Genomic DNA, 140,199 nt, shown 5'->3' with positions numbered 1-140,199 from the left:
GCAATAGGGTCATCCAAAAACAGTCCATGGTCAAAACACGTATCAGTCTCGTACAAAAAAAGGATTGTTCAATACTCAGGGTAGTCGTCCGGTCCAGGGTCAGTACACAAGGGGGGTTTCTCAGCCAGTCCAGGGTCCAGTACACAATGAACACCTTCTCGCCTTCACCTCTCCTCTCACTACCTCTCACCTCCACCTCTCCTCTCACTACCTCTCACCTTCACCTCTCCTCTCACTACCTCTCACCTCCACCTCTCCTCTCACCTTCACCTCTCCTCTCACTACCTCTCACCTCACCTCACCTCTCACTACCTCTCACCTTCACCTCTCCTCTCACTACCTCTCACCTTCACCTCTCCTCTCACTACCTCTCTCCTTCACCTCTCCTCTCACTACCGTCTCACCTCACCTCTCCTCTCACTACCTCTCGCCTCACCTCTCCTCTCACTACCTCTCACCTTCACCTCTCCTCTCACTACCTCTCACCTTCACCTCTCCTCTCACTACCTCTCACCTTCACCTCTCCTCTCACTACCTCTCACCTTCACCTCTCCTCTCACTACCTCTCACCTTCACCTCTCCTCTCACTACCTCTCACCTTCACCTCTCCTCTCACTACCTCTCACCTTCACCTCTCCTCTCACTACCTCTCACCTTCACCTCTCCTCTCACTACCTCTCACCTTCACCTCTCCTCTCACTACCTCTCACCTTCACCTCTCCTCTCACTACCTCTCACCTTCACCTCTCCTCTCACTACCTCTCACCTTCACCTCTCCTCTCACTACCTCTCACCTTCACCTCTCCTCTCACTACCTCTCACCTTCACCTCTCCTCTCACTACCTCTCACCTTCACCTCTCCTCTCACTACCTCTCACCTTCACCTCTCCTCTCACTACCTCTCACCTTCACCTCTCCTCTCACTACCTCTCACCTTCACCTCTCCTCTCACTACCTCTCACCTTCACCTCTCCTCTCACTACCTCTCACCTTCACCTCTCCTCTCACTACCTCTCACCTTCACCTCTCCTCTCACTACTACCTCTCACCTTCACCTCTCACTCACTACCTCACCTCACCTCTCCTCTCACTACCTCTCACCTTCACCTCTCCTCTCACTACCTCTCACCTTCACCTCTCCTCTCACTACCTCTCACCTTCACCTCTCCTCTCACTACCTCTCACCTTCACCTCTCCTCTCACTACCTCTCACCTTCACCTCTCCTCTCACTACCTCTCCTCTCACCTCCACCTCTCCTCTCACTACCTCTCACCTTCACCTCTCCTCTCTCACTACCTCTCACCTTCACCTCTCCTCTCCACTACCTCTCACCTCCACCTCTCCTCTCACTACCTCTCACCTTCACCTCTCCTCTCTCACTACCTCTCACCTTCACCTCTCCTCTCCACTACCTCTCACCTTCACCTCTCCTCTCACTACCTCTCACCTTCACCTCTCCTCTCACTACCTCTCACCTTCACCTCTCCTCTCTCACTACCTCTCACCTCCACCTCTCCTCTCACTACCTCTCACCTCCACCTCTCCTCTCACTACCTCTCACCTTCACCTCTCCTCTCTCACTACCTCTCACCTTCACCTCTCCTCTCCACTACCTCTCACCTTCACCTCTCCTCTCTCACTACCTCTCACCTTCACCTCTCCTCTCACTACCTCTCACCTTCACCTCTCCTCTCACTACCTCTCACCTTCACCTCTCCTCTCACTACCTCTCACCTCCACCTCTCCTCTCACTACCTCTCACCTTCACCTCTCCTCTCACTACCTCTCACATTCACCTCTCCTCTCACTACCTCTCACATTCACCGCTCCTCTCTCACTACCTCTCACCTTCACCTCTCCTCTCCTCTCACAACCTCTCACCTTCACCTCTCTCTCACTACCTCTCACCTTCACCTCTCCTCTCACAACCTCTCACCTTCACCTCTCCTCTCACAACCTCTCACCTCACACAACTCTGTCAACAACAATCTCTTTCTCTACCTACTCAGCTCCAACCTCACCTCCTCTCAACAATACTCTATCTGTCCTAGTGTTTATAAAGGTATGAGAGGTAGTGAGAGGAGAGGTGAAGGTGAGAGGTAGTGAGAGGAGAGGAGAAGGTGAGAGGTAGTGAGAGGAGAGGTGAAGCTGAGAGGTAGTGAGAGGAGAGGTGAAGGTGAGAGGTAGTGAGAGGACGAGGTGAAGGTGAGAGGTAGTGAGAGGAGAGGTGAAGGTGAGAGGTAGTGAGAGGAGAGGTGAAGGTGAGAGGTAGTGAGAGGAGAGGTGAAGGTGAGAGGTAGTGAGAGGAGAGGTGAAGGTGAGAGGTAGTGAGAGGAGAGGTGAAGGTGAGAGGTAGTGAGAGGAGAGGTGAAGGTGAGAGGTAGTGAGAGGAGAGGTGAAGGTGAGAGGTAGTGAGAGGAGAGGTGAAGGTGAGAGGTAGTGAGAGGAGAGGTGAAGGAGAGAGGTGGTGAGAGGAGAGGTGAAGGTGAGAGGTAGTGAGAGGAGAGGTGAAGGTGAGAGGTAGTGAGAGGAGAGGTGAAGGTGAGAGGTGAAGGTGAGAGGAGAGGTGAAGGCGAGAGGTAGTGAGAGGAGAGGTGGAGGTGAGAGGTAGTGAGAGGAGAGGTGAAGGTGAGAGGTAGTGAGAGGAGAGGTGAAGGTGAGAGGAGTGAGAGGAGAGGTGGAGGTGAGAGGTAGTGAGAGGAGAGGTGGAGGTGAGAGGTAGTGAGAGGAGAGGTGAAGGTGAGAGGTAGTGAGAGGAGAGGTGAAGGTGAGAGGTAGTGAGAGGAGAGGTGAAGGTGAGAGGTAGTGAGAGGAGAGGTGAAGGTGAGAGGTAGTGAGAGGAGAGGTGAAGGTGAGAGGTAGTGAGAGGAGAGGTGAAGGTGAGAGGTAGTGAGAGGAGAGGTGGAGGTGAGAGGTAGTGAGAGGAGAGGTGAAGGTGAGTAGGTGTTCGTTGTGTACTGGACCCTGGACTGGCTGAGAAACCCCCCTTGTGTACTGACCCTGGACCGGACGACTACCCTGAGTATTGAACAATCCTTTTTTTGTACGAGAGGCTGATACGTGTTTTGACCCTGGACTGTTTTTGGATGACCCTATTGCCCCATTGGGACTTGTGCTGATAATCAATAAATATCATTAATTTATTGAAACTGTGCTTGTGTGGACATTGAAATGGTTTGTTTTTGGTCCGAGTCGAGCTTGAACAACACCAGGCTCGTCACGATACATTATTCCTCCCCCCCCCTTCTAGGGCTTCTCCCCCCCCTGCTCTACGGTCGAGGCCACTATCCCCCCCCCATGCAGATCGTATCATTTCCAATGACGGGTTACGCCTGGGGGCGACAGTCGCTCAGCACCAGGTAGTCGTCCGGTAATCCAGAGGTTCCCAGTTCGATTCCCGCTCCTCCCGGGGCAGCGTGTCGAAGTTTTCCTTGGGCAAGACACATTGCCCCGCCCGGCTAATTGCTCCCGATGTGCAGGTTGGCACCTTACATTTACATTTAGTCATTCAGCTGAACGCTTTTATCCAAAGCGACTTACAAGTTCTGTACGACAAGTCATCAGGAAGGAAGGGCACGACTCTATCAGCTGAGTAACAATGTTCATCAAACAGTGCTGAGACGTGGGTGCTGCGGTGTTGAGTGCAGATAGTAAAGTAGGAGGAGTGCATGGTAGTATAGACCAGTGGTTCCCAAAGTCGGGGTCGCGACCCAAAGGTGGGCCGCGAGCAGCCACAGGAGGGCCGCGAGATGATTTCAATTTCTTTCTTTTTTTTTTTCTTTTTTTTTCCAGGCCACTGAACTTAGAAGCAGGCCAGGACAGTGTTTCTAGTTGTATTCTAAAATTCTATTCTATTGTATTCTAAAATGTGACTATATGGTTTTATATTAACTTAATAAATAAACAAAAACGAAAAATCTACTTATTTCAACGAACATTTCAAACTAAATAACAGATTATGCACATAAAACGCTGAAAACAACCGAAGCAACAATAGTATTTTAATGAGGCTATTATTATTATTATCATTATTATTTTGCAACAAGTTAGCCCTCTCATAAATAGCACATATAAATGAATAACTAACTTGAACTAACTTAATAGGATTGAAGTGATATTTGGCTTAAAAAATCGGTCGCCTGGCAAAAAAAAAGCCTGACGATGTGCATTGGGCCGCAGCTCTCTGACGCCTTATTTTCTGGGTCCCGGCCTGAAAAGTTTGGGAACCCCTGGTCTAGACAGTAAGAAGGTTAGTAGTGTTTTTCTTTTTTTTGTCTTTTAAGTCTCAACAAGTTTGATAAGGTATGGAGTCCATTTATGGACTATGTTAACCCTTTCACTACCACACTACTGAAGGTTAACCCTTTCACTACCACACTACAGACGGTTAACCCTTTCACTACCACACTACAGAAGGTTAACCCTTTCACTACCACAGTACAGACGGTTAACCCTTTCACTACCACACTACAGAAGGTTAACATTTCATTGCCACGCTACAGACGGTTAACCCTTTCACTACCACACTACAGAAGGTTAACCCGTTCACTACCACACGACAAAAGGTTAACCCTTTCACTACCACACTACAGAAGGTTAACCCTTTCACTATCGCACTACAGAAGGTTAACCCTTTCACTACCACACTACAGAAGGTTAACCCTTTCACTAACGCACTACAGAAGGTTAACCCTTTAACTACCGCACTACAGACGGTTAACCCTTTCACTACCCCACAGACACTACTGAAGGTTAACCCTTTCACTACCACACTACAGACTGTTAACCCTTTCACTACCACCACACTACAGCAGGTTAACCCTTTCACTACCACACTACAGCAGGTTAACCGTCTGCAGGGCAGCAGTGAATGGGTTAAGGTTACGTTGTGCTCCTCACCTTCATAACGTGTCGTCGCTGAAGTGACTTTCATTTCAATCGAATGTTCAACGTTGGACCTTTTACTTTTACAAGACGACTACTATTCTATTAGGGTACGACGTCTAAATGAAATATGTTGTGTGCTTTTCACCGCCGCTGCTAGCAGCGCCATCAGTGCTGCCAACCCCCTAACGCAGCTGGTCTGTGTGTGTGTGTGTGTGTGTGTGTGTGTGTGCGTGTGTGTGTGCGTGTGCGTGTGTGTGTGTGTGTGTGTGTGTGTGTGTGTGTGTGCGTGTGTGCGTGTGCGTGTGTGTGTGTGTCTTGGGGGGGGGCTGTCATATGAAATATCTGTGATGCTCATCATCATCACTTAGTGCCCGGGGGGGGGGGGGGGGGGGGGGGAGATGGCGGGCGGGGCGCTGGCAGATGGAGGGGTGATGAGGTAGATTGTGCTGATGATGATGATGAAGGGACGCGCTGATTGCAAATGTGACTTAATTGCCCGCCGTCGCTCTCGCTCCACATCTGTGCTTAATAACCCTCTCGCCTCGCGCCTCTCCCGCTCCACAGATCAATAATCACCACCTCTCCCGCTCCACAGATCAATAATCACCACCTCTCCCGCTCTGCAGATCAATAATCACCACCTCTCCCGCTCCGCAGATCAATAATCACCACCTCTCCCGCTCCGCAGATCAATAATCGCCACCTCTCCCGCTCCGCAGATCAATAATCGCCACCTCTCCGACCCGGAGGAGGACATGTGAGGAGCTGCACACCAGGTACTGGACTAGAGACGACGCTATGACAGTGGTTCTCAAACTACGGGTCACGACCCAAATCGGGGTCGCGGGTAGGTGACAGTGGGGTCGTGCATTGGCAAGTAAAAAAAAACAAGAGAAAATAATAAAAAAATATTACTTTTCCTTTTATTTATTTCTTTTTTGTTCTGGCAACATATTCTGGCTAAATATGCCTAGTTTTATAAATGTGTATTGATAACATAGTGCTGTAATACAATGTTCTAATAAATATGCACGATCAAGTTCAACAACGTGTGCTTTTATTTTGATATTCCTTAATTCCACGTTGAAATTACGGGATACATTAACAAAGAAAATCCTAAATAAAATGGGGTCGCGGCATAAAAAAGTTTGAGAACCCCTGCGCTATGACATGGTCATGTCGTACGACTTTTAAAGGAACACGCCAACAGACAGCTCACCGTCTTCTCCAGAGAGAGACAAGAAGATAGATACCAGTCTCCTCACTGTGCGTTCAGTAGAAAGCTATCTGGCTGCACGTTAGCCTAGCTTAGCACAATGAATGGAAGCGGGCAGTGCCGGTTAGCCTATAGGCATTGTCCAACTAACACCTCTCCCGAAGGCTAACCGGCACTGTCCACTTCCATTCATTGTGCTAAGCTAGGCTAACGTGCAGCCAGATGGCTGCTGTTGCGTTCTTTAGATTGACCTTGAAGGACGAGGAGAGGGTTTAGCAGTCAAATATTTATTACAGAGTGAATATTCAATATTACAGAGTATTGACACAAACAGCTGATAGTGGACACGGGCTCTGGGCTCTCAGCAGGAGTCTGTCCCGCTTCTTCCATCACATTGACATTTATACTCTTCTGGTTGGTGTTCTGAGCGAACGAGGTGGTTCAGGGCTGAACAAACGACTTAACAAGGTAACAGTTGAAATAGCAAGGCTCTAGAATTACGTCTGTCTCCTGGTGGTTTCAGTAGGACAGCTGGGGTCGTGGTGGTGACACACAGGCCTTTGCTTGTTGTAATACAATATAATAATAACACACTTTAATGGTACACACACCTTTGTAGATATTTGTCTATACATTCTTACAATAGATAAATGGATTGATTCATAGATATTATACACACGGGCGTCCATTTGGTATGGCAAGGTATGGCACTCGCCATACCTGGCAAATAAAAATGTAAAAAAAAAAAATATATCTTTTTACAATTTTTTTATGTTGATTTAGAATTCGAATGTCAACATTATGAACGAAGCTTCGAACTATTCGGTACAGCCCTAGCATGTTTTGATATTGTCAATTATCTCACTTTTACTAGGTGACTTTTACTGTGACTAACTGAAATATGCCCCAAAAAAAAGGAAAATGGACATAGGGACGTTTTTTAGTCAAAGGGCAGCAGAGACAAGTGATACAGGGACACAGGTAAGGTCTGGCTTAGTGATTATAACAGTGCAGTTCAGCATTCAGTAACCCAGACTTTTTGTGAACGTGTTTTTGATACTACATTCTGTTGAACACACACCTCAAAACCGTACCTAAGGAAAATTGGCTCAATTGCAAGAAAAGTAATAGACAGTTATGATATTACATTCTGCATAATTCGTATGCAAAATATTGTGGTTCCCTGCTTTAGTCTGTTGACACATTTCTATACTAAAAATGCTTGTGTAGTCCTGCGTCATACTTAAATGTCATATAAGTTAATTGTATAGAAAACAACTCACCAAAAGTGACTATTGCACAACTGATTTGACAAAAAAAAATCCACCAAGGGGAAACCCCCTTCTTAGCCCACACTTTCTACTGAACGCACAGAGAGGACACTGGTATCTATCTTCTTGTCTCTCTCTCTCTCTCTCTCTCTCTCTTCTCTCTCTCTCTCTCTCTCATCTCTCTCTCTCTCTCTCCTCTCCTCTCTCTCTCTCTCTCTCTCTCTCTCTCTCTCTCTCTCTCTCTCTCTCTCTCTCTCTCTCTCTCTCTCTCCTCTCCTCTCTCCTCTCTCTCCTCTCTCTCTGGAGAAGACGATGAGAAGACTAATTCCCCCAAAATGTTGTCGTGTTCCTTTAACACAGTGGTTTTACTTGATGTATATACACGCGTTTACACTTTTTTACGGTATTAATTATACAACAGACAACGCTGGTTTAATATGGCCAACATAGTAGGAGTTCTGTTTTAGAGATAATAACCCTGTGTGGATGATGGTGATATTGATAATGTTGCAGAGCCAAGTGTGACTCAGTATAGAGAGCACCTGTCTAAATAGGAAATAAGATAAGATACAGTAAGATAAGATGATCCTTTATTGATCCCCTTGGGGAAATTCAGGTGTCGAAGCAGCATGTGGGGGGGGGGGGGGGGGGGGGGGCGAATACAGAGCTTCACAGTCCAATAATATACTATAAGATACAATATAAAAAAAGTACAAAATACAAGATAGTAGAACGAGGTAAGTAGGTAGTAACAACAGCAGTAAAGAGAGTGGTGCAGTATGTACAGTATGAACGATAGTAAAACTATGAGCTGTGTGGACATATTAACAGTGTAGTATTATAGCAGGACAGAGACTGACTGTATAATATGAGCAAATAGATAAATATATACAGGGGGGTGGCGCAGTGCAACGCAGACGTCCCGGGTTCGACTCCCGGACCCGGAGCCCTTTGCTGCATGTCTCCCCCCCAACCTTCCTCTCTGCCGGGCCGGTCCGGAATAAAGCAGTAAAATGCCAAAAAACAAATCTTTAAAAATAAATATATATATGAGTACTGAAGACACTGTAGCGGTATGAACAGAATTAACACTATGGACAGTATAAACTATATATATAAAATAAATATTGGATAAAATGACTGGTATGAGTGTAAATTGACTGCATTTACCACTATATAGTGATTTTATCCAAAGTGCTTTACAACTTATGCCTCACATTCACCCATAAACAAACACACACACACACACACACACACACACACACACACACACACACACACACACACACATACACACACACACACACACACACACACACACACACACACACACACACACACACACACACACACACACACACACACACACACACACACACACACACACACACACACACACACACACACACACACACACACACCACCATCATCATCATCATCATCAAACCTAATAGGCAGGTTAATTAAGAACAAGTTCTTATTTTCAATAACGGCCTATTTGGGGGTAAAAAGCCCCCTAGGGGAAAGGGGATGGGGGATAAAATAAAATAAATAAAAATAAAACACAAAGGAACACACACACACACACACACACACACACACACGCACACTGACGGCGGAGGCAACCATGCGAGGTGCCAACCTGCTCTTTGCCAGGAGCAGTTGGGGGTTCCGTGTCTGCCGGGGGATCGAACCCTTTTCTGACCCTCACCAGTCGTGACGGGGCTGTGGACAGGTGACACGGCGAAGGCAGAGCGTAGTGCTCTCGTGTGAATCCTTCGCGCCCGCCGTGCGAAAATGAATCGCCCGCATTTCACAGTGAAGGTGGTGTGTCCGATGGATCACAACTCAAGTGTGTAAAATAATAATTAGAAAAGGCCCCTTTTATAAACAAACTATTACTCAAAGCCATCATTCGGTCACACACATATCTCGGGTATAAACCCCAAAGAGGCGAGGATGTTCATTATATTTATGAACCAGTTGTTTTATTTATATATATATATATAATATATTATACTGTATATATCATCCTTTTTTTTCCCTTTTTACTCGCTAATGCAGAACCTGCAGGATTTATTATCCTCCCGCACCCTGCACTGCACGCTGTCAAATCCTACTTCAATTCGTTCACTTTATTTAGATTATAATCATAGATCTTTGCTTGTTCGCATGACTGATAATTCATAACTATAATTTATTTGATCTTAGTTTAATTTAGGCGTTCCCAGAATATCTCCCGACTCGGAACTTTGCCTGAAAAATTGTCTCTCGACTCGGGGGCCATTCCCCCCCCCCCCTGTACTGGCAAACGTGCCGTCTTAACGTCCGCTCGGTTCACAAGGACCAAGTGGCCTTGGCTCTGTTCAGCTTCAGCCACGTCTCCATCTGCACAGCCTCCTCGTCGTCTGAGCTTTAAAGGTGCTATAAGCAGGGGTGTAGCTCCAGATTCTGGGCCCCATGAAAGAATGTATTTGTAGGCCCCCAGTGAATGCGAAAATGTGAACATTTTGGCCAATTTTTTATTGATGAAAACGCATAATATGGTTTTTACCTATACATTCGGATCAGCAGTTCAGCACCTGCACTGTTGGTGGGTGAGCCTAGTAAAGGATGTCGCATTGCGTTCATCTTCAATGAATGGACCAATGCAATAGTCTACCAAAGCCCCCCCTCTCTCTCTATATATCTCACACACACACACACGCACACACGCACACACACACACACACACACACACACACACACACACACACACACACACACACACACACACACACACACACACACACACACACACACACACACACACACACACACACACACAAACATAGTATCAATGAGAGTCTAGTAAAAAAAAAAAAAAAAAAAAAAAAAAAATGTGGGCCCCCCCCCCCCAGTGCTGGGCCCTTGGAATCATCCTAAGCTACCCCCCCCAGCTACGCCCTGGCTATAAATGGTGTTTTTATGTTAAGATAAGTGCTCTATATGTTAATAGTATCAGTAATGAGGGGCGGTCAGGTGGCGTAGCGGAGATTGCGTTCGTCACCAAACCCCGGAGCGGCTAGATTCGCCTGTTCGAATCCAGCTCACAGCTCCGGGGTTGTCACCAGCTTGGCTGGCCGTTCACACTAACACAATTGGCAGTATTAGAGGGTGGGAGAAGCTGGCGGGGTGGGTCTGGGTCGTTGTAAACAGCGACTCCTACAGTTCGGTCGGGGCGCCTGCTCAGCGCGGATAGGATCTAAGGGGGGTAGTGTGATCCTTCCACACGCTACGCCCTCTCAGTGAGAGTCCGCGCTGCCAGGTGAAAAGAAGCGGTTGATTGGCTGGACGTGTGTCGGAGGAAGCACGTGGTAGCCTCCACTCTCCCAGACCGACTGTGGGGGGTAAGTGCGCAGCGACCAGGAAGGGGATTGGGAATTGGCATAACGACTAACATTGGGATGGGAGAAAATCGGAGGAAAATGGAGGGGGAAAAAGATAAAAAAAATAAAATAAAAAATATCAGTAATGGCTGTCAGAATGGAGAGCTATTCAAAACATATTTTAACAAAAGAATACCACTTACACAGCATCTTTAACTGTGGCATTACTGTGTGTTTGAGAAAAACCATTGATATAATTTCCCATATCAATGTTGACGGTGACATTGTACTCTAAGAGCAGTCAATCTGGCTGGAAAGTTGTAAGTTCTCAATGGCCAACTAATACAATACACAACACAGTATCATCTGCATACAGACGGGCGTGAAAACCATTCAGCGAAGACGCAACATCATTCATATAAATAGTGAAGAGGAAAATAAGAAATAATAGTGATCACTAGAACCTTCTTTTGTTTATATTCTACGTTTTTATAATGCATGTCATGTTATGTTGTGAAATTCTGCAAATTCCTACTTTTTAAGATCCGACTTTACTTTTCCAGACTCATCAAGAACCTTGGATCAGCACAGAGAGGCGGAAGGCCATTCAAGGAGCCGGCGGCGATGTCCCTCGTGGTCGCCGGCAACGTGAACCGCACTGGACGCGTCCTATTTTTCTACAACGGAGTTCGGCGATTTGCGAATCTGATTGGCCAGTGTCATTTCTGGTCATGTGACATGTGCGCCCAATAGCGTGACGAGCTGTGTCTTTGCCCATTTCCGCGTCGAACAGCCTGCAAAGCACCTGGCGTTCTACTCTACTCAAACTCTAACCTTAACCAACTTTGAAAGAGTGCCTAAACTTAACCGTCGGAATCAGGGCAGGCATTCTATCGTCACGCTCTAAGACAAACTCTAACCTTAACCGACTTCGAACGAGCGCCTAAGCCTAACCAGTGTAGAAACTTGCGGTCCCACGATTGGGGGTACGCGTCACATGACCAGAAATGACACTGGCCAATCAGATTCGTAAATCGCCAAACTCCGTTGTAGAAAAATAACAGGTGCACTGGACACACTCTTTCTCACCGTTCTGTTCTACTTTCACTTGAATCTGTCTCCCTATAGCTCCTCGGTTTCTCTCTCCACACGTCACCTCTTTCTTTTTACACATCTATTGTTCCATCTGCTGTTTCCTGCTGAGTTATGGATTCCATAACTAACGACGGCAGCTCTAAGATAATCAGTGTTGGGGAGGCTATACTCTGTAGGCATAGTTTTTACAAGCTACCAATGACCTCTCACTGGAAGAACTACAACAAAGCTACCAATGACCTCTCACTGGAAGAACTACAACAAAGCTACCAATGACCTCTCACTGGAAGAACTACAACAAAGCTACCAATTACCTCTCACTGGAAGAACTACAACAAAGCTACCAATTACCGCTCACTGGAAGAACTACAACAAAGCTACCCTCAGGTGAAATATCATTTTGTCAACTGAAGCTACCTAGACATTCTTTTAATTAAATAAAAATAAGTATGATACAGTCACATGAGCATAATATATACCACTTAATTGAGCCTCTCACTTTAATAGCTGCCTAAAATATAGATGAAACGACACCAAATAATAACCCTTTCTGTCAAACTTGGCACTTTTTAGACTGTTTAACAACTTGATCATATGGTAATAATGGTCTGAACAATGGGCCTGTCTATAGAAAGAATCTCTTTCTTATACGACACACGAGTAGTCTCTCAAAGGTTCTTGTCCCTTCCTTTTATAAGACACGAAATAGTGTTTGTAATTCCGGTAGTTAACTACACCTCAAAATAGAAATAAAACGAACGAATAGCTACAATCACTATGCAAATTTGAATTGAGTTAAACTACCAGCAAGCTACTGCAAAACGTGCATGGTTAAACTACTACACTGTAAAAAATGTATGTTTTTTCACGGGAAACTCACTGTATTATTTCACAGATTACTTTTGTGTTTCTACTTTAAGTGTGAATGTCATAGAAATACAGTAAATTACCTTTTATCAAAATATTTGTAATCAGTAAATGTATTTGATTTGACTGTAATTTGACGGTAAGTATTTGGCAACCATTGATGACAGACATTTTACCGTTTTCTTGCAGCTTTTTTCCTTACAGTGTTATAGTTTAACTACATGTAGTGAAGCAGCTATACTCCCCAACACTGAAGATAATATATAGTAATAGAGACAGCAGGGGTCAAGTTTCATAGTCGTCATAGTCATATTATTCTTTACGAGGATATCGAGGATAACCTGGCATAATAACATAGATCTCTCCACAGATGGGGAACAATAAATCTATTGATGAATTAGCTCGATTACGCCCCACAATTGTATCAGTCACTCTTAATCTATAGGGTGTTGTTCTCTCTCCCGCCCTACATGATCTCCCATCTCGGCCTCCACATGGTGCTCATAATGTCCGTGTTAATGGAGGCTGTGTTTGCGACGACAGCTGCTGGCGCTGTGATATCACACAGTGGGTAATAATAATCAGGCCTGTTGCCATCATTTGTAGCCAGCTGTATACGCTCTACTAAAACAAGAGCGCCCCCCCCCCCCCCACCCCCCCCCGCCGTGTGCATGGCTTTGTGGCTCGGGTGAATTATAACGTTTATTTGACGACTATAGGGAACTCAATTATGAAGTGAGCTAGCTATAGAGCGCACGGACGTTGTTATATACCGTTGGTCAGAGCACCTCGTCTATGTTATTATAGAGCTGTTCGCTGTATACGCCAGACTCGGTGTGCGGCGCGCGCATCACCGGAGCAGAAAGGAACGTAATCCTGGTCAGAACAACCGTAGATATATATATATATAAACACTAGATGGCGCAAGGCGGAGTCTCCGGCGTAGTTCACCGGCAGCCATCTTGCGTAGGTGGACTATTATGGTACGTATTATGGTAGCTGCTGTAAGGTGAGTGGTTTGCACAAACAAAAATACTCTTAACTCGCTGAAATCTTGACGGATTTACAAAGGTTTTGGTTGATTACAAACGTTATTAACGTGGCTATGAATCTTGCCTCGGAGATTAATTTTTTTAATTATTTTTTTATTTTCATATGAAAGTCCATTATAAGTATGCAGTATGATAACTATATCTCTGACGTTTTTAACAAACCAAAACGGTTGAAAATTGAGCAAGCTATGGTTATTTCAATAGTACATGCACCATAGACGTGCATGTTATGAGTGGGCGTGCTCCACCTATGCAAGATGGCTGCCATGTGGCAACGTTGGTCTCCGTTGGCCAGCTAAGCGGGTGAGTCATCTAGTCTTTATATATATATCTATGAGAACAACGGGGCAGACATCAGAAACATTTGCATTTGTTAGCCATGCTAGCTAGCGATCTAAACAATCGATCCATGCCAAAGCTAGATATGTAAAAGGTGAAAGACTCACACCCACAGCCGTGCTGCTGATTTGGCAAAATGACATCCAGCCGTTTTGGTTTGAAACTATACTTTTAGTCAGGAGAGTGCCATGGTTTCTCCATAGAGCCCCGTCGTATAATTTTAGCGCAGCAGCTCGCGCAGGTCCGGGGCGACTTAGTCACGTGACGTACACGTGTGTACGTTTGTATACAGCGAACAGGTCTATTCTGTTCAACGTGTGATGATGTTGGTTGAACCGAGTTATAGATGGGAGGCAAATAAATGTTTCTTATCGCGTTGGGGGGTCTTTTAAGTGTCCCGATGGCAAAAAACAATGGACTGTTGGTCATTCATTGTAAATATAAAGTGTCACTGTAATATATTAAAAAAAACATGTCTGTTTGAAAATGACTATTGAAAAGATTCATGTATAATACTTGTTCTTTATACAAACAACTAGCTATCATTTCAAACCATATACCCTGAAAGAAAAGAAAAACAATGGTGAAATTGTGTCGGTATAGGGGTGCAGTACGGAGAACGTGATGAACTAAGTGAAGATGTTCCATTAATCATGTTCATTCAGTTGAATGCCCCTCATCAGCAGCATATGAATATAATTACATACATCATTATGCTTCAATGTGTTCTTTATTTAAAGCTTGTTCTTTGTGCTTTTGTGTTTGTCCTTTCTGCTGAATGTAAACTATTACATTATGTTGTGACAGTATAGTAAAAGTATTTTCATAAAAACAATTGTCATTATAGAAGTTTTGTGTGTGTGTCAAAGTCAAAGTTATGTTTATTGTAATTTTTCCATTGACATGGAGGAAGAACGGGATACAGTACTCAGGTCTCGGTTACAGCCATTTAATACTAGATAAACAAACTAGAATAAATACTCAAATAGATACTGATCCTCATGATAGACATATGATTCAATAAAAATCCAGTAGAAACTAATCATTCAATAAAAACAACAAATTAATTCAATAGAAAACGAATCCATTCAATAAAAACCTAGTCTAATTCGTAAAAACTGATTTAATTCAATAAAACTCATTTGATTCACTAATTAAAAGAGCGATAAGTGTGTGTGTGTGTGTGTGTGTGTGTGTGTGTGTGTGTGTGTGTGTGTGTGCGCACACGTCCGTGCACATTTTCTTTCTTTAGATGGGAAGGCCAGCATTACAGAACACTAACGGCGTTCAGAATTCAGTACAATTCTCATGTATTGTTTGTGAAATAATGACTCAAAGAGACTAACTAGTTGACATGCCCTGTGTAAAAAGAACTGCACTTCATAACATTCATACAATTAATATATTGTAACCTACTGTATAACATTGACTAATTGTCTATTCAATTATTTGGTTGTGCATTTACCTCCAAGAGTTTGCAATAGGATCAAAAAGAAATACTTTAGTTTAGTTTTTTTTTTTTTTTTACCCATGGGGACAGTGCACATTAATCAACATCTTCAGTTTCCGGCGTTGCTATCAGCTCCTCACACTGATACAATTGGCCGTATCAGAGGGTGGGAAAGCTGAAGGGTGGGTCCTGGGCGTTGTGGACAGCGACCCCTACAGTTCGGTCGGGGCGCCTGCTCAGCGAGGGCTGGAACTGAGGAGAGATAGTGTGGCCTCCCACACGCTACACTCTCCCCGGTGAGAGCCTGCGCGGCCAGGTTGGCCTGCCCCAGGCTGCACATGCGTCGGAGGAAAGCATGTGACAGTCTCCGGTCTCCCGGACCAACAGTAGGGGAAAGTACGCAACAACCAGGAAGGGTGGGATGGGAGAAAAATCGGGAAAAAGGAGGGGAAGAAAGATAAAAAAAAAAAAAAAAAACATCTTCAGTTTCCACATACATGTAAATGTGACAGAATTAGCTAATGAGCTAGTTTTCATCTGTAGTCCCATAGCATGCATGTCTTTATGGTGCATAAACCTTTACTTTCAGGTTATTACTGTTGGGCCATTCAAGTAAAATGTTACACCCACAACACAATCTAGTATTACAGTATATTGTCCAATTCAATTTATCAATTTATATCTGGAGTGATGAACTAAGATTATCCAATCACAATGAAACACTGACCTTATCAAGAAGCACCACATGTTATCTTGGTGACAAAGGGACAGATCCATGCTCAGTTACTTTTACTGATTCGTTTGAGCGGGGTCAACCTTTGGCACAACGTTTGTTTGCAGTGAATCCTGGGTAAAAATCTCCCAGTAGCACTGTCAACAATGAACGATAGGTTATGACTATAACCAAGTTCTGTTAGTTAGGGGCGATGCTTGGCATCACACTGCACTATCTCGCGTACGTGCACGCGTACTGAATAAACCACAAATGTACCTCTAATACCAGTATTAGTCTGACCACACCCCTCATCAGCTTACCTTCATAAGCAGGTGTGTGGTCACCTGCTCTCCTCCTTCCCAAGCTTTCACCACAAGGTGAGGACAAGGGCTGCAGCGGCCGTCTGATGCCAAGCATCGCCCCTAACTAACAGAACTTGGTTATAGTCATAACCTATCGTTCTGTATCGTTAGTGGCTTAGCTTGGCATCACACTGCACAAGGGAGGCCAAGCGGAGCCACTGGCTGACAAATACACCCCGCTGACAGCCCCCCCACAACCATCAGAACAGGGAGGGCCGAGCCCCCCCGACCCCCCCTAATGGCGGGTAGCCCCCCTATTAGGGACGTCACGGGAGGGCGACGGACCCGACCGTGCGAAGAGGCACTCAAGCAACTCAACGCACAGGGTGAGCAGACCGTGGCTTGACCCCACGACTACACACACGCACAACCCGCATGCCACCCGGGAACGAACGGAGGAACAACCTCGTTACTGCCCCCAGAATCACGGGGTCAAGGGCAAACCCAACCCCGTGGCAAGGCCGTAGCAGCGGAGCACGAAGGAAGACCCAGACCCACCAAAAGGACTGGACTCCCTAGAATGGGGGCCCGGAGAAGTCCATGATGCCAGCATCAAGACCCCACCAGGTGGGCACGCAGTGCCCCGCCCCCCACATCGCCAGCGTATTCGGACAAAGGCCCCTCAGTTACTGCACCTGGTATTCCCAGGCGGAATCCCATCCAAGTACTAACCAGGCCAGAACCCGCTTAGCCTCCGAGATCGGACGAGATCGGGCGTGTTCAGGTCGGTATGGCCGTAAGCCGAGCGGGCCCCGTCCCCCCAATAGTACACCGCCTGGCACACTGACCCTGCAGAACAGGCAGTCAGCATGGCCGTAAGCACACAAAAAAGGTTAACCAACGGAAGCAGGCAGCGCACCGGGGAAAAACCAGGCAACAGGCTGTTAACCCTAGCCTGGAGACTGCGGACGAGACAGGCGCCAGAGGGGACAGCTGAACACAGCCGCCCCGGCGGAAGGAGCGTAAGCTGGCGGTGTTGCATGACCAAGCCTCCATTTAACAACCCCCACCCAGAGGGGTCGAGGCAGAGAAGGCTGACACGATTGGCAGACGTCATGAACGTGCAGGGGCACCCTCAAACGGTGAACCCGGGAGTTGACACTGCTCCAACACACCAGGGAATCAACCACCTCGGTGTTACCCAATGCGGTGGTTGTTCCTATAACCCCTCAAGAAAAAACTCCAAAACACACCTGCGGGTATACACCGGCTATACCGCAGTACAAGTGTTTCAGTTTCCAAAAAGGGTTAACCCAGGCCTACGGGTCGCAAACATCACTTCGGACCGGGCCTGGCGGTACGGGAAGCACAGGGTCACCAGAGGAGGTCAAAAAACCACCCCCACAGGCCCCTCTTCGCCATGCGTGAGAGAGGAGCGAAAAATAATGGAGAACCAGCCCCTAAGCACACCGTACCTGGTATTCCCCGGCGGTCTCCCAACCAAGTACTAACCAGGACCAACCTGTGTAGCGGCCGAGATCCGACGAGATCGAGCGCGTACAGAATGGCATGGCTGTAAGCCATGACGACAGTGCTGAGTAAAAACATACCCAACCAGGGTCTCCATAGCGCTTAACCCTGTGACACCCAGACCGACCTGGCATTTTTCCCCCTGAAAAAAGCCCAAGTCCCTCAGGGTACCAGAACAGCAGATCTGCATCCCCGGCGGACAACGGGTTCAACTGATCTGGACCAGCGTGACCAGAACCAGTCCCGTGCCCTAACCACGCCGACATGCCTACTCCAGGAGAAGGGCAGATATGCGTGTTGATCTTAACATGAAAAGAAGGCGCCACCCAGACGTTCGGACGAACCGCGCCTGGTGGCCCACCCCAAGGGCGTGAGACCCCACCACATATGTTCAGATCCATCCCGTCATCATCCCCCAGACATGAACGAGAATCCGTCGACAACCCACCCAGGTCATGGGATGTGGTCGTCGGAAGAGGAAAAACCCCCATCTCAGTTGCTTTATAAAAACGCTGTTTCAACCACAAGCAACCAAGGCGTGCCAGTCAATCGCCTGTTTACAGCGAGCTAGCACTATACGTGCGTCGGGACACACCCCCATCAATGAACAGGCTATTTAGACCTGTCATTGAATCCCCAAGGCGCCCAGGGGAACGACAAGAGGGGTGTGACACTCCCTAACTCCAACACTTCTGGAATAGAAAGAAGGAAGCATCAACAGTATGTATCCCAGTCTACACAGCCGGGGTAAAAAAATTTCACATTTTTACATCCCACCACCCTCCCATAGGAAAGAGACGGGGATCCCCAGAGAGACTTCCCACGCGAGCTGTACAGATTGAAAAGAATATATTGCACCTTGAGCCATGTAAAAAACTGGTTTTAGGGCCTCCGGGGAAGAGGCACTGAACCCATACACACTCAATAAACGAATTGAATCGAATATACATACAATAGAAAAGGACCCTTCTAGAGGGTCCACTCACTTTGACAATCTGAGGAGGAAGGCTCTGTACTCTGATGGAGGCTTCCTCACATGGAAGAAGGAGTCCGAACTCACAGAAGGCCTGAATAGGCGCTTGGTGAGGAGGAGCCCTGACCACCCCCCCTGAAAACAGATCCATCACATGGACCTGAACAGCACACGGAAGTCCTACCAACAGAGACGCGCACGGTGACGTACTCTATGGCGGGGGAATTCCTGCGGTGCACACGCCCAATATACCAGGCCGTGGGACCAGGAACTCCCTCCCCCCCCCCCCCCCCCCCCCGTAACGTGCCGAACCGCCACGTGACGGGAACCTTGAAGGACAGGGGGTGTACCCCTGACCGACAGAACAATGGGGAGAGGAAAGGTTACCTGTTCACCCCTTTACGACCCCACACCCATGATACGACGTAACGACAAAAAGAGAATATGACACAGTCATAGTCAGCTCTATGAAGCGTTTCACAGCTCCACACAGCGCATGAGCTAACCTGCTATCTGATTTTTACTAAGGAAAAACACAGAATAGAGAGGGCTCTAAGAACCCCGGTCCAACATACACATGTGCTTCTGTGGCCAGTACAACCCAGTTGTAGGTCACATGACACACACAACCCATCATCACCTACAAAAAATGGCAAAAACACTCAACAGAGGAACGCCGTTTTTTTCACAATGAGAGAATACATCATTCTTGATTAGTATCGACCACAGGCCTTGCTAAGCACACATGACAGCAACCAAACCAACTTCCCTTTAGGAAATAAGTTTCTCCAGCAGATTTAGCACAACCTCAGCAATCAAGCTAAGAGTTACATCGTATCCCTACCACACAAAAGACACAATTAATGCACAACATGTCTGATAGGAGGTGATAAAGTCCCCAGGGAACCGGGGGGGAAAACACAATCCTCCTATTTTACCCTCAATACGGCCAGTTAAAACAGGAAAACCTGTTAATGTGTGAACACACTGTTCATTGTCATTACAGTCTGAGAAAGAACATTCTTTTACTCACTTGTCACCAAGCATAGCTTCATAGGTTAGTTGCCTTAGTAGTGAGTACACGGTACACATAAACACCATGATGTTTCTCACACAACAACCAGATCAATACATCACGATCTGCACGGAGAAGCTAACTGCCAGTGACAAAAACAGCTCACACATAACCCGCAACGTATCCTAAATGCATTGCAACAACACACGTTTTGGGAAAAAACACTGTTATTCACAATACATTTAGCAAAGTAAAACCAGAAGACGTGTTATGAGGTCTGGTCAACCCCGTTCCTACCCGGAACGCAGATCAGCGAAGTGCAGTCACAAGACACCGTAGAACACAGCCGTCCTGTGTTGTTCGATCCGGGCAGCGTCGCCGCTCCAACCAGTCGCTACAGTCCTCTTTGTTGACGCAATCCCCGTCCAGGCTCAGGGCAGGGTCGACGAAACATCCCCTGTCAAGGATGACGTCGCGGTCAAGAGTGTAAAACATGTTAAAATCAAAGCACGTTCAACAGAATAGCATCAAGCTAACGGCGATCAGAAGCGAGCTCCCGGCGGCGCGCGAGAAGCTAAGCTACCCCGCGCCAGCCATGGCCATAGCAGCAAGCTAACGTTACCTAGCGACCACGACATGCTAGCCCCGCAGCTAACAGCTGACTGGCTAATAGTAGGCCTTAAGCAGGCCATGCAGCGATCCAGCAGGCTAACGCAGCAGTTAACAGCTGACTGGCTAACCGTAAGCTATGAACATGTAAACAATGACATAACACTCACCCAGACAGGCCGCCGTTCTGAACCTCTCCTCACTTTTTAAGAGAAAAGAGAAAACAAGATGTCAACACCGCTTCACAACGGTGACTTTACCACATCCGGCGGAATCAGCACAGTACCAACTGGCCTGTGTAGCTGACTTAGAACATGAATCTGCCGCTATCGCACATTACATGCACATATCCCCTCGTGAAGGAATACTCTCATTTGGATATGAAAGATGGGGCCTTAACACGGTGACAGAGAGAATCCACTCGTCCAGAACACACAGGGATCACCAGTGTCAATGGTCGCGGCCCACTAGTTAAAACTATAATGGTCTCCAGACCAAGGCCTTCTGTCGCCTAGGCGGCTAAACAAAGGACCCTAGCCTGGGGCCGGTTTCCATAAACTTTGTCAAGTAGCCCCCATAGCACTAACAGACAAGTGGAGCCCGCCAGCAAACACTACTCACCCAACCTGGAACGCACCGCTTCTCACAACAGCGGCATGTCCGACAGTTCAGCTGTGGCCTGACAGGTTTCACCCCAACAAACACAGCAAGGAACTGCAGTTGAGAAGCATGCAGCGGCGTGCTCCCAATACGAAAACCGGTGGAGGGTTTGTAGAATGATCATCATCTTCTAGACACTCCAGTACGAAGACAATATCGCCGTATTTTCTCGAAAATAGTGAGAGAGAGAAAATAAAGATATGATGTCAACGTATCCTTGTTTCCCAAGCTGTTCCTAATCCAATTTCTTCCATCATGGTGTCAAGTGTGGGGATCTACCGAGGCACTTCTTCCTTGTGGTGAAAGCGAGAAGGAGGAGAGCAGGTGACCACACACCTGCTTATGAAGGTAAGCTGATGAGGGGTGTGGTCAGACTAATACTGGTATTAGAGGTACATTTGTGGTTTATTCAGTACGCGTGCACGTACGCGAGATAGTGCAGTGTGATGCCAAGCTAAGCCACTAACGATACAGAACTGTTTTTCAACTCCTACACACACACACGCACACGCGCACACACACACACACACGCTTGCACGCACGCACACACACACACACACACACACACACACACACACACACACACACACACACACACACACACACACACACACACGCGCGCACACACACACACACACACACACACACACACACACACACACACACACACACACACACACACGGGTGGATGAGAGCCAAATTAACTTACTCTGAAGTTGAACTGGTTTTATTAAACAGGTAAGGCTTGCTTTTTAAATTCTTTGTCACAAGGCTTCTTTGTATATTTTAAAATACATAAAATAATAAAGTTATGGTCTGATTTTGTCCTAAAATCTGATATTAAGACAAAGCTTTGTGTAGTGTTATTTTATTTTCTTGAGATATAGTGAAAAGAAATAGTTTTGAATCTTACATTATTTCACAGTGAACCATTTTGTTTCCGCAGGCTTCAACCACAAGCACAAATTTACTTTAAATGCAATTATTTAATACGCAATATCTATTATCATAATCAACTGTGTCAACAAGTATACTGTGTGATGTGCTCTATCACGCAGCCATACTAGTAACGACAGGCCCTAAATAACACACTGTCGGGGGAACAGGACTGACCTCATTTGGCTTTCTACCAGGGGTGTAAAGTACTTGAGTAATTGTACTTCGTTACAATACTTAGGTACTGTTTTGGCGGATTTGTACTTTACAAGAGTATTATTAGGTTTGTATACTTTGTACTACTTTTACTCAATTACATTTCAGAGAAAAAAAAACATACTTTTTACTCCTTACATTTAACAAAGTACAAAGTACAAATCTTGCAGGTCCAACTATTTTAATTAGTATATTTTTTTCTCTGGCCGAACTAACGTTAACGTTATTATTAATCCTGCGGCCGCGCTTTATTTAAAAACAGCCAATCAAATCCCCATCAATGGAAAATGAACCCGCCCATACCCATGCTGATTGGTCCTGGTGCAAGACTAGAAAGTGGGGGATCTTTGATTAAACACCTGCTACCAGAAGAATAGACAGTCAGGAAAAAAAGTTTTAACTTTTTTAGTACTTTTTGACTTTTACTCAAGTGTGTTTTTTTAGCCAGATACTCTGACTTTTTACTTGAGTAAGATTTTGAGACGATACCCATACTCAGGGGCGGACCTTCCTACAGGCGATATAGGCGGTCGCCTAGAGCGCCACCCAGAGGGGGGCGCCAAAAAAATAAATAAAAAAAAATTATTTAATTTGTTTAAATTTTAAATTTTAAATTTTAAATAAAAAAAAAATTCTCTGCGCAGTTTTGGCGCCCCCCTCTATATCTGCAACCATTATTTTTACATAAAAGAAATTCTAACATAAGGGAAAATGAGCCAAAAATCTAAAACGGTCGGTCGGTCTGAGCCTCAGCTTTAGGTGTTCACAGTCAGAACATGCTAGAGCGCTGTGCATTGATGGGTATCGGTCAAGTGTTTATAGAATTGAGCGTTGAGGAAAGAAAGACTAACGTTAGAGAACTATGAAGAGGCAAAAGCCATCCGGCCATCCAGTATAAAAAGAGAAGAAAAGAAGAAGACGAGAAACGTGCCAAGGTGAAAGGTATGCAATTTTGTACAACTTCCAAGACCTGGAGGTTCAGGCCGATCGACCGTTTTAGATTTTTGGCTCATTTTCCCTTATGTTAGAATTTTTTTTATGTAAAAATAATGGTTGCCGATATAGAGGGGGGGGGGGGGGGGGGGGGGGCGGCGCTGTTGTGAATCTCGCCTAGGGCGCCAAATGTGCTAGGTCCGCCCCTGCCCATACTTTCACTTAAGTATCATTTCTGGGTACTTTTTACACCCCTGCTTTCCACAGATATGTCCGAACCAGAGATCAGCCCTCTGACTAGTGACCACACATGTGTTGACCACAGGAGAGGGCGTCCCAGCAGCCTTCACCGTCTGGACACAGAGCTTCTCCTCTGGGGTCTCGTCACCACGGGGGGTACAGCGCACAGAGGCCACGTTCCGAACCGTGTCGCTCCTCTTTGTGCGGCAAACAGTTTAGAATAGTTTATGCAGGATCTCTCTCTATGTTCAAGTTTCAAGTTTCTTTATTAATTGTCATAGTAAAATACAGAATATTTTTCCATGAAATGCTTTTTTCTGTATATGAGTTCCTGCGAGTGTGCTATAGATAAAATAGATAAAAAAGTATAAAATAGACAAAGTCAAGAGTACGTAAACAAAAAGTGTTCAGTCAATCAATATGCATATATACAATACAGAGTAAAAAAAAGAGTAACAGTGAGGTACAATGCAGCAATGGGATCAGGTCCAACTTAGGGTAAGGTGCAATGAGGTATGAGTTGTAGTGCAAATCTGTTAATAAATATAAAGTGTGTTAAAGTGTTTAAAGTGAGTAGAGTGGATGTTACAGTGAGTGTTTATTTAAAGTGAGTGTGTGCGTGTGTGGATGTGTGTGCAGTGAGTGTAGATGATGGTTTGTTACATGGAGTCAATTTGAGCATCCTGATGGCCTGGGGGGATAGAAGCTCCTTCTGGGTCTCTCTGTATACTGGCCACGATGAGGCTCAAAGGTCTAACTTCATGAATGGAGAACAGCTGCTGGTTTGTCCGTCCTGAATAGCTCAGTGATCAGAACATGGTGCTTGAATCAAATCAAAATCAAATCAGATTTATTTGTAAAGCCCTAAATCACAAGGTAATGTCCCCGTGGGCTGGACAAGTCCTCTTCAAGTCAAGAAGTCAAGAAGAAACATCACAATAAATCAAGAACGAAAACCACCATAAAATCCTAAATAAATGCAACACTCCCAGACATACCCCAGCAAAGGTAAGGAAAAACTCACTAAAAACCTAGCTATAGGAAAAAAGCACCACAGGCGATGTGGAGGAGAGAAACCTTAGAAGGGCCGTTCAAAGGGGGCTTAACACTTACTTGAAGGGATAACACGACTGGTTGGTCAGGCCTGAATAGCTCAGGGGTCAGGGGTCAGAGCATGGTGCTAGGCCCACTGGTCACCCATAGGTTACTCTTGGGGTGCTTTGGATAAAAGCCTTCACTAAAAGGCCTACTGGGGGACATTTTACAGTCCATTACCAATAACATGGCTTGATCCCAGGGTAAAGGAATTTTCTATTTTAGTTTGTACCCATGAGAGATTGTATCACTGGTTCATCACACAAGTCTATAAATATATATATCTTTTTCCCAGACACATCCAGGCAGGGTGGGAAATTAACACCAGCCAAATGTTGGTAAATGTTCTCTGTGGCTGGTAAGTTTGTCTATACTCTGTGGCAGATCAACAGCCAGACTCTACACGCCCAGTTTAATTGGGGCAGAATTGGAGACAGGCTATATATATATATCGTCAGGAAGGATGCCAGCCTCGTGATTTGTGTACCCGTGGGTCAGGCGAGGACCACTGTGGCTGGTGGATTCATAAATTCACCACCGGACACTTTAATTATCCTTCAAGCCTGATTTGAATCTTTAGAGTCTGGCTGTTGATCTTCCACAACCACAAGTGTCTTGCAGGGTAGACAACCATCAGCCACAGACAACATTTGGCTGGTATTCATTCAAGTTCCGGAAACGTCTTTGTCTTTTTAGACAAAGTCACATTGAGCTGTAAATAAATAAACCGACTACAAATCAGTACTTTTATCATCTTAGAACTACAAATGAAGATGTACAAGCTGCGCTTTGAGACGGGCGAGTACTGGGAGAGCAGGGACCAGACATCCTTCTATACCCTTATGTTGAGGTACGCTGTGTGGAAGGCCCAAGTCTGTAAGGCTGATGTGGTTTAATTATAAATTTTTTAAATTCCATTGAGATTTACATTTAGATGATCATCTCCGAAAGAGAACAATTTACAAAGATGTTCAAGGAAAATGCAATCGTATGACATCAGCAGTGTGTGTGGCTGGTGATGAAAAAAAAAGGGACATTCATTTCACGTAAATGGTGTGTTTATATAGTGTTTTTTTTTTTTTTTTATCCAAATCACTTTACAATTTTGTTCCTCACATTCACACACCGATGGCGGAGGCGACTATATCCAAGGTGCCAACCTGCTCATCGGGAGCAATTATGGGTTATTATGTGTCTTGCTCAAGGACACTTCGACACGCTGAATTGAACCGGGAACCTTCCGATTACCAGACGACTGCTCTACCTCCTGAGCCACTGTCGCCCACTGGTTGCTTGACCAAAATAATAAAGTGGAATATAGGATTTGGCACAAGTGTGCGGATTGTGTCAGTATTAAACATAGATACACACACACTCAAGCAATGCTGCTTGAAAATGTCAAAGTATTTGATTTTGAGAACTCAATGGTGGAACGAACTTCCCACCAGTTGGGAAACCCATCCAATTCTTTGTCGTCGACTAAAAACACAGTTCTTCAATCAATATCTGAAATGAATAAAAATTCTAATACTAACCTTTGTACTGTCCTTTACTATTATGCACTAATATTATACTGCTATATTGCTACTAAGTAATCTACCTTGCCTATATTACTAGCTAATATGCTAGTCTATACTGCTATAATTATAATGATAATAATAATAATATATAGCGCCTGCAGGGACATGCACAGGACTTTAGAGGGGCAGGTGCTCAAAGGCTGAAAAGGGCACTGGGCCTGTCAGGGCCGCCTCAGGGGGTGTGCGAGCAGTGTGGTCGCACAGGGCCTCGCGGGAAGGGGGGCCTCGCAAAAAATAAAAAATAAATATATATATATATATTTTTTTTTTAAATTGCGAGGCCCCCCTTCCCGCGAGGCCCTTTTTCATCACATACCTAAAATCTAGTTTTGCTTATATGCTTATATATTTCACATTAGACACGTTTGTAGAATGTGTCTGACTTGTTCCGGGCTCTGCGGCTCTGCAGATATACTATTGGAGCTCTGTGGCTCTGCATACACTATTGGAGCTCTGCGGCTCTGCAGCAGATATACTATTGGTTTCAACGAGGGGAGGGGTTACAGGTAAGGTAGTCGGCCGGCGTGCGTCTGTCTGACTATTTCCACGGGAGCGCGTGCAGCATTGGAGTTTATGCCAAGACGAAGAGGACGGTCGTTCGGCAGATGGACTGAAGATGAAAGTTGTTACATGTTAGAAAGTTCAGTCAGGCTAGCCATGTCGGCTTAGCTAAAGGCAGGGACAGCTAGTTAGCTTTAGCTACGGTATCGAGTGCTAACGTGTGGTTCAGTCGGGCTAGCCATGTCGGCTAGTAGCTTAGCTAAAGGCTAACTAGCGTTAGCTAACCTAGAGAGAGCGCGTGCAGCATTGGAGGTTATGCCAAGATGAAGAGGACGGTCGTTCGGCAGATGAACTTCGTCAACTCCACGGTTGTCTCCTTCCTCTTGGACGTTTGGTGAGTTTTTAATGCACTCTATTCTATTCCCGCCGTGGAGATATCTCTCTCTCTCGCTCTCTCTCTCGGGCCGGCTAGCTATCGTGGCTAATGTTATGTTGGCTAATGTTATGTGGAGCCAGCGGGCCAGCTAGCTGTCGTAGCTAACGTTATTATTGAGCCAAGCGGGCCGGCTAGCTGTCGTAGCTAACGTTATATTGAGCCAAGCGGGCCGGCTAGCTGTCGTAGCTAACGTTGTATTGAGCCAAGCGGGCCGGCTAGCTGTCGTAGCTAACGTTATATTGAGCCAAGCGGGCCGGCTAGCTGTCGTAGCTAACGTTATATTGAGCCAAGCGGGCCGGCTATCTGTCGTAGCTAACGTTATATTGAGCCAAGTGGGCCGGCTAGCTGTCGTAGCTAACGTTATATTGAGCCAAGCGGGCTGGCTAGCTGTCGTAGCTAACGTTCTGTCGAGCTAGTGTCAGTACCTGGCCACTCTATTTGCAGTTAGCCTCTTTAGCTGATGTCGGCCGTTGGCTCCTTGCTACTTTGTTTTCTCTGGTATAGACCCTCATCTCTTTGGATTTAAGTGTTGATCTTTGTCCTTTTGGATCTATGTACATTCATGTTGCCTTTGTGAAGTTATCTTTTCCTTCTGTTTTGTTCTCCATTAAAAGTTGAATATCCTTTAGGGGATGAATGAATGAATGAATGAATGAATGAATGAATGAATGAATGAATGAATGAATGAATGAATGAATGAATGAATGAATGAATGAATGAATGAATGAATGAATGAATGAGGGGCTCATCTTAGCTGTCTTGCTTCTCTCTCTCTCTCTCTCTCTTTCTCTCTCTCTCTGTCTGGACCACAGACTCATCTCTCTCTCTCTCTCTCTCTGTCTGTCTGGACCACAGACTCATCTCTCTCTCTCTCTCTCCCTCTCTCTCTCTCTCAATTCAATTCAATTCAATTCAAAAAGCTTTATTGGCATGAAATTTCACAAATGTTGCCAAAGCACAATTATGACATAAACAGCAAACAACATTATACAATACAACAACAATATCAACAGAACAAGATCAAAGAAATAAAGGAGATGGTGCGGTGAATAAAACATGGTACATATATATATATAGTATATGTGTCCTACTGGTTGTCCCTTTTCTTGTGACATGAATTGACATATTTTGCAGCTAAAACTGCACATTCTTTCTGTTCCCCCAGGAGGAATGGCAATTTCTGCACTTCTGTCATACTTTGGAATTCTGGGGAAATTATTTCAATTTTTGGAAAGAATTCCTCCCTAATATTTCTGTAATTTTCACATTGTGTTAGGAAGTGTAGTTCTGTCTCTATGGCTCCATCATCACAAATACAGCACAACCTCTCCTCTCTGGGCAGCCAGGTCTGTCTGTGTCTGCCCTTCTCTATCGCCAAACCATGGTCACTCAGTCTGTACTTTGTCAGAGTCTTTCTTAGATTCTTATCAGTTACTGTGCTGAGGTAGTCTGCCACAGTATACTGTCTGTTTAGGGCCAAATATGTTTCTAATTTGTGTTGTGATTGTGTGAGTTGATTCCAATACGTAATGTATTTATCTTTTTCTTTGGTTATAATTTGGTTAGGTCTAATCTTCTGAGGCTGGCTAGGGTTTGTAATGTCAGAGTGTGAGATGTCAGCCAGTTTCATTATGAGTTGACAAAAGGGGCTCCTTTGTAGGTCCAGCTCTTGGCAGGCCAGGGCTTTATGATGATAGCAGGCCGGGTCACTTTTTTTAATATTCTAGAACATTTGAGATGTCACAGTATGACATAATCAAACATTCTAGAACATTTGTGATGTCACAGTATGATGTCATAATCAAACATTCTAGAACATTTGTGATGTCACAGTATGATGTCATAATCAAACATTCTAGAACATTTGTGATGTCACAGTATGATGTCATAATCAAACATTCTAGAACATTTGAGATGTCACAGTATGATGTCATAATCAAACATTCTAGAACATTTGTGATGTCACAGTATGATGTCATAATCAAACATTCTAGAACATTTGTGATGTCACAGTATGATGTCATAATCAAACATTCTAGAACATTTGTGATGTCACAGTATGATGTCATAATCAAACATTCTAGAACATTTGTGATGTCACAGTATGATGTCATAATAGAACATTCTAGAACATTTGTGATGTCACAGTATGATGTCATAATCAAACATTCTAGAACATTTGTGATGTCACAGTATGATGTCATAATAGAACATTCTAGAACATTTGTGCACAGTATGATGTCATAATAGAACATTCTAGAACATTTGTGATGTCACAGTATGATGTCATAATAGAACATTCTAGAACATTTGTGATGTCACAGTATGATGTCATAATAGAACATTCTAGAACATTTGTGTACAGTATATATTCAACAATTCTCTCAGAAGTTCTCAGATCTCAGAAGACCAAGTGAAGATATCACTTGTTGTTTCCGGCTACTTGTTTGTAAGCTTGAATATATTCTGTAGATACAATTTAAAAATCCCCACATGGAAAGGAAACAATGTCCCGTACAATCCTTAATGAGCTGCGTCTGGAGAGAAGGTTCTGTGATGTGGTTATTAAAGTCAACAGCACGGAGTTTAACGCCCACAAGGCCATCCTGTGTAACTGCAGTGACTATTTCAGGTAAGTTTAGCTTGGTTCAGGTTAGCTTGGTTAGTAAACAGATACCATACTGTACTTTTACTGTAAACAGATACTATACTGTACTTCTACTGTAAACAGATACTATACTGTACGTCTACTGTAAAAAGATACTATACTGTACTTCTACTGTAAAAAGATACTATACTGTAATTCTACTGTAAACAGATACTATACTGTACTTCTACTGTAAACATATACTATACTGTACTTCTACTGTAAACAGATACTATACTATACTTCTAATGTAAAAAGATACTATACTGTACTTCTACTGTAAACCTATACTATACTGTACTTCAACTGTAAACAGATATTATACTGTACTTCTACTGTAAACAGATACTATACTGTACTTCTACTGTAAAAATATACTATACTGCACTTCTACTGTAAACAGATACTATACTGTACTTCTACTGTAAACAGATACTATACTGTACTTCTACTGTAAACATATACTATACTGTACTTCTACTGTAAAAATAGACTATACTTCTACTGTGCTAAGACCCTGTGCTAAGACTTCTACAGTGAAAATATATTACTACTAGGGCTGTCCCCGACTAAGGATTTGGATAGTCGCCTATGATTGGCCAAAATTTGCCGTTAGTCGACTATAATTCTTTTTTTTAGTATAATATATATATTTTTTTATCATTCCATTTGGGCTGTGGGGGGTGCTTAAGTCGACTGAAGGCTTCTTGTCCTCTGCAAAAGCATGCAATTGGTCGACTGGTGGATACATCTTGATATTTGTCTAGTCTAGTGTGTTCATTAGATGGGTGAAATCCTCTTTCAGTGCCTCTGTGCCTGTTTTCTTAGGCAGTTGGCCTCTGGTATGCGTGCCATTAGCGTTAGCCACGCTTCTAAGAGGTTGGCAGTCGACTACGGCTCCTTTCAACCGATTAGTCGACTATTCGACTAATAGGGGTCAGCCCTAATTACTACACAGGACAGAATGTTGTTTACTGTTTACTCATCAGATATCTCTATACTCTGCGTCCCACAGAGCCCTCTTCACTCGCTGGAGCGACTCAGAGAAAGCAGTCTACACTATCCCTGGGGTGTCCCCGGGTATGATGCAGCTCATCATAGAGTACTCCTACACACGCTTTGTGCTGGTGACAGCAGAGAACATGGAAGAGCTTCTGGTGGCTGCAGACCAGCTTCGCGTCACTGGCATAGTAGGAGCGTGCTCTGACTTCCTAGAGGGCCAGCTGTCTCTGGAAAACTGTGTCGGCATCTGGAGGTTCGCGGACATCTACTGCTGCCCTGACCTGATGCGCAAGGCCCATCTCTTCATCGTGTGCCACTTTGAGGAGATGTTGCACGTCTCACAGGAGTTTGTGGAGCTGTCCCCGCAGCAACTGGTGGACATCATCGAGAGGGATGACCTGAATGTGAAAAGCGAGGAGACGGTGTTCGAGGCCGTCCTCCGTTGGATCGACCACTCCCATGAGGAGCGTAAAACACAGATCCCTTTGCTGCTGCCCAAGGTAACTAATTGTATTACTGTGCATTACATTAAAACAACACTAGGTTCCCTAGTACAGTGGTTCTCAAACATTTGGGTCCAAACTGTTCCCTAGCAACAGAAACCGTCTACAACCATTGTCTAAGTTGTACCCGCTGTCTGCTTGTCTCTTCCCAGGTTCGCATGGGCTTGATGAGGCCTGACTACTTCAGGAGCAATGTCCAGAACAACCCTGTGGTGAGGGACAGCCACGACTGCAGGCCCCTCATCCTCAGCATCCAGAACCCCCCTGGCTCCGACAGGCTCCCAAACCCCCTGACCCGCCCACGCCTGCCCAGGGAGGTCCTATTGGCCATCGGAGGCTGGAGTCACGGCAGCATGACCATTGGCATGGAGGTTTACGATATCCGAGCCGGTGGATGGATGGATGTGAGCGTTGAGGGGGAGAGTACCCGGGCCGACCACGGCACCGCTTATCTCTACGGTCTGGTCTACTGCGTCGGCGGCCGGGACGGCTATGAGCTTCTCAGCAGTGTGAGCAGGTTCAACCCTGTCACTCGTAGCTGGCTGCAGGCGGCTTCCATGCACTCACACCGCAGTCACCTCAGCGTGGTCACGTTGGACGGCTGTATCTACGCCATGGGAGGGTCTGACGGACACGTGGAAGTGAACACCGCCGAGCGCTACAAGCCTGAAACCGACCAGTGGACAGTGATCTCACCCATGCTGGAGGACAGGATCGCCGCCGGGGCAGCAGCCCTCCAGGGCAAGGTGGGTGGAACTGAGGGACACAGGGTGCTAGATGAACACAAGGAACGTTAGATCAGAAATCATAAATGTCTTTATTGCCAAGTAAGCTTGCACATACAAAAGATGTGTCTGGGTCCTTTGGTGCATCAACATTAACAGACAATTAAAGTAGAATGAAATCAAATGGAATATATAAACTAAATTAGAATATTCTTTCTTATTACAGGTTTACATCTGTGGTGGCTTCAACGGGGAGGAGGCTCTGCTCACAGCTGAGTGCTACAGCCCAGACACCGACCAGTGGACTCTAATCGCCCCCATGAGCAGCAGGCGTTGGGCAGTGGGAGTCGCTGCGTACGGAGGACAAGTCTATGCGGTAGGTGCACACGGAGACAAATGCTTTATACTAGATATTTCTATAGATATGTATCATTTGACTTGCAATGCTGCTGTGATGCCCTCATTTCCCTAAGTGGATTAATACAGTGTCTGCCTGCCTGCCTGAGCCACACACTAAAACATTCCTCTCATGTGTCCTGTCCTCAGGTGGGAGGGTTTGACGGTAGAAACCACCTGCGTAGCGCGGAGGCCTACAGCCCCTTGACTGGCTCCTGGCGGGCCCTGCCCGCCATGATCACCCGCCGCTGCTACTTTGGCATCGCAGTGCTGGACGACCTGCTCTTCGTGGTCGGAGGCTCCAATGACGTCCGCCCCATCTCCAACGTGGAGCGCTACGACCAGAGCAGCGACAGGTGGACTGTAGCCGAGGACATGAAGATCCCGCGCAGAGGCCTAAGCTGCTGCATAATGCATGGCCTGCCTAACATGAGCCAGTACGCTGCTCTCCGTGGAGGAGGAGGAGGAGGAGGAGGAGGAGGAGGAGGAGAAGGAGGAGGAGGAGAGGAGGAGAGGAGAGGAGAGGAGGAGGAGGAGGAGGAGGAAGAGAGGAGGAGGAGGAGGAGGAGGAAGAGGAGGAGGGAGGAGTAGGAGGAGGAGGAGAGGAGGAGGAGGAGATGGAGCTAGAGGAGGAGGAAGAGGAAGAGGAGGAAGAGGAAGAGGAGGAAGAGAAGGAGGATGAGGAAGATGTGGAAGAGTAGGAGGAGGAGGAGGAAGAGGAGGAGGAGGAAGAAGAGGAGGAGGAGGAAGATGTGGAAGAGTAGGAGGAGGAGGAGGAAGAGGAGGAGGAGGAGGAGGAGGAAGAGGAGGAAGAGGAGGAGGAGGCGGAGGAGGAAGAGGAGGAAGAGGAGGAGGAGGAAGAGGAGGAGGAGGAGGAGGAAGAGGAGGAGGAGGCAGCAGGGGATCCATCTAAGAACCTTAAACATTTATTAGACCAAAAGAAATCCTAAGAAATTAATAAATTACTATCAGCCAAAGCTGGTGCATTTCTTTCTTCTAGTAATTCAGACAATATCGGTTTTTAGTTTGTGTAATGTAATGTAATATCTGTTTTTAGTTTGTGTAATGTAATGTAATATCTGTTTAATGTAATATCTGTTTTTAGTTTGTGTAATGTAATGTAATATCTGTTTTTAGTTTGTGTAAGATAAGATAAGATGAGATAAGATATTCCTTTATTGATCCCCTTGGGGAAATTCAGGCATCATAGCAGCATGGGGGGGAGGGGGGAGGGGTACAGGTAGTAAAACAACACAGTATACAGGTAGTAAAAGACAACACAGGCAGTGTAAACAATTTGATCAATATGGTCAATATAATTTACTATCTGACTAGCTGAGGAATATTCACATTATTCACAGTGTCACATGAGGTGCAGTATGCAAGAGGTAGTGTTATAATAATTTACTATCTACTGAGTATACATTAATCAAAGTACCAGGGTAGTCTACTTTGTCCCCCTTGGGTTCCTATAAGTCCCAGGTCAATGTCTGGTAGCAGTCGCTGTCGCTGCCCCCTGTTGTGGGGCCTGGAGGCTGCTAGTCGCTGCCCACTGTTGTGGAGCCTGATGGCCGCTGGTATGAAGGACTGTCCGAGGCGGTTAGTTGAGTGTCGGGGGGGGATGAGTCTGTGGCTGAACGAGCTTCTCATCTTGACTAGCTCGTCGTAGAGGGGGTGGTAGGGGTTCTCCATGATGGCATCCAGCTTCCTTATCATCCCCCTCTCTACCATCACCTCAAGTCTAGGTAGCTCGACTCCCACCACGGAGCTAGCCTTCCTCACCAGCTTGTTGAGCTTGTTGGTGTCCCTTGAGTTGATGTAGCCTCCCCAGCATGCCACAGCATAGAAGAGGATGCTGGCCACAACAGACTGGTAAAAAGACTGCAGCAGTTTGTTGCACACATTGAAGGACCTGAGTCTCCTCAGGAAGAACAGCCTGCTCTGTCCCTTCCTGTAGAGGGCCTCTGTGTTGTCCGACCAGTCCAGTTTATTGTTCAGGTGTACCCCAAGGAACTTGTATGAGTCCACCATCTCCACATCCACCCCTCGGATGGAGATGGGAATCGGGGGGGGCCTCTTCTTGCCCCTCCGGAAGTCCACCACCAGCTCCTTGGTCTTACTGGTGTTGAGTGGTTGCTGTCGCTCCACCCCACGAAGCTCTCCACCAGGGCTCTGTACTCCTCCTCATCATCGTCGGTGATGTAGCTTACGATGGAGGAGTCGTCTGAGAACTTCTGCAGGTGGCACCCGCTGGAGTTGCGGCAGAAGTCTGAGGTGTAGAGGGTGAAGAGGAAGGGTGACAGCACAGTTCCCTGGGGGGCGCCGGTGTTGCTCACCAGTACGTCAGACTGACTGTCCTTTAGTCTGACGTACTGTGGCCTCTCAGTGAGGTAGTCCTTGATCCAGGCCACCAAGCCGTGCTCCAGCTGCATCGCAGAGAGCTTCTCCGCTAGCAGTGACGGCTGGATGGTGTTGAAGGCGCTGGAGAAATCAAAGAACATGATCCTCACTGAGCTGCGCGGCTTTTCCAGGTGCGTGTACGCTCTGTGGAGCATGTAGATGATGGCATCCTCCACCCCGATGTTTGCCTGGTATGCAAACTGCAGGGGGTCGAGGGAGTCACGCACCAGGGGCTTGAGGTGTTGCAGGACCAGTCTCTCAAACGTCTTCATGACGTGTGACGTCAGAGCGACTGGCCTGTAGTCGTTGGGGGTGCTGGGACGTCCCTTCTTGGGCACCGGGACAATGCAGGAGGTCTTCCAGAGCTGGGGCACCCTCTCCAGCCTCAGGGAGAGGTTGAAAAGATGCTGGAGCGGTGCTGCCAGCTGCTCTGCACATACCTTGAGCACCCTGGGATTGGTGTTGTCCGGTCCTCTGGCCTTGTTTACATTAATTTTGGAGAGCTGCCTACTGACCTGACTGGTTGTGATCGTCAGGGTTGGGGGTGGTGGGCAGTCTGCTGGTGTTGGGGGTGGGGTGCCGTTGCTGATGGGTGTGGGGGGGTGGGGGGTGGGGGGGCTGCTTTGTAGGTGTGATCTGGTGCTGGTGTCGATGGGTGGGGGGAGGGGTGTGGGGAGGCCACTCTGGTCAAAGCGGTTGAAAAACGAGTTGAACTCGTTTGCACGCTCTGGAGGGCCCTCCACAGCTGTGCCCTGCTGTTTGAAACCAGTGATCTTCCTAACCCCCGCCCACACCTCCCTGGTGTTGTTGGCCTGTAGTCTGCCCTCCAGCCTGTCCTTGTAGCTGACCTTGGCTGCCCTTAGCTCTTTTTTGAGCTCCCTTTGGACAGCCCTGGCCTGCTCAGTGTCCCCTGCCATGAAGGCCCTCTTTTTCCTGTTTAGCAGGTGTTTAATGTCCTTGCTAATCCAGGGTTTATTGTTTGAGAAGCAGCGTACCCTCTTTGTGGGTACGATGCTCTCCTCACAGAACCTGATGTAGTCTGTGATGCAGTGGGATAGTCCATCAATGTCATCACCGTAAGCCCTCTCAAACATATCCCAGTCTGTCGACCTGAAACACTCCTGTAGCTCCTCCTCGACGTCGTCAGACCACTGTGGGACAGACATGGTGGTCGGAGGCTGCCTCTTAATGAGAGGCGTGTATGTGGATACAAGCCTCACAAGGTTGTGGTCTGACTGGCCGAGGGGGGGCAGGGAAGTCGCACTGAAAGCCTCCTTCACGTTAGCATACAGGAGGTCCAGAGTTTTGTCTCCCCTGGTTTTGCAGGTGACATACTGGGTGAAGTTTGTCAGGGTCTTGTTCAGTCTGACATGGTTGAAGTCCCCATTGATAAAAATAAATGCATCCGGGTGTTTTGTCTGAAGCGCCGCGACGGTGGAGTGTATGACGTCACTCGCCTGCGCCGCCGCCGCGCTGGGAGGGATGTAAACAGTGAGAGCCAGGACGTGTGTTATTTCTCGCGGTAAATAGTATGGCCGCAGACTCAGTGCCAATAGTTCAATGTCGGGGGAAGAGATACGTTCCTTAATGGTGATGTGCCCCGGGTGGCACCATTTGGAGTTCACAAAGACAACAAGCCCTCCGCCTCTCCGCTTGCCGCTCTGTTTACTCCGGTCGGCGCGCACCACCGTGAAACCCTCCTGTTCTATTGCACTGTCCGGGATGTTCTCGTTCAGCCAGGATTCGGTGAAGCACAGTAGGCTTGCCTCCTTGTACTCACGCTGGTTGATCATCAGGGCTGAGAGCTCGTCGGTCTTGTTGACCAGCGATCGCACGTTCCCCATGACGACAGCGGGCAGGTAAGGCTTGAATCTCCTGCTGTCCTCTCTCCTGTCCTTCACGCTCGTGCCAGCTCGATTTCCCCGTCTGCGAATCCTTATTTCGGCTGGTAGATTCCTCGGTGGTTCTGCAACTCTGTTTCGAAAGCAGAGGAGAGCCTCCCTCGGATAAACCAGCCCGCCGTTGTTGCTGTTGTTGTTGTTGTTGTTGTGCTGCCGCGGGTAAACCAGCCCGCCGCCGGTGTTGTTGTCCATTGTTCAGAGCTGTGCTCGACCGAACTTTTCCTAACTCAGCTAACTTCACAGAAGTTGTTACAAATGCCTTAACTTGGTCTAAAGCAACGCACAGTCACTTATACACCTATTATGTAAGTATAATCACAAAAAGAATAATTAAGAAAGTAGTAAACGCGATAAAAAGTAGAGGGGGTGGGAGCTGCTATGAAAAGGCTGCCACTCTCCTCGGCGCCAACTAAAGAAGAACTCTTTGCACTCTTTGAACTAATGCACATAATATGGGAACTTTTATCCATATGGTTGATCCTGTTAGGAATTGCACCCCCAACCCAAGCAGATTGCAGATCACTCTCTCTATATGGAGGTAAAAAAGAAAATATGGTCAAAATAATTGGCATAAAAAGGGCACTTTTTTATGAGGCACAAAAGGGCAGGTGCTTGTGCACCCGTTGGGCTCTATGTGTGCATGTGCCTGCTCGCTGTGCCCTTGAGCAAGGCACCTCAGCTTTAACCGCTCCAGTGTTAGCTGCTCAGGGGCCAGTAGTAGAGTGCCTGACCATATTGTCATTATACCGTATCATTGGACATATAAATGCATATTAAATCAAATCAAATTGATTTGTAAAGCCAGAAATCACAAGTTAATGTCCCCATGGGCCGGACAAGTCTTCTTTAAACTATTCAAGAAGAAACATCCCAATAAATTAAGAACAAAAAACCCACCATGAAATCCAAAATAAATGTAAAGTAATAAATGCAACACTCCCAGACATACCCCAGCGAAGGTAAGGAAAAACCTAGCAATAGGAAAAAAGCACCACAGGCGATGTGGAGGAGAGAAACCTTAGAAGGGCCGTTCAAAGGGGGACATGCCTAAGTAAATGGAAGATTGCTCCACTTCTGCAAGGTCAATTTGCATGTTTTTGGTATCTAGGAACATCTAGGGACCTGGGGGTATGTATTTCCAGTGTCAGAAATATTGTGTCTGTTACTAGGCTTGAGTAAATTGTGATGAAACAAAGGAGAATATAAATTATGATTTATGATTTTTGCATCTTTGATCAAACATTTATACGGGTAGGAGAAAATGCTCACTGAGCTCATTCACCACATTATTGAGATCATGTGTACAAGAAATCTAAGCAAATGAACCGCGGGAAGATGATTAAACAGAAGGATTTGTAGATACAGTAATTAATGATAATCGATTTGAATTATAAATTATAAATTCATATTTGACCTTGAACTTGACCGTGACCTTATTATGGCCAAATCATACATCTATGAATAGGGAAAATGCTTCTCTTTCCAATGGCAGGGTTGAATCTGGATTTAGTCATTTCCTTGCGTTTTTTACGATAATTAGTATTTTCCGATAAATTTGTATTTCCGATAAATCGTATAAAACATCGGTAAAAATGAAAATATACACTTTTACTACTGTTTTTGATAGGGTTATGGTCTTTACTCTTGGCTACAAAAAAAATATTTAAAAACATTGACCTCTTAACATCCAAGGGCCCACATGTGGACGATTCTTTGCCGACCTCTAGTGGCTCGGGTGTGCATTTCTTTTAATGCAATATATAGATAGAATTAAAGCCCTATTTGTTGCCTGTCGATTGCCCTTTCAGGTGACAAAATCCGTTCAGCGGTTCTTGAGTTACATGCCGATATGTGAGGCGTGCCCCAAAGTACGCAAAAGTACACATTACCACCACAGACTCCCGGGTAGCTCCGTCAATCATTTGGCGATCTCGAAAATCTTTGCACAGGGTTGTAGCCAATGAGTGTGTCTTTCCAATGATACCCCATGATATGATAATTGGTGATATAATACGGTCTCTATTGATCGATTTGTGATAAAGAAAAAAGCAGGGTCCCCCTATAAGGCTTAACAGGTTCACACCATTGCTGTGTAATATAATTTTGTATTGCTATTTTAAGTTAATACTGTGTGAGGAATCAACTGGAGTTCAAATATTGATGTTTTGAATATTCTGGTATGGCAAAAATCAAAGATGGCTGCAATTTCTGTATTTATTTCGAATTACGCTTCATAACTTTTATTCTATTGAACCTAGAATGGTGATGTTGGTGCTAGGTTTTCATGAATGAGTAATTGAATAAAAATAAAATAAACATGATTGGAGCATATATTATATGATATTTCACACAATGAGACAATAAATATGTGGAGAACTAGAGTTAGATATGAGAACAACAGTTGACTGTGAAGAACAAACGATGATTGTGAAGAACGTCCTCATCACAAGAAAGGATTTGCATCTCAGCACCAATGTCAACGCCATGCCAAAGACCTGATGGAGGTGTTGCTGAACAATGGGAATCCCTTTGAGGAGGGAAGTAAAGACCTGGTTACATTAGACAATAAGGTGTGTGAGTCTGCGGCTGCTGCCCTATCTGTCCATCAACTCGAGTCTACGGGACAAGAGCAGTACAACAATTTCAGGAAGAGTGCTTGAATCAAATGACAGACTTCTGACAGCACCGATCAAGCTTACTGTTGTTCCATGAGAAGAAAACACAGAAGAAGACAGCAAATAAGCTGAGAATGCAGCACTTCAAACATCATGCAGAGCTCTATGGGAAAGCTTTTATTGTGCTAGACACAATACATGTCAAGTAGAGATATTTCTGTTGACAAGGAGTTAGTTGCGCCAGGTGTAACAAGACATTTTCTCATTCCTGTCAAATAAGTTGTTAACAGATGGACAGTTCCCAGATGACAAGGATGTCTACATCACTGCAGGTGATCAAGTCCACCATGTTGGAAACAGTCCACCAATGTATCAATGCAACCATGAGGAAGCTGACACTCGTGTCCTATAATACATCTCCTCCACGCCCTCCAAACATCATGGAGGGTGCATACTGGAGATACAGATGTTTGTCGTAATCCTTCTGACTAATTTCCATCACATCAAGCCACTAACAGATCCACACCCACTCAGGGACGTGCACAGGACTTTAGAGGGGCAGGTGCTCAAAGGCTGAAAAGGGCACTATACCTGTGTGTGTTTTAACCGAGCGCGCATAGCGCACAAGCCCGATTTTTAAGGGCCCTTTTCGGGCGGGGGGGCCCCCTTTTTATGCTTTTTGGGGGGTTTTGGTGATCAAATATTGAATATTGAACTATAATAATAAGTGCAGGAGCTCACTTATCCTTGAAAGACACTTTTATCACTGACATAAAAGGCCCATACATCTCCATAAATGTTCAGGGAATAAGTGCTTACCCTACAGACCCCAAGAAGTGCTGTATATTCTGTATTGTTTAATATAAATGCATTTTTTATTCCAATCCCGATTTGTATTTGAGATTCCCAAATCCCATCGGACTTGACTTCTTTGTGTCCCTCAGTGAGTGTAATACCAGCATTCAAATGTATGCGCCACACAGACCACGTGAGCGGATCGGCGCGGCCGAGAAATCCGCTCTTCGCTCTTTAAAGCTTGGTCCGCTCCGCTAATCACTCATGTTGACCCCGCCCCCAAGTCGCTCTCCGCTCGCTCCCCGCTCACCTTGAATCGAGCGCTCCCCGCTCCCCGCGCCAGATCGCTCGGCAGTTTTTTTTCTTGTTTTTTTGGAGCATGGTGTAAATGAGCTCAAACTACAACAGTCTACACCCCCTGGGCCCCTTAACAATTGTTTGTATTGAGCCGCATTGTAATTGTAGCCATTCTGCAATGTTAAATAACGTTGTTTATCCATTCACTATCTCTATTAAGCGATGATAGGCTAGCCGAGCCACAATGCTATGGTCGCTGCCATTAACGTTAGCATGTAAGCTAACGTCAACAACAATGGCGTCGATATACTTTTTCTAACTGGAGTGAGTGTGGGCGTCTCTACAGTGACAAAGCCTGAACGAACAGCCTATCACAGGTTCACCCTTCTCATTGGTTGAAAATGGCCTTCATGTTTGTACATCGCCATCTGTTGCTTTGGCATTGTACTGCATGTATATATTACATCAGTGTTAAACCACTGTGAGCGGCCTGGAGTGGATTGGAGCGGAGGAGAACTCTCGCTCCGGACGTCGCGCCGACTCATTTTAAAACCCACTCCTCGCTCACGTCAAAACCGGCCGCTCCGCGCCCCGCGCCGCTCACGCTCCGATCCGCTCACATGCACTGGCGCCACAGCGGTTTCTATCATCATCATCATCATCACCACCCACGCTATGTGTTGTGAAGGGCCAGATTAAAGCTGAGAATCTACATTTATTGTTTTATATACATTGTATATTATTTATATATACACGGTATATCCCTTTAAGCCTGCGTTCGAATCATAGTAATATTCGCTTTCCTTATTGGATAACGCCATCGGCGCCAGACCGCAAGCCCCCAAAGTCAGGTTCAAAGGCGAGTCCGGGCATGTCGTAACATGCCCGGAGACAGCGTATTGATTCGAGACGAGAACTGAGGTTCGGCACTAGATAGCCAATTAAGTATATATATACTGCGGCAGGTGCGAACAGCAGCAGTTCGGTAACAGTGAAGTGAGCAGCAGTGCGTCTAACAGAGCGTTGAGAACCATGTGCGAATTGAATAGTAAAAGTGTCAGATTTAATGCAGTAACGTCAAGTTCGACTTAGCTTAATGTGAAGTAAATAGTCGTTAATTTATTGTGTATCGTGCCAACAACAGTTCGTTCGTGTGTAGCATTACCCAGCAGTTCGTTCGTTTAGCTAGTGGACCTTAGCCAGTGCGCATGGACTAAATACATTGGTACCAGCACACGAGGAGGCCTAGTCGGAGAACCTACTGGACATGTGCACAGGAGAACCGACTGCGGCGATTGCAGAACCAGTATTGGTTGGATTATATTGATTGTGGAACGTATTATCCGGAGAAGAGCATCGTTAATCTCCACTGTCGTTTGGATTTAACACCGTGAGGATTTACATTCGGGCTGGCCTCATGGACCGAGGCTAGCTGGCTATCATTGTTGCTATCGTGCAATTGGATTACAGTTATTGCTTTGATGCTGAGCTTTGGATTACAAGGACTGGCTTCTGTACGTGAATCCCCTTCTTCTTCAATTGATCAGACTGAGTATCCGAACATTCCTCTCTCCTCCAGACCTTACAACTCTGGGAGGAACCCATTGTCTCCAAGCGGTACCAGCGTTGCCCTCTATAATTGCCATTATACGCCAGGCGGCGTTAGCCTAGTACCCCATCGTAGGAATCATTCTATTCCCATTGACTTATGCTACTGACTGACTTTATGCCTATTCTTCGCCATACAAGCGCAACCCTAATTCTCATATCTGTAACCAATTACTGCATAATAATAAATACCCTCAAATGATATTTCTTTGTCAGTGCCGTGTTATTATGAGTGTCTGCCATATATTAGATGTACTGTCTGGCCAGTAATTAAAGTACATACCTAGCAGTGGTTTAATCTATCACAATCTTTAATACAGTCAGGGTTTTGTAACCCCTCAGTTACAATTGGTCCTTCGAGCCGGAGGGTATCAGTAATCTTTAATATCATATTAATATTGATATGGCCAGCGGTGGACACTCTCCAGACGGCTCTCCCAAACTAGAGCGCCCTCGGCGCAAACGTCAGCCACCTCCACACTTGGAGGACTACGCTTTCGTTTTACCTCCTATCTTATCTAAAAAGACGTTAAGTATAAAACTGATAGTTTAAGCATGCCCAATCCTATCGACTTGTCGGCCCCACCAGTAGAGACCCCAGTGGGTTCAAACGAAACTGACTTAGCTCACGGGGGGGAACAAGCGGGACATGACGTGACTATACCCCAAGACAGCGCCACCGGGATAGACCCCGGAGCGCCCCAGGATAAAGAAAGCGCCACCGGGATAGACCCCGGAACGCAAGAGACCCAAGAGCGCGCACCCGAGACAGACCTCGGCGCGCAACCAAGAGAAGAGTACCGCGCTCAAGAGATGGACCTCGGCGCGCAACTCGCCACGCTGATACAACGTGAACTCACCATAACGGTGCAAAAGACAATCTTGTGGTCAGACTCCATGACTGTACTCACATGGATCCAGTCCGATTCTTGTAGATACAAAGTCTTCGTGGGAGTCAGAGTCACCGAGATTCAAGACTTGGTAGGATCAGCGTGCTGGAGGTACGTTGACACCAAGCAAAACCCAGCAGATGTCATCACACGGGGGATGTCTCTAGACGACCTCACACGTCCCAACATTTACAGTGACGGTCCTGAGTTCCTCAAGCTCCCGGAGGAGGAGTGGCCTACCCCCACACCACGGGAGGCTAGTCAAGAGGAGGCAGAGATCAAGAAGTCTATGTTCTGCGGGCTGACGCACGTCCCAGCCCCCACGGACCCTAACATAGACGACTGCTTAACCTTTGAGAGTGCTCAGATAAAGACATTCTTGTGGCACCACCCTGAGGTCCCCCCCACCACAGACATTGACGCATCGAACTACGCAGAGGCAGAACTCCTTCTGCTACAGCGAGCCCAAAGAGACTCATTTCCAGATGAGCTAGACTGCCTGCAGGGAAAAAAGCCAATCCCTTCAGACAGCCGACTGCTCACCTTGGCCCCCGAGCTCGACACCCATGAACTCATCAGGGTGGGTGGTCGTCTGCGACGGGCCCCGGACTTAACGGATGACGTCAAGTATCCTATCGTCCTCAACAGCCGACACAAGGTCACTGAGCTTATCATAAAGAAGTACGACGAGGATGTGCACCACGCTGGGGCAGAGAGAGTCTTCGCTGAGATCCGACGCCGTTACTGGATACTGCAAGGGAGAGAAGCAGTACGTCGCTTCCAACGGACTTGTCTAGACTGTCGCAAGTGGCGAGCACAGCCCAGTATACCTATGATGGCCGACCTGCCTCCCTGCCGCCTCCGACTCGGCGAGAAGCCCTTTCACTCCACGGGCGTGGACTGCTTCGGCCCGCTCTACGTCAAGAAAGGAAGAGGGACAGAGAAGAGGTGGGGCATTGTATACAAGTGTATGACCACACAAGCTGTGCATATAGAACTCCTTCAGACCATGGGTACGGATTCATTCCTCATGTCCTTCCGGAGATTTATATCAAGAAAAGGAAAACCGTCTGCGTTGTTGTCTGATCAAGGGACAAACTTCAAAGGCGGAGAAAGAGAACTGAGAGAGAGCTTCCAGGCCATGGGCCCAGAACTTAAGACCCACCTCGCTCCCTATCAGGTCGAATTCCAGTTCAACCCCCCGAACGCCCCTCATTTCGGGGGAACCTGGGAAAGAGAAGTCCGTTCTATAAAGACAGCTCTGTACGCCGTGCTTGGGGCCCAGACCGTGGCGGAAGAAGTCCTCACGACAGTCCTCATGGAGATCGAGCACGTATTGAACTCGAAGCCCCTCGGTTACGTCTCAAGTGATGTAGCAGACTTCGACCCAGTCACCCCAAACTCTCTCTTGATGGTGCGGCTGGACCCTGCCCTTCCACAGGCGGTGTACAGACCTGAAGAAGCGAACGGCCGAAGAATGTGGAGATACAGTCAGGTATTGGCTGACCAGTTTTGGAACAGTTTCCTCCTCCACTACCTACCGTCCCTCCAAGCCCGTCAGAAGTGGGTGAAGGACAGGGACAACCTGAAAGCGGACACAGTCGTTATGATCATAGACCAGTCACTACCCCGAGCTATGTGGCCGGCCGGCCGCGTAAGCAAAGTGATCACTGGTGCCGATGGGAAGGTCAGAGCGGCAGAAGTCATAGTCCAAGGGCGGACCTACACCCGACCCGTGGCGAGGCTGATAGAGTTGCCGGAGATCCCTGACTCCCCTGATGACGACCATGACCCACTGACTTTGTAGATTGCCCTACTCCTCACAACAGATATTGAGCAGTTGACTGGACTATTAATCTGTCTCCCTTAACTAATTAGGTGCGGACTAATTAGGAGGCGGCTGTTGTGAAGGGCCAGATTAAAGCTGAGAATCTACATTTATTGTTTTATATACATTGTATATTATTTATATATACACGGTATATCCCTTTAAGCCTGCGTTCGAATCATAGTAATATTCGCTTTCCTTATTGGATAACGCCATCGGCGCCAGACCGCAAGCCCCCAAAGTCAGGTTCAAAGGCGAGTCCGGGCATGTCGTAACATGCCCGGAGACAGCGTATTGATTCGAGATGAGAACTGAGGTTCGGCACTAGATAGCCAATTAAGTATATATATACTGCGGCAGGTGCGAACAGCAGCAGTTCGGTAACAGTGAAGTGAGCAGCAGTGCGTCTAACAGAGCGTTGAGAACCATGTGCGAATTGAATAGTAAAAGTGTCAGATTTAATGCAGTAACGTCAAGTTCGACTTAGCTTAATGTGAAGTAAATAGTCGTTAATTTATTGTGTATCGTGCCAACAACAGTTCGTTCGTGTGTAGCATTACCCAGCAGTTCGTTCGTTTAGCTAGTGGACCTTAGCCAGTGCGCGTGGACTAAATACATTGGTACCAGCACACGAGGAGGCCTAGTCGGAGAACCTACTGGACATGTGCACAGGAGAACCGACGGCGGCGATTGCAGAACCAGTATTGGTTGGATTATATTGATTGTGGAACGTATTATCCGGAGAAGAGCATCGTTAATCTCCACTGTAGTTTGGATTTAACACCGTGAGGATTTACATTCGGGCTGGCCTCATGGACCGAGGCTAGCTGGCTATCATCGTTGCTATCGTGCAATTGGATTACAGTTATTGCTTTGATGCTGAGCTTTGGATTACAAGGACTGGCTTCTGTACGTGAATCCCCTTCTTCTTCAATTGATCAGACTGAGTATCCGAACATTCCTCTCTCCTCCAGACCTTACAACTCTGGGAGGAACCCATTGTCTCCAAGCGGTACCAGCGTTGCCCTCTATAATTGCGATTATACGCGCCAGGCGGCGTTAGCCTAGTACCCCATCGTAGGAATCATTCTATTCCCATTGACTTATGCTACTGACTGACTTTATGCCTATTCTTCGCCATACAAGCGCGACCCTAATTCTCATATCTGTAACCAATTACTGCATAATAATAAATACCCTCAAATGATATTTCTTTGTCAGTGCCGTGTTATTATGAGTGTCTGCCATATATTAGATGTACTGTCTGGCCAGTAATTAAAGTACATACCTAGCAGTGGTTTAATCTATCACAATCTTTAATACAGTCAGGGTTTTGTAACCCCTCAGTTACACCATGCATAAAATATATAGGTCCGCGGAGAGGCGCGCTGAGGAGGCCGTGCAAACTGCAATGGAATATGGGGCATCTCTCTCTCTTTACCTAATATTTTGATTCTATCCTGACATTTTCAGTTGGAAGGGCAGTCTATATGCGTAACGATTATTATTATTATTTTTTTTTTCAAAAGGGGCACTTTTTTTATGAGGCTCAAAAAGGCAGGTGCTCAAGCACCCCTTGGGCTCTATCTGTGCACATGCCTGCTACTATGCACTCAAGAAAGACTGTAGCACCCAAGTTTAACTCTGTTTTACGAACAATGTTACTTTGCCAGAGTTGTGCCCTTCCTGCTGACTTGTTGTACAGAACTTGTAAGTCGCTTTGGATAAAAGCGTTCAGCTAAATGATTTATATTATTATTATTATTATTATTATTATTATTATTATTATTATTATTATTATTATTATTATTATTATTATTATTATTATTATTATTATTATTATTATTATTATTATTATTATTATTATTATTATTATTATTATTATTATTATTATTATTTTTTTTTTTTTTTTTATATAAAATGTTTTAACACTTTGATCGCCATGGTTAAATTCATAATTTACCATCCCTAGCCAGCTCTATTTGTCTATGGAGAAGTTCCCCTTCTTTGCAAGGCTATAACTTTTTAAATTGTATTGCTAAATTGACATTATTATGGCCCATTCAATGTCCTATATCTATTGTTCAGGGTGTAGCAACGTTATACTTTTTCATTCACATATTCATACTAAAATACGGTCTAAAGTATAAGTATGTTTTTATCGTTTTCTGCAGCTTTCTCCAGAACTTGATTTATAGCCCTAAATGCATTATATTGATGATCAAATACAGTTTGATAGCGATCGGTGCCAGATAAAAAATTTCAACTGCACGTAGTTCTAGAAGTTACTACGTATGATCTGATGTTGACCGGATGGGCGGGGGGTCGTTTATAATTCCGTGGGCAACGTTATATCATTCATCTAGTGTGGTGATATGATCATTAGAGCAGTTAGTATAGAGGACATTAGAAAATAACGCTGAAACTCACCGTAGCTTCCTCGCGCCGTTGGCAGATGAGTGTGGAACAGAATTTTTTCTATTATGGGATGGAGAAATACCCGATCCATTTCCAGGTTGTATAATAGTATATACGTCCAAATCATGTTGTTTATCGAGTTATTGGCAACGGATCGCTATGTATTGTGTCGAGCTCGAGTCCCGGGACCTATAGCGAGTGATCGGACCGAATTGAAATGAGCACCAGCTTCTACATCCTGTTTCTCCCCTGGGCGATCCCCCGATCGGCCGCCAGATGGCGCTCTTGAACCGTTAGAGAGTTGAGTGGAGCTCAGCAGTATATCTCAGGTCCCCGGGGGAGAAATATGATTTCGATCACAGATTTTTGAAATATTGATATCAAAGACGTGTTACGGCGTCTTCGGCAGAATGAGCATGGCGGGGAAAGCGTGGCGATTAAAGTGTTAATTTGTGGGGAAATATCTGCATTTGCAAAACAACAACCTACAAGTTAATTTCAGTGGAATTCTCCTTTTTAGATTCAGAGGAAGCCTTCCTCATTCACATCCCTTTCTTTCAGATCGTCTTCAACATAACCAACCCCCACCAGAGGTGCCCCCCCCCCTGACCCGCTTCTCCTACAGCACTACCCCCACCAGAGGTGCCCCCTGCCCCCCCACCAGAGGTGCCCCCTGCCCCCCCACCAGAGATGCCCCCTGCCCCCTCCCCCTGAGCTGCTTCTCCTACAGCACCACCGGGGAAGTCAGACGCTCTCATTAACGCACCGGTGCCGAAGATTAACCTACAGTTGGTCATGAGCAGTAAAACTGTTTTCATAATCAGATTGTTTTCAGTAATACTGTGCATGAACATTACACTAGAGCAGGGGTCAGGAACCTTTTTGACTGGGAGAGCCATAAAAGCCAAATATTTCTAAATATATTTCATTGAGAGCCATATAGTATTTTTAACGTATAATAAATTAAATATGTCTTACTTTTAATGCGACTTCTGGTGCTGCATGGTTTTGCTGATGGCCTTGTAATCTGGTTCATACGTGGTGAGGTTGAGCTTCATGCAGGCGTTGAGGCTTCCATCAGTTAAAACGTGAGCGTAGGTTGGTCTTAATGTTCCTCATATGCGAGAATGACTGCCCACATGCATATGTAGAGCCAAACATGGTCAATACGGCAATACTCACGCTGCATTGTGTGGTATGTCACAGGAAGCTCGTTCCAAGTTTTAAGAATCAGCTGGTCTTCAGGCTGCTCGCTATATCTTCAGCTACAGATACTATTAGCTGTATCTTCAAAACTAATTTCTGTTTACTTTAAAATGACACAGTATTATTAAGAAATATCACAAGTATTAAAAAATAAATAAAAAAAAATAAAAAAATTACTCAAAAATGTCTGGGAGCCATATGCTGTCACCAGAAGAGCCATATATGGCTCGCGAGCCATAGGTTCCCGACCCCTGCACTAGAGCATAGGTGTCAAACTCACGGCCCGTGGGCCAAATCCGGCCCGCCACGTCATTTGATGTGGCCCCCCAAGAGCTCAGGTTAAATTCTTTTTTTTTTACATTTATATTGGGTTAAAAAATAGCAGTGTTAAAATAATTGTGGGTTAATGCGTTAATAAAGCTTTAACTTTGACAGCCTTAGTTACTTATTACACATTCTTACACATACATGTATGTTGAACATCTGAGGTAACAAAGGAAAAAAGCCAAAAGCACTTACTCCTCAGACATTCTTTGACAATTTTACAGCCCAAAATACAAAAAAGATCCAGGCGGAATAGGTAACAAAGGGTTGAAGAAATATTGTCTGAACTGTCAGATGCAAGCTGGCTGTGTGACATAACCGAGCATCTCGCTCAATTGAATAAGAAGCTGTAGGGACGCAAACAAGTCCCACCCAAAACTTAACCAATATAGTTGTGAACTGAGACAACCCTTATTTTGTTATTTTTGAGTACAGTTACAGTTGTGTGTTCATGCAGACACATAATAGCAATTTCATTACGAATTGAAAATGGGGGACCCTGAGGTAAACAAGTCGAAAGTCTTTCTCTGGTCTGCATCCCCTTAACTATTGTGTGTATTGAGCTGTACTGTACTGTATACCCATTCTGTAATCTGTTAATTAAAGTTAATTAAACTATCTTCCATTAGTTGGATGTATGGCCTCTGCAAGGTTGTGTGCAGCCATTTGTTTTTGTAACATCTGCTACATCTGTCCCACGTGTTCTTTGCAGCTCACAGTTGTTAGTTCTGCCCCTCTTGACTGTGACAAAAAGGTTTTGAACAAACTTAATGTCATAGCTTGTATTTGATGATATTCTTCTTTGTTATTTACTTGAATGGTTTGATCATTGATTGGTGGAGTAATATGGGGTTCTGATCAACTAAAATTATTTAAAATAACATAAGCTAACATATATTTTTACATTTATGCAAATTAATCTGCAATATGTATAACTTGAATAAGTAATAAATACAGAAACACCATGTTTAACAATATGTAAATGTGTAGCTACATTTATTTTACATTACATTAACATTTATACGGTCTTTGGCCCTTTGAGGGCAACCATAATGCTGATGTGGCCCTCTGTGAAAATGAGTTTGACACCCCTGCACTAGAGCAGTGGTTCCCAAACTGTGGTGCGTGAGCGCCCTCTAGGTGGTGCCGTGCGTGACATGAAAAGGCTAATGGTGGTAAAAGATTTTTTTTTATTTTTTTTTTTACAATAAAATGTCATACAAATCTTAGTCAAACCTTTAGTATTATGGATATTAAACATGCTGGCAGAGTACATGCATCCATGTTGTCGTGAACATTTTAATTAAATAAAGAAATTCCCTATCCATAGTTGCCGTGGGAAGAGATAAAATAAAAAATAAAATCTGTGCACGGAGACCAGCAACAATTTTTTCTAACAGAAACCCATTGGGGGGTGCGTCAGCTAGGTCGGGAGGTGACAGGGGGTGCACGGCCAAAAAAGTTTGGGAACCGCTGCACTAGAGGGTCCAGTCGTGGGCAGCTTGGATTGCCATGTCCTAAAACCAACGCTTTATTAAAGAGATCTTTTATTTTTAGAGCATTAACTCTTTGGAATAACCTGCCTCAAAACTTAAATTGTTTTTAACACTGTAAAGTATTTTTTTTGTTTTCTGTTTCTGTGCTTGCGTGTAATTTTAGCCATCTTAATTGTTAGTTTCATTATTATGCATTGTGTGTTGAGCACTGACTTTTAATCATTTTGTTTTTGCAATAATAATTGTTTTTGTATGTTTTTTGTGTGTGGACCCCAGGAAGACTAGCTGGTTGCTATGGCACCAGCTAATGGGGATCCGTAATACAATTAAAAAAAAAATAAAAATAAAAAGTTCAGTATGATCTTCCTCCGCGCAGCACAGGGAGCCGGACACCAAACCTCTGCAAAGCACCGTGGAGACGAGCTGTAAAATCACTTGGATTGTGTGATATTTGATTGCTATAGCTTAGCTATATATTACAATATTTACAAGTGTATTATTATTTGTATAATTATTTTTTTATCCATCTCCTCCTGTTTTTCTGTGTTTTTTTCTCCCATCCCAATTTATTTAGTCGTTATGCCAATTCCCCCCTCCCCTTCCTGGTCGTTGCTCGCATGTGCCCCCCCCCCACTGGTCGGTCTAGGGAGGGTTGATAGATACTATCGCATGTCCCCTCCGATACATGCGGAGTCAGCCAGCCACATCTTTTCACCTGCCAGCGCGGACTCTCATTGGCCGCCCTATTTGTATTACATTTTAAAGTCACTGAGCAAATTGTCAGACTCTGTCTCCAGTTCCACATTTGTGTTGTTTGTTTAGGCTAACAAGTTGGATATGCACATAATTATGCAATTATGCACAGCTACAAGCTACTATAGGGAGGTGTAGTCTGACGTCGCTTTGGACCGCCCGCGAGGTCCACCAGTTTAGGGATTCATCATTGGGGAAATGGATTATCGGCTATTGTAACAATTCTGCCTCATGAACATTGAAAAGCTTTCCATTTTTGCACAAAATGTGTTGTACCCATTGTACCCATTCTGCAGTCTGTTAACAAAGTTTTCAATCAATCAATCAATCAATCAATCAACCAATCAATCAATCAATCAATCAATCAATCAATCAAACCCAACCCCCCCCCCCCCCCCCCCACCTCCAATGTACAGCCCTCACCCAACCCACCCAACCCCACCCCACCCAACCAACCTCCTCCAATGTACAGTTTCTACGCCAAATGTATATACACTCCTTTTCTGGACACTTTTGTATCACAAACAGTACTGTATTTGCAAATCTGATATGTCATAAATGTATAGATGTAGCAGTACTGTCTATCTGCATGTCATGTATGTCATATATGTTATGATGAATTGAAAATGGGGGACCCTGATGTAAACAAGACGAAAGTCTTTCTCTGGTCTGCATCCCCTTAACAATTGTATGTATTGAGCTGTACTGTACTGTACCCATTCTGCAATCTGTTAATAAACTTTTCAATCAATCAATCAATCAATCAATCAATCAATCAATCAATCAATCAATCAAGTCTTAAGGCCTCTGCATGCTACAGCAAATTCAAAGCAACTTCGACACAACATCGACAAAGCAACGGTGTTGCAGACACTCTACCTTTATGCTTCTGCAAAATCAACGCGCAGCCTATGTAACATTGTACCCCGTATGTAGCTAGGCTCCCTAGATAGATGACGCTTCCCTTCTCAACCAACCCATTGATAAAAGCAGAAAAATAAGCATAATTTTTACTTCCGGGCGGGGGGTTTCAAAATAAAAGAGCGAGTCTAAAAGCACCGTAAATACGTTTATTTTTTACAATATCTAACGTTACACGAACCTAAACTAATCTAAAGTTAGTTTAGGTTCGTGTTAACTTTGGATAATGTACAAAATAAACGTATTTCCGGTGATTTTAGACGTCGCTCTTTTATTTTGAAAACCCCCGACCGGAAGTGTTATAGTGTCTGTTGCTAGCAGCTTCACTTTCTGTGCTTTTCGAGCTAACGTTACCGTAACATCATTAGTTTCCAATGGAGAGGACCTCGGCTCACATGCAGCTCAAACTACCTATTGGAATAAATTACTTGATTTAAATAAGAACGATATTCCATTTGTTCCATCCAGTTTAATAAAGAAGAAAACAATATACAAATAAGTCTCGGACGACTGCAGGTGTATTTACAAGTAGCGTCTCAACTTCCTGTTCCGGTCGCTGCGCTACTGTGCAGGACCGTCTGTTATAGAGGCGCTGTCTAGATATTCTCTATCTCCCCCAGAGTCTTTAACATACTGTGTAAAGGCTGAGAAATAATAATAAACAAACACACAAAAATGTGGACAAATACCTGTATAACCCACACTATGTGAATATAAATCATGTGTCCATTATGTGACTAGCCCATGGAATAGTCCCTGTGCCAGGCAGGCACTCTGGTCGCCCTGGTGGATCGGCGTAAGTCCGCCCTAGGTGCAGGGGACGACACAGTGGGCCCCGGTGGGGGATCGGCTCCCAGGTCCAAAGGGGCCGGTGGTGACGCCTGAAGGACCGTGTGCGAAGCAGGCAGCGTCCCGCGCCGGGGTTGGCTCGCCAACGTGAGTACCGGTGGCGATGTGGGGGACACAAGGTCGCAGTTGGGGTCAGGCAGACGTGGTGTGACAACGAGTGCTGGTGGTACGGTGACACGGGTCGCCAGGTCGTCGTAAATTGATCGAGGAGGTGGAAGGTTGTTGCGAACAGGGCTGAACCTGCGCAGGAACCTCCTGTTCCGAAGTGTGACTCTGCCCGAGCCGTCGACCTTGACCACGTATTGGTCATGCTGGCGTACCTCCACAACACTGCCAGTCCTGTCCCATTTGTTGGGGTAGGGCCCTGTCTGGTTCTGTACACGGACCATGTCCCCTACCATGAGTGGCGGGAGGCGTTTTGTGTGCTCTGCCCAGGCATCCGCTGTGCGGATGTGGCGTTTGCGGAGAGCCTCCTCCCTTGCCGTCAGTGTCTCACGCCAGGTCTCGTGTGGTCTGTACTTCCCAGGTACAACCGGGATGAAGTCACGTATCGGGCGGCCGAAGACACACATTGCCGGAGATATTTTCGTGTCAGGGTCAGGTGTGTTACGATATTGCAGGATCGCTCTCTGCACAGCATCTGTGTCAAGCTCCCCCTTTGGGCCGGTGTTGTCCGTGATAAGGCGTTTCATTGTCTTTACCCCAATCTCAGCGCGGCAGTTGCTGTGGGGGAAGGCCACAGATGAGAGGCGGTGGTGTACGCCCCATCTGTATAGAAATGACCTGGTCTCGGTGGAGGTGAACTCTGGGCCCCCGTCTGATGTGAGCTCTTCTGGCGTCCCGTACGTCACGAAGGCCCGACGTAGGTGATTTATGAGGCCGGCGGCGCCCCCCGTCGCCTTCGAGATGATCGGCCAGTTTGAGTACCGGTCCACCGTCACGAGGTAGTGCACGCCCCTGTGCATGAAGAAGTCCGAACACACCGCCTGAAAAGGGTAAACAACTGGGATCGGCGGGGTTGGCGGCGCTCCAGGCTGTGAAGGTGCCATCCGGTGGCAGTGCTCGCAGTTCCTCCGAGTGGCGCTGATGTCAGCCGACATGCCTGGCCAGAACACAGAGGATTCTGCGCGGGCGGTCATCATCGATACGCCCTGGTGGGCAGCGTGTAGGGCGCTCAGCACTTCTCTGCGGAGAGAGAGTGGTATAATCACCCTGTCCTTGTACAAGACCACCCCATCAGTTGATGTGATGTTCTCACGGTACTGGTGGAAGTCACGGATCGTCGTCGGCATCTCGAATTTTGAGTCGGGGATGCCGTCCGTCGCCATTTCCTCCAGGGTGCGCATCTCACCATCGCTGCTGGTGGCCTCCCTGACACGATCCCATGTCACTGACCGCAATGATTCAAGGCCCGCAGCACACCATGCCAGGTCATCCTCCTCAGTGTCGTCGTCATTCCCTGGCTCGGTCTGGCGTAGGAAGGACAGTACATCAGTGTGCGTACTGGGTGGGAGGTGGGCGTTGTCATCTGGAAGGTCCATAAGTGATGGCCGTGTGGTGCCAACCGGCCTACGTGACATGGCGTCCGCCGCCTTGTTCCTCATGCCCGGGACATGCACGATGCGGAAACGATAACGCAAGGTCTTCTCCTTGAGGTTCCGTAGGCGTGGGTTTGGTATGTCATCGAGCGCCCTGTCTGCAAGGAGTCTCAGCAGCGGCTTATGGTCTACAGCTACAATCAAGTCCTCGCATCCCAACACAAAGTAGCGTGCCTTGTCCAATGCGTCCGCGACCGCAAGAGCCTCGCCCTCTATGGGCGCGTACCTGGACTCCGCCGCATGCGTGAATCTGCTGCCAACCAGGGTTATCTTCCACCCATCAGTGCAGCAGAAGGGTCTGACTGGCATACATCGGCAATGTTTCTGGAATAACCAGAATCCAATGCCCTCCTTTGACCAGTCCGTGGCGATACATGTTGGCCTGGTTTTGTCAAAAATGCGTACACCACGCTCAATTTCTTCGATGATCACATCCTTTGACTCACGGAATATGTCTTCCAACTCCGCGGACCACTCGAAGCGTTCTCCACTCTTCAGGAGCTTCCGGAATGGCTGCATACGCTTGGCCATACTGAAGGCGTAGGCCACCTGGTTGACCAGCCCGAACCACGACCTGATGTCCGTGACATTACGTGGTTGTGGGAAGTCGTGTATCGCCTCCAGGTAGCGACTGCACGGTCGCACATCAGTCATGGTGATTGTAAAGCCAGCGAAGTCCACCGTGGGTGCGCTAAAAATGAACTTCTCCGGGTTGAGGACTATTCCATTCCGGCCGCATATGTCCAGCCACTGGACCGCCTGGAAGTAGCTCTCCTCAATCGTATCTGACCATAGTAGCGTGTCGTCTATGCACTTAGTTTTGTTGCCTATGTCCGCGACAACCTCGTCATACCGTCGCGAGTAACCGTCCCCCGATGCCATGTACCCCTGCGGGGCCGACAGGTACCGGTAGCGGCCCCATGGGGTTATGAACGTCGTCTTGTGGCGATCGTCCTTGTGTAATGGGACGCTGTGGTAACCATTCCAGGCATCAAACACAGTCTTGAGTTTCCCGTTAGGCACACATCTCGCTTGGTGGAATGGAGATTGGGTGTGGTGGGTCTCGCGGAGTGCATACTTGTTCAGGGCCTGGAAGTCGACAGTGCGTCGCGGTTTGCCTGTCTTCTTCGCGCAGATCACCATGCGATGACACCACGTCACCGGTGTACCGATTGGTACTTCCTCCAACACGCCGAGGCGGACGTCCTGGTCGAGGCCTGCCTTTACCTCCTCTTGCCAGTGTAGGGCCACGGGGATGGGGGTGTGACAGGCAACCGGTGTCGCATCCTCATTAAGCATGAGGCGGAGTGGTGGGCCGGTCATTTTCGGTAATGTCTGGTGGGGGCATGTGTTAAATGTGCTCTGAGCGTACAGTTCTAACAAGTGTCTCCGTAACGCCTTCCTGTTAGCCTCGATCGCCAACATGGGGAGTGTGGTTGGCCTGGTCGGCGGCTCCGCACGCCGCGGGCAGTCACATACTTCTGATGTCGCCAGATTCACCTCCCCGAGTGTTGGGAACTGGGCGGAGATCATTCCCAGGTCCACGCAGGCTGCGCGGGAGAGAAATATGCGGTCTGAGGTGTCCGTCACATACGCGATTTGGCGTGTCTCCAACCTTCGAGCGTCACCACTGTTGCCGGCGAATCTGACTACCGCAGCTCCGAGGATCCGAATTCCCTTATTGTTCGCAGCTTTCATGGTCATGGATACGGGGATGAGGTCCTCTGTGCTTAGGCCCATTTGTTGAGCGACTTTAATGCCGATCAGGCAGCTTTGGCATCCCGTATCGGCCATAGCAGGCAGGGATACTGCACGGGTGCGTTTTAGGAGGTCAAAACCCAGAGCCTTGTAATCCTCGTGCTCGGTGGTGAGAGTGAGGTTGACGTATGGCTGCGGGCTGGACGCACGCTTCATCCACTTGTCGCACATATCATCGTACAGGTGGTGAGCGAGGGGAAGCGTGCGTAACTCGCCATCTGTGCTGATTGTGCATAGCTCAACGAATGCTGCTGTCTGCTCGTCACACGTCCAGTCTGTCTCTCCGGGTGGGGGCCTAGTCGATCGGCCACCCAGGCAGGCCCTCTCGAGGTGATTCTGGCGGCCACACTTCCGACACTTTTTACCGTATGCTGGGCACTCGGCACGTCTGGCGTGCCACTGGGGTGTTTTGCCGTGGCCCACCTCGCCGCAGTGGATGCATACCCCTTCGGGCTTGGCCTTTGGTTTCTCTAGCCTGGCTCCTCCTCTGGCGCGGGTGTCCTGTTGTCTCACCCGCCTGTACGAATTGCTGACCGTGTCCGCGCTCTGAGGGTCAAGCAGGCGCGATGCAGAGCGCTTTCCAGACTCCTTAGCCTCGATATACTCGATCATGTCCTTTAGTGGCATGTTCTGGTTCTTCTCACCGAGCAGGTCGAGCTGTATTTCCGAATCTGCAATGCCACGGGCAATCACGTCACGTAGGATCTCTTCCGTGAAGTCGTTGACTTGGTCGCACCCTGTCCTAGTGCATTTCATCTGGTACTTGCACGTGTCCGCCTGCCCCTTGATGCGGGCGTGGAACGACCGGATGGGCTCTTCATAACCCTGCCGCATGTTAGACAGGGCTGCCCGAGCTACCATGGTGTTCTCTGCGCGAACGGCGAGTGCCTTCATGGCAGCGAGGACGTCCTCCTCGTCGTTGCCCGCTAGGCTCCTGCCTGCCGCGCGTGTGAGGTCCTTCCTCAGATCCTCCTCGCAGCACTCCAGTAGCTGTGAAACTATGTCGGGCCCGACCAGCTTGGTGCCTGTTTTATACTCACCCCAGCGGGTTACAAAGTATGACCAGGCCTCGCCCGTTCCGGCCAGTGCTATGGAGGGACGCTTTAGCTTCTCCATTTTAGCATTTGCGCCCGGCGCCCAGGGGGCTGCGCCTGCGACATGTATAGTGGCGTGTACACTTAACATGGCCGCCACCACGGCCGCCGCTACATGCTCAGCTACATAGTCACAATCCTCAATAGGGCACTCTGCATTTATAAGCACCATTGTCAGTTATTTGGATGAATAATTAATAGCTTGCTTCCAATGTATAAAAATTACTTCAGACTACAGCTGTAGCTCCAAAAAAATAATCCCTTTTGGCATCTTCCGTTGGAACTAATAATAAAAGTCCACTATAATCCCATGAAAGCAAAAAAAAATCCATACCAATTGTCGACGTTAACAGTGTCCTGGTCCTTTAAGTCGACAAGGTGCCGTGTTGTTTGCCGACGGCTCCGTCGACTATCCGACTTTCTCCGGTCTGTTTGCGCACCTCGTCGTCCTCCTCTGATCCACAGTCCACTGATCATATCCGTTGGACTACATCCAGATATTTGTATATAAATAAGAACGATATTCCATTTGTTCCATCCAGTTTAATAAAGAAGAAAACAATATACAAATAAGTCTCGGACGACTGCAGGTGTATTTACAAGTAGCGTCTCAACTTCCTGTTCCGGTCGCTGCGCTACTGTGCAGGACCGTCTGTTATAGAGGCGCTGTCTAGATATTCTCTAGATGTTTAACTTGTCCCTGTGTGTGTCCAGTCATTTCGACTAGCAAACGTTGTATTTAACGTTACCTCAGGACGGATACCATTGTATTTACTTGGTTAGCTATGTAGCTAGCATTTTGAATAGACCCAATGCTAGCTGGCTGGCTACATCTTTATTTACTAAATTATGGAGGCTTTTTAATCGTCAAGGTAAGAGAGGATTTGTCATGATCAACTGAAGGCGTATGCTATGGAACAATATGTGCTTGGGTTTTCAGAAAAAGGCGAGCTATGTGACGCTGATTATTTAGCGTCAACGCTGGCTTCAACAATGGAGGATATTATTCTCTGCGGGACTAATATTATTCTATGACAGCCCCGCCCCCATTCGCTAACCAACCAATCACTGCTACGCAATATCAACGCAACGGTTGTTCAGATTAGATTCTGGGGACATGTACGCAACGTCCAAGCAACACAGTCTACAAGACCCTCTAAAACAACCGCGCTGAAATCGCGCCGATGTTGTGTTGCAGTTGCTTTGAAGTTGCTGTAGCATGTAGAGGCCTTTACGCCACCAGACGTAATGACGTCACCAGCCTCGCGCCACCAGACGTAATGACGTCACCAGCCTCGCGCCACCAGACGTCGCGTATCTTCTGTGATTCTGGGATCTTCTGGAGGTTTCTCCAAGGGTCCTCTCGGCCAATCACAGGACGAGAGCGAGCCTGTAGGACCCGCGCGGTTCACCCGTCGGCGCCTGCACACAATAAACACGTCAACGAGGCATAACTCCTCATGTTCACGCTGCTCAAATAATTTGAACTCACCGAACGACACACGTGACACTCATCGTTGTAGAACAATAGTAATAGAGGGACGACATATTTCACAACACGACATATCCACGCAGGCATGTCACACGGTGAGCCCCTCGGGGTCCTGACAGACACGCCGCCATCTTGTTCCTCTCCTTGCTGAACAACACGACCGATGAACTCTGCGGCGTCCGGAAGAAGAAGTTATCGTTATTATTATTGTTATTCAGATAATAAAAAAGTGACTGTTTGTTGCGGCAGGCTGGCGGCTCCGGGAGCGGGAGGACCGTGATGTCTCAGATGATGGGGCTGCTTCTCTCTCGGCTGGCGGGCAGGAGGGCCTCGGTCTGGGGGACGACAACAAGCAGAGCCCTCGGTACCCTGTGTGGTGGAGGTGGAACCCGGGTCAGAGTGAGTTAGTGAGCTGGTTCTGTGTAACTAGTAACTAACTACTGCAGTGAACCAGCAGCTCTGTGTGTAACTAACTACTGTAGTGAACCAGCAGCTCTGTGTGTAACTAACTAACTACTGCAGTGAACCAGCAGCTCTGTGTGTAACTAACTAACTACTGCAGTGAACCAGCAGCTCTGTGTGTAACTAACTACTGTAGTGAACCAGCAGCCCTGTGTGTAACTAACTACTGTAGTGAACCAGCAGCTCTGTGTGTAACTAACTAACTACTGTAGTGAACCAGCAGCTCTGTGTGTAACTAACTACTGTAGTGAACCAGCAGCTCTGTGTGTAACTAACTACTGCAGTGAACCAGCAGCTCTGTGTGTAACTAACTAACTAACTAACTAACTACTGCAGTGAACCAGCAGCCCTGTGTGTAACTAACTACTGCAGTGAACCAGCAGCCCTGTGTGTAACTAACTACTGCAGTGAACCAGCAGCTCTGTGTGTAACTAACTACTGCAGTGAACCAGCAGCTCTGTGTGTAACTAACTACTGCAGTGAACCAGCAGCTCTGTGTGTAACTAACTACTGCAGTGAACCAGCAGCTCTGTGTGTAACTAACTAGTACTGTAGTGAACCAGCAGCCCTGTGTGTAACTAACTACTGCAGTGAACCAGCAGCTCTGTGTGTAACTAACTACTGCAGTGAACCAGCAGCTCTGTGTGTAACTAACTACTGTAGTGAACCAGCAGCTCTGTGTGTAACTAACTACTGCAGTGAACCAGCAGCCCTGTGTGTAACTAACTACTGTAGTGAACCAGCAGCCCTGTGTGTAACTAACTACTGCAGTGAACCAGCAGCCCTGTGTGTAACTAACTACTGCAGTGAACCAGCAGCCCTGTGTGTAACTAACTACTGTAGTGAACCAGCAGCCCTGTGTGTAACTAACTAACTACTGCAGTGAACCAGCAGCCCTGTGTGTAACTAACTAACTACTGCAGTGAACCAGCAGCCCTGTGTGTAACTAACTACTGCAGTGAACCAGCAGCTCTGTGTGTAACTAACTACTGCAGTGAACCAGCAGCCCTGTGTGTAACTAACTACTGCAGTGAACCAGCAGCCCTGTGTGTAACTAACTACTGCAGTGAACCAGCAGCTCTGTGTGTAACTAACTACTGTAGTGAACCAGCAGCCCTGTGTGTAACTAACTACTGCAGTGAACCAGCAGCTCTGTGTGTAACTAACTACTGTAGTGAACCAGCAGCCCTGTGTGTAACTAACTACTGCAGTGAACCAGCAGCTCTGTGTGTAACTAACTACTGCAGTGAACCAGCAGCTCTGTGTGTAACTAACTAACTACTGCAGTGAACCAGCAGCTCTGTGTGTAACTAACTACTGTAGTGAACCAGCAGCTCTGTGTGTAACTAACTACTGTAGTGAACCAGCAGCCCTGTGTGTAACTAACTACTGCAGTGAACCAGCAGCCCTGTGTGTAACTAACTACTGCAGTGAACCAGCAGCCCTGTGTGTAACTAACTACTGTAGTGAACCAGCAGCCCTGTGTGTAACTAACTAACTACTGCAGTGAACCAGCAGCTCTGTGTGTAACTAACTACTGCAGTGAACCAGCAGCCCTGTGTGTAACTAACTACTGCAGTGAACCAGCAGCTCTGTGTGTAACTAACTAACTACTGCAGTGAACCAGCAGCTCTGTGTGTAACTAACTACTGCAGTGAACCAGCAGCTCTGTGTGTAACTAACTAACTACTGCAGTGAACCAGCAGCTCTGTGTGTAACTAACTAACTAACTACTGTAGTGAACCAGCAGCCCTGTGTGTAACTAACTACTGCAGTGAACCAGCAGCTCTGTGTGTAACTAACTACTGTAGTGAACCAGCAGCCCTGTGTGTAACTAACTACTGCAGTGAACCAGCAGCTCTGTGTGTAACTAACTACTGCAGTGAACCAGCAGCCCTGTGTGTAACTAACTACTGCAGTGAACCAGCAGCCCTGTGTGTAACTAACTACTGCAGTGAACCAGCAGCCCTGTGTGTAACTAACTACTGCAGTGAACCAGCAGCCCTGTGTGTAACTAACTACTGCAGTGAACCAGCAGCCCTGTGTGTAACTAACTACTGTAGTGAACCAGCAGCCCTGTGTGTAACTAACTAACTACTGCAGTGAACCAGCAGCTCTGTGTGTAACTAACTACTGCAGTGAACCAGCAGCCCTGTGTGTAACTAACTACTGTAGTGAACCAGCAGCCCTGTGTGTAACTAACTACTGCAGTGAACCAGCAGCCCTGTGTGTAACTAACTACTGCAGTGAACCAGCAGCTCTGTGTGTAACTAACTACTGCAGTGAACCAGCAGCTCTGTGTGTAACTAACTACTGTAGTGAACCAGCAGCCCTGTGTGTAACTAACTACTGCAGTGAACCAGCAGCTCTGTGTGTAACTAACTACTGCAGTGAACCAGCAGCCCTGTGTGACGATGGCTTGTCGCTAACTGACAAAAGACACCTTTCCCAAAATGGAGTCAAATCGAACCAAGTCGTACTTAATAATAATATCCCTTCTCACTGCCACATGACAGAAGGTTTAAAACCCTTTACTATCAGTCACACAACAGACGGTCGCGGGTTAACCTTCTGTCGTGTGGCAGTGAAAGGGTTATAACCGGCTGTTGTGTGTGTGTGTGGCAGTGAAAGGGTTAAGCTTCTGTGTGGTGTCGCAGTGAAAGGGTTAACCTTCTGTCGTGTAGCAGTGAAAGGGTTTTAACCTTCTGTGTATTGTCGCAGTGAAAGGGTTAGCCTTCTATCGTGTGGCAGTGTATTGTCGCAGTGAAAGGGTTAACCGTTTTGTTAGTGTGGCAGTGAAAGGGTTAACCTTCTGTGTGTTGTCGCAGTGAAAGGGTTAGCCTTCTGTCGTGTGGCAGTGAAAGGGTTATAACCTTCTGTGTATTGTCGCGGTGAAAGGGTTAGCCTTCTATCGTGTGGCAGTGTATTGTCGCAGTGAAAGGGTTAACCGTTTTGTTAGTGTGGCAGTGAAAGGGTTAAGCTTCTGTGTGTTGTCGCAGTGAAAGGGTTAACCGTTTTGTTAGTGTGGCAGTGAAAGGGTTAAGATTCTGTGTGTTGTCGCAGTGAAAGGGTTAGCCTTCTATCGTGTGGCAGTGTATTGTCCCAGTGAAAGGGTTAACTGTTTTGTTAGTGTGGCAGTGAAAGGGTTAACCTTCTGTGTATTGTCACAGTGAAAGGGTTAGCCTTCTGTCGTGTGGCAGTGAAAGGGTTGCCGGTTGTGTGATAGTAAAGGGTTAACCTTCTGTGGCAGTGAAAGGGTTAAGCGTTAGCTGCATAACAACAAGGTACACAGTTCTCTTGGTCTCTCAGCTAACATTTCTAAAACGAAAGCAACTGAATGCATGGGATGATGATGAAGTCACTTGTTGTCAGAGCTACAATCTGAAAGCAGCTCGGCAAACGATCACTAAGCGAGCAAGCTAAAAAAAACAGTCAAACGGTTGAGGTTCAGTTCAGTAATATTAGATTTACTTGGGGAGTAAATAATTCAAGCTAGTAATGTTGGTATTTTCGGTGGGATAGCATTATCCTCCAACGAGCTGGCTAACGTTAGCTGTACGTACCCCTTAAAGGTAAGGTTATCTAGTTAGGGTAGCTTAACCTTCTAAGTTCTGTGTATTGTCGCAGTGAAAGGGTTAACCGGCTGTCGTGTGGCAGTGAAAGGGTTAACCTTCTGTGTATTGTCGCAGTGAAAGGGTTAACCGTTTTGGTAGTGCGGCAGTGAAAGGGTTAAAATGTAATGCCTGACGGGACTGCTGCTAGCTTCTGTCTTCACCAGCTAATTATGTGATCACATCATCTGTGGTTGCCCTCTGACAGACAAGTAGCCAGTCAGAGGTGGGGGGGGTAACGTAATACTCATTAACCCTTTTACTGCCACACTACACTACCAAATGGTTAACCCTTTCACAACCACACTACAGAAGGTTGACCCTTTTTCACTACAACTGTAGTGTGGTAGTGAAAGGGTTAACCGCCTGTAGTGTGGTAGTGAAAGGGTTAACCTTCTGTAGTGTGGTAGTGAAAGGTTCATCTTCTGTAGTGTGGTAGTGAAAGGTTAACCTTCTGTAGTGTGGTAGTGAAAGGGTTAACCTTCTGTAGTGTGGTAGTGAAAGGTTAACCGTCTGTAGTGTGGTAGTGAAAGGGTTAACCTTCTGTAGTGTGGTAGTGAAAGATTAACCTTCTGTAGTGAAAGGTTAATCTTCTGTAGTGTGATAGTGAAAGGGTTAACCTTCTGTAGTGTGGTAGTGAAAGGTTCACCTTCTGTAGTGTGGTAGTGAAAGGTTCACCTTCTGTAGTGTGGTAGTGAAAGGTTAACCTTCTGTAGTGTGGTAGTGAAAGGGTTAACCTTCTGTAGTGTGGTAGTGAAAGGTTCACCTTCTGTAGTGTGGTAGTGAAAGGTTCACCTTCTGTAGTGTGGTAGTGAAAGGTTCACCTTCTGTAGTGTGGTAGTGAAAGGTTAACCTTCTGTAGTGTGGTAGTGAAAGGGTTAACCTTCTGTAGTGTGGTAGTGAAAGGTTCACCTTCTGTGGTGTGGTAGTGAAATGTTAACCATCTGTAGTGTGGTAGTGAAAGGTTAATCTTCTGTGGTGTGGTAGTGAATGGGTTAATCTTCTGTAGTGTGGTAGTGAAAGGTTCACCTTCTGTGGTGTGGTAGTGAAAGGTTAATCTTCTGTAGTGTGGTAGTGAAATGTTAACCGTCTGTAGTGTGGTAGTGAAAGGGTTAACCTTCTGTAGTGTGGTAGTGAAAGGTTACTCTTCTGTAGTGTGGTAGTGAAAGGTTACTCTTCTGTAGTGTGGTACGTGAAAGGTTAACCTTCTGTAGTGTGGTAGTGAAAGGGTTAACCGTCTGTAGTGTGGTAGTGAAAGATTAACCTTCTGTAGTGAACGGTTAACCTTCTGTAGTGTGGTAGTGAAAGGGTTAATCTTCTGTGGTGTGGTAGTGAACGGTTAACCTTCTGTAGTGTGGTAGTGAAAGGGTTAATCTTCTGTAGTGTGGTAGTGAAAGGGTTAATGGTAACCGTGTCAGAGCACTATTCACGTGTTATTGGATCACCTTGGGTGATCTATTTGTGGTGGATCTGTCTGATATTGTGTTGTTGGACCGCCACGAATAAATCTTCATTATTTATGGGAAACACTGCTATTGTAGACTGTCATTTAGCAGCTGACTTTTATCCAAAGTGACTTACATATTGTGAACAACAAGTCAGCAGTAGGAGGGGTACATCAGTGGTATTGTTCGGCAAATAGTGTCAAACTTAAGTGTTACACTCGGGTGCATAGCATAGCAGTATAGTCTATTAGTAGTATAGTAGCAAAGTTGTTCAAATTGATTAGTAGAAGTTCAGTAACATGTTGTCTGATTTAGCTGGGAGTCTGTATCCCATCAAGTATGTACAAATGCTCTTGGTGTTAGACAACCTGGCCTTGATTTGTGAATGGGAACACAACAAACCTCCCCCCCCCCCCCCGATACGTAGTAGTATCGCGATACTTTGCGTGGTGATACTGTATCGATACAGGGACGCCTAGTATCTATATTTAATTATTCATATACAAAAAAATTGTAATTATTTTGTATAAGGAAGTTGCATTGTTCATTTCAATACCTGTAATAGTACAGTAGTCCACACACACACACACATGTGCATTCAGTTAAGTTGGAATATGACTGTAATACAAACAGTTCAGTTTGTCAGGTGCATGCAACACAGATTACAGTGTTTACATCTGTCTGCTTGAGAAAATACCACGTTCTGCAATAAAAATGATTGAAGTGAGATGAACAGACTGAACTTTATTTTATTAGATAAAACATGTTGACAAAGTTTTACTTTGCAGTTGAAAAAGGGTAATAAATTAAATTTGATTAAAAAAATTAAAAATAAAATCCGCAATACTCAGCGTATCGCGATATATTTAGTATCGCGATACTATCGTGACGCAAGTATCGCAATAGTATCGTATCGTGAGGCCTCTGGCGATTCCCACCCCTAAGTGTTGTTGTTGTGCTCTTTTTTTCAGAATGTTGCTGTGACTCAAAATAAGTTCTTGCTCCGTCGCGGACGACCCTACGCATCTCAAGGACTGTTGTATTCCAGCGAGGCGCCGAAAGGTAGGAGCTGCTGCTTGAATTAGAATGGGAACAAACAGTTGGGTAATAATACATTAGGCATAAAAAAATATATTGTTTGTTTCCTGTTGGTTGTCAGTTAAGGCCATGGGTAGGTAGGGAATTTCTTTATTTTTTTATTTTATTCTTTCCCACGGCGACTATGGATAGGGAATTTCTTTATTTAATTAAAATGTTCACAACAACATGGATGCATGTACTCTGCCAGCATGTTTAATATCCATAATACTAAAGGTTTGACTAAGATTTATATGAAACTTTATTCTTAAAAAAAAAAAAAAAAAAAATCGTTTTATTTTATTTTATTTATAATTTTTTTTTAAACTCATACAAATATATTGGGTCGCACCTAAATCGGCAGGTTCGGTCGGCAACCGGAAACAAACAATATTTTTTGTTATGCCTTAGTAACATACAACCTTTGGGTAATAATAATACATCATAACTCTTATTTAACCAGGCAGGTCAATTAAGAACAAATTCTTACTTACAATGGCGGCCTAGTGAGAGGAAAAAAGGGCCTCTCGAGGGGTAACAACACCATCTTGTCAGCAAACGAATAAATAAAATAGAAAAGAGACGGATGATGATGCATACATCAATAGGTAAGGGTCAGGGGGGAATACTTGTAACACGCACCAAACAAACGACTAAATAAAACTACAAAGTATGTAATACATGAAGCAGAACAGACAATTTACAGTTAAAGGCTGGGTGACAGTTGCAGGTGTGTGTGTAAACAAGTCTGCGATAGTCATTAAAATTAGTGGGGGGGTCAATTTGCCCATTTTCCATGTCTTTTGCATCTTGTTCCAACTACTGGGAGCAGCTAATTGAAAGGAGGAAGTGTTAAAGGAAAACTCCAACATTTTGGGAAATGAGCTTATTTGCCATCTACCCTGGAGTTAGACAAGAAGATACATACCTTTTTTCTTCTCTGTGCGTGCAGTAGGAGCAGGAAGACGCGCACCGTTAGCCTAGCTTAGCGTCAGTCACTGGAAGTAGGTTCCTCCATTAGCCTATAGTTCCCAGCGTCTTCCTACTCCTACTGCACGCACGGAGAAGAAAAATGGTATGCGTCTTCTTGTCTAACTCCAGGGTAGATGGCAAATAAGCTAATTTCCCAAAATGTTGGCGTGTTCCTTTAACACGGAGAACATCTAGTGAGGTATAGTAGTGAGCAGCTGTGCTGTTTTTAGGGAGTAGATGACAATTCTTGAAGGAGGCCATTTCCACCCTACATTGGGGAGCGCTTTGAGTGTGTATAGAAAAGCACTATATAAATGCAATGATCATTCATTCATAGATAAGAGTTGGGTAGTAAATAACCTTTTTATTGATGTTTCCTTCGGTTATTTCAACAAGTTTAATTGATCATTTGTCCAGGTTTTTCCATGAATTTGTTCTTAATTGACCTGCCTGGTTAAATAAAGGTTTTCCCCAAGAAACCCAATCCTATTTGAATTGCAGATGGTACGGGCAAGGAGTCCAGTGGAGGAGGAGGAGGAGGAGGAGGGAAGAAAGGAGGAGGAGAAGGCAGAGGAGGAGGAGGAGGAGGAGGAGGAGGAGGAGGAAAAGACTGGTGGAGCCCGCATACAGAAGGTAAACAGTCTGAAGTCCGGATGCACCGATACCACCGTTTCTCTGCCGATACCACCGGTTCCAAGTCCTGAACTTTCGGTATCGGCCGATACGAGTTCCCTTCCAATGCGTTACTTTTACACTGCGGTATAATAGACTTGGACCACCACTTTTGGGTCATTGGACAAAAAATTGATTGAGATACAGTATAATACATTTTCTCCACTAGAGAGGGCTAACACGCTTCTGTCGGTTAAGATCTTTGACATGTTAGACACATTTCTTGGTGTCCTAAATGTTCAATATTACAGGCAACTGATAAAGTAGCAGTTTTGAGGCTTTGTCCGTTCAGCGATAGATAGATAAGAGGGCCGTAGAGGACATTTCTTTCAGCTACTCGCCGTTGGCAATCTCTGCCTCAGGTTATAGTCCACGGGGTAAATATGAGCGGTCAAGAGATGGAATGCGTGCGATTTGATGGAACCTGTGATTCCTGAAGCTGAACCTGAACTAAACGTTGATGGGCATGCGGTCTGGATAGCTCTCTCGCTTGCCAACATCACCGACTGGAGCAGCAGCGCTCCTATTTTCAGAAGCACACCTCCTTCCAAAATCACCCGCCGTGGCCAAGTAGGTCGTGGTCCCAGCAACGGTCATGTGCCTCCTCCTGTGAAGCCAACAGTCACCAACCTAGGGGTGAAATTTGATTGTGACCTAAAGCTGGACAAGCAGATCAATGCTGTGGTGGGAAGGAGCTTTTTCCAACTTAGGAGGCCGTCCAAGGTCAAACCTTTTTTTATCCCGTTCCGTTTTTGAAACGGTTATCCACGCTTTTATGACCTCTCGCCTTGATTACTGTAATGCCCTGTACGTGGGCGTCAGTCAGGCCTCCCTCTCCTCGTTTGCAGTTGGTGCAAAACGCCGCTGCCCGTCTGCTGACGGGAACGCGAAAGCGGGAGCACATTTCCCCTGTGCTGGCTGCCCTCCACTGGCTTCCTGTGCGTTTTAGGATTGCTTTTAAGGTTTTACTGTTTGCTTTTAAATGTTTGAACGGCTTGGCACCGGGTTACCTCTCAGACCTGTTGGAACCCTATGTTCCTCCAAGGTCCCTCAGGTCCTCCGACCAGCTCCTCTTGGCCGTTCCAAACTCCAGGCTGAAGCTCAGGGGGGACCGTGCTTTTGCAGTGGCAGCCCCAAAGCTCTGGAATGAGCTGCCACTGCATGTTAGGCAGGCCCCCACTCTGCAGGTGTTTAAATCACGCCTCAAAACACACTTATTTGCTCTGGCTTTTGTTTTTTTAAACCGTTTTTGAGAGACTGGCCTTTTTTATGTGACCCATTGTACTGTTTTATTGTGTGCTTTTATTCAATTTCTATGTTTTATGTTTTATCCTATGTTTGTGGACTTGTACAGCACTTTGGTCAACTTTGTTGTTTTAAATGTGCTATATAAATAAAGTGGATTGGATTGGATTGGAAGTAGGTCGTGGTGATCTCTCGGCCCTCGGACCACTGCACCGTCGTGACGGCAAGCGTGTGTGTGACCGACTAACAAATGGACACAGTCGAGGCTCTGTGTGCCCCAACAGTTATAATACAAGTTACAGTAAATATGGGCAATAAAGAATCCGAATGTGTCGTCGTAGCGGAATGTTTCTCGTAGCATCACAAGGCTTGCACGTGTATATAATGACACGTATAGCTTTTGTTGTATTACTAACGTTGACATAACGTCGTCCACATTAACCCTTTAACGTGTCCACAGGGCGACTTCCCGTGGGATGAGAAGGACTTCCGATACCTGGGCCTCACTCTGGCAGGGATCTCCTCTCTGGTGCTGTTCTACCAGTTCAGAGACACGGGCCGGGAGATCACCTGGAAGGACTTCGTCCATCGCTACCTCGGCAGAGGCATGGTGAGTGTGGGTTAACGTCGAAAAGGAAGACGTCTTAATTCATATACTGTTATGCTAAATAATATTGGAATTAGTGGTGGGACTCGATTAAAAATGTGAATCGAATTAATTCCGAGACATTATAGTTAATTAATCACATTTTTATCGCAAAAGAAAAAGAAAAAAAGTAATTTGCGATTTATTATACTTTATACGTATAGCACATGCATGAGTCTGGTCTTCTTTGAAAGGTAACATTCTTACACAATAAAGAAAAATCATCATGCGATTAAATGCATACATTTTTTAAACTGAATTCTTTCTGTAGTTAATTAATCGAAATTAATGCGATAAAGTCCCAGCCCTATTTGGAATATTAAATAATGGTGGACCGAAGATGTTTTGATGTTTTTTTTTAGCTTTTTGCTTCGGTTACATTTTTCCTTGTATGTGAGCTGTTCAAATAATTTTCCATGAAAGGTCAACATTTAGTAATGGAGAAATAATAAAGGCAACATTAGAAGAACGCTAGACGGCCCCTAATTCCAACAGTATATACAACTCAAAATGTGGCTGGATGTCGGTGTGAAAATTACTAAAAACTATAGAGCAAGCCACATAAAAATGATTTTTGGTCAATTCTCACATTTAATTCCAAGTAAATCCAGAAAAAATAAACTACATCTAAGCAACCATAGAACACCATCATCTAAGCAACCATAGAACACCATCATCTCTAAGCAACCATAGAACACCATCATCTAAGCAACCATAGAACACCATCTAATCAACCATAGAACACCATCATCTCTAAGCAACCATAGAACACCATCATCTCTAAGCAACCATAGAACACCATCATCTCTAAGCAACCATAGAACACCATCATCTAAGCAACCATAGAACACCATCATCTAAGTCAGGGGTTCCCAAACTTTTCAGGCCGGGACCCAGAAAATAAGGCGTCAGAGAGCCGCGGCCCAATGCACATCGTCAGGCTTTTTTATTCTTTTTTTTTTGCCAGGCGACCGATTTTTTAAGCCAAATATCACTTCAATCCTATTAAGTTAGTTCAAGTTAGTTATTCATTTATATGTGCTATTTATGAGAGGGCTAACTTGTTGCAAAATAATAATGATAATAATAATAGCCTCATTAAAATACTATTGTTGCTTCGGTTGTTTTCAGCGTTTTATGTGCATAATCTGTTATTTAGTTTGAAATGTTCGTTGAAATAAGTAGATTTTTCGTTTTTGTTTATTTATTAAGTTAATATAAAACCATATACCTAGTCACATTTTAGAATACAATAGAATAGAATTTTAGAATACAACTAGAAACACTGTCCTGGCCTGCTTCTAAGTTCAGTGGCCTGACAAAAAAAAATAAAAAATTGGATTTTTTTCCTTTTTTTCTTTTTTGAAATCATCTCGCGGCCCACCCGTGGCTGCACTGATCTAAGCAACCATAGAACATCATCTAAATTAGATGTCCTAGAACTAGTGCAGCGTGCGGACCGCTCGCTCCCTGGCAGCGCTGCTTGCGGTGTTCTCGAGAGGCGCTCATCCGATCGACTTCACACTCGAGGACCCGAGAGAGGGTGCAGCGGCGACGATACACCCACACCGCGCGAAGTCGGTCGGATGAACGGTTCTCCACAAAATCGAAGGACAGGCGGAGGTTCCTTCCATTTGAGTTGAGATGCTTTTCTCTTGTGTTTCTCTCTCTCTCTCTCTCCCTCTCCCTCTCCCTCTCCCTCTCTCTCTCTCTCTCTCAGGTGGACCGTCTGGAGGTGGTCAACAAGCAGTACGTCAGAGTCATCCTGGTGCCGGGAGCCGACAACCTGGAGGCAGTGAGTGAAGCCGGCGCCACTAAGATTCAAGAGCGTTTATTGTCATCGGGGTTCGCACACGGTCCTTGTGAAGTGCTTGATTTTTTTTTACAAAAAAAAAAAGTTGAGGTCTGGATTTCCTTGAAAACAGCCAATTTTTTTTCACAAGGTGCTTAAAAAGTCCTTGGAATTCAAATCAACCATTTGCATTGAATGTTTTTTTCATCCATGATAAAATTGTTCTGAATCGAGAAATAGCATTTTTTTTTACTCTAAAGTGTAACTAATTTTAAGCCATAAATATTGTATCAGATACAAAAAAAAATAACGCATTTAAAAGTGAATTGGATCCTTTTAAATGCTTTACTTACTTACTTTTAAAATGAAACTTCCTGGTTAAATAAAGGTAAAAAAAAAAAAAAAAAAAAATGTACTTGAAAGTCCTTGCATTTCATTTAGCAGTGTCTGTGGGAACCCCGTGTCATGTGCGCAGTTAAACAGTTTGCCGTACAATGAAAATCTTACTTGGCTAGTCTGCACAAAATCACACAATACTTAACTGAAAAAAATTACAATTTAAATACAAGCGAATGCTAAAAAATAAGGTAAAAAAATATATTTTTGTGGTGTAAGATATATATACAAGGCACAAGTGAGTAACATTGACGTTATTGCACGTTCCGATTCATATAAATATAAAAATATAAATATGGATCACAGTGTAGGAGCCAGCAGTGTTTACAATATAAATATGGATCACAGTGTAGGAGCCAGCAGTGTTTACAATATAAATATGGATCACAGTGTAGGAGCCAGCAGTGTTTACAATATAAATATGGATCACAGTGTAGGAGCCAGTAGTGTTTACAATATAAATATGGATCACAGTGTAGGAGCCAGCAGTGTTTACAATATAAATATGGATCACAGTGTAGGAGCCAGCAGTGTTTACAATATAAATATGGATCACAGTGTAGGAGCCAGTAGTGTTTACAATATAAATATGGATCACAGTGTAGGAGCCAGTAGTGTTTACAATATAAATATGGATCACAGTGTATGAGCCAGCAGTGTTTACAATATAAATATGGATCACAGTGTAGGAGCCAGCAGTGTTTACAATATAAATATGGATCACAGTGTAGGAGCCAGCAGTGTTTACAATATAAATATGGATCACAGTGTAGGAGCCAGCAGTGTTTACAATATAAATATGGATCACAGTGTAGGAGCCAGTAGTGTTTACAATATAAATATGGATCACAGTGTAGGAGCCAGCAGTGTTTACAATATAAATATGGATCACAGTGTAGGAGCCAGCAGTGTTTACAATATAAATATGGATCACAGTGTAGGAGCCAGTAGTGTTTACAATATAAATATGGATCACAGTGTAGGAGCCAGTAGTGTTTACAATATAAATATGGATCACAGTGTAGGAGCCAGCAGTGTTTACAATATAAATATGGATCACAGTGTAGGAGCCAGTAGTGTTTACAATATAAATATGGATCACAGTGTAGGAGCCAGCAGTGTTTACAATATAAATATGGATCACAGTGTAGGAGCCAGCAGTGTTTACAATATAAATATGGATCACAGTGTAGGAGCCAGTAGTGTTTACAATATAAATATGGATCACAGTGTAGGAGCCAGTAGTGTTTACAATATAAATATGGATCACAGTGTAGGAGCCAGCAGTGTTTACAATATAAATATGGAGGAGGTGACAATGGGTCACGGCAGCGGTTATTGATGTATTGATCCACAGTTCGGGGGAAGGGTGACCGTGAGGTCACTGCAGCTGTCGGGGTCAGAGGTCAGAGTGTCCGCCTGGCACATGCTAGATTCCTGAGAAGGCACTGGGTCCTATGTACACACTACTATACAATATACAGTTTTAACTCTGCCATTATGCTATACTTAGTACTATATCTAAACTATACTATACAAGAAGAACCACATCGGTTCTTAACTCCTTTCCTTAAAGTGACCTTTATGTTCCTCATTCCTTTTAAAGTGACCTTTCCATTTGGTTTCAAGTCACTGTTTGTGTGGGAGCGAATGTTTAAAGCGATTGCAGCGCGTGTGTGTGCGCGCTCATGTGTGTGTGTGTGTGTGTGTGTGCTCATGTTCTCTCGTTGTGACTCCCCTCTCTGTTGCGTCGCTCCAGAGCTACGTGTGTGTGTGTGCGCGCTCATGTGTGTGTGTGTGCGTGCCCTCATGTTCTCTCCTCGTGACTCTCCTCCCCTCTCCTCCAGAGCTACGTCTGGTTCAACATCGGCAGCGTGGACACCTTGTGTGTCTGTGTGTGTTCTCTCCTCGTGACTCTCCTCCCCTCTCCTCCAGAGCTACGTCTGGTTCAACATCGGCAGCGTGGACACCTTGTGTGTCTGTGTGTGTTCTCTCCTCGTGACTCTCCTCTCCTCCAGAGCTACGTGTGGTTCAACATCGGCAGCGTGGACACCTTGTGTCTGTGTGTGTTCTCTCCTCGTGACTCTCCTCCCCTCTCCTCCAGAGCTACGTCTGGTTCAACATCGGCAGCGTGGACACCTTCGTGTGTCTGTGTGTGTTCTCTCCTCGTGACTCTCCTCCCCTCTCCTCCAGAGCTACGTCTGGTTCAACATCGGCAGCGTGGACACCTTGTGTCTGTGTGTGTTCTCTCCTCGTGACTCTCCTCCCCTCTCCTCCAGAGCTATGTCTGGTTCAACATCGGCAGCGTGGACACCTTCGAGCGGAACCTGGAGGCGGCGCACATGGAGCTGGGCCTGGAGCCGTCCGGCCGGGCCTCCGTGGTGTACAGCTCCGAGAGCGACGGGTGAGTGAGGCGGCGTTTAACCACAACTTAATCATAATGATAGGGCTGTCCCCGACTAAGGATTTGGATGGTCGACTAGGATTGGCCAAAATTTGCCGTTAGTCGTTTTTTTTTTTTTTTTTTTTTACTTTTTTATCGTTCCATTTAGGCTGTGGGGGGTGCTTAATGTCTGAAGGAATCGACTGAAGGCTTCTTGTCCTCTGCAAAAGCATGCAATTGGTCCACTGATGGATACATCTTGATATTTGTCTAGTCTAGTGTGTTCATTAGATGGTGAAATCCTCTTTCAGTGCCTCTGTGCCTGTTTTCGTAGGCAGTTAGCCTCTGGTATGCGTGCCATTAGCGTTAGCCACACTTCTAGGCCTCCTTTTCTTTTGGAAAGAACGATAAAAATAATTTAAATAATTTTTTTTTTTTTTTTTAATTTTTTTTTTTAATTTGTATTTTTTATTAGACCAAATGCGGCCACATTTTTATAGGATTCGATCACATTTTCATAACAATAGCACCCTGCGCCGTTTTCATTGAAGTTTCTTACAAATTAACGATGCTCTGTGTTGTCCTTTATATGCCGATTATCATTAGAATCTTAAATTGTACCATATGTCCCCCTTTAGACAACATATGTAACGCTACCAGCGCACTTTTGTCAAGATAATTAGTTTACCATTCGCGTTCGCTATACCGAGGTCGCAGTAATAGTTTACCGCTGTTCAGATCACGTCGAAGAATATAGACACATCCCAGTGACCTGTGACCTGTGCTAACGCTCTTGGGAAATGCAGTGTTGTAGTTTTCCACATTTTCACCTTTTAATTTTAAACCAATGCTGCCATCTACTGACAACAGAAAGTGTTGTCTAATCGTCACCTTGAGAGCCACTTCCGTATACAGCGTCGCCCCAAACCCATTCTAGAGATTCCCACTTTTTACTGGGAGTGGGGCGTGGCCGTCAGCGTTTCCGTTAGCCGGTAATTACCGGTATTTGACCGGCAAAATCTGTTGAAGTCCGACATATTTAATCTCTCTGGTCATAATGTCCGGTGAAAATAATTCCCTGAGTCTAAGCACAATTTGATTATTTGAATTGTATTAAAATAGGCTAAAATTAAATAGCCTATGCGATGAACGAAACGATCATTACATTTGTTTCCTCGTTGCTTCTAATAATGACAACGACGTTGTCAGCGAGAGCTTAGTGCTGGGTGTGCTAACCTTTGTGAAGCTGCAGAGCCGGAGCAGCAGCAGCACAATGCAGTACTCCAGCAGTACTCCAATTCAGCCATTTTCAATTCAATGTTGGGTGGGGGGCGCTGTTGTGCGGTTCCCAGAAAAGAGCCAATAACAGCTGAATCTGCTGCTCTGCAGCGCCATACTCTTTGCAAATAAGTCGTTGCGAGGTGGAGAGAGTCGTCACGCAAACCACGATAATGTTGCCGTCTCTCTGCTTTCTCAGTTCTTCGCTTGATATAATTAATACAAATGTCCAATATAACGGAATTCGTTAGCTCATAAAAATTTGATTATAACAGACTGCTGTTTAGTGTCAGACCGACTGCCCACATACACGGTCTATTTTATTTCAAGTCAGCAGCAGCACGGAGTATCGAGGGACTTATTTTATTTGGAATATATTAATGACTGTATACGCAAAAGTAGCCTAGTTTTAAGTAATAATATTATAAATCTACATGCCTTGAGGATGACATTCTTTATATAGCCTGCCTATCAATTGTTTTAAAGCTCAATAAACTATGACCGGAATTAATCTCATTTGTCCGGTAGATTGAAATCTTGCAGGTCACGGAGACCGGCAACAATTTTTTCTAACGGAAACCCTGGTGGCCGTATTTGGTCCCAGACAATGAGAGTGGCTGCGATTGGTCACCGTGACGTTAAGAGGTTGGCCAGTCGACTACGGCTCCTCGCGACCGATTAGTCGACTAATCCACTGATAGCGGTCAGCCCTACACTCAATAATAACAACATCTCCTCCACAGCTCGTTCTTGATGAGCATGATTCCCACCTTGCTGGTGATTGGCTTCCTGCTCTTCACCCTGCGACGGGGACCAATGGGCGGAGGCATGGGCGGCGGAAAGGGCGGTCCTTTCAGCATGAGCGAGTCCACGGCCAAGATGATGAAGGACAACATCGACGTGAAGTTCAAGGACGTGGCCGGCTGCGAGGAGGCCAAGCTGGAGATCATGGAGTTCGTCAACTTCCTGAAGAACCCTCAGCAGTACCTGGACCTGGGGGCCAAGATCCCCAAGGTGAGTCCCTCAGCAGTACCTGGAGCTGGGGGCCAAGATCCCCAAGGTGAGTCCCTCAGCAGTACCTGGACCTGGGGGCCAAGATCCCCAAGGTGAGTCCCTCAGCAGTACCTGGACCTGGGGGCCAAGATCCCCAAGGTGAGTCCCTCAGCAGTACCTGGACCTGGGGGCCAAGATCCCCAAGGTGAGTCCCTCAGCAGTACCTGGAGCTGGGGGCCAAGATCCCCAAGGTGAGTCCCTTAGCAGTACCTGGAGCTGGGGGCCAAGATCCCCAAGGTGAGTCCCTCAGCAGTACCTGGACCTGGGGGCCAAGATCCCCAAGGTGAGTCCCTCAGCAGTACCTGGACCTGGGGGCCAAGATCCCCAAGGTGAGTCCCTCAGCAGTACCTGGAGCTGGGGGCCAAGATCCCCAAGGTGAGTCCCTTAGCAGTACCTGGAGCTGGGGGCCAAGATCCCCAAGGTGAGTCCCTCGGCAGTACCTGGACCTGGGGGCCAAGATCCCCAAGGTGAGTCCCTCGGCAGTACCTGGAGCTGGGGGCCAAGATCCCCAAGGTGAGTCCCTCAGCAGTACCTCGACCTGGGGGCCAAGATCCCCAAGGTGAGTCCCTCAGCAGTACCTGGACCTGGGGGCCAAGATCCCCAAGGTGAGTCCCCCAGCAGTACCTGGAGCTGGGGGCCAAGATCCCCAAGGTACGGGAACGAGGCGGTGCTGCTAACAAAGCCAGTCTAATCCTCCTTATCCCCGACTGAAGGCTATTTAATTCAGTCCTAACATCAGTGGCCATTTGGACAATGGAATAATAATTCTTATTCATTCAAGTTTCAAGGTTCTAAGTTTGCTTTTATTTGTAATGTATAAAGTACATTACAGTGAAATGCTTGGTTCTGTATTATGAGCCCCTGAGAATGTGCTTCACACAGTAAAAAAAACTGTACAAATAAAAACACTATACAATATACAAACTAAAGTACAGCCGAAGTACAATGAAGTAAAAATGCAGACAATGAGGTACAAAAACTTGTTTTTAAAAAGGCAAGGTGCAAAATGCAAATGAGGTATGGATGTAGAGCAAATCTCTTTTAATAAATAGATAAATACGATGTAGTGTTAAAGTGTCTAAAGTGAGTGTTAACCTCTTAACACATTGGGCGCCGGGGGTTGTGCCCATCATTGTACCCAGTCTGCCACCGTTGAAAGCCTATGGAGATGTTCACCTTCTTTGCAGGGCTATAACTTTTTAAATTGTATTGCTATATCTGCATTACTATGGCCCATTCAACATCGATTATCTATCGTTCAGGATGTGGGAACGTTATATTTTTTCATTCATACATTGTTGTGTTAATACCGTCTAGAATATAAGTATGTTTTTAAGGTTTTCTGCTGTAATTCCAAAAACAAGAGTTATAGGCCCTGACGCTAGGGATGGGTACCTTCACATTTGAACCGATACCGGTACCGGTACCTGTGAATCGATACCGGTACCCAACGGTACCTTTTTTCGGTACTTTAGTCTCAAGAAATTTAATTTACCTACCTCAGTCGTAAAAAAAAAATCCAAACTTCAAATAACTACAATTTAGACAGTTAACATTAATAATTTTTTTTTTCCGGTTTCTCACTTGATTCGATACTCGGTAGTACCGACGTGTTTCGGTTCGGTACCTCAAAAGTACCGAATTCGGTACCCATCCCTACCTGACGCATATGATAGATTATCGATTGGTGTTTCTTTCCTATACACGCTATATTAAAAAATTCAAATGTATATGATCGGTATACATTATGCTTCATCATGCGTGAAGGAAAGGGGGGGGGGGGGCTTGTGTAACGGCTTTATTTAGTATGGGTTGATATATGGATCAGATGGTTTGCAGTGAAATGAATAAACAATCGGGCTGAAAATAACGTTAGTGTCCTCTTACCGTTCGCCGATGAGACTGGAGGAAAAATATCCCAATTATTTGACGCCGATCTCCTAGATCCATTTCCGGTTTGTATGGCGCAATAAACGCTGAAATCATATCGATTATTGAGTTTAGAAAGCGATCCAAATGCACTATAGTGTTTGTCTGGATCCACGTAACAAGATATTACTGCCGGAGGGATTTCCTTGATGCACCAGCGCCACTTCCGGTTTTGGCGAGAGTGTAACTCGCCCGACCATCCACCAGGCGGCGGTATTGAGGCGTTGCAATCTCATACAGCGTACCGCTGCAGCCCAGAGGGAGACTGGATGAAAAAAAATTATAAAAATGAAATATTGATCCCAAAAACGACTTACGCCGTTGTTGGCGTTCAACGCATGGCGGGCAAAAACCCGGAGCCTATTTTCTGAAAATCCGCCTAAGAATACATACCTAAGTAAATGGAATATTGCTCCACTTCTACAAGTCCATTTGCATATTCTTGGTGTCAGAAATATTGTGTCTATTACTAGGCTTGCTTAAATTGTGATGAAACAAAGGAGAATATGAATTATGATTTTTCTTTGCATTTTTGACAGTGAATAACACCATGCTAATAATGACCAAACATTAAAAACTGCCACTGATCTCGTTCAGTACCTTCCTGAGATCATGTGTACAAAAAATCTAAGGAAATGAATAAAGGGAAGATGATTAAACAGAAGGTTCTGTAGATACAGTACTGAATTCTCCCATCCGGACCAATGCCATTTGAAATATTATTATAGAATATAGAATAGCAGGCTTATAAATTAACTTATTTCACACATAAAATAAATTAACTTATTTTATACATATTATCTTTCAAATGCCCGAGTTCAATTTGGATTTAGTATCACCAGGCGTGCATAAGAACAGATAATGAAATCGACTGTACCTTTTTTATTTTGACCACAGTGCAGCCGTTTTGAAACTAATTTCAGATCTAATTGTTGCTACATGCTAACAATAGGGAAGAGAAACTAACTGCGTTTTCAAATTTGTCAAAAAATTTACCTTTTGTGGTAGAATTATCCAGAATAATAACAGTTATTGAAATAATTCATACAGAACTCTGAACCTTGAACCCCATAGAACTTTAGGGGAAGTGTAGTTTTCAAAAATTCCAACGCAAAGCCATAGGTATGGATCTCTGCTACAAAATGGCAGCAAAAAAAACTACAATTCCCATGATTCAAGGTTTTACAAAATGGGCGCCTCTCGCGAAATAACATTGACATTTCGAGAATGAAAATCTATCTAATAGCACTTTAACATATTCCTAAACTAACTTATTGATGATAATATACATTCTAAATGCTGTTCTGACATGGTTATGATGTTTATACTTGAATATGTTTGAAAATTAAAACTATACTTTTGTAGAACAATGTGGAGATATATGATTTATGACATGATGCCATTTCGGGACCGGTACCGTCGGGTGGGAGAGTGTTTGTTTAAAGTGAGTGTGGATGTGTGTGTGTGTGTGTGTGTGTGTGTGTGTGTGTGCAGTGAGTGTAGATGGATGGGTTGACGTCACATGGAGTCATTGAGCATCCTGGGCCCTGGGGATAGAAGCTCCTTCATTCATCAAACATGACCATTTAGTTTACTCAGTTTATTTGATCAGCGACAGTGCATATCAATCAACAGTTATACATTTATAAATTAATACAAATTAAAAACTGTAAATATGCCAACATTAGCAGGGTGGCTAGTTTTCAGTTGTAGTCCCTGGGCCAGATGTTTAAGCCAGAAAAGAAACAGAAAAATAGAAGGATATTAAAGCTAATATAAAAACAGTTTAAAACATATTCTGTACATTCACTCACTAGGCATTCGTGCATCTATAAAAAAAAAAACAGTGTACAGGGACTAATCAAAGCCCATACATGTATAGGCAGGCACACATATGGCAGGCACACATATACATAATCATAAATCACATAACCACATAATCACAATCAGGACAGTCAGGCTAGTGGGCGAGCATACGGGGGCTGGGCTGCTGGACCGCTACATGACATGCTAATGGTCACAGACCTGATTTTGTAACAGCCATGCTTTGAGTGTGTGTGTGTGAAGGACCTGAGTGTATTAGTAGTGCCGTACATGATATTGTTGTATACCTACTGTATGTACCTGCTGTGACCACAGGGGGCGGTGCTGTCCGGACCTCCAGGCACGGGGAAGACCCTGCTGGCCAAGGCCACCGCCGGAGAGGCCAACGTCCCCTTCATCACCGTCAACGGCTCCGAGTTCCTGGAGATGTTCGTTGGTGTCGGTCCAGCCAGGGTGAGAGGGCGAGCCCAGAGCTTTATCTAGTCCAGGGTGAGAGGGCGAGCCCAGAGCTTTATCTAGTCCAGCCAGGGTGAGAGGGCGAGCCCAGAGCTTTATCTAGTCCAGGGTGAGAGGGCGAGCCCAGAGCTTTATCTAGTCCAGCCAGGGTGAGAGGGCGAGCCAAGAGCTTTATCTAGTCCAGCCAGGGTGAGAGGGCGAGCCCAGAGCTTTATCTAGTCCAGGGTGAGAGGGCGAGCCCAGAGCTTTATCTAGTCCAGGGTGAGAGGGCGAGCCCAGAGCTTTATCTAGTCCAGGGTGAGAGGGCGAGCCCAGAGCTTTATCTAGTCCAGCCAGGGTGAGAGGGCGAGCCCAGAGCTTTATCTAGTCCAGCCAGGGTGAGAGGGCGAGCCCAGAGCTTTATCTAGTCCAGCCAGGGTGAGAGGGCGAGCCCAGAGCTTTATCTAGTCCAGCCAGGGTGAGAGGGCGAGCCCAGAGCTTTATCTAGTCCAGCCAGGGTGAGAGGGCGAGCCCAGAGCTTTATCTAGTCCAGCCAGGGTGAGAGGGCGAGCCCAGAGCTTTATCTAGTCCAGCCAGGGTGAGAGGGCGAGCCCAGAGCTTTATCTAGTCCAGCCAGGGTGAGAGGGCGAGCCAAGAGCTTTATCTAGTCCAGCCAGGGTGAGAGGGCGAGCCCAGAGCTTTATCTAGTCCAGCCAGGGTGAGAGGGCGAGCCCAGAGCTTTATCTAGTCCAGGGTGAGAGGGCGAGCCCAGAGCTTTATCTAGTCCAGCCAGGGTGAGAGGGCGAGCCCAGAGCTTTATCTAGTCCAGCCAGGGTGAGAGGGCGAGCCCAGAGCTTTATCTAGTCCAGGGTGAGAGGGCGAGCCCAGAGCTTTATCTAGTCCAGGGTGAGAGGGCGAGCCCAGAGCTTTATCTAGTCCAGGGTGAGAGGGCGAGCCCAGAGCTTTATCTAGTCCAGCCATCGCCGACCGACGGCGATGCTCCATCACATTTGCGGAGCTAATGATGCTAATGATGGAGCATCGCCGTCGATTGTGTGATAGTAAAGGGCTAACCTTCTGTCGTGTGGCAGTGAAAGGGTTAAAAACAGTGAACCAAGTAAAATAATATAATAAAAAGAATTCAAATAAAATCATCAGTCAATAACTAAAAACTATAGGAACAGTGAGGACAAAGGGTGCCTATATATTACATATATATAAATATACATTAGATAGCAATGAACCCATGACTCCGTAGTAGGGGTGTAAAGGTACACGTATCCGTACCGAATCGTTTCAGCACGGCTGTGTACCGAACAAATACAACGGTATGTTAACCACAAGTTTTTTTCCCCTCCACAATCTAATATAATTTTTAAATTTTATTTTTAAGTCGATTTATTAATTTCAATATAGAATATTCGTTGACAGCCCTACAAGTAGTGACTGCACACTACATCGCCCCTGAGTGGAACATGGAAAGCCAAACTTTCCCCCACTGTACCGGAAACCCCGTACCGAACCGTGACTTCGAAACAGAGGGACGTATCGTACCGTGGTGTGAACCGTTACACCCCTAGTCGGTAGCGTTCTGTGATGACGAATGTCCGCACTCAGAAAATTATACTTTATTATACGTAATAATAATAATACTGTCTCCTTTTTTTTAAAGGGGCACTTCACCAAATAACAATGCTGAATTATTTAGCGTATAATCTCGCACACATTCCCAAACTCCAAAACAATAAATGTGTGCAAACGGTTTCACACGCGTCCAAAAACTCTATAAACAGTTTTGCACACATTAATTTAGTTCGACAGTTGAACATGGCCACCAGTGATGTCATCGGGGACATTGAATCCTTGTGTTGTGTTAATTACAGCTCAATGAAATGATATAGATGATAAAATTGCAACACCTTGACTTATAGAGACTGCTACCTTATCATTTCATCGAGCTGTAATTAACACACGGCACCAAGGATTCAATGTCTGATGACATCACTGTCTGGTGGCCATATTCTAACTAATTTACTCCCAATAACTAGGGATGCTCGATATTGGCTTTTTTACCTATACCGATATACCGATATTGTCCAACTCTTAATTTCCTATATCGATATCAACCGATACCGATATATGCAGGGTTCCCCCCCCCCAAAAAACTGAATAATTTCAGGTAATTAACATTACATATGTCTTGTTGTGGAATTAACACAACATTATGCACACTTTTGACAATAAATAAAATCAGAATTTGTTCTTACTTGCTTGCCTGGGTAAATAAAGGTTATAGAAATGTAAAAAAAGAAAAAAAGGGGGGTTTTTGAAAACCGATACCGATATTTTCCGATATCACATTTTAATGCCGATATCGGCCGATAATATTGGACATCCCTACCAATAACCATCGAACAAAATTAACGTGTGCAACGTTGTTCAGAGTTTTTGGATGCGTCTGAAAAGTGCCTTTTAAAATTATTAAGGGAAACGAGTGACGCTTGTTTGTGTCCAGGGGCCGTTGTGTGTGTGAAGTGATCTGTGAAATAATAAGTTCTCCGCCGTCATGAGATTGTTGAATTTGTCCGTCTCTCCCTCCCTTCTCCAGGTAAGGGACATGTTTGCCATGGCGAGGAAGAACGCCCCCTGCATCCTCTTCATCGACGAGATCGACGCGGTGGGTCGCAAGCGGGGCGGCGGGAACTTCGGGGGCCAGAGCGAGCAGGAGAACACGCTCAACCAGCTGCTGGTGGAGATGGACGGTGAGCTCACTGCTTCTCCTGACCTTTAACACTTTCAGCGCCACGCCTGGTTTTCCGTTTTACCGCTTGAATGCCACCATCGGCGCCAATGTTAACGTTAATATCGCCTAATCTATGTTTTAAATTATGGCTATGTGTCTAATCTGCCCATCGCATTATCAAAGACTATTTTCCAGTCAGTGCTGTGAAGGCAGATTGTTTTTTTATCGCGTCGTTGCCGTTTCAGAGCAGTTAGAAAAGCCCCCGTTTTGATATAAAAAAACTGCTCATTCTGGAGCATTCTATGAAAATCGTCTTTTAGTGGAATATTCCACAACGTTGATATTCGTCGGCCTTTTTATGAATCGTTTTCAAATAAACGCTAGATGATCAATATTATACGTGCACGCACGCACATTACGGCCGCACACTGATAATCGCTCCGTTGATTTCCTCACGGACTTTTACAGTGAAACCGAAAGAAGACATTTCACAAAACAGCTTATAACTTCATCAAACTTACTCTGATTATCCTACCACTGATAACATAGAGTCCTTACCTGACATCAGATGGTATCCAACTGGTATATTCCAATTCCTGATCACAATTAGAAAAAATTGATACGTGTATGGATCCAACGCGATACAGTAGAACTCCATGATCCGCGGGGATCTGAGGCTCCAGAATGAACTCTAGTAACCCCGGCTGGATCAGTGAACTGGAAAGTACCGGATTTTTTTTCCCCATTTCATTTTCATTGAGTCCATTCCAAAATCACTTATGTCATCTGGGAGACGACAGGGGGCGCTTTTTTCCACAGTGATCGCCGGCGCCCCTCGGCTATACTCGGGTAGGCTCGGGTGATGCAATAATTTTTCAGATCGCAAAAAAAAAAATTTAAAAAAATTCCGAGAAATCTCATGAGTGGCATGCAACCACCTATAAAAAAACCCGAGAAATCTCGTGAGTGGCACTCAAAGTGTTAACCTCGCAGATTTTCCCCACGGCTCCCACGGGCAGAATTTTGCCCCGATCCTCGCAAGATTAAATCCCCGGGTACCTCTCGGCGTGCCGAAGCTTTTCCTAAATCACTTCCATCATCGAAGACGAGGGGAAAAGTGTTAAGTCTACTATAAATAAACACGACGTTTATCTTCTGTTAACTTGGTTTATTTGATCAACTTGCAAACACCAATACAGAGCCATTAACGAACAGTGGACCTCATGCTCGTGGTCGACACAGACTAACTGCGCATGCGTTTCACAGCCTCCAGAGGGCAACCTAGATTACCGTATAGCCAGTAGTATACAGGCAAAGAGATTACATGTTAACAATCTCATTCTATCTTTTTAAAGAAATAAACAAAACAAAAATAACATTACCTTGCATGAATCATAAAACAATCACACAGTGACTTAAAACAAAAATGTTTAAATTCCCTGAGTATTAAACATAAATTTGGGAAACATTTTTAGAAACAAATACATAAACAAAAATGTTTTCAATGTTCCATTTCAAACAAACACTTTAACCCAGATCCCATTGTCCTTCACCGAGTGCTTTTAAGAGCACAAGAGCCGAAGCTCCCTTTTTTGTGAGACAGTCAGCGAGCTGAGATTTTGTGTCTGACCAACGCACCTGCCTGATGCGCTTGTTCTGAATGAGCTCCTTAATGCTACTGATTTCCAACCTGAGTCTCTTTTCTGTGACTTGTTTCGTGGACTTGAGCGCATCGAACAGAGAGTGATTATCGGTCACACAGATTACAGGGAGTGTATTCAGTCCAGCATTTCCAGTAGTGAGCTCAGAAAATAGTGTGGCTAGAAAAATTGCATTGTCTACCCCATCTGACATGGCAAGGGTTTCGCCTGCAAGGGTACTGCGAACCACACGTCTGATTTTCTTTGAATGCCAACAGAGGGGGGAAAACTTCCCTCTTTCTCCCATAAGTATTATAAAAGTACCTCCCTGTGTACCTCCGTCTGGGAGGTTTCCAAATGAAGCATCACTGAAAACTATCAAGTTCAGAGCATCACTGTTTCCCAGATGTTGAAATCTGAGTGTCACCTTTTCAGACTTTAGCTTACGGATTATTTTATTGGCATCATGAACAGACTGTACTGTTGACCCTTTTATATTAGAAGCCAAACAACATGAATCAAACATTACATCAGGTCTCGTCTGTTTAGCAACCCATAGGATCTGTCCTATTTTTGATCGTAGCTGCTCTCTCTCAATTTCGTTGAGGGGTTCATTTCTCTGTGTGGCCCGACTTGCTTGTATGGGAATAGGCTCCAGGTTCTCAATGTAACTTTGTTGATGTACCTGAACTTCACCTTTAACAGTTACAAAATCCATTCCTACATAGGAGAACTTTTCATGCTCCTCACGCCCAACCTTAAATGCAGATTGCAGTTGGGGAATCACATTGGATGAAAAGTTAGATGAGCCTGCCCAAAGAAAATCATCTACATGACATGCAAGCACCCCAGTGACCTTACATTGCTCATCCAACCAGTAAAAGACTGCCGGATCCACCTGTGAGACTCTACCACCAGTACTCAGCATGATCTCCTTCACGTTGTTGTACCAATATAGTGATGCATCTGCAAGACCATATACACATTTCTTTAGTTTCCATACAACATGTTGACATCCTGCCTCTAGAGGGGGGCGGATATAAATATCCCTGGATAGCTCAATACCCTGCAAGAATGCAGATTTGATGTCCATAGAGTGGACTTCCCACTGGTTTTGACATATCACTGATAACATAAGTCTAAGTGAATCTGTGGCACATGTGGGGGAATCTTTCGGTAACTCTTGAATATTCCGCTCTTCAAAACCTCTGGCAACCAGTCGGGCTTTAGGCACGATACCCTTGGGAGTGTCTTTAAGACTACAAACCCATCTGGTGGAAATGCATTTCTGCCCTGCATCTTCAACTTCCTCAAATACATTATTATTGTGCCAGCTCTTTATTTCTTCCTGTTTAGCTGCATCAAATGAAATGTCTTTGGTTACAAGTACATCAGCTTCTCTGTCTTCTGTTTGAATGTTGAGATTATCAACCTGTGAGATATCAACTGCTTCCTTTTGCCCATCACTACCATCATTGTCTAGATGTTGCATGTTATACCAGGTTTTATATTTCCCCGTAGCCTTGCCAGATCTCCCTAAGACTCTTGCCTTAAGTAGAGTGTTGTCACCTCTGTTCATATATGTTACCGTCTGTCCTGTTTTTAAACTCACACCTGCAGAAGGGGCAGGATTATTATGGGCATTAGGCCTATGCTCCATTTCAGTTAGAGTTACACCACTCAAAGTGTTTGGTGGATCGATAGCTTCACTTGTACTGGCTTCTTGTTGTTCATGTTCATTCTCTGTATTTTGCTCACTGTCTAAACTACCAGTTGCATTGTTTATACCTTGCTCACTTCCTGCTTCTGTGTCAGCATCAGTTTGTACCATGTGCTCTTCACTAACCTTTGTGTTCACCTTAGAAAGCCTAGAGTGATGCACTCTCACTAAGCAACCACCATGCCTCACAAAAACAACAGCCCCATCCTGACCAATAACTATCCCTGGTCCTTTCTTTTCCAGCCCCAGGACAACGGCGAGGGCTTGTTTCTTCTTATCAAGTTCAGTAACCAGCTTCCAAATGGCGATCTCATTTTTCCAACACTCGTATGGTCGAGACTCGTCGAACTTCGGTGGAACTTTGTAGTTAGCAGTAGCCATCTTCTGCTAACCATCCTCTGCTACCAATGTTAGTCTACTATAAATAAACACGACGTTTATCTTCTGTTAACTTGGTTTATTTGATCAACTTGCAAACACCAATACAGAGCCATTAACGAACAGTGGACCTCATGCTCGTGGTCGACACAGACTAACTGCGCATGCGTTTCACAGCCTCCAGAGGGCAACCTAGATTACCGTATAGCCAGTAGTATACAGGCAAAGAGATTACATGTTAACAAAAAGGTCAGCGCGCAACCCTGAACATTTTGCGTGATTTAAAAAAACGCTGTATTAAGTGAGTCTATTATAGGCTCCACGCGAGATTTCTACCGTGGGTACATCTGGGGCGTCCCGCAACTTTTACTCATTCATATGTAGCCCCGAAAATGCTTAGAAAAGGAAAGCCGAAAGCGTGGAATAAACTCGTAAAGAAACTGTAAAGTGTCCCACGGGCTCGCCGTGATTCCGATCCGCGTGAAAATATTCACGGCCATAGAGGAGACCGTGGGACACCTTTTTGCAACCGAATATGTGTCTCGAATTTGCTCCCACGCGGCGCGCAAGATCGCGCAAGGAAAGATCCGACATGGCCAAACCATGGCACTCTCCCCCACCACCCTAACCCAGGCTCACTGCTTCTCCTGACCCTGACCCTAACCAGGGCTGGGCGATATGGCCAAACATGTCATCACCATATATCACGCTAAAATTTTTCATAAAGTTTGATATCGATAATTATCTATATTTTTATTAGTATTAACAGTTTCAGTGCCCGCCAGTTAACATTGAAAACCCTGTTGAGTGCCATCATCCACTTCAATGTTAGCGTTAAAAACGCCTAATCTATGTTTTAAATTATGGCTATGTGTCTAATCTGCCCGTCGCTTATCAATGACTTGTTTGCAGTCAACATTGTCGAAACGGATTGTTTTTTAATCGGTTCATATCCTTTTTTATAGCATTTCGAAAAGCTATCGTTCTCTCGGAATTTTTTGGAAAATTTAAAGATTCCCCCATAAACTGCATTTATTGGAATATTCTCGAATACACTAGACGCGTTGTCATTTGTCTGCCTATTTATGAATAGTTTTCAAATAAACGCTAGATTATCGATAGTATGTGTACTTATGCATGCTATAGACGCGAGCTGAAAAATCTATTCTCTCGTTTCCTTAAGATTGCACACACTGGCTGCTGTAAATATATATTCCATGCTGCTTTCCGTCTCGCGATCAGATCCCTCTTGATCAGACGGCTCGCCAGCACAATGGAGCCAGTTGGCTCCACCTCTACAGATCCCAGGTCAGTCTAATCGACTGACCTGCAGTTACACAGGGATAGACGATAGGGGGCGCTTTTTCATATCTGAGCTCCTGGAGGGGCTGCTGTACCAACGGGAGACTCGGTTGATGAAATATGAATTCAGATCGCTAATAAAACAATAAAACGACATTTGTCGTCGTCGGCACTCACCGGGGGGGCTGATAAAACAAGATATGTCGTCGCTGGCACTTGATGTGTTAAAAAAAAAAAAAAAATTTGTAACTTATTATTTAAACAACAAAATGTTTGACTCGCGACTGGAGACTAGCTCTGCTAGCACACATAGCCTACTGTGTACAGACGGTTTCAAACTGTATTTTAAATTAGAAAGCAAACTAAATAAATGGACGAGAAAAAGAAATCTCAATTTGGTCAGTATTGTCATTTGGACAAGCAAAGCCATTACTTTAAGTTGCAGGCAAGAAAGACAGGTCTGTCCACTGTCTCTGTTTTAAGTAGTTTTAAAGCTGCCCTGTTGCAGGTCACAATACAAATTTAAAAATAAAATAAAAAAATGTATTTAATCTTTTTTTATTATCGATATTATTTGTATTATCGATTATAAAAATATATCGCGATAATTATCGTTTTATCGCCTAACCCAGAGCGAGCAGGAGAACACACTCAATCAGCTGGTGGAGATGGACGCTGAGCTCAAGATACAGATCTTTTCAGTCTCCCGTTTCTAATCACCAAAGAGAGGATTCTAAAGCGATTGGAGGAACGGTGGTAACGGAGGCCTTTTCACAGAATGTGTAGAACGACCCGTTTATCCACTGTGTCGGAAGAAACGACGGTTGCTATTGTGGCGGGAAATAGCCGAAGCGAATAACTCACTCGGTCCGAAGAGACCTGGTTAATACGATTTATTAACTCAATCAAAGTATCGATACAAAATAGTAAGAGTTAGGCTGGATGACTCTCCACGAGGTGGCAAGGGATGGGTACTGATTCCGGTACTTTTAAGGGTATATCGACCGAATCACGTCGGTACTACAGAGTACCGATTCACGTGAGATCCACCGGTGCCACATTTAGGTTCTGCAAAATGTTTAGTTTACCACGAAACCTATGAAGTGTGCCGCACGACGTTCACATCAACCTTCACGTGCACAATACATGCTCACCTAGGATTTGTCTTGATTCAACAACAACACAAAGCCGTCGGGGGGCGATGGCAAGTGTGGTTACTTACTGGTTACGGATTCTGATTCTGATTGTAGTTATTTATATTGTCTTGCGTTTGTTTGTTTAATCGTTTTATACTTGTTATTTTGTCAAATACAATACCTTTTATTTATTTAAATATATAGCTGTGTACCTTTTTTTTGTTTTGTTTCTGCAGAATAGTTCATTGCTGCTAGAGTGGTTTGTTTAATCGTATTATACTTGTTATGTTATTTTGTAAAACATTATTTTTTATTTAAAGATATGCGTGTAAATATATATATAAATAATAATGACAATAAATGGTCAGCGGTTGCTATAGCAACATAAACGTAATAATGTGGTCTTATTACAGGATCTTGTGAACGAGTCACAGTGGAGCAGTAATGTTGTGCTTTTCCAGTGTTTTACATAATGCAGCACCACTGCACAGAAATGAGCCATGTTCTCAGAAGTGGTTACCAATGGTTCCGTGCAGCAGGAGAAACGACACAACATTCCGTGTTTAAAAGCCTCTTGTTGATTCCTTGTTGTTGTTGTTTTGTTTCCAGGGTTTAACACGGCCACTAATGTCGTGGTCCTGGCCGGCACCAACAGACCCGACATCTTGGATCCGGCACTCATGAGACCGGGCCGGTTTGACCGTCAGATCTATATCGGTGAGGCACCGTGGTAGTCCTTGGTCATCGAAATTCAAATCTAAAATATATATATATATATATATTTTTTGTAATCACTTATGAGGACATTTGTTTTGTATACTGTTAAGTTCAGGGTTCGCACAAGGCCCTTGAAGTGCTTAAAGTGCTTGATTTCACAAAAAATTCAAATCAACCATTCACATAGAAAGTTTTGTTCATCCATGATAAAATTGTTCCGAATCAAGAAATTGATTTATTTCATTTAAAGTGTAACTAATTGTCGGAAATTGGTTTTAAGCCATACATATAGGATAAATAGCATTTAAAAGTGAATTGTATCCTTTTAAATGCCCCTTTTTAAAATGAAAAATAGTGCTTAGGAAAGTACTTGAAAGTCCTTGAATTAAATGTTGCAACGTCTGTGGGAACCCTGTGTTAAGTTGTCATGTTCTCTCCAGGTCCACCTGACATCAAGGGCAGAGCGTCCATCTTTAAAGTCCACTTGAGACCCATCAAGCTGGACCCTAACATGGACCGAGACGGCCTCGCCAGGAAGATGGCCGCCGCCACACCAGGCTTCACAGGTACAGCGAGGCACTTAACCCTTTCACTGCCACACTACAGACGGTTAACCCTTTCACTGCCACACTACAGACGGCTAACCCTTTCACTACCACACTACAGACGGTTAACCCTTTCACTACCACACTACAGATGGTTAACCCTTTCACTACCACACTACAGATGGTTAACCCTTTCACTAGCACACTACAGAAGGTTAACCTTTCACTAGCACACTACAGAAGGTTAACCTTTCACTACCACACTACAGAAGGTTAACTTTTTCACTACCACACTACAGACGGCTAACCCTTTCACTACCACACTACAGAAGGTTAACCCTTTCACTACCACACTACAGACGGCTAACCCTTTCACTACCACACTACAGAAGGTTAACCCTTTCACTACCACACTACAGACGGTTAACCCTTTCACTACCACACTACAGACGGCTAACCCTTTCACTGCCACACTACAGAAGGTTAACCCTTTCACTACCACACTACAGACGGCTAACCCTTTCACTACCACACTACAGAAGGTTAACCCTTTCACTACCACACTACAGACGGCTAACCCTTTCACTACCACACTACAGAAGGTTAACCCTTTCACTACCACACTACAGACGGCTAACCCTTTCACTACCACACTACAGAAGGTTAACCCTTTCACTACCACACTACAGACGGCTAACCCTTTCACTACCACACTACAGACGGTTAACCCTTTCACTACCACACTACAGCCGGCTAACCCTTTCACTGCCACACTACAGAAGGTTAACCCTTTCACTACCACACTACAGAAGGTTAACCCTTTCACTACCACGCTACATAAGGTTAACCCTTTCACTACCACACTACAGACGGTTAACCCTTTCACTACCACACTACAGAAGCTTAACCCTTTCACTACCACACTACAGAAGGTTAACCCTTTCACTACCACACTACAGACGGTTAACCCTTTCACTACCACACTACAGACGGTTAACCCTTTCACTACCACACTACAGACGGCTAACCCTTTCACTACCACACTACAGAAGGTTAACCCTTTACTATCACACTACAGACGGTTAACCCTTTCACTACCACATTACAGAAGGTTAACCTTTCACTACCACACTACAGAAGGTTAACTTTTCACTACCACACTACAGAAGGTTAACCTTTCACTACCACACTACAGAAGGTTAACCTTTCACTACCACACTACAGAAGGTTAACCCTTTCACTGCCACACTACAGAAGGTTAGCCTTTCACTACCACACTACAGAAGGTTAACCCTTTCACTACCACACTACAGAAGGTTAACATTTCACTACCACACTACAGACGGTTAACCCTTTCACTACCACACTACAGACGGTTAACCCTTTCACTACCACACTACAGAAGGTTAACCCTTTCACTACCACACTACAGACGGCTAACCCTTTCACTACCACACTACAGAAGGTTAACCCTTTACTATCACACTACAGACGGTTAACCCTTTCACTACCACATTACAGAAGGTTAACCTTTCACTACCACACTACAGAAGGTTAACTTTTCACTACCACACTACAGAAGGTTAACCTTTCACTACCACACTACAGAAGGTTAACCTTTCACTACCACACTACAGACGGTTAACCCTTTCACTGCCACACTACAGAAGGTTAACCTTTCACTACCACACTACAGAAGGTTAACCCTTTCACTACCACACTACAGAAGGTTAACATTTCACTACCACACTACAGACGGTTACCTCTTTCACTACCACACTACAGAAGGTTAACCATTTCACTACCACACTACAGACGGTTAACCCTTTCACTACCACACTACAGACGGTTAACCCTTTCACTACCACACTACATACGGTTAACCCTTTCACTACCACACTACAGACGGTTACCTCTTTCACTACCACACTACAGACTGTTAACCATTTCACTACCACACTACAGACGGTTAACATGTTCACTATAGAAGGTTAACCCTTTCACTACCACACTACAGAGGGTTAACCTTTCACTACCACACTACATACGGTTAACCCTTTCACTACCACACTGAATACGGTTAACCCTTTCACTACCACACTACAGACTGTTAACCCTTTCACTACCACACTACAGACGGTTAACCCTTTCACTGCCACACTACAGAAGGTTAACCTTTCACTACCACACTACAGAAGGTTAACCCTTTCACTACCACACTACAGAAGGTTAACATTTCACTACCACACTACAGACGGTTAACCCTTTCACTACCACACTACAGACGGTTAACCCTTTCACTACCACACTACAGAAGGTTAACCCTTTCACTACCACACTACAGACGGTTAACCCTTTCACTACCACACTACAGAAGGTTAACCCTTTCACTGCCACACTACAGACTGCTAACCCTTTCACTACCACACTAGAGACGGTTAACCCTTTCACTACCACACTACAGACGGTTAACCCTTTCACTACCACACTACAGAAGGTTAACCCTTTCACTACCACACTTACCAAAGTGTTAACCCTTTCACTGCGACAATACAGAACCTTCTGTGGTGTGGTAGTGAAAGGGTTAACCTTATGTAGTGTGGTAGTGAAAGGGTTAACCTTCTGTAGTGTGGTAGTGAAAGGGTTAACCTTCTGTAGTGTGGCAGTGAAAGGGTTACATCACATTGAGCGTGATCTGCATCACATTTTCACGTTCAAGATGAGTTCTCGAGACGTTCCTTCCTCAACATCCCCTCTCGCCCCCCCCCCCCCCCCAGGAGCCGACATCGCCAACGTGTGCAACGAGGCCGCGCTCATCGCCGCCCGACACCTCCACCCGTCGGTGAACGGCAAGCACTTTGAGCAAGCCATCGACAGGGTCATCGGAGGCGAGTACGACACCCGGACACGCGGTCGGCAGCAGCAGCTTGTACTTCAGATTCAGATTCCTCCCATTCCTTTTTATTGTCGGTACATTTTACAGCAAAGAGAGAGTGACGTTCAATTAGTTCCTCGACCGCAGCAGCATCCAATAATACCACAGTGAAGCCACACTTTACTTACTTTCTTACTTACTTTCTTACCGTATGAAGCACACTCTCAGGGGCTCATACAGAACCAAGCATTTCACCGTAGAGTACGTGTATTTTATTGTGATAATTAATAAACAAACTTGAACTTGAAACTTATATAATTTGCATAGAATAAGAATAAAATATGACTAAAATAAAGATGACTATATACAGTTCTAAAAGGTGTGCAGTGCAGATAACAGGATGTAGATATTAATACTATATAACATTTTAATAACAAAATGGTTATGTGTACAGTTGTGTGATTGTAACGGCGTGTTAATCATGGCCCTCTGGCGTCCCTCTGGTCTCGCTCCAGGCCTGGAGAAGAGGACCCAGGTGCTGCAGCCCAACGAGAAGAAGACCGTGGCCTATCACGAGGCCGGCCACGCCATCGTGGGCTGGTTCCTGGAGCACGCCGACCCACTCCTCAAGGTAACGTAGGTAGGGGGGGCGGCCGTGTCACTACATCTCCAGTGCCGGTCACCGAAGAAGAGCCCCAGTCGGGGGGGCCAGCTGGGTAGCGCAGCGGACTAAGCGCCTGCCTACCACCGCAGAGACTCTGGGATCTAATCCAGCTGTCAGCGGTACCTCCGGCTTGGTCGGTCGTCCATACTAACACGATTGGCAGTGTTAGCGGGTGGGAAGCCGGCGGGGTATGAGTGTGTCCTGGTCGTTATAAACTGCGACTCCTACTGGTCGGTCGGGGTGCCTGTTCAGCAGGGAGGGGTTCTGGGGGAAATAGCGTGAACCTCAGTGAGAGTCCTCGCTGTCGGGTGGAAAGAAGCGGCTGGCTGACTCCACATGTATCAGAGGAGGCGTGTGGTAGTTCTACACCCTCTCCAGGCCGACAGTGGGGCAATGCGCGTAACGAAGGGAATTGGCGTAACGACTAAATTGGGATGGGTGAAAAATACACAAAGCCCCCCCAAAAAAAAAAAAAAAAAGCCAGTCGAGTCCCCGTCACCCGAGTCTGAGTCCGAGTCCTCCAGGTTGAGTCCACTCCACTCTGGCCGTCAAAGAGCTGACGTACAAATAAAACAAGGTCTATGTTAGTTCAGTTTAAATGATTAGGGCCTATTACAAAAAAATTTAATAACTATATCAATGAACAAGTCCGAGTCCTCGTCTGCAGCTTCCGAGTCCGAACGCAGTCGATGCTCGAGTCCAAGTCGAGTCACGAGTCATGAAGATCAGTCCAGGCGTCAAACCACGATCACATCCCAACCCACTCTATTATAGGAGAATAAAAATACTCCCCCCCCCCCCCCCCCCCCCCCCCCCCCCGGGAAGAGGGTCGTCATGGATACGTAATAGGGATGGGCCGGGCATGAGTAATCGATTACTCGCGGCTATGAGAGAACTCGATCTTAAATGGGAACTATTTTACTATTTCTTTCACTATTTGGGCACTTTTACACAATTCCTGTGAGTTTATGAAACACCTCTGTAATTATATATATTTTTTAATTCATTGTTTTGTATTTCTAATCAAGTCCTCAAAAACAGCATTTTTCTACCTGAAGATCTCGAGCCGTTTTGAGGCTGGGCTCCTAAACCACTGTGTGGCCTGGTGGCATCTGGGACATTATCATGCAGCTGAGTCTCTCTGACATCACAGATCAGCACATTTTCAGATGACTCAGTTCAGTGAGGGTGAATATTGTGAGAGGAGGAGAATTGGAAGAATGCGCCAATATGAGAATTAGAGACATAGATCATATTAATATAAGTCCACATAGCTAGGAAACAATGCCAAACACTGAAAAAGGCCATTTATAAGATAGTTCCCCTTTAAATTATTAATAATTTTTATGAAGATTTTTTTTTTTCATATTTGTTTCACATGTATGTGTAAGATTATAACTGGTTTCATTAAAGATATACGTGAATGAACAAAATTAATTTTTTTTTTTTAGTTTTTTCCCCCTCTCCACGAGTAATACACGATTAATCGAGTATATCATGCGATCAATCGATCTGGATATTTTTTTAATGCCCATCCCTAATAATACGTAAGGATGTGTGTGGATGACACCACCTTCTCTGTGCCCGCAGGTGTCCATCATCCCCAGAGGAAAGGGCCTCGGCTACGCCCAGTACCTGCCCAAGGAGCAGTACCTGTACACCAAGGAGCAGCTGTTCGACAGGATGTGCATGATGCTGGGCGGCCGCGTGGCGGAGCAGGTGTTCTTCGACAAGATCACCACCGGGGCGCAGGACGACCTGAAGAAGGTGACGCAGTCGGCCTACGCACAGGTACGGAGCTGTCCCTAACCCTACGCCTAACGCCTGTTATTTTTCTACAACGGAGTTCGGCGATTTGCGAATCTGATTGGCCAGTGTCATTTCTGGTCATGTGACGCGTGCGCCCAATCGTGGGACCACAAGTTTCTACACCGGTTAAGCTTAGGCGCTCGTTCGAAGTTGGTTAAGGTTAGGGTTAGGCGATAGAACGCCAGGTGCTTTGCAGGCTGTTCGACGCGGAAATGGGCAAAGACACAGCTTGTCACGCTATTGGGTGCACATGTCACATGACCAGAAACGTTAGTGGCCAATCGGATTCGCCAATCGCCGAACTCCGTTGTAGAAAAATAGGACGCAACCCTAACAGGTACAGAGCTGTGTGGCCTAGAGCAGGGCTATTCAACTAAATTGTTCAGGGGGCCACATTGTCAGAAACCCAAGGGGCCAGGGGCCGGACTGCCACGGCGCCTCCCCGTGCTATGAATATATGTACACTTGACACAACACGCAACCACATTTTCACAACTTTTATTTAAAGAACTATTTTACTATTTCTTTCACTATTTGGGCACTTTTACACAATTCCTGTGGGTTTATGGAACACCTCTGTAATCTTTTTTTTTTTTTAATTCATCGTTTTGTATTTCTAATCAAGTACTCAAAAACAGCATTTTTCTACCTCAAGATCTTAAGCCGTTTTGAGCCTGGGCTCCAACCACTGTGGGAACTGTGTGGAAACTCAGCTGATTATCATGCAGCTGAGTCTCTCTGACATCACAAATCATCACATGTTCAGATGACTCAGTTCAGTGAGGGTGAATATTGTGAGAGGAGAATTGGAAGAATGCGCCAATATGAGAATTAGAGACATAGATCATATTAATATAAGTCCACATAGCTAGGAAACAATGCTAAACACTGAAAAAGACCATTTATAAGATAGTTCCCCTTTAACTACATTGCAAAAGTGCTTCATTTATGTGCCACATCTGCAACATCTCCTGCAAAAAGTGCTTCATTTATGACTGTGCAACAACTGCAACATCTCTTCAACATTTCAATATAAAAATAAAATAAAAAACAAACAAGTGCATGATGTGCATCTGAACATTTTAACATCAACACTTGAACAAAAAAACACATTTATAGTGCAGCTGAGCTTATGAAAAAGTGCTTCATGTCTGTGCAACAACAGCAAATCACAGCATCTTATTAGCACTTATTGTCGACTCTTAAAGGATAACTCCACTTTTTTTTTAAATTAGCTTATTTAACATCTTCCCTGGAGTTAGACAAGAAGATGCATACCTTTTTTGTCTCTGTGCGTGCATTTTAGCTTTGGGAATAGACGCTCCGTTAGCATAGCTTAGCTTCATCACTGGAAGTGGGGGAGGACAGTAGCCTTACAGTGCCTTACAGTGTATTGCAAGGTCTGACATTGACCAAACTTGATATGCATGACCTTGGTGGGCTCTAGGTCAACTCCTGAAAAGGGGGTCAATGTCAGACCTTGCAATCAAAAGTTAGGGGCGCACTGAAATTATGGCAAGGGTTATTAGCCCCCTAACTTTTGATTGCAAAGTCTGACATTGACCCCCTTTTCAGGAGTTGACCTAGAGCCCACCAAGGTCATGCATATCAAGTTTGGTCAATGTCAGACCTTGCAATACACTGTAAGGCACTGTAAGGCTACTGTCCTCCCCCACTTCCAGTGATGAAGCTAAGCTATGCTAACGGAGCGTCTATTCCCAAAGCTAAAATGCACGCACAGAGACAAAAAAGGTATGCATCTTCTTGTCTAACTCCAGGGAAGATGTTAAATAAGCTAATTTAAAAAAAAAGTGGAGTTATCCTTTAACTCTCAAACATCAGGGGGGTGGGGGGCAGACAGGCCTAGCCTACATACACACATCTAATGAGAGCGATTGCACTTCTTTGACTGGGCAATGGCAGAGAAAGAGGGTTCATAGGAAGTGAGGGCTACCCGCAAACAGTGATGCAAATGCTCATTTGTCAAGGAGGCATGGTTGCTTGTTTTAATGGCATTCATGTGAGAGAAACTGGATTCACAGGTGTATGTTGAGCCAAACATTGTTAGCACAGATATTGCCAGCGTTTTTATTTTGGGGAATGTCTTGACATGAACACACTTTATCCAAAATGTTGTGGTGGATTCATTCTCAAGTGCCTGCTTCAGAGCAGATGATGCTTGCATGTCAATTATTTCAAGTTGCAGGAGACCTTCATCAATGTGAAGTGATGCAAGGAACTCTTGTCCTTTTGTGGAAATAGCAGCTACATTGGCAAATGGGTTGCTCACAAAATGCATCAATTCTCTGGTCAAATTCATCAAATCGACTTGCAAAGTTTTCCCTCAATTTATCAATGAAATCTGTCATTAATTGAGTGAGTGACTTTTGGCTCAATTGTGCGTGTTAACGTTGACATGAAAATAAAAAGTAAAAAAATAAAAATAAAAATGTTTTATTTTTTTTTATTATCATGTAATCTTTGGCGGGCCGGTCAGAATCATCCCGCGGGCCGCCAGTTGAATAGCCCTGGCCTAGAGCCTTTTCCCCATAGCCTGTTTTTGGGATTCGAACTTCGTCAGGGTTTTTCGAACGGACGTTCAAACCTTCTTTTTTTTTGTAATGTCAGATTTAACAACTATTTTCAGAATTTTTTTATTTGTAATCTGACATTACAAAAAAAAATCCATCAAAATCTGTGTTGTTGCTAATCATTGACATAATGCTAGCCTGTAATAATTAGGGGTGGGAATCATCAGTTTCATCACGATACGATACGATATCGATTCTTTGGACAACGATACGATATTTGCCGATATCACAAAGTCTGCCACGATACGATACGATACGATTCAATTCAGGTGCCTGCGATCGATATGAGGCGATATTATGTGCCCATTTAACACAATCAGTCACATTTAGATCAACTAAAAAAAGGCTACGGAAATATCAATTGATGTATTTATTTTTGAGCTCTTCCAGACATTTAAATGAAAAACAATCTATTGTTTTTAATACAAATAGACCTCCTGTTCACTTTTGTTTTTATATATTGAGCTTTAACACACACACACAGACACACACAGACACACACACACACACACACACGCAGTCCCCCACAGCCCCCACCCCTCCTCCTTCCAAGTCCCCTCTTCACTCTCCTGTTCTCTCTCACGGTTAGCTGCTTAGCTTTTAAGCAGCCAACGCGACGTTCATTTAGATATTTAACGCGACGTTGGCATAAAGGAATGGCGACGATGCAACGCCTGTTATATGCATTTGACCCGTTGCGGGGAAAAAACTGCACAGACTTATATCTGCTCGCAAAATAGACGCTCTGTAGTGCTTTACAGCAGACGCAAACACTGCTGTAATGTGTACACGGAGTTTCACAATACTGGGCGCCGGCGGATATGACTCGCGGGGATTTTCAAAATAAGAGTATCGCAATATGAATCGATCTTTTTACGTTGCGTCGATCCTATTTGATTATTGATAATAGATCGATATATCGATCTGGATCGATGTATTGTCCCACCCCTAGTAATAATCCCCCCCCAGAAACATGTACTTTGCATTTGATATATTGAAAATATTAAGGTTTGGGTCGCGATCTGTAGTTTGAGAACCGCTGCTCTCTAGATCCTGACAGTTAAATAATACTACAGTGGAAGTGGAAGGCTTTACAATTACAACCTAAAACAGTAACATGTGGTGCTTATCCCCCCCCCCCCCCCCCCGCCCGTGGTGCCCAGGTGGTGCAGTAACATGTGGTATTTACCCCCCCCCGGTGTGGTGCCCAGGTGGTGCAGTAACATGTGGTGTTTATCCCCCCTTCCCCCCCACTGTGGTGCCCAGGTGGTGCAGTAACATGTGGTGTTTATCCCCCCCCCCCCCCCCCCCCCCAGGTGGTGCAGTTTGGCATGAGTGACAAGGTGGGCCAGGTGTCGTTCGACCTGCCGCGGCAGGGGGAGATGGTGATGGAGAAGCCCTACAGCGAGGCCACGGCGGAGCTGATCGACGAGGAGGTGCGGGCGCTGGTGGACCGGGCCTACCAGAGAACCCTGGAGCTGGTGATGGACAAGAGGGAGAGCGTGGACATGGTGAGTGGAGAGCAGAGGGCCGTGGGGAGGTGTAGTGGTGGTGGACCGGGCCTACCAGAGAACCCTGGAGCTGGTGATGGACAAGAGGGAGAGCGTGGACATGGTGAGTGGAGAGCAGAGGGCCGTGGGGAGGTGTAGTGGTGGTGGACCGGGCCTACCAGAGAACCCTGGAGCTGGTGCTGGACAAGAGGGAGAGCGTGGACATGGTGAGCGGAGAGCAGAGGGCCGTCCCTCGGCCCAGGGAATGGGGAGGTGTAGTGGTCACTTCCTGGTCTATAGGGAGGTGTAGTGGTTACTTCCTGGTCTATAGGGAGGTGTAGTGGTCACTTCCTGGTCTATAGGGAGGTGTAGTGGTTACTTCCTGGTCTATAGGGAGGTGTAGTGGTCACTTCCTGGTCTATAGGGAGGTGTAGTGGTCACTTCCTGGTCTATAGGGAGGTGTAGTGGTTACTTCCTGGTCTATAGGGAGGTGTAGTGGTCACTTCCTGGTCTATAGGGAGGTGTAGTGGTCACTTCCTGGTCTATAGGGAGGTGTAGTGGTTACTTCCTGGTCTACAGGGAGGTGTAGTGGTTACTTCCAGGTCTATAGGGAGGTGTAGTGGTCACTTCCTGGTCTATAGGGAGGTGTAGTGGTTACTTCCTGGTCTATAGGGAGGTGTAGTGGTCACTTCCTGGTCTATAGGGAGGTGTAGTGGTCACTTCCTGGTCTATAGGGAGGTGTAGTGGTTACTTCCTGGTCTATAGGGAGGTGTAGTGGTTACTTCCAGGTCTATAGGGAGGTGTAGTGGTCACTTCCTGGTCTATAGGGAGGTGTAGTGGTTACTTCCTGGTCTACAGGGAGGTGTAGTGGTTACTTCCTGGTCTATAGGGAGGTGTAGTGGTTACTTCCTGGTCTATAGGGAGGTGTAGTGGTTACTTCCTGGTCTATAGGGAGGTGTAGTGGTTACTTCCTGGTCTATAGGGAGGTGTAGTGGTTACTTCCTGGTCTATAGGGAGGTGTAGTGGTTACTTCCTGGTCTATAGGGAGGTGTAGTGGTTACTTCCTGGTCTATAGGGAGGTGTAGTGGTTACTTCCTGGTCTACAGGGAGGTGTAGTGGTTACTTCCTGGTCTATAGGGAGGTGTAGTGGTTACTTCCTGGTCTATAGGGAGGTGTAGTGGTTACTTCCTGGTCTATAGGGAGGTGTAGTGGTTACTTCCTGGTCTATAGGGAGGTGTAGTGGTTACTTCCTGGTCTATAGGGAGGTGTAGTGGTTACTTCCTGGTCTATAGGGAGGTGTAGTGGTTCCTTCCTGGTCTATAGGGAGGTGTAGTGGTTACTTCCTGGTCTATAGGGAGGTGTAGTGGTTACTTCCTGGTCTATAGGGAGGTGTAGTGGTTACTTCCTGATCTATAGGGAGGTGTAGTGGTTACTTCCTGGTCTATAGGGAGGTGTAGTGGTTACTTCCTGGTCTATAGGGAGGTGTAGTGGTTACTTCCTGGTCTATAGGGAGGTGTAGTGGTTACTTCCTGGTCTACAGGGAGGTGTAGTGGTTACTTCCTGGTCTATAGGGAGGTGTAGTGGTTACTTCCTGGTCTATAGGGAGGTGTAGTGGTTACTTCCTGGTCTATAGGGAGGTGTAGTGGTTACTTCCTGGTCTATAGGGAGGTGTAGTGGTTACTTCCTGGTCTATAGGGAGGTGTAGTGGTTACTTCCTGGTCTATAGGGAGGTGTAGTGGTTACTTCCTGGTCTATAGGGAGGTGTAGTGGTTACTTCCTGGTCTACAGGGAGGTGTAGTGGTTACTTCCTGGTCTATAGGGAGGTGTAGTGGTTACTTCCTGGTCTATAGGGAGGTGTAGTGGTTACTTCCTGGTCTATAGGGAGGTGTAGTGGTTACTTCCTGGTCTATAGGGAGGTGTAGTGGTTACTTCCTGGTCTATAGGGAGGTGTAGTGGTTACTTCCTGGTCTATAGGGAGGTGTAGTGGTTCCTTCCTGGTCTATAGGGAGGTGTAGTGGTTACTTCCTGGTCTATAGGGAGGTGTAGTGGTTACTTCCTGGTCTATAGGGAGGTGTAGTGGTTACTTCCTGATCTATAGGGAGGTGTAGTGGTTACTTCCTGGTCTATAGGGAGGTGTAGTGGTTACTTCCTGGTCTATAGGGAGGTGTAGTGGTTACTTCCTGGTCTATAGGGAGGTGTAGTGGTTACTTCCTGGTCTATAGGGAGGTGTAGTGGTTACTTCCTGGTCTATAGGGAGGTGTAGTGGTTACTTCCTGGTCTATAGGGAGGTGTAGTGGTTACTTCCTGGTCTATAGGGAGGTGTAGTGGCGACGTCATTGCTGTTTCCGGCCGGTCCACCTCGCAAAATTGCAACGTATTTCCCTAATTTTTTTATTTTTTTTTTATATTTTGTTTTTGGCATTTTATTGCTTTATTTCGGATGCAAGTCCGGCAGAGAGGAAGGATGGGAGAGCGATGGACCGGGGGAAGACATTTGGCAAAGGTCGCCGGGTCCGGGAGTCGAACCCGGGACGGCCCTGCGGTGCGCCACCCTGGCACCCCATCATCCCAGTGCCCATTTCTAAATCGTCTTGATTAAAACAAATAAAGCATGAACATTTGCACGGTGTACCTTTCTGTGTGTATTCATCCACAATCTATAGCTCAACGTGAAAATATTCGCAATTAATTGTAAAAGAAAATCGCAGAATTTTATTTCAACCAAAAATGCTTAAACAATAATGTTAGCGATAGAAGGGATGAGGCAGAATTGTTAAAATAGCCGATAATCCATTTTCCCAATGATTAATCCCTAAATTTACTCACGCCTAGTAACAGACACTGTAACTGAGGGGTACAATTCCCTGACTGTATTGTTAGATATGATACTTACTACCACTACCTCTTGTACTTTAGACTCTGGCCACCCAGTACTAGGCATAAATAATTATGGTAAACACTCCCACGTAGATGAAACGATCCAACACAAATGTACCAAGTCGAAAGTCTGCGTTTAATAATAATTAATACATAGCAAAAGGTATGTAGAGCAATCACTTAATTACATTTATGATTTGAAATAGGATGCACTTTTATGGCAAATGAGTATTCGTTGGTATATCAATAGAGAACGTCCAATCTCTGGTGGCGCAGGCGGTAAATATACAACCTGGAATATTTAAGGAATAATAGCAATGATACTTTAATGATTATAGAACTGGATACACTAGGGGGGAATTCCGGTCGCTTGTAAGACAACTGGAGAAGGGGGGGGGGGGTAGAGTCTGGCTGTATCCGTCTGGCCGAGGGTATCCTGGGAGAACCCACGGTTGTGCGGCTCGGTGCCTCAGCGATCCTCGATCCACAGATGAAAGCAGTTGGACTCTCTGTGGGCCGGCTTCCTCCGGTCCACGATGGAGAGACGTGAAGCGACCTCGTCGTGTAGAGCGTCTCCTCACCTGTCGTCCTCTCCGGGGGGGGGGTTTCCAACACACGGCAGCGTTGGTCTTTATCCATAGAATAATCACTGTATACAAAGCATAATCCGTGCCTGGGAAGGCGGGCTGTTGTCGGTAGAATAATCCGGTATGCAGGTCCACTCGCTCGTCGGCTCTGGGGCTCCTCGGGTGCAGCCTCACATGGGGTCGGCCACCCTGGATAAGCAGCCAGTTCTACCCGAAACGATGGGGGTACTGACTACGATAGTATTCTCACCGCACGAAGCACTACATATGAATAGACTATTATTAGCTTAATAGACTACGTCCAACTCGACGATATAGTGCCAAATATGACTATTCAAATATTAATATACACGATGTCTCAATACCGATGGTAGGCCGAACTTGGCCTTACTCCCACACGTGGCGTCGCGGGGAGGCTTTACGTCTGTCACTCTATTGGAGGGTAAGAAACTGGACTAAAAGGGAAGTCCTACTTTAGTAGCGCAGTATATATACGCACTATGAACAAATAGTACCATTAGTGGTGCGGTAGCCAGATTCCTACGCGGAACTAGGACTTGTTCGTACATGTTGAGCGGTACGTTTGAACTGGGTCTGGGGGGTATGGCAGCCTGGCACCAAGGTCTCGACCAATAGTAGAATGGAGACTATTATGGGATGTTCAGTAGGCTAGAATGGATATTCAATGCATATTGTACAAGGAATATACAAGGGATATCAGGGAATATTAGAGAATATACAAATACAATTAAATATATATATACAAATAAATATATATATTCGGTTTAATCTGGCCCTTCACAACAGCCACCCCCTGATTGGTCCCAGACCTAATCAGTTAAGCAGAGACAGATTAATCGCGTTGTCTATTTACACATAAGGGTTTGCTGTAGGGGTCAGTCAACTTCACAAAGTCATAGGGTTATAGGGTCATGGTCATCATCGATTGTGTCTGGGAGTCGGGGCAGTTCTATGAGCCTCGCCACGGGACGGGTGTAAGTGCGACCCTGGACAAGCACTTCAGCTGCTCGGACCTTGCCGTCGGCACCGGTGATCACTTTGCTTACGCGGCCGGCCGGCCACATAGCTCTGGGCAGTGATTGATCAATAATCATGACGACTGTTCCTTCTGTCAAATTGTCTCTCTCCTTTACCCACTTCTGGCGGGTCTGTAGAGACGGTAGGTAGTGCAGTAGGAATGTCCTTTGTTGTGCACTCTCTATGGTAGTGCAATCATCTATGTTGGGGTCTGCGGAGATAACAGTGCTCAATCCACAGAACATAGGTTTCTTATTCTCAGCCTCCTCTTGACTGGCTTCCCTCGGGATAGGCGTGGGCCACTCTCCTTCCGGGAGCTTTAGGAATGCTGGGCCGTCACTGTAGACATTGCGACGGGTGAGGTCATCTAGGGGCATTCCCCGGGTGATGACGTCAGCTGGGTTCTGTTTTGTATCAACGTAGCGCCACTCTGTTTCTCCGGTTAAGTCTTCGGTTAAGTCTTGAATCTCGGTGACTCTGACTCCCACGAAGACTTTGTACTTGCATGAGTCCGATTTGATCCAGGCGAGTACTGTCGTGGAATCTGACCACAGGATTGTTCTAGACACCGGTATGGTGAGCTCACGTTGGATGAGCGTGGCTAGGTGCGCTCCGGCTAGGGCTGCGCAGAGCTCTAGACGTGGGATAGATTGTTGCTTGCGTGGGGCTATTCTCGAGCGGGCGAGGACAAATGCTGTGTAGATCTCTCCCCCCTCTTCTTGGGCCCGCAAGTAGGCTACTGATCCGTATGCGACCTCTGAGGCGTCACTGAAGACGTGTAAGTCCATTTTACATGTCTCTGGCCTCACCGTGGGTGGGAAGTAGCTTCGGCGCATATTAACGCCTGGGAGTGAGTGGAGCTCCATCTCCCACTCTCTCCAGGTGGATGCAAGGTGTGCGGGAATGGGGTCGTCCCAGCCCTGGTCCTTGTCCCACAATGCTCGTACAATCATTTTTGCCCTGGTGGTGTACGGTAGAATACATCCGAGCGGGTCATATTGTCGGGCGAGTGTTGTGTACACACTCCGTCTGGTGGTCGGCGCCGCCGCCGGCCTTCCCTGCTCCGTAGTCAGGGGCTTGTGTCTGTAGTGAAGCGAATCTGTTTTGAATCGCCACACCAATCCCAGGGTCATCTCCTGGGCTTCTCCCGGGATTGTAGCCATCCAGGTCTCGCTGCTGGCTGCCTTGTCCTCGGAGGAGAGGCTGCGCAGTACTTGCGGATCGCTGCTGGCCCACTGCCTGAGATCAAAGCCGCCTTTGATCAATGAGGCGCGGAGTTTAATCAGGAGAGCCTCGGCTTCTTCCTGGGTTGAAAGGCTTTGTAGACAGTTGTCTACGTAGAAGCTGTTCTTTACGCTGTGTCGGACCTCTTCGTCCGCTGCTGGGTCCTCCGCTACATGTTTCTGTAGTGCAAATGTAGCACAGCAGGGGCTGCACGTCGTTCCGAAGGGGAGGACTTCCCATTGGTAGATGGCTGGGTGCTCATCTCCTGGCTTCTCTCTCCATAGGAACCGTAACAGGGGCTTGTCCTCCTCTACTAATCTCACCTGCAGGAACATTCCTTTAATGTCCCCGCTGATGGCCACCTTTTCCTGGCGGAAGCGGAGTAGAACGCCGAGTAGGGAGGGGCCGAGTGTGGGACCGGGCAGTAACTCTTTATTCAGATTTTGGGATCCGATTTGGTAGCTGCAGTTAAATACTATGCGGTCTTTACCGTTGTGATGGACCTTGTGGTGAGGCACGTACCACGATTCGGTGGTCTGGTCAGCCTCTTTAATGTCCATCTTTGTGACGTGTCCCGCTGTGATGAGCTTCTCAATCTCAGCGCGGTATACACTCTCTTGGGCGGGGTTCTTGGCTAAGCGCCGCTCCGTGTTCAGCAGGTACCGTTCTGTGGCGTCTGTCTTGGCGTGGAAAGTAGGCATTCCTTCTCGCCGCAGGAGTGGCGTGGCGTATCTCAACACGCCGTTGACCGGGACTCTCTTGGTCCCTGTCTCGAGGAGGTGAATGGCGTAAATGTCATCTTTAGAGCGAATGTCTTTCTTTCCGTTCTTAAAGGGCATTTGTTCCAAGGTCCATAGCCGCTCTACGTGTTTCAGGAGTGCGGTTTCTCCCTCTGTGACTCGGGAGTGGAGACATCTAGTGGCTGTACTTCGGTTGAGAGATTTGGCGAGCGGGCCTTGGAGAGTCCATCCCAAACGGGTCTCGACTGCTGCAGGACAGCCTCGGGGTCCGGTATGAACCCGGTCTATCGGGACAATGAGGTCTGCATGGTCGGAGCCTATCAACAGGGTCGGCATAGCATTGTCTATGAGCGGGATCGGTAACTTGCGCAGATGTGCATATTTCTCCATCAGCTTGGCGACGGGGTATGTGTACCGCGACAGTCCTATTTCTTGGCTGGTGAAAGCGTCTGTAATCTGGTACCATCGCTCAGGCTGGCCGCTTGCTGCGATAGAGAATGAGACATTCTCGCCCTTTATCGTCTTCAAATCTCGTCTTATTGTCCGAATTGTCATTTGGGTTTCGCTTCCCCGCAGCCCTAGCTGGGCCGCAGCGGAGGCGAGCAGAAGGGTCTTCTCTGACCCGTCATCGAGGACGGCGTAAGTGTCCAGGACTTTATTCTGGTAGCTTAGTGTCACACGCACTACTTTTAGGAGTACTCGGGCTCCACTGCTGCTGGCGGGATCGGTGTACATGACGCTCGCTTTGCTGCTGGATGGTGCGGGTGAAGGGCGCCGTCTGTTACTGTCGTGAAGTATGTCCAGATGGGCTCCATCGCACTTGGTGCACCTTTTCTTTAAGCGGCATTCGGCTGCCATGTGTGAGCGCGCACAGCGAAAACAGCGCTTGTTGGACTTTATCCATTGACTTGCTTCCTCCGCGTTCAGCTTGGGGAAGGAGTCACATTGCGCTAGCCAGTGTTCTTTCTCACAGTAGGGGCACACTATCTTCCACTTCTCCGTTCTGGAGGGGGTACTGTGGCTCCTGCTGCTCGGTACTGACTCCGATTGGTGCATCACAGTCACCGATCTTCTTCCATCATTTAGTCGTCTGGTTCCTTCTCTGGAGCCAGGGGTGCTCCGTCCGAATGTATCTAGCCGTAGGCTGCTGACTTCTCTCGCCAGGAAGTCTGCTAGATCGAGGAGGTTCGGTTCGGGGCCATTCGGGTCTCGGTGGTCTCTCTGCCGCCTAAAACGCTTCTGTCGAGCGGGCGGCAGCTTCTCCAAGATCCTTTCCACATTTGAGTTGGCGTAAAGTTCATGCCTCCCCTTCTCTCTCTGCGCTCCCAACATCCCTACCAGGGACTGCACTCTGATGGACAGGTCGTCCAGTGCTCGATTGTCTATTGCTGGGGGTAAGCGGTCGATGTGTCGGATCTCCTGGATCACGTAATCCCATATGCGCCCATACCTCTGGTCCAATGCTACCAGCGCTGCTGTGTATGGGGTGGTGGAAGTCGCGTAGGCGAGCGCTATATTATGTGCGCGGGGTACCTTTAAGTGCTTCAGTAGGATGGTGTATTTATGGCGTTCATCCAATACATCCACCAACATGGTCTCCAGACACATGCAGAGTTCTGTATACTGGGCCCGGTTCTCTTGGGTGAAGTCGGGTACCATAGGCGTGCCAATGTATGACGCTGACTGTGGATACATCGGCGAGCGTTGGGGGAGAGGCCTCCTAGGCGAGTCTCCTCCCGCTCCTTGGTATGGGCTGGTACCGGCAGTGTACCATGGCCCGCTTGTCCAGGTGCTGTTCCTCGGTGCGGGTCGTGCGTCGTGCTCACCCGTGTATAGAGTCGGGGGTCTGTAGCGCAGCTCCGCGGGAGTATAGCCTGGGCTGTACCGGACCTCCTGGTCCGGTAGAGTACTGTGCTGTCGTCGGGCGTGGTTCTCCTCCTCTTCCTCTTCGTCTTCAGTTAGGTCATCCAGTGCTTGTAGTCTCTGGTTTAGCCTCTCCACAGGATATGCTGCTCCTTCCCGGTTGCTAGGTCTCGCTTGGACCGGTGGGGGGAGGTGGTCTGTGGGGGGTATAGACCTCGTCTGTTGGTCAAGTTCAGGGTTGTTTACTCGGCTAGGGGATGCCGCCCTGGAGGTGTGTCTAGACGAGTTCCTGGAGCCTCTGGCGGAGGGAGAGGGTGTTGTCCGTCTGATCAGCTGTTCTATTAGTTGCGCTTGCTGTCTGTCGCGCTCTGCGTCCCGTAGAGCACCAGCAGCTGCTCGCTGGCTGTCTGCTCGGTCTCGGGCCACATTCTCTTCCATCTGAATGCGTCTTATTTCTAGACGTATATGCTCTTCTTCGCTCCGCTGCTGGATCTGCAGTCGGTCGCGTTCAGCAGCGGCGTTCAGGCTGATGAGGAAGGCCTGCTGTAGGGTCCTCTCTGCCTCGCTGGGAGAAGGCGGTTGTATAGGGGAGCCTTCCCTCGGGGTACTCCTTGCGGAGCCTTGGAGCTCTATCTCCACGGTGCTCTCCCCGTCTTCTTCCGTGCCGAGTTCTCTCTCGGTAGCGTTGTATTCCTCCCGGGACTCATCTGGGACTACTTCTTCAGTACTGGCGGGGTGTGAAGTCATGTCTGGTTCCCACTGGTCCCCACCGTGAGCTTGGTCAATTACATTAGAACCCGTAGGGGCCTCTATGGTCGGGGTAGTCTGGGCGTTGGGGTTAGACATACTTTTGCTTTCTAGTTTTACCGCGTTTACTGTTAGTAGAAGACTAGGTTGTTGACTGACAGCGTAAGCCTCTAAGTACTGCGGGCGTTGGTTAGGAGGATCGTTTCGTGGAGTGTTCATCATAGGCCGTTTCAATATTAATAACACTATATTAATATTACACTAATTACCCTCCGGCTCGAAGGACCAATTGTAACTGAGGGGTACAATTCCCTGACTGTATTGTTAGATATGATACTTACTACCACTACCTCTTGTACTTTAGACTCTGGCCACCCAGTACTAGGCATAAATAATTATGGTAAACACTCCCACGTAGATGAAACGATCCAACACAAATGTACCAAGTCGAAAGTCTGCGTTTAATAATAATTAATACATAGCAAAAGGTATGTAGAGCAATCACTTAATTACATTTATGATTTGAAATAGGATGCACTTTTATGGCAAATGAGTATTCGTTGGTATATCAATAGAGAACGTCCAATCTCTGGTGGCGCAGGCGGTAAATATACAACCTGGAATATTTAAGGAATAATAGCAATGATACTTTAATGATTATAGAACTGGATACACTAGGGGGGAATTCCGGTCGCTTGTAAGACAACTGGAGAAGGGGGGGGGGGGGTAGAGTCTGGCTGTATCCGTCTGGCCGAGGGTATCCTGGGAGAACCCACGGTTGTGCGGCTCGGTGCCTCAGCGATCCTCGATCCACAGATGAAAGCAGTTGGACTCTCTGTGGGCCGGCTTCCTCCGGTCCACGATGGAGAGACGTGAAGCGACCTCGTCGTGTAGAGCGTCTCCTCACCTGTCGTCCTCTCCGGGGGGGGGGGTTCCAACACACGGCAGTGTTGGTCTTTATCCATAGAATAATCACTGTATACAAAGCATAATCCGTGCCTGGGAAGGCGGGCTGTCGTCGGTAGAATAATCCGGTATGCAGGTCCACTCGCTCGTCGGCTCTGGGGCTCCTCGGGTGCAGCCTCACATGGGGTCGGCCACCCTGGGTAAGCAGCCAGTTCTACCCGAAACGATGGGGGTACTGACTACGATAGTATTCTCACCGCACGAAGCACTACATATGAATAGACTATTATTAGCTTAATAGACTACGTCCAACTCGACGATATAGTGCCAAATATGACTATTCAAATATTAATATACACGATGTCTCAATACCGATGGTAGGCCGAACTTGGCCTTACTCCCACACGTGGCGTCGCGGGGAGGCTTTACGTCTGTCACTCTATTGGAGGGTAAGAAACTGGACTAAAAGGGAAGTCCTACTTTAGTAGCGCAGTATATATACGCACTATGAACAAATAGTACCATTAGTGGTGCGGTAGCCAGATTCCTACGCGGAACTAGGACTTGTTCGTACATGTTGAGCGGTACGTTTGAACTGGGTCTGGGGGGTATGGCAGCCTGGCACCAAGGTCTCGACCAATAGTAGAATGGAGACTATTATGGGATGTTCAGTAGGCTAGAATGGATATTCAATGCATATTGTACAAGGAATATACAAGGGATATCAGGGAATATTAGAGAATATACAAATACAATTAAATATATATATACAAATAAATATATATATTCGGTTTAATCTGGCCCTTCACAACAGACACAGTATTTCTGACACTGGGAACACATTCCCTGAGATCCATAGATGTCCCTAGAATCAGATACCAAGAACATGCAAATGGACAATATAAAAAAAAGTCTATAAATGTTTATTCTACGTTCTTATGGAATGAATGAGATAAAACAAATGATTAATAATATAAAAAAAATACAAATAAAAAAATGTAATACATTTTGCGTTAATTTTCATAACGCGATAATTTGCTGTGTAATTAATTAATCTAATTAACACGATAAACTGACAGCCCTACTTCCTAGACATGGAAGCAATTGTCAACAGGGCTCAAGGCAAATGGTTTTGTTCGAGAAGGGACAGAAAGAAGCAAAGCTTATCTGGTCCTGCCCCTCCCTTACAATATCATATTAACTCATTCAGCACCGGAGCTATATGACTGAATTAGGTCTAGATGGCCAGCCCTTTAATCAATGGGAGGACGGGGATATTTGCGAGTGCTTAAAATATATCTTAAATTATGGCTATGGGTCTAATACACCCGTCGCTTATCAATGAGTTGCTTGCAGTCAACATGTACAAAACTGATTGTTTTTTCATCAGTACATTTCCGTTTTTAATACGAGTATAGTTTTGGTGATTTCTAGTAATTCCAGAGAAAGACGCGATAATAGCCCTTTAGTGGAATACACAAAACGCGTTGTCATTTTTCGGCTGATTTATGAATAGTTTTCAAATAAACGCTAGATTATCGATAGTATATGTGTCCTCATGCACGATACAGAAGCGGGCTGAAAAATCGCTTATCCGTGCATTGGTCGGCGCCAACGGCACGCACAAACGCACACGCTCCGATGGCGGTGAAAGGAACATCTGATTAACCCAAGATTGGTAACATAGAGTCCTTACCTCACATCAGATGTTCTGCAAAAAGATTAATCCAATTCCTGATCGCCATTCCAAATATTGATCGCGTTTATTGATCCAACGTTATATATCCAAAACACATAATCCACGCTGCTCCCAGTCCCCCCAGTCAACGTGGTATAACGATACTGCATGCCCGAGAAGGGAAACCTGGACCGGACTTATTTTTTTTATGCACAGTCCCAGCCAATCCAATCCAATGATGTGCAATACCATCCGGGAGACGATAGGCGGCGGTATTTGCCCTTTTTGCGAGCTCAGACCCATTCCCAACGGTAACATCAGGTTGGATGGATGAAAATGAATGGATATCGCCTAATAAAAGAAATAACGACCAAAACCCGACTATACTCGTGATTGGCGCTCAAGCGATGGCGAGTTAACCCGACTATACTCGTGGTTGGCGCTCAATGAGTTAATATGTAATAAGTTATCTATCAATATCAAAAATAATATACCTATCCACTACAGCAAAAGATAAATACTTACGCGTTTGTGCCCTCCTTTTCCTCCTCCTCCTCCTCCCTCCTCCTCCTCCCCCTCCTCCCCCTCCTCCTCCTCCTCCTCCTCCCTACAGGTGGGGAAGCGTCTGCTGGAGAAGGAGGTCCTGGACAAGGCGGACATGTTGGAGCTGCTGGGGCCGCGTCCGTTTCGAGGAGAAGTCGACGTACGAGGACTTTGTGGAGGGAACCGGCAGCTTCGAGGAGGACACGAGCCTGCCGGAGGGCCTGAAAGACTGGAATCAGGAGAGAGGAGAGAGAGAGGAGGACTCTGCCCCCCCGGCACTGGAGAAACAGGCCGCTTAGGTGCCCTCTCTCCGGCCCTGCCTCAGGAAGAACAGTTCTGCTCGCTGCGTCTCGGGACCGAAGTAGGAGAGCGCACTGAGCCGAGTAGCCCGGGACGTAGATACCAGTCTCCTCTCCGTGTGCAGTCAGTAGAAAGCTATCTGGCAATTTCCCAAAATGTTGGCGTGTTCCTTTAATATTTCGCCATGCAGGAGGGAAAAGCTTCCAAGTGTTGTGTTTGTGTGGAATATTGAAGGCAAAAGTAACAACAGTGGATATCGGAGAGATTCACTCTTTTGGGAAGTCCATTCCGTTTTTGGATCTTCCCCCAAATAAATGTAAATTATGTTTATTTGCACTGCTTGAACAGAGTGAATTTTATACAGATATTTATTTCGATGAAGGGGGTTTCGTCCCTGTATGGTTTGACTGCTCAAAGCATCTCTATCGACCAGTTAGGAAGTACCACGAATGGTGTAATATTTAAAAGAATTATTCACCTCAAATTAAAGAAATGTGAAAGGTATATGAATGTGTCATAGCGCGGTGATCGCTTTGGATGACTCGAGACTTGTATCGTCCACAAGATAATTGCCATAGTACAAAAAGTACAATTGGGGGGAAAAAAAGCTTTTCAGAAATACATAATGCAGAATGATTTGAACATTAAGTGAGATGTAAGGCTTTCAAATGGCAAATTATAATGTCACTCACACGTGATTTCAATGTAACATGTCTTACCTACTTGGGGGGGGGGGCGTAGTAGGAAAAGCCTTGAAATTGTAGTTCTCGCTGCTGTAAAGTGTGTGTCGTTTCTTTTGTTTTTAGCAGAATTCACTCTGCTGTGCCTGTAGATTATTATCCAAGTATACATTTAATATGCGATATGATCATGCAAAGTATTTGGCTATTATTTAGAATTGCCCTCTTGATACTTTATTTGTAAGAAAAAGCTCTGAAGTATTTCAGCATTTTTCACTGTAGCTTTATGGAAACAATTGTTGGCTGAACCCACCCCCCCCCCCCCCCCCCCCCCCCATCACCATGTCACTGAACATTTAATAATATTACTGTAACTATTTTCACCCCCCCCCCCCCCTCCTCCATCCAGTGACCTTAACAACAATCTGAAGTTTTTCTAACATGCAGATTTTTAACAAACAAAATAACAGCAATGAGGTTTACAAGAAGTATTAAATTCCTGCCAAATGAAACATTTATACTATAGCCACGCATTGACGACCCAACTCCTCCGGCCGCACCTCATTCTGAACGGCACGACCGCCGGAGTCGATCGCACATCACCGCTTCAGAAGGTTCGCCCCGAAAACCATGAACATTTTCAAGCGGGGTTTGTTAAGGTCATTGAAGGGAATGCAGTGTAACTTCTTGATATAAGATAAGATAAGATATTCCTTTATTGATCCCCTTGGGGAAATTCAGGCATCATAGCAGCATGGGGGGAGGGGGGGGGGGGGTACAGGTAGTAAAACAACACAGTGTACAGGTAGTAAAAAAACACAGGCAGTGTAAACAATTGATCAATATGGTCAATATAATTTACTATCTGACTAGCTGAAGAAATATTCACATTATTCACAGTGTCACATAGGGTGCAGTACTAAATACCAGGGAACAGAAAGTGGATCAATTTCAATCAAAATATCTTGATGTTTATATAGACTATGGGTATGATTTATGTAAAACTAAATGTATTTGTCAAATCAATAAAGACTGATTTTTTTTCCTTTTTTTTTTTTAATGCTCACTGGCATACTTGGAATTATTAATGAATTTCGGGAGACTGCTTGCACTGATGACACGCACACTATACTCACTGCCTCTCCACTCACTACAGTTGCACACCTATGCATTATTTCGGAGTTGGTTAAGGTTAGGGTTAAGTTAATGTTAGGCATTATTTCGGAGTTGGTTAAGGTTAGGGTTAAGTTAATGTTAGGCATTATTTCGGAGTTGGTTAAGGTTAGGGTTTGTCACAGAGCATGGCAATAGAATGCCTGTCTGTCTTTCTTGACGTGGAGGCAGCAGCCTATTTCCGCTCTGCCGCGCGCCGCGGTCACATGGGCGTCATGGCCAATCAGAGAAACGCGACGCACTCTTCGGCTGGGATTAATATAGACGCCCCCGGGCCCTCTTGAGGACGATTTGCATATGCATTTGACGGTGTGCATATTTGTTTATACAATATATATATATATATATATATCGAATTAAAGCCATATCTGTTGCCTGTCGATTGCCGTTTCCGGTGACAAAATCCGTTCAGCGGTTCTCGAGTTACATGGCAATATGTGAAAGGTCACGAGCGCAAACGAGAGACATTTCTGCCGAATGCATTGGAGTCAATGAGGAAATGGTTTTCTGCAGACCTTCTTTTTTCTGTCTTTTTACCAAAATCGCCCCTAATCACTCATTTCTGAACGGATTGTTATGACATTTGGACATGTACTATACAAGACTTCAGGCTATGGACCCAGGGTATTTTTTCAGCCATACCAAAAGATTTTAGTAACACATTTTTCAACAACTCAAGTTCAGACCCATGTTACTATATTTCATTAGCACTAGTGAATTATATTATTGTATCGGAAACTTCAGAATGTCATCTTTCAAAAGAGACCAGGCTCATGCATGTGCTATAAGTATAAAGTATAATATTTTGGTTTGCAAGAAAAGTATGCAGTTCAAGAAAAAAAAAATCCCACTTTTGGGGGGCACCTGTTAAGAGGTTAATGCCAGTCCGTTTGGAGTTCCTCCTACGCCTCTTTTTTACAGTTTCTGGAAACCCCCGAAGGTACGTTTAATTTCTGTCTCTGGGAAAGTCATCCACGTTCATACCTTCGTTTTTCCATCACCTAGACTTGTCCATCGTCTCGTCTTAACAACCACCCTCCCCTCATCCATTCTAGGCTAGAGAGGGCTCGCACATTACCCAGCACACCGCCGGGGGGGCGCTCTACCCACCGCACACTCGGCCCCCTGGACGGCGGACGCGTGTATATTTTCCCTAACACACTTTCACTTCCGCGTTCAGATTCCGCGATCTGATTGGCCACTGACGTTTCTCTCAGTGCCAATCGCGTTACGCCTAGTTCTATCACTGGTTAAGCTTGGCGACTCTTTTGAAGTTGGTTAAGGTTAGAGTTTGGTTTAGAGCAGGGCGATAGACCACCAGCCCTGATTCCAAACTGAACAGGTGTATGTGTGTAGAACAGGTGTGTAGCAGAACAGGTGAAGGGAATGAGCCCCAGGATGAGAGGAACAGGAAGACATCCGTATATGGTCATAGGAAGCTTTGCTGTAATGAGCTACAGACAAGAGAGCTGAGAAAAACTAGGGCCTGGCTGTGGCTATGATGATATTATATATAGATCATTGATATAATACATACACACACGTATCATGGTATAACAGTATCACCATCTTTTATACACATCCTTCCTTCTCCTAGATTTCGTTGTTTGTTTTTTCTCTTCTGTGCGACAACTATATTATTTGAATGAATTGTCCTCGTCACGTAATATTTCAGTCACTATGAAGTTACACGTTTTGCACACCAGAGGGCGACGCTACACAGCTCTCTGGCACCGGAGTTGTGATTGCAGGGGAGAGACTAAATCCCCTCACAGTAAAGTTGTTTATAAACCTATCCCTAACCTTATCCACTCCCATTACCTACACAGTATAATTAAATATAAACATGTTCTTTTTCCAGGCTGTGGGTTTGCAGGCCCAGTGAGGGCATTTAGTCTCAACCCCTTGTGCGGCCTGTGGCACATTCCTGTACTAACTAGGCCACTGTCATCATTTTATCAACCAGGAAATGTTTGCGTGAAACATGTGTACACAAAATGGCTGCTCTGGCCTGAAATGATCTCTCAGGGGCTCCACAGTAAACGGCTGACGACTTAACGTTATAGCAGCTTCTAAACTCAACAGGTTGTCAATTCAAACAGAACACGCTTTTCACCGCTGTGATGGCTTTCAAATGTGGACTAAATGTCCCTCATTTGAGTGTTCTGCCCCGCTTTTAATCCTCTCTCCAGATGTGGTCTGTTGTCACGTCTCTCGCTAATGTTCTATAGTGTATTTCAGAGCACTTTCGGCACATTAAAAAACATTCTCTTAACCATTTAAGATGAAAAATGGGGCTAGTTTTTTTTTGTTTTTCTTGACGACTGCATACCCAAAGTCATTTGAGATTTATTATACTTTATACTTCTAGCACATGCATGAGTCTGGTCTCTTTTGAAAGGTAGCATTCTGAAGTTTATTGCACAATCATTTTTAGTGCTAATGAAATAGAATAACAGAGGTTTGAACACACTGAGGTAAACGTTTTGTGTTCTGTTTACTGGTTGCCAGATGCCTGTTTCTAAAGGGACAGGCATAGATTCAGTGATTCAATTGGTTGCAGACCGACAACTGTTTCTAGACAGACAAGCCCCCCCACACACACACACACACACACACAATCTTATCGCATATGTCACATAAATGGGCACACTGTATTACTAGACATTCATATAATACTATGTATTAAAGGAGCTTTCTTTTTCACAAATGTTTTCCTATTCCACTGAACATTTTGTAAGATAATTGGGGGCCCTATTGTTATAAATGTTGTGAACTATATTGAGCTGAAGTTGAACGGACCTGGCTTCCAGAGTTGCACTTCCAGATATTGCACATGTATATATACAGTCGGTACACGCATATATGGGATGACCCGAATATGAATTTGGGAAAGCACGGATAATGAGATGGACACATATATTTTTATTACACAGATATTAATAATATTATTAAGGATTTCTTATTTTTTTGTAATGTTATGAGCTGCAGTGACGCAGCTCCACCTCTAGGCGCACCGTCTGTCCGCCGTCAAACACGACCTGTAGGACTGGTTCTTCGTTTGGACCCACAGAAATATTAAGATAAGATATTCCTTTATTGATCCCCTTGGGGAAATTCAGGCATCATAGCAGAAGGGGGGAGAGGGAGGTAAACAATATAACAAGTCAATATAATTAACTATCTCTAACTAACTGAAATATACAGTATCACATAAGGTGCAGTATGCATAGGTAGTGTTGTTGTCCTTTTTAGCTTCCTAGTAGTTGTAGTTGGGTGTCTGGCAGCAGTCCCTGCCCAATGTTGTGGAGCCTGATGGCCGCTGTGAAGGACTGGCCGAGGTCGTTAGTTTAGTGTCGGGGGGGTTATGAGTCTGTGAACGTGCTTCTCATCACTCATATTTTGAAAGTTGCATGTCAATAGAGATAAAGAAAAAGGTAGTTTCTCTCATATCTCATGATGAGCAAGGTGTCCTCTATCCTAGAGAAAGCTTGTCTTGCGTGTGTATGTGCGCCTTAACACATTGAGTGCCAACGACGAGATTAGTCGTGTTAACTCGCCATGCGTTGAGTGCCAATGATGAGTTTTCTAGTTTTTGCTTTTATTAGCAATATCCATTCATTTTTCATCCATCCAGCCTGACGTTATCATTGTGAATGGGTCTGAGCTCGAAAAGGGCAAATACCGCCGCCTATCGTCTCCCGGATGGTATTGCACATCATTGGATAGGATTGGGTGGGCTTGTTGTGCATCAGAAAAAAAGTCCGGTCCGGGGTTTCCCCTTCTCGGGCATGCAGCTGGATACTATTGCATTGAGTCCCCCCACTGGGAGCAGCGTCGATTATGTGTTTTGGACTATAACGTTGGATCAATAAACGCGATCAATATTTGGAATGGCGATCAGGAATTGGATTAATCTTTTTGCAGAACATCTGATGTGAGGTAAGGACTCTATTTTACCAGTATTGGGTTAATCAGATGTTTTTTTCTCAGTGTGTGTGTGTGTGACGTTAGCGCTGACCAGGTCATGGATCAGCCCGCTTCTCTAGCGTGCATAAGTACACATATACTATCGATAATCTAGCGTTTATTTGAAAACAATTCATAAATCAGCTGAAAAATGACAACGTGTTTTGTGTATTCCACTAAAGGGCTATTATCGCGGAATTTCAAAACGGTATAAAACGGAAATGTACCGATGAAAAAACAATCCGTTTCGTACATGTTGACTGCAAGCAAGTCATTGATAAGCGAGGGGTGTTTTAGACCCATAGCCATCATTTAAGATATAGTTTAAGCACTCGCAAATTTCCCCGACCTCCCATTGACTTCCTTATTGGCACGGTAGCCCATATATGGTCAAAGGGGCGTGGCACTCAATGTGTTAACTAAGGCCTTGGAGACCTATTTCAGAACCAAACCGAGACGCACAGCGAACTCCCCGTCTCTCCTCTCCTACGTTACATGAAGAGCAGCCTTCAATTATGCCAATTCCAGGAATATATATATACATTTATATATATATTTATAGATATAATTTATCTGTTCAAATTTCTTTATGAGTTGTCCTGGATAGCTATTTATCATTCTTATGAATGAATGAATGAATGCACTCTGCTACTAAGGAATCGACCTTGCCTACTACTATGCTAATTATGTCTATACTAACTATGCACTCAAGACTGTAGCACTCAAGTTTGACACTGTTTGACGAACAACATGTTACTTACCTTTAGCTGATAGAGTCGTGCCCTTCCTGATGACTTGTCGTACAGAACTTGTAAGTCGCTTTGGATAAAAGCGTTCAGCTAAATGACTAAATGTATAGACGACTAAGCAAATGGATCAAAAAGAAAATAAAACTCGCAAATAAAGGGCTGTTCTTAAAGTTTTTATTTGGTTATGCCTGAATCATCCAGGATTAACCCATACCGTGTGCGTCGTCAATCAAATCAATCACCAGCACCAGTCGTAAACATTAAACAAACCATTCCTTTTCATATTGTGAGATTCATTTATCAAAGCAACTAAGGCATCTCGTCTAGCCGCTATTCACACGTGTAATTTAAAGAATTGTCTGAAACACCTCTGCACTGCCCCAAATTATTGTTTTCAAAAGTACCCGAACAATATAGATGTTTGCATTGTTCAAACTCAAGGTTACATAAAGGACTTAAATATAAAACACAGACCTGAATGTAGGCATTAATGATCACTTAGCAGATGGGTTCATTCCAAAACATCATAGCTATGTTACTTCAACGTTTTTATTTTTTTCCCTTTTTCTTTGGGGTGGGGGTTTAGGCTTTAGGCTATTCCATATTTCAACGGTCTGTTTATTTCCTCAAAATACAAAACATAATTGGCAAAGGTCTTGCAGTTACTCACAACTTATTACCCATACACACCAATCATCTTGTAAGATTAAAGCATACATTTCTAAATTTGGAATGAAACTCTTATTTCTTAAAGTTAGGGACCTAAATTAGATTTATTTTTTTGGGTACCCAGGCTAATTTAAAGGAACACGCCAACTTTTTGGGAAATTAGCTTATTTGCCATTTACCCACGTGGTAAATACACAGGTCACAACATGTTTACAGGAACGTTTTGGAGTTGTATTTGGAGTGTATTTCGTGACTGTTGGGAACTAGGCTACACTGGCACACCTACTTCCAGTGAATGGCGCTAAGCTAGGCTAACGGTGCGGCTGTTCCCTAAGCCTAATGCATGCACAGAGAAGAAAAGGTACAGTATCTGCTTGTCTAACTCCAGGGTAGATGGCAAATAAGATAATTTCCCAAAAAGTTGGCGTGTTCCTTTAAAGGTGCTATAGATAACATCTTTATGTAGAGTAATTGTTTATTTTTTTTTAATACATAAATAAAATAATACATCCACAGAGCTTTTAGAAAGGTGTGGAATAAAAGTATTGCTTTCCCCCCAAAACATTTATTAATTAATTTATCATTTAAAATTATTTTGCGGGTCCAAAATGATTGTTGTTGTTTACATGTTGCATGTAGCCCCTCCCTCCTTCCCCTTGTCCCCACATGGATATGCACCTGATTGGATAAAAATGACACGCTAGTGCTCTAGTGCGACATCTAGTGGCTGAATGTTATCTATAGCACCTTTAAACATACAGTATTACACCACTGTTGTCATGTGTGACCCAGGCTCATTTAAAACATCACTAACCAGTGTTGTAGTCGAGTCAATAAATCTCGAGTCCGCGTTCTGTCTCGAGTCCCCAGTGTTTGAGTCCGAGTCCAAGTCTGAGTCACCAAAGAAAAGCCTGAGTCGAGTCCCCATCACCCGAGTCCGAGTCCGAGTCTTCCAGGTTGAGTCACCTCCACTCTGGCCGTCAAAGAGCTGACGTACAAATAAAACAAGGTTTACGTTAAACATAAATGACACAGCGGTCACCGTTTCAAAGGGGAGTTTATTTACTTTGTCATTAATATAGCCATCAATATCTTATGCCAAATGATTAGGGCCTATTACAAAAAAAAAAAAAATGTATTTTATCAATTAACAAGTCCCGAGTCCTCGTCTGCACCTTTTCGAGTCCGAATGCAGTCGGTGCTCGAGTCCAAGTCCAAGTCCGAGTCATCAGTGCTCAAGTCCAAGTCTAGTCTCGAGTCCTACAGCCCTGTCACTAACACTGGCCACTGTGGTCAAGTGGGGGGTCCCACCAGAAGGCCCACAACGACCCATATTGGGCTCTGACGCATCATTTAAAAGATCTGGTTCTGATATATATATATATATATATATATATATATATATATATATATATATATATATATATATATATATATATATACATATACATAAAAACACTAATACATATTCAATAGTTCTGTGTATCAAAAATCTAAAAAAGACATTACATTCTGGTATATGGCAACAATTGTGGGAAGTACACACACACCACACCATGCATGCATAGAGAGACTGGCCCTCGGGCTGCACCGTTCAATGCCGTCCAGAAGGGGGCGGCGTTTTCCAGTTCAGATCAGGTCTCCATAAGAACGCCCTCCTTTATACCGCTTCACTTGTCCACAAAACGCCTCATCTTGCGGCTTATTAAGAAGAGCGTGTCTGTGGCATTTGTCTTCACTGTTGAGTCTCATACTGTCATCGTATCAGTGTCACTTCTTCTAATAGCCCTTTATATTCACTCCGGTCCGATCCTTATAGGATCCTCGTAGCAAAGAAAAAACAATGAAGCAAAAAGCTAAATGTGAGATGATGGTCGGCTGTGCTCCTGCTAACGGTGAGCCTATACGTCGCTCCCTCGGCCGCGGCACGAAGACGCCCTCTTTACGCTCACGGCAGATGTTTTGGTGTGTTTCCTGCATGCAGCGCATGGGTCGAGGGGGCGCTTGGTCTGTTAGTAGTTACAGTACATTCGACACGTTGCCATGCGAGGGGGGCGGGGCTTGCTTTAAGTCCACCTGTGAGGAGCCGAGGGGGGGCGGGGCTTGCTTTAAGTCCACCTGTGAGGAGCCGAGGGGGGGGGGCGGGGCTTGCTTTAAGTCCACCTGTGAGGAGCCGAGGGGGGGGCGGGGCTTGCTTTATGTCCACCTGTGGAGGACCAAGGAGAAGACCAGAGACGCGAAGAAGAGGGACACCGACACGGAGATCTCCGACGCTCCCCCGCAGTCCTTGGCGTTTTCCTGCGATAAGAAGTAACTTGTCAGAAGTATAGAGAGTTTAAAATGAAAGGCCCTATCTGTAATAATATCTGACTGTCTTTTACTATCGTGCACATTTCCACCAAATAATCTTCCTTGTCTATATTAGTAAGTTAATGTGGTAGTATTGACGTTGAATTTCATAATTAATAGGTGTGAATAATTAGAGAGTCATAATTTAGGAAAAACAGACATTCTACACCAACCCCCTCTCATAAGCAGACTGAGAACAGTTACAGGTCATAAAGCCCCCTCAAGCTAATGTAATCAGGAGACAACAAAGACTATGCAAATAAGTTGCACCCCACAGATGAAATGGAGACTCAATCTAAATCCTGGTATATTTAACACTGTTATATTATCTGGTAAATAAAGGTTGGTGTAGGTAACTTACAAAGAATACTACCATTTAGAATGTCACATGAAAGGAAGGGTGATTACACTCTTGTTATAGAATTCTGGTTAGTACAGTATGGTAATAGGTAGGCCCTTCTGTTCCCGGGAGGACGACGACGACGGGGGCCATAGGCAGGCCCCCTCTCTGTCCAAACATGAGAAGCTATGGCCCAAAGGAGGGGGCTATTCACACCACCCCACCAGATGACATCACACCAGCCCCCACCCGTGGGACAAGACCCAACCTCCAGAAGAACCAGCCGGATTGGAGGACCATATTAGTAAAATGTGCTATTATTGGCTAGAAATTATAAGATATAAGGGGCGACAAAGTGTTAGACTAGGGCCCAGATCCCAACCCCGATCTGCGTGCTCCCCGCTCCCCACCATCGAGAGACTGCTGCTGTGCTGTTGTATGTAAGTAAGCCGAAATGGACACACCCTGTTTGGTTAGAATGTAATGTAAACTTAGCTTAGAAACCAGGCTTACTTACATACAAAAAGGGCTTACAGTATTGTCAATGTATGTTCAAATTATGTTAACGAGTGATTGTTTCTGTACATATTGGGGTTTGAGAATGCAAACCTTATTGTGATTTCTGTACACGGCAGCCCTGTTAATGTTTTCTGATAATCTTTTGGATGCAAAAGGCAACTTCTTATTCACCTTGGCCTCTGGCTCAAATAAATGTTGAATTGAACTATAGTTCATGGTTTGTCTGGCTACACGTTTATTTCTTCATCTGCTTTAAGTCAGATGAAGAGACCAACAATTCTATCAACATGATCCCCCCCTGTCCTCCTTCCAGATAAGCAATCCCATTTGTCCTGTACTACAATAACCTTAGATTATTGTAGGATTCTGTAGGAATTTACTACATTAACCCTAATATTATTACTACCTACTATACTATGTCTCTACTATATGCACTCAACAATTTAGTAATTTAGCTAACACTTTTTTTTTTTTTTTTACTTTTTTTTTTTAGCGTTTATCGCTTTTCTGGTCAAGCATGACCGACAGTTGTAGGGTGAAACGGGAGAGAGAGCAGGGGGAGACATTCGGCAAATGACGGCGAGTCCGGGAATCGAACTCAGAGTCAACCAGATCCGTGACGCAGCACGGAGTCCCGCGACGCAGCGCGGTAACATGGTGTGCTACTGGAGCACCCCTAGCTAACACTTTTATCAAACGGTGTCAAACGAGAGTGTATAGTAAGTAGTAAACGTTTTTTATTTTTACTCTGGTGTTTAATTTTCGGTGAATATTGCTTGTATTATGTACTGTTTACATTTTGTATAATCGTCATTTCTCATAAGGTTACGATTTTAAATAAAGGTTGAAATGAAAATGAAAAGATACATTAGCATAGTAGGTATAGTAGTAATATAGACCTATTGGACCATACCACCAATATAGAGTTTTGGCTGTATGCTTATGCCGTACTGTTCTGGAAGCGCTGGACTGGTAGACGGGACATAAACGATTCGTAACATACATAAAAAAAAAAAGTTTGCCAATGTGTACAAACATTACTAATGTAAACAAAAATATCCAGCATCAAAATAGCTAAAAACTCAGGTTTAGTAAAACTAGCACACATACGTGTTGTGATCCCATGCCGGAGAGGCCGTTTGTTTACAAGTCATTCTGGCAGTCTGACCATTTCTTAAGTGCTACCACTCTGACTTTTAATCTAACTTAATCCAACTCCACGCTATAATAACGAGTGGCGAGGAGGAGGAGGAGATTGAGCGGAGGTCACGGCTCTGACCTTGGGATGGTAGGACTGACCTTGGGATGGTAGGCAGGACTGACCTTGGGATGGTAGGACTGACCTTGGGATGGTAGGACTGACCTTGGGATGGTAGGCAGGACTGACCTTGGGATGGTAGGCAGGACTGACCTTGGGATGGTAGGACTGACCTTGGGATGGTAGGACTGACCTTGGGATGGTAGGCGTGGCAGGACTGACCTTGGGATGGTAGGACTGACCTTGGGATGGTAGGCGTGGCAGGACTGACCTTGGGATGGTAGGCGTGGCAGGACTGACTGACCTTGGGATGGTAGGCGTGGCAGGACTGACCTTGGGATGGTAGGCGTGGCAGGACTGACCTTGGGATGGTAGGCGTGGCAGGACTGACTGACCTTGGGATGGTAGGCGTGGCAGGACTGACTGACCTTGGGATGGTAGGCGTGGCAGGACTGACTGACCTTGGGATGGTAGGCGTGGCAGGACTGACTGACCTTGGGATGGTAGGCGTGGCAGGACTGACCTTGGGATGGTAGGCGTGGCAGGACTGACTGACCTTGGGATGGTAGGCGTGGCAGGACTGACTGACCTTGGGATGGTAGGCGTGGCAGGACTGCGGGCGTCGACGGACCTTCTGTGACTTCATCCGGTTGCACTTCACCGTGGAATTATGTTCCCTGCCGTTAAGAAGATCACACCCTAAACACTCGTGATTAAGAAGTATACAAACAAAGACACCCTTTTTGACGACATGAAATCAATTCCACATCTATTTAACTATTATTTATATATATATGTATTACTTACATATAGCATCACGGATGGTGTATATATAGCAATACTGTACCTCTCTCTACTCTTATGTGCACACAGAAATCACACTAGACATTAAAAGAGAGAAAATAATATACTGAGAGCATAGTCAAAAAGGATAGTCCACATTTTTAAGAAGCTCATCTAATTTGTCCAAAAACAGATTCATTTTTGTCGTCACTCTACAAAGCACTTTTTGGAGACAAAAATGTAGCAATGGTATAGTGCTACAGGATGCTCAGTGACTCTGCCACTATGTAACAGGTCAGTGAATACCACGACCACAACACCAGAGGGAGCTCCACAAATCATGTTAAACCCAGATTCGGCTCAAACAAGGGACTAAACACGTTTCGCAATTATGCCACAACAATGTGGAACACCCTACCCACAGCTGTAAAGGAATGTGAATCACTACCCACCTTCAAAAACACTCTCAAAGAACACCTACGGGAGACTGCAATTCAAAACTGGCCCCTACAAATGTCCTAACCCAGTTGTACAGTAAATGACCAAGTAAGGCTTTGTCAGTATTCCAATGTACAGCCCCCCACCCCTCCAATGTACAGTTTCTACGTCAAATGTATATACACTATTTTTCTGGACACTTTTGTATCACAAACAGTACTGTATTTGCAAATCTGATATGTCATAAATGTATAGATGTAGCAGTACTGTCTATCTGTATGTTGTGTATGTCATATATGTTATGATGCATTGAAAACGGGGGACCCTGATGTAAACAAGACGAAAGTCTTTCTCTTGTCTGCATCCCCTTAACAATTGTATGTATTGAGCTGTACTGTACTGTATCCATTCTGCAATCTGTTAATAAACTTTTCAATCAATCAATTCAATCAACAACCCATCATCTACACTCACAGCACACACATCCAAACGTACACACTCACTTTAAACAAACACTCACCTTACCACTCACTTTAGACACACTTTATATTTATCTATTATTAAAGAGATTTGCACTACATTCATACCTCATTTGCACCCTATACCCTAAGTTTTGTACCTCTGCATTGTACCTCACTGTTACTCATTTTACTCTGTATTGTATATTGTATATATGTATATTGACTGAACATTCCCTTACTTACTTTTTACTTAATTACTTTTTTTACTTACTTTTTCTTTTTACTGTATGGAGCACACTCTCAGGGGCTCATGCAGAAACACGCATTTCATCATAAAGTATTCTGTATTTTGTCGGTTTAGCTTATAAAGAAAAAAGGGTAAAAAATAAAATAAAGGTGGACTCATCGTTTTCAACTAATGCCAGGCGGAAGGATATATTTGACCTCCTTGGGCTCCAGGGAGATGGGTCCGTACTGCCGGGAGCAGTCGCAGTCCGCCTGGGTCACCACCAGCACCAGGTTACTGTCGGGGATGGCCTGCACCACAAACATCCTGCAACACAGAACATTTTATTATTAACAGATTGCAGAATGGGGTACAATACACTACGGCTCAATACACACAATTGTTAAGGGGATGCAGACCAGAGAAAGACTTTCGTCTTGTTTACATCAGGGTCCCACATTTTCAATTCATAATGACATTCATGACATACAAGACATACAGATATACAGTACTGTTACATCCAGATATACAAATATACAGTACTATTTATTTACAGACAGTTTCTAAAAGAGAATATATACATTTGAGGGGGAGGAAACTGTACATTGGGGGGGGGGGGGGGGGATGTTTGGACATTTACCGGGGCCAGTTTCTAATTGCGGCCTCCCGTAGGTGCTCTTTGAGAGCGGTTTTGAAGGAGGGTAGGGATTCACATTCTTTTACGGCTGTGGGTAGGGGGCGTTCCACATTGTTGTGGCATAATTGCTAAACGTGTTTAGTCCCTTTTGGCATCCCACAATTCTGCAACCCTGAGCCACTAGAATCTGATGATAGTATATTAGTAGGTATATGGTAAGGTACATTTTATTTGTATAGCGCTTTTCTAGATTATAAAATCACAAAGTGCTTTACAGGCAGTAAAAGGTTTATCAAAATAACATAACCACACACACACACACATCACATAATATCAATTAAACGCTTGTAGAAAATACTTTACAAAAAGCTCATTAAAATAATAACACAACCACATACACAAATGTTACACCGCATACATGATCGATTAAAGGCCGCCTGACTATTATAGAAAGGTTTTTAAGAGCCTGTTTAAAGGACTCCACACTATCAGCGGACCTGGGTTCCACGGTTCAGGTGCTACGACTGAAAAAGCCCGGTTCACCTTTGACCTTAAGTTTGGTCCGGGGGACGACGAGCGCTCCTTGGTCAGAGGAGCGGAGAGCCGTGCTGGGGGGGGGGGCAGCTCACTGTAGGGGGCAGCTCACTGTAGGGGGGGGGGCAGCTCACTGTAGGGGGCAGCTCACTGTAGGGCAGCTCACTGTAGGGGGGGGGCAGCTCACTGTAGGGCAGCTCACTGTAGGGGGCAGCTCACTGTAGGGGGCAGCTCACTGTAGGGGGCAGCTCACTGTAGGGGGCAGCTCACTGTAGGGCAGCTCACTGTAGGGGGGGGGCAGCTCACTGTAGGGCAGCTCACTGTAGGGGGCAGCTCACTGTAGGGGGCAGCTCACTGTAGGGGGCAGCTCACTGTAGGGCAGCTCACTGTAGGGGGCAGCTCACTGTAGGGGGCAGCTCACTGTAGGGGGCAGCTCACTGTAGGGCAGCTCACTGTAGGGGGGGGGCAGCTCACTGTAGGGCAGCTCACTGTAGGGGGCAGCTCACTGTAGGGCAGCTCACTGTAGGGCAGCTCACTGTAGGGGGGGGGCAGCTCACTGTAGGGCAGCTCACTGTAGGGGGCAGCTCACTGTAGGGCAGCTCACTGTAGGGGGCAGCTCACTGTAGGGCAGCTCACTGTAGGGGGCAGCTCACTGTAGGGGGCAGCTCACTGTAGGGCAGCTCACTGTAGGGCAGCTCACTGTAGGGGGCAGCTCACTGTAGGGGGCAGCTCACTGTAGGGGGCAGCTCACTGTAGGGCAGCTCACTGTAGGGCAGCTCACTGTAGGGGGCAGCTCACTGTAGGGCAGCTCACTGTAGGGGGCAGCTCACTGTAGGGCAGCTCACTGTAGGGCAGCTCACTGTAGGGCAGCTCACTGTAGGGCAGCTCACTGTAGGGCAGCTCACTGTAGGGCAGCTCACTGTAGGGCAGCTCACTGTAGGGGGCAGCTCACTGTAGGGCAGCTCACTGTAGGGCAGCTCACTGTAGGGCAGCTCACTGTAGGGGGCAGCTCACTGTAGGGGGCAGCTCACTGTAGGGGGCAGCTCACTGTAGGGGGCAGCTCACTGTAGGGCAGCTCACTGTAGGGCAGCTCACTGTAGGGCAGCTCACTGTAGGGCAGCTCACTGTAGGGCAGCTCACTGTAGGGCAGCTCACTGTAGGGCAGCTCACTGTAGGGCAGCTCACTGTAGGGCAGCTCACTGTAGGGCAGCTCACTGTAGGGCAGCTCACTGTAGGGCAGCTCACTGTAGGGGGCAGCTCACTGTAGGGCAGCTCACTGTAGGGCAGCTCACTGTAGGGCAGCTCACTGTAGGGCTGTGAGTGCCCAGGGCCTCACTGGGGAAATCATTCAGGCCAGGAAACATAGTGCGAAATATAGCCCCAGTCAGGCCACTTTTTAAGCATTTTTTGTTTGTTTTTGTTACAAAGACTTAATTTCCTGCATTCTGGTGCAGGATTTTTTGAATTTGTACCCTTTAAATGCCAGTGTTTCATCACAAGTTATTGTTAAAAAAACGAAAAAATTTAATATTTTCAATATATCAAATGCAGAGTGGATTTTTCTGGGGGGGGGGGGGGGGGGGGGGGGTTATTACAGGCTAGCATGTGTCAATGATTAGCAACAACACTGGTTCTGATGGATTTTTAGTTTTTTTTTGTAATGGTCCACCAATCACATGAGAGAGAGAGAGAGAGAGAGTTCTCCAACTTGTGTGAGTTTAGACTGAGTTACCCTCTGTCGCAGTGATCATCTCCTGGTTGTTCCCCACCTAGGTTACCTAACCATCACGCCGCCGCAACTAGAAACACTGGCCTGGCTGCTTCTAAGTTCAGTGGCCTGACTGTGGGCAAAAAATTTAATAATAATAATAATAATAATAATTTTTTTTAAATTGATTTATTGTTATCTGTGCAGGCCAGGCCACCGTGAAAACTCCCCGTGCTCCCGATGGCCAGTCCGGGCCTGACACACTGTGGGGCTGTGGCCATATATTGATTTGGATCGATACATTAACTCAGTTCTAAGTCAACGATCCAATTCAATCAATGCCACGTAACGATCCAGACACAAGCGGTTCAGAATGTTTATTTTGTTCCCTGAGTCGATCCACCGCGTCTGTCCGTCTGCCTCTGGTTTTAATTAAATTAATAATGACTACAGCGTCGGCTCGTTGGAGACGGCTATTAGCGCACCGGCCTCTCCTCGCTCATCACTTTCCACGGACAGAATGTTCTGACGGGCTGAACTTTTGGGAACCGACGGATACATCGCCTTCCGATGGCCGTGACGATACGTTCCATTAGCGATGTGGTGTTTTTTTTGCAAACGCACTAATTGCATTAGGTTGTAATTTGATAATTAACCAACAGACAGCAATTGTCTCCATCTGTCTCTATTTTGGGATGAATGTGTGCAGTTCCTTCCAGATAGCTTAACCCTTTCACTGCAGCACTGCCAAATGGTTAACCCTTTCACTGCGACAATACACAGACGGTTAACCCTTTCACTGCCACACTACAGAAGGTTAACCCTTTACTATCACACTACCGACGGTTAACCCTCTGTAGTGTGGCAGTGAAAGGGTTAAAATAGTGAAAAGAGGAGCAGACCTTCATGATGAAATGTGTGACTTAAATTAGAGATGTTCCGATACCATTTTTTCCTTTCCGATCCGATTCCGATACCTAAGCTTTGGGTATCGGCCGATACCGATACTTATCCGATACCAGTGCATACAAAAAAAAAAAAAAAAAAAACGATATATAAATTTTTTATAAATATAATTTTTTTTTTTTTTTTTTACAAATACTGTTTTATATATACTGTTTTTTTAGTAATAACTAGAAAGTAATGGTATTTATTCAACAACAGGTGATTGTATAGATTTGTATTAGTATCATTAATCAATGAGTATGGGGCTTCAGCACTGCAGATATACCCTACTCCAATGATCCACACGGACATTATACGTTGCTGCACACGCTACCCACTGGCTCTGCAGATATACCCTACTCAGTCTGTCTACAAGGCTCCGTTTCAGTAGCAGTCGGATCTGTTTTGATTTTTGCACAATAAATATTCAACATTCTCTTTTGAGACTCCGCCTCAGACTCTTATCATTTGGCACTAAAAGCTAAACATTGTCACCGATATGGCTGTCCGCAACATGTCATTAATTGTGTACGCGAGGTGGTCTCAATGACTACGTCAACGTGAGCTGAGTTAGCATAGCATGAGCTGCCGGTACTGTATATGAAAAGACTGTAACGTTACTGGTGACATTGTGATTTAACGAATACTCCTTTGCCAACTTGCTGTACTTTGCTTGCAGGTCTGCAGCCATTATTGCTGGATTATATGAATAGCCCCAACTTTAGCCAAGGTAATGTTAAAGCTAGCTTTCGGTTAGCTGTTCAATGCTAATAACACCAGCCACCAAGCGAACCCATGAGCTTCCCGTCAACACCGCTATGTCGGGACGATGACATTTAAGAAAGTATCTGCTGTTAAAATGACAAATGGCATTGACACTTTAATCGATTAAGCACCCGTTTGTTTTATAATGCTTACTCAACAGACCACAGTGTTGTTGATAAATTACGTCATATGGTATCGGAGCGCAGCATTAGAGGGTACTCGCCGATACCGATACCAGCATTTTAGCCAGTATCGGCGGCTTTTCCGATACTGGTATTGGTATCGGAACAACTCTAACTTAAATATAAATGTTGTTATGCAATACAGTTAGCTGTATCACAATATATCATATTGATTGGTTATTCATGTGTTACAGAATCAACTGGCATTGTAGGAAAAATGTGTAACACCACCAAAGGTTGAATTGTTGCCTTAACATTCTAAGTTGTACCTCAGTACATCCTGAGGCCCACACCTTGATGCAGGACTTTTTTTTTTTTTCAGTTGGCATTTATGGCCACAGGGTGGTGCTATTATCATGCAGTGTATGAATAATACCAAGGCATTTGAAGGGGGAATTTGAAAGACAATCATTACTACATTACTCTTTGCGCCGCTCCTGTGCCTCAAATAGATCCGCTATCAGCTCTATCTTCAATCTTTCAAAATGTTCAGTTGCTATCGCTATCAGCTCTATCTTTAATTTTTCTAAATGTTCAGTTGTTATTGCATGCACTCATCTGTGTTTCACTACACACATGAGTGCATGCTTACCAACTGTCCGTCTGCAACACTACTATCACCGACATCTAAGAAGGGAGATCCCCCCTTGAATGGCCCTTCTAAGGTTTCTCTCCTCCACACTGCCTGTGGTGCATTTCTTCATATTGTTAGGTTTTAGTGAGTTTTTCCTTACCTTCACGTGGGGTATGTCTGGGAGTGTTTGCATTCATTCATTTATTTTGCATTTATTTTAAATTTGTTGGACCTTATGGTGTTCTTGTTCTGTTCTTGACTTATTGTTATGTTTTCTTCTTGACGTGTTTAAAGAAGACCTGTACGGCCCATGGGGACATTAACGTGTGTTGTCGGGCCTTATAAATAAATTTGATTTGATTTGATTTAACCAGTACAAAGAGACTGGATATATGAAGAGGGATGACAGGTGGGAAATTAATTCAGTCCTCAAAACTCAATGCATTCACGTCATTAGCGAAACTGACTTGCAATAACAATCAACTGCTTAAATATCAGGAATGTCAATTTCAATATTGTAAATTAAAATAATTCCGAATTTTATGTCAAAACTAGCCAAATCATTAGCCTAGTTTACCCTCGTTTTTCGCAAAAATAATCAAAAAAGGTACAATATGTCATCAGTATGCAACCAAAATATAACAAAAATCCCTTTTAAAAAAGATCCACTGAATGACATTCCGACTTCAAAATGGTAAATGGTCAATTATGCATTTATATATCTCTTTTATCCAAAGCGCTTTACAATTTGTTCCTCATTATTCTTTCACTCACACGTTCACACAGCGACGGCGGAGGCGACCATGCAAGCTGCCGACCTGCTCATCGGGAGCAGTTAGGGGTTAAGTGTCTTGCTCAAGGACACTTCGACACCCTGCCCGGGGGGGGGGGGGGAGCGGGAATCGAACTGGGAACCTCTGGATTACCAGACGACTGCTCTACCTCAGGTTTACTCTTTTTATTATTGTCTATTTTAAACTGAATCAAACCATAAACCAGGTGGCCTGTTGGGATGTTAGATCCTAATGTGAAAAACTGTGAGTTTATATGTCTGCACTTTATGTGCTCATTTTATGCCCGTATTTTTCTGTTGTGAAGCACTTTGAGCTGCAGTTTCTGTATGAAAGGTGCTCTACAAGTAAAGTGTGTTATTATTATTACTACCTCCCGGGCCACTGTCGCCTTGCAAACCCCCCTACCTCAAAGATCTCCTCACCCCAGAACCCTCCTCCTGTAACCTTCGCTCCGCCAACACTAACCGCCTCCTTCCCCCCAGGACTGAGCTCTGCACCCTGGGGGCGACCGCCTCCTTCCCCCCAGGACCGAGCTCTGCACCCTGGGGGCGACCGCCTCCTTCCCCCCCAGGACCGAGCTCCGCACCCTGGGGGCGACCGCCTCCTTCCCCCCAGGACCGAGCTCCGCACCATGGGGGGCGACCGGGCCTTCTGCTGGGCTGCTCCTCGCCTGTGGAACGCCCTCCCTGACCACCTCAGAGCACTGCTTCCTTTAAAAGAGGACTTAAAACATACCTCTTCACAAAAGGCTTCCCTTAGTTTTAACCTTTTTATACACGTCTTGTGTGTTTTATCCCCTTTTTTTTATGTTTTTATGCCTTGTTTTTTTAATTGCCTATGTTTTTAAAGTCTATGTTTTTACCCTGTAATCACTCTGAGATTTGGTTTCCAAATGTAGAGTGCACTTTAAATTGAATGCATTATTATTAGGGATGTCCGATATTATCGGCCTACCGATATTATCGGCCGATATCGGCATTTTTTTTTTTTTTTTTTACATTTCTATAACCTTTATTTACCCAGGCAAGCAAGTAAGAACAAATTCTGATTTTATTTATTGTCAAAAGTATGCATAATGTTGTGTTAATTCCACGACAAGAGATATGTAATGTCAATTACCTGAAATTATTCAGTTTTTTGGGGGGGGGGGGGGACCCTGCATATATCGGTATCGGTTGATATCGGTATTGGAAATTAAGAGTTGGACAATATCGGTAGCCTATATCGGTATCGGTAAAAAAGCCAATATCGAGCATCCCTAATTATTATTATTATTATTATTATTATTATTATTATTATTATTATTATTATTATTATTATTATTATTATTATTATTATTATTATTATTATTATTATAATATTATTATTATTATTATTATAAATCTGATGCTCAATCAATCAAGCCTCCTCTACTTTTACTGATATAAGCAGCGTCACGTCTCACTCCGTTCATCTCCTAGAGTCCCTCGCCTGCTTGTTCTCCCAGAGCTGGTGACGGACGCAGCGAGGGAGCTCCACGTCTGGTCTATAAATACACTATAGATTATGTAAGGGATGGTGGATAAGGGATAGTAAGGGATGGTGGATAAGGGATAGTAAGGGATAGTGGATAAGGGACGGTGGATAAGGGATGGTGGATAAGGGATGGTGGATAAGGGACGGTGGATAAGGGATGGTGGATAAGGGATAGTAAGGGATGGTGGATAAGGGACGGTGGATAAGGGATGGTGGATAAGGGACGGTGGATAAGGGATGGTGGATAAGGGATGGTGGATAAGGGATAGTAAGGGATGGTGGATAAGGGACGGTGGATAAGGGATAGTAAGGGATGGTGGATAAGGGATAGTAAGGGATAGTGGATAAGGGACGGTGGATAAGGGATGGTGGATAAGGGATGGTGGATAAGGGACGGTGGATAAGGGATGGTGGATAAGGGATAGTAAGGGATGGTGGATAAGGGACGGTGGATAAGGGATGGTGGATAAGGGACGGTGGATAAGGGATGGTGGATAAGGGATGGTGGATAAGGGATAGTAAGGGATGGTGGATAAGGGACGGTGGATAAGGGATAGTAAGGGATGGTGGATAAGGGACGGTGGATAAGGGATAGTAAGGGATGGTGGATAAGGGACGGTGGATAAGGGATAGTAAGGGATGGTGGATAAGGGACGGTGGATAAGGGATAGTAAGGGATGGTGGATAAGGGACGGTGGATAAGGGATGGTGGATAAGGGATGGTGGATAAGGGATAGTGGATAAGGGATGGTGGATAAGGGACGGTGGATAAGGGATAGTGGATAAGGGATGGTGGATAAGGGATGGTGGATAAGGGATGGTGGATAAGGGATGGTGGATAAGGGATAGTGGATAAGGGATAGTGGATAAGGGATGGTGGATAAGGGATAGTGGATAAGGGATGGTGGATAAGGGATGGTGGATAAGGGATGGTGGATAAGGGATGGTGGATAAGGGATGGTGGATAAGGGATGGTGGATAAGGGATGGTGGATAAGGGACGGTGGATAAGGGATAGTGGATAAGGGATGGTGGATAAGGGATAGTGGATAAGGGATAGTGGATAAGGGATGGTGGATAAGGGATGGTGGATAAGGGATAGTGGATAAGGGATGGTGGATAAGGGATGGTGGATAAGGGATAGTGGATAAGGGATAGTGGATAAGGGATGGTGGATAAGGGATGGTGGATAAGGGATAGTGGATAAGGGATGGTGGATAAGGGATGGTGGATAAGGGATGGTGGATAAGGGACGGTGGATAAGGGATAGTGGATAAGGGATGGTGGATAAGGGATGGTGGCCGACGCCGAACACTCGCTTCTGCCGAGTCCATTAAAATATGATAATGTGCAGCTTATCCCTTTTATGTCACGTCTGACGGCCAACGACGAGAAAATTCTAATAAATAAAAGATAAGTAGGAATTATTCATGTCTCCATGTGTTCTGCGTTCAACATTAACACTTCAGTGACACCGAATATCTGAATAATACCTGGTTTGTCGTCAGCTAGAAAGCTAACGTTACGCTAGCAAGCATTATGGTCGCTAGCGTTGGCACAAGGTTAATACAATTAAACGTAATTTAGACAGCTAGATAGCTACCTAAGCTTTGTGTTAAACATACTGTTAGATCATTTTCACTGTTTGCAAACCTTAGGCAACCTTAGTGACCGTAATAGACGACTCACCCGCGCTGCCGGCCAATGGAGACAGACGTTGCCACATGGCGGCCATCTTGCCACAGGCAACACACCCACTCATAACATGAATGTCTATCTAGATGGTGCATCATGTACTATTGAAATAACCATAGCCTGCTACATTTTCAACCGATTCTCAAACGGTTTGGTTTGTTATAAACGTCAGAGATGTAGTTATCATACTGCATTACTTGTATTTTATTTTTTTTTTTTATTTTTTTTTATTTTTTTTTAAACAAACATATAAACAAACATGACAACACACGATAAGATATACAAGCATTAATTGTCAGGGCACATCCAATGAGATTACATTTTAGTTAGTTGTCTTATATAAGATATACCCCTAATACCTGTTATCTAAAAAAAACCTACACACATATGCTCAGCTCGAACCCCCCCCTCCCGGACCCCACCTTGAGAAGTACCTCCACTATCCCTCGCACCTAACCAGACACTACCATTATAAGCTAGCTTTTATTCTCTCCACCACTTCTAACCACATTGACATTTTGGATTCATTGAGACCCAGAATTCTTGCTGTAGATATTTCATGGTAAATTACATCGAGATATGTAAGAAACCAAACTTTACGGCACATTTTTTCCGGTTGACACCAGCGTGATGCGATCAGCTTTTTGGCTACTGTGATACCCGATAAAACCAATCTCTTTAGCTGTGGATTCACTGCAAACTCAAAAACATCATTCAATAATAATACCGAGGGGTGTACAGGTATATTCCAAGATACGAGTTTTGATATTTGTTGGGTCACATCTTTCCAGAATGCCTTAACTGGTGAGCAGTCCCAATACATGTGCATAAATGTCCCTTCGTCCCCATTTGCACATTGGGTGCATTTGGAATCTTGTTTAAGCCCCATTCGGCACAGTCTTATAGGAGTCAAGTATGTCCTGTGAATATAGTTAAGATTGATTTGTTGATGATCCGGGTTCCTTGATGTAAGTCGGACATTTGCCCAGGCTCCTTGCCAATCAAAGTCATTTTCCAGGTCTGGTATATCCCTCCTCCAGACAGAGTCAAGTTGGAGGGTTTCATACGAGGACGTTAGTAATTGATGATAAAATTCTGAAACAAAACCTCTCGATGTCTCTCTTGCGTAGAAGAATTTGTGGTATCTGTGGTGTTCAATTGGTCTGTCTAATGGAACACCGTGAGACTTCAAACTTAGCTCTAACTGTTTGTGAAAAAGCCATGTGGACTTGGTGAGATTACATTTTTTGCGTATTTCTTTATCACTACAAAAACCTTGTTTGTTAAAAACATCCCCTAATGAGTGTATTCCTTGCTCTTCCCATATAGGGAATCTTATAGGTCGTTTTCCAATTAAGAGTGCATTGTTATTGAATAAGGGAGTGTGATTGTGCCATTTTTGTGGGTTAGGATTTTTTTTTTGTGATTCACGCCATTTCCGGATCGCATGAGTAATTATGGGGCCAAATTTTCGTTCACAGTGCTTGATTGGTAGTTTAGTGTATGCTATGTCCTTCAGTCTATGTGGGGCTACTATGTTTTCTTCAATTTTTCTCCAGGATGCTAATGCTTGGGAGTCAAACCATGTTGTCAATGGACTTAATGTGTACGCCTTAAAATATAGGAAAAAATCTGGAAATGCCATGCCACCATCTGCTTTATTTCTCTGTGCGGTGGATCTTTTTATACGTGGTGGTTTGTTATTCCAAATAAATTTGTATGTGGAGGAGTGTAATCTTTTCCAGTAACCCTCTGGAGGGGGTAACGGTAGCATTGAACTGAAGAAGTTGATTTTAGGTAGTACATCCATCTTAACTATTGATATCCGTGCTTGTACTGTGTTTTTAAGTTTTGCCCATCTATCAAGGTCGTCTTTGATTTTGTTTTGGATTTTTGTGTAGTTGTGCTTCACCGTTTGTCTTATGGTAGGGAATATTTCCACTCCCAAGCATCTGAAATGTTTTACCATCGGTATCTGTCCTGGGAGGGTTGTATCTTTTTTTGCAGGGGTGTTAAGTGGAAGGAAAGCCGACTTCGGCCAATTTATCTTAAATCCCGATAAATCCCCAAAGTCCTCAATCAACTTGAGCAGATGAGGCAATGTGGTGTTGGGGTTTTGCATGAACAATATTACATCGTCCGCATATAAACAGATTTTTTGTTGTGTGCCCTTGATTACGATTGGTTCTATGAATTGGGATTGTCTTATATATTGTGCTAAAGGCTCTAATGATAGATTGAACAGACCGGGACTAAGAGGGCAACCCTGTCTGGCAGAGCGTGATACCGGAAATATTTGGGAGATGATTGTGCCTGTTGTAATCATGGCCGATGGGTCTTTGTATAATACTTTAATCATATCGATGAATCCTTTTCCTAACCCCATCCTTTCTAGCACTGCCCACAGATACGACCATTCCAGCCTGTCAAAGGCCTTCATAGCATCCAGGGACAGCATCGCCTTAGGTATGGTGTCCTCCTTGTCGGCATCAAGTACGTGCAGTATACGTCTTATGTTCTCAGTGATCAGGCGGCCTCCTATGAAGCCAGTTTGGTCCGGGTGAACTAAAGACGTCATATGCTTTTGTAATCTGATGGCTAATACCTTAGCGTACAGTTTGATATCTGTTCCGAGGAGGCTTAAAGGTCTATAACTACCGCACTCGTTGGGGTCTTTGTCTTTTTTAAGGAGGACTGTTATGAGTGCAATATTGTCATTTTTATGGAAGTTCCCCTCCTTGACTGAGTATAAGATCATATTTAGTAATAAGGGGCCAATTATGTCCCAACAAGAAAGGTACATTTCTGATGGGAAACCGTCTCTTCCAGGAGCCTTACCACTTTTCATTGCGGTTATGGCCTTCTTGAGTTCCTCTAGTGTGATCGGTGTTTCTAACTGTTTAGCGTCATCCTCTGAAAGTTTAGGGAGAATAATTTGATTAAGAAATGTGTCCATTTTGTTTTGATCGAAGGTCATTTCTGATTTATATAAGTCGGAGTAGAATACTTTGAATGTATCGTTTATTTTTACTGGATCTGTTACAAGTACTTGTTGTGCTCTAATGGTAGTTATATCTGCAAATGTTGCATTCATTCTTAATCGCATGGCTAATAGGTGGCTGGGTTTGGAACCATGGGAGTACTGCTGTTGTCTTGTGCTGCGTATTTGTATATCCGATTGTTGTCTGTATATGGCATTGATCTCTATTTTTAGTACGTTAACTTGATTTTCTAGTCGAGTTGAGTTGTTGTATTTCAGAGAATTAAATAACGTTGAGTAAAGCGTTTCCAGCTCAGCCAGTTTTGTGTTTTGATTCTTGCGCATTTTGGAGGAAAAGCTATCCGTGAAGTCTTTGATCATTCCCTTTACCGACATCCATATTATTCTGGGGTCTTGCACCGAGTTTGCATTCTCCCGTTGGAATACTATAAGAGCTTCTTTGAGTTGTGTAATGAATTCCTTGTTATTAAGCAGCAACGAGTTAAATCGCCATCTTGGGGCTCGGGAGGATAGTATACCAAATGTACCTTTAAGGAGTAAATAACAGTGATCTGATAGTGCGTTGGGTGTCATTTCCACTTCATAATTATCAAATAGTCTCTGTGATGCAAAGACATAGTCTATTCTGGATAGTGTATTATGTCTCGCAGATCGACAAGAGTACTTTCGGGTTGTGGGATTAAGTAACCGCCATAAGTCATTTACACCTGTAATCTTTGACCAATCCTTTAATGCCTTCGATGAATTCTTTTGTTCGCTGGAAAAGGCGAGGTAAGATTTGTCTATCCTTGGGTTCCAGATGGCATTAAAATCCGCTCCTATTATAAATGAGTAATCGGGAATGTCTAACATTGCATTGGTTAATGTAGTGAAGAAATCTTCTTCGTACAAATTTGGGGCGTATACCGCTATCAACGCTATTTTCCTGTTCTTATGTTCAATCTTAGCTATAGTTATCCGACCTTCTACATCAGACCATACTCCCTTTAGTACAATATTCAACTTACGTTTAACGACTATTGCTACACCCCGAGTTCTCGTACCAATAGAGGAGTGACTAATATTATGGTATATGTTGTCCGCTAATTTATATATGTCTTTCCCTAGAATGTGCGTTTCGCTTAGCAGAGCAATGTCCACATGTTCTTTTTTCATCAGTGTGAGCACGCTTTTGCGTTTGAGTTGGTTATTTATTCCCCCGGTGTTCCATATCATTATATTCAAACTAGCCATAGTCTATACATGTTGCATTGTAATTTTTGGTAATGTTTCTGGAGTGCGAGGCAATAATAGATATACATCCCACTTGTGAGGTCCCGTTGAGAGCCGAGCTTAAAAACATACATATATACAAATAAAAATCCCCTACCCTTCCCTCCCACCGAGAATCGTACAGGATTGTGTTCCATGAACACAACCTTTGCGTATGACTCCCTCCCTTGCACCACCGGATATCCCAGAATGATCCAATTATCCTTAACATTCCTATGTATACCATAGGATCTAACACTCTAAATTCTACCATAAGTAGAATGTCGACTGTGGCTTAGCCACTTTCCCGTAAAAAATAAATAAATAAAAATTTAAATGAGATAAAACTAAAAATAAAGACCAAAAATAAAATTCAACTGCATTACTTATAATGGACTTTCATATGAAAATGATTTCAACATGTCCAAGCATCATAGCCACGTTAATAACGTTTGTAATAAAGCGGCTGGGTGGCGCAGCGGACTAAGCGCTCGTCACCAACGCGAGGGACACTGGTATCGAATCCGGCTGTCAGCGTTGCCTCCGGCTTGGCCGGCCGTCATACTGACACAATTGGCAGAGTCAGCGGGAGGGAAGCCGGTGGGGGGGGGTCCTGGTCGTTGTAAACAGCGACTCCTACAGTTCGGTCGGGGCGCCTGCACAGCAAGGGAAGGATCTGGGAGAGGTAGTGTGATCCTTCCACACGTTACACTCTCCCAGTGAGAGTCCACGCTGCCAGGTGAAAAGAAGCGGTGGGCTGGGTACACATGTGTGTCGGAGGAAGCATGTGATAGTCTCCGCCCTCCCAGACCGACGGTAGGGGGTAGAGTGCGCAACGACCAGGAAGGG

The 140,199-nt window shown here is 45.2% G+C and overlaps 2 protein-coding genes across 2 annotated transcripts in view; one reads left to right on the top strand and one right to left on the bottom strand.

Annotated features, from left to right (window-relative positions):
• Positions 1 to 58,949: 58,949 nt before the first annotated feature.
• On the top strand, positions 58,950 to 112,275 carry afg3l1 (AFG3-like AAA ATPase 1). Its single transcript, XM_084335447.1, is given in 18 exon segments — positions 58,950 to 59,202; positions 65,293 to 65,383; positions 66,872 to 66,990; positions 66,992 to 67,003; positions 68,748 to 68,897; positions 70,654 to 70,728; positions 73,401 to 73,525; positions 75,526 to 75,796; positions 79,904 to 80,041; positions 82,632 to 82,785; positions 89,552 to 89,659; positions 90,100 to 90,225; positions 92,982 to 93,092; positions 93,595 to 93,710; positions 95,334 to 95,534; positions 99,460 to 99,654; positions 111,907 to 111,978; positions 111,980 to 112,275. Coding segments are annotated over 18 exon segments (2,340 nt in total). The 5' UTR covers positions 58,950 to 59,082; the 3' UTR covers positions 112,136 to 112,275.
• A 9,297-nt stretch (positions 112,276 to 121,572) lies between these two features.
• The window catches only part of LOC311244795 (voltage-dependent calcium channel subunit alpha-2/delta-4-like), a gene marked incomplete at both ends in the record, with an annotated part of 181,251 nt that continues 162,624 nt past the window's right edge, over positions 121,573 to 140,199 (bottom strand). The window contains 3 exons of the mRNA XM_084334483.1: positions 121,573 to 121,674; positions 124,432 to 124,519; positions 125,967 to 126,077. Coding sequence (XP_084190609.1) covers positions 121,573 to 121,674; positions 124,432 to 124,519; positions 125,967 to 126,077 — 301 coding nt within the window. The remainder of the gene's footprint in view (positions 121,675 to 124,431; positions 124,520 to 125,966; positions 126,078 to 140,199) is intronic.

Source organism: Notolepis coatsorum (assembly GCF_963971535.1).
Source record: "Notolepis coatsorum genome assembly, chromosome: 18".
Lineage (NCBI taxonomy): Eukaryota > Metazoa > Chordata > Actinopteri > Aulopiformes > Paralepididae > Notolepis > Notolepis coatsorum.
This window is presented reverse-complemented; position numbering and strand designations above follow the sequence as displayed.